The sequence below is a fragment of the Psittacula echo genome (assembly GCF_963264785.1).
Source record: "Psittacula echo genome assembly, chromosome: 16".
NCBI lineage: Eukaryota > Metazoa > Chordata > Aves > Psittaciformes > Psittacidae > Psittacula > Psittacula echo.
This window is the reverse complement of record NC_137752.1, coordinates 3,051,855-3,173,750: the sequence shown is the minus strand read 5'-3', so window position 1 is coordinate 3,173,750 and position 121,896 is coordinate 3,051,855. Positions and strand designations below refer to the sequence as shown.

General features: G+C 43.6%; 1 protein-coding gene across 1 annotated transcript; it reads right to left on the bottom strand.

Moving 5' to 3' along the window:
• Positions 1 to 1,245: 1,245 nt before the first annotated feature.
• NEK6 (NIMA related kinase 6) lies at positions 1,246 to 61,376 on the bottom strand. Its single transcript, XM_080630570.1, has 10 exons — positions 61,235 to 61,376; positions 36,655 to 36,779; positions 28,717 to 28,857; positions 27,599 to 27,661; positions 24,768 to 24,878; positions 21,161 to 21,269; positions 19,814 to 19,921; positions 10,754 to 10,848; positions 5,188 to 5,301; positions 1,246 to 1,533 (listed from the first exon to the last, which is right to left on the bottom strand). The coding sequence occupies exons 2-10, from the start codon at positions 36,745 to 36,747 to the stop codon at positions 1,423 to 1,425; spliced, it is 945 nt and encodes a 314-aa protein (XP_080486696.1). The 5' UTR covers positions 36,748 to 36,779; positions 61,235 to 61,376; the 3' UTR covers positions 1,246 to 1,422.
• Between the last annotated feature and the right edge of the window lie 60,520 nt (positions 61,377 to 121,896).

The window sequence follows — 121,896 nt, the reverse complement described above, 5'->3', positions numbered from 1 at the left end:
CCTAATCCTATTTCCAAAACATTAAGGATTGTATGCTTCTCTTCAGAATAAAAACCCAACAGGCACAGGCTGCATTTGAACTGTCACACACAAACGTACACTTTGGCATTAGCCACTGTCACACATGGAAGCAGTGCTGCCACAGGACAGGCGTGTGCCTTCCCCCGCTGGAGCCCTCAAGAACATTAAGTGCAGCCCGTTCCTCTGAACAGGCACATGAAATGGAAACACTTGAACGTGAATCCACGTTTGTTCCTAAAGCAGTGACTATTTTCCATCGACAGTAATGACACAAATCATTGATTCAATGAATGAATTTAGCTGGTTGACAATTTCCATGTAGTTAAAGAAGACTCCTTCAAATCAGGTGGAGGGAGCTCTTGTAAAACTTCACATTCTATAAATGAGCTTTCACAGTTGAACAGACGGGGCTGATCCTTGTGGAGAATTAGACACACAAAGCATTTGACTTCTTTCTGCTTAAGAAACGTTCAAAGTGTTTAAACACGGCTTTGCTTCAGTTCTACCTACGGTACCTGACGTACGACTGAACGTGGAGAAGTATCTTCACCAAAATCAAGTTGGCTCCGATACAACACCGGGGTCTAACAGGGACCTGTAGTCTAAAAAGAATCATGCCAAATGGGAAAATAAATGTAAAGAGCAATTCCTTACAGGGGCAATGCTTCCTCTGGGTTGGTTTGTTGGCATGTTCCTCGTCTCTGTCCCCAGGTACATCCTTATCTCGTTGGCTGTAGCCAAGTTAACAGATCAATGCATCAGCAAAACACTCTCTCTACATTTTCCATTAAAAACCAGAACTCTTGAAACAAATGAGTTTCCCACCCCCCAAACCCTTCCCAGTTCCTATGTCTGAAGAAGAGGGAATTAATAAAAACACATAAATGGCTGCTTTAAAATATACGAAGTAAAAACTGAATTTGCTATTGAACATTTGCAGAAGAGGCAAAGTAGCAGTTACACAAATTACACAAAAATCTACCGTAATTCTTACATTAGTATAAAGTGATTTCACTGAAGGAATTATTTCAATAGTTCACATTACAGTTAAGATAGAGGGGGTGCAGCAAAGCTGCACCCTTGTTAATATCTATCCTAGATTACACACGACAGTTTTAAGAAAGGACCCTTAAATGATCTACATCTGTAACATGTTATTGGCCTGGAAAAGAAAACAACAACAAAAACAATCACTTGCAATACCTCACAGAATCTTCACGTTAAAGCATGACCACGGCGTAAGAGTCCTTGTCAAATAACCTGCAGAAATAATGGAGCCTCTTGCTACGAGTGCTCAACCCTCCCTCGGGGGTGACAAGGCACCACTTGGTTTCAGCTGAGAAAAAAAGAATTCAAGTAAGACTGAGCTGTGCTGGCTTCTCGAGAGCGGCTGCAGACGCTTCATGTGCTGGAGGTCCACACATGCATTTGTTTTGCTATTTGGTGCACGTAACCAATGTCAGGTCTTTGATCTGGATCAGGGTATATGCACATGCTGACCAGCTCCCGCAGCTGAAAGACAAGAAAACAGGCATGCAAACGTGAATGGATCCACTGACTTCTTGGAAAAGGCTACAGGAATGTTTGTCCAACCACTGGAGGCCAGGCCAGGCGCCAGGAACCCTAACGCAGACATTCCTGGGCATGTGCCCATCCACGTGCCCATCCTGTGGCACCCTACAAAAGGGCCAGAAGAACCTTTTCCACCAGTTTTTGTGTGCTGAAGATTTAAATCTTCCACACAACACCACAGTGCATCCGGTATCATCATTTACTGCTCAGTAGTTTGCTGGGGCTCTGCAGAGGATGCACCAACCAGCTCTGACACCAGGAGGTTCAAAACTTCTTATAAACGTATAAATCTCTTTTCCCTGGGGGGGGGAGGGTTTGATTTGCCTCAGAGAACCAGCACAGGGATGACCCCTGTCACCAGCCCGTGGTCCAAATGAGTAGGAAGCACAAGACAGGAGTGGGGAGGTCCTGGCTGGGGGCAGAGGGAGCTATAAACAGGACATGGATTGACGGGAAACCAAGATCACTTCCAGAAATCCAACTTGATGGACTTGACCATGAAAGTGGACTCTGAGGAAAGGGGGAAGCCTGAAGAGAGCTCTCCCGTACAACAACTGCACGTCCCTCCTCACAGCAATCCCCGGTCACAAGCCAGTTAAAGCTCTTTAGAGTACAAGTCTGACCAGCACTTGTGTATCTCAAGATACTGGAGCTTGGCTGTCAGACACCAGGGCTTCCTAAAAACCTTTGTGAAGAAGAGACTGGTCATTGATTATGTTTAATAAATAAAATGCAGAAGGGCTGAAGCCTCCCCACCTCCCAGCCCCCTTTATTGTGCACATGAAAGATTGTAGCTTTTAATTATACAGACACTGAAAGCTGCTCGTACCCCCGAGGCACCAGGAGAAACAGCCTTGAGCCTCTGATCTTCTCACATCCTCCCAATAGCCACAGTGCCAATTATTTTAATGGTAATTAAAAGCATGCCCATACAGCTATTGAGCACACGGCTTCAGCTGCAGCACTGAGCATACTCAAGTGAGGTTTTCAGCTCTGGATGGAACTGGGCCCTTGTGCTTCAGCCATCGCTGGGACTGTGAATGTCTCACAGGGGATTCCTAGGAGGTGGCACAGGCAGCACAAGCAGCAGGGACACAGTATAAAGCAGTTCCTGCTCACGGCCTTCCCCATCACTTTGTGTGCACAGAGAGAGCAACACAACCCCCTTTAGCGAGGCCACCTCTAGAGCAAACCTAACCCCATGGCCTGGCCCATTCTCTCTTACCTGTTTCCTGGTCCACCTGAGAGCAGGAGGTGCTGCCTTTGTAACCCTGACACCCTGAAGGTTTAACACATGCCTCAGCCCTGCTCAGACAGCATCACCACAAAACACCCACGAACAAACTAAATTGCTTCTAGAGCTCTGACCAGAGCCTGTGCCATCAGCGCAGTTTGTCCAAGCAGCAGCTGTGCCCCCATGTAAATACAGTGCTTAAACACAGGTGGGAAGCTCTGTCCTCGGTCAGTGCCCAGGACAACACAGGCATTTCACCATCACCTACAGGGAACTGGCAGACCAAGCCAGGAGAAGCACCAACCAGGATCTCCAACTGCCAGCAAATTTGTTCCTGATATAGAAAACCAACCCTGGCCAGAGTCCCAGCTCCTCCTGCTACAAGCAGCACGGCAGTTGATCACAGGAGAGTTTGCACTGGTTACCCACAAGAGGCAATAGAGAAGAGGGACATCACAGAAAGGAAACACCATTAAAGCAGGAATTCTGCCTTAAATGCTCTGCCTTGCTCATCTAAAACAACACTGCAACTAAACTATTAATGTGATTAACAGTCAGCCTACAACAAAGCTTCGCTTCAAGACCACACTTCTGAGGTGAAAAGACACTGATGGCTCCAGAGCACGCAGAGAGCTTTGGTAGCATGGCATGGCCTAATCTTCACCCCTGCCTTTGCGCAGGAGGCTATGAAAACTTTACTGCTTCCCCACACCACTCAAACCTGCAGCAGTAACAATAGTAAGAGTGGTAGTAAAGACTCAGCCCTTTCAATCTAAAATGGAGACATTCAGTCATGAAGGAAAATGCGTTCATCTAGACAGCGATAACCACCCGCAGGAACAACAAATTCCTTATGGTGAAACTCACTGCTGTTTCTGAACCTGCCTGCTTGGGTTATTGAGCTTGGCTGCAGGGAGACACCAACACACCTTTTCCTTTGGCTATCCACTCCAAAAGCATCTGAAAACCCCATCTTTAAAAGCAAGTACTAAACTGAGCATTGTTCATGCTGGAGTCGCATTCTAATATTCACAAAATCGAAGCTCTCTGTGGTTTCATGAAGCAGCAGCAGCAGCTAATGCAGCGAGATGAGCTACAGCCAAAGGCACAGCCCTCCCCAGACTTTGTCAAGCATTCTGTTAATAGTGTATGAACACCATCTGGAGTCTAGTTCTCTGGGACCTGGCGCCTTTGAGCTTTAAACCATCCTTCTCACCCTGGATTGTATCACTACACTACACACACTCTTTAGCACTGCCAGAGGGAAGCAAACAGACAGTAATTGTAAAGACAGGAAACACATCTGTCAACTTACACTAATTCTTGCTGCCAGCAGGCATATCCTGAAATGCATGCTACAACAGCATGGCAAACGTGAATGTATGAGCCAGGCCTCGCTGCTGCGGCAGCTTGGGGAAGAAAAGATTAGGAAACACACTTTTCCAGACCAGTTCTCAAATGATCTCTTTGCACGAGTTACTCAGCAAGTAAAAACTAAGTAAATTGCAAGATGTGTGGTGCAGGGTCCCTCTCAGGGTGGGGACCAGGCCACAAACGGTACCTCCCCTGCATCCTGCTTCTTGCTCCTCAGAACTCTGAGGTAGGATAAAACAAAAGAGAAACCCCAAAGGATATGGTGAACATTTAAAATTACATTAGCCATTTCCTTTCAAATAGAAGGCAACTGTAATGGAATGAGGAGGTAAGGAAAAACAGCTGCTTTGCCTAGGTAAGGGAAGAAAGCTTTAAACCCATCTCAAAAAGGCCTGAACAAAACCAGCATATATGTGTGTGTGTGTGTGCCGCTGAAGTGAAACGCCACAGAGCAAGCACGCACAGTGACAGGGTCTTATATGCTGTGGTTCAGCTACTTCTCTGCATCCCTCGCTTGTACCATGTGCAAAGACCAAGCTTCAAAATCCCCTGTACAGCTGCTTATGGCACTAAACTGAATAGCTTTCTCCCATTCTTTTCCTTAAGAGGAACCTTTCTCCCCTTGTTACACACCAAAGACTTCACGAACAAGAACTTAAGCATGTTTTAGGGTATGTTGTTTGAAGGGAAAGGAAGCCAAGGACAGGGCTTTCCCATGGTTCACTGCTGGTTTTTGCCAGCGCCAGACTTTGTTTCACAATATTCCCCACATCAGGAATCTTTCCTGTCTTATTTAGCTTGTCAGCATTCAGATATCACAATGATAGTTTCCTCAGCCAGCCCTAAAGATACCCAGCACACTCTGGCCCTCTCCTGTTCTGCCCTGGATGGAGTGGGTTTCTCCTCCTGCGTTCCTTTTTCCCCGAGCAGAGAGGAACCTCACTGCACCCCCACCACATTCCCCTGCAAAAACACTCCCAATTTACCTTTTCAGAGTAATGTTCAGCTGGAAGAGGTGGGTAGTCACACTGCTCTATTTTTTGGCAAAGAGAAAACAGGTTCATTTTATCTCCATAGAAAGGACTCTGAAGAGCTGCCATCTGGAGAGAAGAAACAGAAAATGGTTCAGAAACAGAAAGGATTTCATAGCCCTCAGTACTGCTGATTTGCAAGAACAAATTCTGTTCTTTGACAGTGAGCAGATGATGATGTTGCTCTCCGAGACTGCCCACAGCCAAAGCTGCTTCTGTTTGCACAGAGGAAAGTACCTTTTATAAAGAAAAACCCCAAACACCAATCAACCAGCTAAACAAGAAATAGGATGCTTGGACCATAGGCCAATCAGTTAAAAACCAAATGGCTCAAAGGCAACTATGAAAGCCTCTCATGAACACAATCATCTCTTCTGTCTTTGATAACATGTCCTGCTCTCAATCTTCCTCAGTTATGACCGTGTTCAGTTCATTTGCTCTCTGCAGCTGGCAGATTTTTAATAGACTGCTACAAAGAATAAATGGGTTATTTTTGGACATTCAGCTACCTAGAATACAAAGACTCCTGTAAGCATGAGGAATGTACTTCAGCCTTTTAAAACAACCCAATCAACCTCAAAACAAACATCCTCTCCTGCCAGAAATCTGCTAGTTAGAAAAGAGTATCCCAGGCAGATTCGAGAACCAAACTACTGAAACTTTTCCCAATCAATCTGCTCTTTTTCCTCTTTCAATTCTGTTTTATGAATCCAGTATTTGCATCTCCAAAAATAATGACAGATGTCCAAGATAAACAGGCTGTTCACACAGCAAGGAGAGCACGATGGGAGGCTCTGGGTGGGAAAGAATTCCTTCCAGGGCACGCAGGGACTCCTTACAAAGAAATGTTTATATTATCCTTAAGTCTCAGGAAGGAAACTGCATCTTTGTGTGGAAAACCATTTACATTGGAAGTTCTCAATGAGGAGGTCATCACCACCACCGCATGCTGAGCCTGAGAAAAACAGCCACAGCAACACAGGCCTTTTTGAACTTGGAGTGTGTGGCCTAAGCTGTGTGTGAAGAGACAGAGGATGAGCACAGCACCTTCCCTCTCATGTCCCCCCACCAGGACCCAAGCCCAGCAGACCCCCTGCAAGCACTGGCCATGCTGGGCCCATCTGCTTATTAGTCCAGGGTGTTATTGAAGCACTGCTCATCCCCCTCGTGCCTGTCAGAGGCAGCCTCACGCAGCACAGCAATACCTCCTTCTAATGAAGCACCACCACAGAATGGGGGAAATTACCTGCTCTGTTTAGATCTTTTTAAACCATTTTGCTACAAGGGATACCGAACTGGCAAGCCTTTCATACTGAGGCCAGCTCAAGTTGATATTTCTCACTATGGCTTTAATAAGGGGTTATTTGATGATTATTAGTCTTTTGCTCATTACCATGCACTGTGAAAACCATCTGAGGAATGCTGTCTTGTTGCTGACACGCACAGCAAGCTCCCAGCAGAGTTAAAAAAACCCCAGTCAATACCAGGTCCTCCAATCTATTATCCTGCAGTTAGGAATCAAGATTGATAGATTATCCTTGGTTTAAATCATAAACCTATCTTAAGTAATTTAAAGTTCTTATGTTTCTTCCTTGCTTATCTGCAAGTTGGTTCCTCTGTGACTTAGCTGTAGGGGGTCACCTTGCACAGGACAGCCGAGGCAGGAGACCCTCTGCAATGAGTTCTGAGCAATTGTAAGTAATAAGATGTATTTCTGGACAAATTCCCTAAGTTATCTCCTTATGTACCACCAAATACCTTTCAGGAACCTCTTCCAGAAGTATTTATCAGATACCCAAAGAGGCTTATAAACAGCAACACAGAATATATAAAAGGTACCCAAATTACACTGAAGGACAGAATGAACTGAGCACACAGCTTCCCAAAACATCTCAGGAAATTCCAGGCTTGCTCAGTTTTCTCTCTGTAAGGCTTCATATAAGGTAGCTTGAGATATCTGCTGTGCTAGTGACATTCACTGTGCTCTGCTGCAAGGCGAGCAAGAAGAATTACACCTTTAACAGCTGCACAAAGCAGCAGGCTGGGAAATAGGCACACTTCAACCTCTCAGTTTCACCACTATTGTCCACACTAATGCTAAGCTATTCCTCATAAACCCTACAGACCCTGAGGTTGAAGAGTTGCTCAAAAGGCCAGTGAATGGAGCCCCAGCAACCCTGTGCTTGTGGCCTTGTGGAAGCTTTAGAAGGTAAAAGGTGAAGTTGTATCTTAACAGTAACAGGCAAGTCGGTGGGGAAAAAAATTACACACTCCAATTAGAGACTCTAATCTTCAATTAAAGATCAACAGGAAACTGCTCTCGATCAGTTAAAACAAAACTGGAGAGACCAGCATGCCAGACTGGTCTAAGAACAACACTAATGGGTGCATTAGGGAAGGCACAGAAGGCAATCAAGGTTTAAACAAGGTCTCTGAAATTTCAATACAAGCATCAATAATGCCAGTAAGGTTGAAAGGAAGTTTTCAATTCCCGTTAACTTTTCTTTCCAAGTCTAGTTAAGTGGTCACATGCAAAAGAGGAGGAAACACCACAGGGTTTTGGAGTGGTAAACTCAGGGAATTTAAATGGAAACAGATAGCACACACATTCTGACTAAAACAGTCAGGTCTGCAGGGGTTGTGAACACAGGCACTCCAAATATTTCACTAACAACAGTCTGTGATGCTATGCTGGGGTTTGTTCCTGACGTTTTGATTAGAGCAATTATTGCAGGACAGTCAGATCTCCATTTAAAATGACCACCATGCAGTATGACTGATTAAAAACATAAAAAGAGAAGAATCACTGTTAGTGTTTAAATTGACTGTCTTGCCAGAACTGCTAAAGTCATTGCTTGTAGCTATATTCTGGGAATTAACAACTTATTTTTATCCCCTCCCAAGTTATCTTGCTGACAGACATCTACAAGAAGTGAGGGATGAAGACAGTTACTACTATATTGATAAGATTGAATAAAAATCACTGTATGATTATCAACATCAAAGTTAAGTGGTGCTATGTGGCATCACGTCCCAAACCCCTCAATGTTCCCTAAGTGGATTCTAGTGGACATGCGTGTCTCTGAAGGCAATTTGTACATTAAATCTCTCTGCAGCTTATCTATACAATCTATCTGGAGAAATATCAGAAGTGACTCATAACCAAACAAGCATCGCTTCCTTACTTTTAAAGCCAAATGGAAAAACATTCTCATTACAAGGAATTAGTGAAGATAAAACACAGCTCCTTCAGAGACACCAACTTGAGTTTTAGTTTTCCAAGTTCTAGAAAGTTTTAAAAGCCAAGTAGCTGTTTATCTACTGAGCACAGAACTGGTAACTGTCCAGGCCCCCTTGGAAGCTGCAAGATCTTCCAGCTCCTGTTCACAAAGTTAAGGCTTACCTACGTAGGAAGTAAATTTAAGAACGCTTCACATGCCAGATCTTTCACATGATACTATAGTACTGCTACTCCTACCAGAGAATTATGTTTAGTGTGCAATTAAGTCAGCTTCTTGAAGTATAAGGAGTACCAAGACTACTGTGCCATAAGGGGACCATATTGCCTGCAACAAAAACACATCTTAGCACAACGCTAAATATTTCTCTCTGCATAAATCTGGAATCTCATCTCCAGCAGAGCTCAGCCTCAGAAGTGACTAAGAGCAGCCTGATGGAGAAGCCGTTACACTACAGCAGCAAATGAGTAGCTGGGTCCAACCTAGGTGACTCTGGCTGTTAATGACAGACTTGGCAAGTCCAACACATCACGGCAGGGCTAATGTCCTTGACTCAGCAGAGCCTTAAACTGAGAATTCCTCTTTTACACGAAGCATACCTGGAATTGTTTAGCATAATGAATTAGAATCCACAGAAGAGTCTCCCAATTCCTTTTGAAACACCACCAGCTGACACAGGTACATACAGCTATACCGCATCATTCCAGTTTTCAGCATCTCTTCAGAAGCATTACAAGCAAAACCCTCCCTTACAAAAATTAACTTTTCCATGGCATGTTGCTTCAATTCTTTCACTAGAGGTAACGAGAACTTGAGGATAAGCACAAAGCCACATAAATTCACAATTTCCCAAATATTTTTGATCAATTACTTAGTAGGGTGTTCTCTCCCTCCCAACCCATGGAGTTTTAACAATGTGTGATACAATCATGTCAGGCTCCCATGTCTCCACCAAAGTGGATCTTCCCTCCAGCAGATCTGGTGCCTATTTGCTCTGATATTAGTAAGGGCAATGCTGGGACTTTATGCTGCTTGGGGTGACTTACGGGGCATTTATGCCAGGCACTCAAAAAAATCTTTTTACTTACTGAAACTCTGTGCCAGGTCAAGTGCACAAGGCAGTCAGCAGTTGTGAACAGGCTGTCTGAAGCTTGGGGGAGATACAGTCTTTGGATGGACAGACACTGGTAGGAATATAAAACCCTTCTGTTTATTCTCTAATTCCATGTGGTTTCAAGAAGTTGTGGTGAAAAGCAAAATGTCGCCAGTTCACATAATTTCTTATCCAAAAAGGATGTGAGCAATATTCTTGTTACTAAATATCCCTGGGACTCTTAGTTCTCTGGGCTGGGATAAAAGCTTTCTAAATGTTGACATGCACTTTTACTTGAATTCAAAGATACGTACATCTAAAGAAAGGATTAAGATTAGATTATAAGGAATACAAGACTGTTCAATACCTTTGATCCCTGCTAAAAATGAAATCACAAAACTCAAAGTACTGCTACAAAATCATAGCACTTCTTTTCAAAATACAGAATCATAGAATAGCTAGGGTTGGAAAGGACCTTAAGATCATCCAGTTCCAACCCCCCTGCCATGGGTGGGGACACCTCACACTAAACCATGTCACCCAGGGCTCTGTCCAACCTGGCCTTGAACACCGCCAGGGATGGAGCATTCACAACTTCCCTGGGCAAGGAAAAGTTGCACACTAAGTGTGTAGTTGATACAAAATGTGCCTACCTTCTATCTGTGCATTTAGCTAGAAGACAATGTACAATCAGAAAAAAATCCAGCTATAGTCTAACAGAGCTAGAAAAACTGATTTCACATTACACAGAATCTCTCTCTTTCATTATTGAAAACTCCCAAAATTAAAATATTCCAATTGGTCACAATTCAATTGAAAAAACCAGTAGCTTACCTTCAAATGCATTTACTATTTTTGAAACAAATGCAGCATTCAGGAGAAAATGTGAATATGCTGCCCTAATAGCAGCTCCGCTCACATAGAAGAAAGAATGCAGCGAGCTGGCTTGTTTATGTGTATACCTTCAACATCTACGATGACCTACTGAATACCCTTTGTGTAAGTACAGTGCTGGGTGGCACAATCCCTTTGTTATTTATACTCAAAAAGCACATGATGAGCAGTGAGTTAACTTTTCAATAAGGTTTTTCAACAATTCAACTAAAGGAAGTCTGACCTGCTCAATTCCTGCACTGCATTGTGTGGTTAAGACAAACCTGGGGAAAAAGAACAGTTAGAAGATACTTGCCTCATACAATAAACAGCCCAAAGACCAGATATCAGATTTAAAGTTATAGCCGTTTTCATGTATTCTTTCTGGGGACATATAGTATGGAGTTCCCACTGTAAAAACAAAAACACAAAAGGAGTTACATCTCCAGAAAGCGACTGCGCAACCTGGATTAAACAGAAGCTTGACATCATTTAAGGATCAGGTTTAGCATGAACAGCCAATTAGAAGAGACTGGCACAAAAATGTGGAAACAAGTCGCGGTTTCGAAGGTGCAGAACCAAATATACCATCGCATACAGAGTGAGAGGGCTGGGGAATGTTACTGAAAATATCTTGTGTCTTTCTGAAATCTGAGGAACATTTTCTTCCCCTGCCAGTCTTCCAAGTACCTTCAGAGCATCTCAGGCGGACAGAGCAATCGTAAAGGATCATCCTCTGCTGGTTCACTGAACAGCACTGAAACTGCAAGTTAGATGTCATGAAACGCGCTCTGCTCAAACAAGACTCCTGTGACAGCGTATCAATTGAACATTCACCTGACACACACTTTGCTTGCAGCATGACAGGGCAGCTCCTGATATGCCAGGGTACCCTTTATAGCAGTTCAGGAGACCTTTTACTGCTGCAGAGAAATGGAAGGAACAAGCCCAGCACCAGACGGGTATTCAGAAACTTTCTGAAAGAACCAAGATAACCATTCCAAACTTTAAAACACTGCTCCAGCCTGCAGCCACATCAGAAGCTGCGAGATTTCCATGTACTTCCAGAAGCCTGTATTTTATCAAAAGAAATCTACCCCAGCATTTTGGACAGAAGTTACAGGAAATTGTTAATAAATTCCTTACCTCAAAAAGGTTCTTTTTAAAATCCTAAATAAGTTTCAGTTGTGGTACTGAAGACACAAGACATCCTGGCAGTCTCAGCTACATCAAATAATCCTCAGATACATCATTTATTAAAAGATCCAAGGACTTTATACACTCTCTCTTCTCCTGCTTCCCCTGCTTGCCTATCCCCTGTCAATTTTGGTTTTTTTTCTTTGCTCTTGGCATTCCAGTGTATCCTTCTCCTAATTAAAGGCCTTTCCTCACAAGATGGCAAATGTTTAATTTGCTTGTAACATTCAGTTTACAATTTCTCCATTTGAAATGCTGACTACAGACAGCTGGAAGACTAACAAGCAGATGAAGGATGGTGACAGAGGTGGAGGAGGAAGAACAACCATCCTCTTTCCCCTGACTTTCTAGAGAGAGGGTTCACATACTGCAGGAAGCAAGTGAGTTCTGGGGCAGAAAGCAACAGCTTTCCAAACGGCAAAAATCACTCTGTCAAGTGCACAGATCACACCACCTTAAATACTCAAAGTATATTCTTTCCTCTGAGGTAAAAACTAGGCAGCTTACCTCAAAACAAAAACATCACAAACCTCAATTTCAATCTTTATTCTACTTTTTCTGTCAGGCATTTATATGCCCAAGCATTGAGCCTACCGAACCTCAATGACTTTTACTCAGAGCTATTCAGAAACATAGGATACAGCATGAAAGCAATCCTATGGCATCAGTGTGAAATATAAGGTATTACAGGAATATATGCGTTAAAACTCTACTTACCAGAATAGAACAAGTAACCAGAAAGATGACCACTGCCCTGACTGGCTCATTTATTTGGTCCCCAAAGACTTGGTAAAGTCTTTAAAGACAGGTAATCAGCTGCCCTATACGATAAACTCAGCTCATGTTTGCAGGTCATTCAAGTAACAAATTACTTCACTTTCTACGTGAAGAGTACCCTAATAAGAAATAACATTTTTGCTAATTCTATACAAACTACAACAGCACAGGGAAAAAAAAACCAAAACACATGGAGATTATTGTATTTCCATGCTCAGTAATCGCATATCCATATTGGGAGCATGTCAAACTGACACTGTCCCAGATCTGGCTCCTTTTAATTGCCAGCAAAAGGCCTCTATGTACAGATGAGACGAGAGTTCTGCTAATAGTTAATACTTTAAACAGACTCCAGAGAGTAACTTCACAGAACACCAAGAGTGGACATTCAAAGAACACAAGGCTTTCCAAGGATCTCTCCCATGTGCACACAAGATGCACACAATGGACAGTACAGCTCTCCAAGTAATTCCTACACATTTGCCAGACTTCTGTACAAGAACTGACTCGGTTGGAACAGCACTGATTCATTTTCCTGCTTAAAAACATGCAGCTCCAGAAGAAACGGTGATTCATTATGTGAAGTTCTTGAAGACAGTTTTGGAAGTCCCCACTGAGCACCAGTGTGTAAGACACTTCCCTACCTTCAACTTCCTTCCCAGTGCTGCTGCTTTTCTCACATCTGCCAGGAGAGCTACTGGAGCAGCTGAAGCAGATGACTCACTAGCCCTTTGCTGACAGTGAGCACAGGAGCTGAGCACAACAGGCGGACAGCGGCACATATCTGGCAGGAGAGGACACAAGCATCATTCCTGCTCCTGCTTCCCAAAAGTCTTCGTGCTTCTGAGTGCTGGGGCCAGGGGCAGCCTCCAGCTGTAGCTGTTCTTGCCATCAGTTATTCTGGGTCACTGAGTGAAAAGCTCAGGAGCAAATAATGATGTGTGGGCTCTAAAGTTACAGCCTTGCCTTCCACGTTAGCAGGGGGCTGCTTGGTAGGGTAAAACTGTCGTTTCAGATAATGCCTTAAACAGACCTTCGATCAAAGCAGAACGACAGGGTTTGTAACACGGATGAGTGCTTTATAGCCTGTATTTGATTAGTCTTTTCCATTATATTAACAGGGCTGTGGAGAAGCCCACACCTGAGCTGATTTTATGAAGTCTACCTTGTGCATTTACCTATCATTACTGTAGTGTTGTCAGCAAATGTACCAACAAGCTGGTGTCTGTGTCTCAGAACTGATGCATTAATTTTTAAATCACTGTCATGATAAAAGACTGACAAGCCCAATTCTCTTTATGGCCTTTCCAACACTACATGGGAATCTCCTGTAATGAGCATCTTCTAGAAAACCTCACAAGGCTTCCAGTGCAATCAGTCAGGGCTCACCACTGCATTACATTAGTCAATTTGGCAAAACCAGTCTAATTGAAGACTACTAATCAGAAACTTGCTTTGGCGTTTGCCCTGCTGAAAATACAGAACATTCTTCAGATTCAGAATTAGTCACCAGGTGGTAGAGTAATGCCTTTAAAGTTAAAATGTCACAAAAGCGTAAAGAAGATTCTGAGTAAGCAAGCATCTTCCCATTCTATTCCTGAAAAGTCAACACACTTCACTTAAGATCAGCCTATTTCAGCGATGCCAGAACATTTCTCCTGTTCTCCCCAGCACTATCTGCATGCACAACTACAACACCTACACGAACCAGAACGTATCTGGGGTATCTGCAGCACCCAAGTTAGGGAAAGGCTAATTACTCAGAGTTAGATTAGGAGCAGAGTCTCTTGTTTCACTGGGAAAACACACAGGCAAAGTTATTCCAGCAATAAAATTCAAATTCCTTTCCTTTCATATACAATCTGAATAAAAAATCCTACCCATGCAACAACAGTACTCTGAGCTGAATTCCCACATCTGCCACAGAAACACCCAGGTGAAGAGCTACATTCCTCCTGAACACAGCAAGTCTTTTACTACCCAGGTGATATCACACTCACCTGTTTTGAAAATGATTTTTAGCTTGAATCAGTTTTCTTATGAAAGTGATGGTAGCTGGGTTATTAGTACAGCCACACACAGGACTGCTACCCTCTATACAGAGCTTCTCCCCGAGCAAATACATATTAACGCTTACTGTGGAATTCATCCTTAGTTTCTCATAGGGAGAAAGAGAAAATCTGATTCACACTTTCAGGAGGCTCTATCAGTCTCTCATTCACCAAATCTGACATACCACAGACAAGTCCCTTGCAGTAGCAGTTCTCCCACACTGTTAAGACAGATTATCATTAGACTGAAATCAGTGCAGAATATTTCCAGATATTTTAATAGGCTCTGCATGTTGGGTTTTTTTAAATGCTATTAAAAGGAAAAAAAAAAAAGGAGGCATTTCTTCAAATTAATCAAACTCCAAAGCCATATTTGGCTGCAAAGTACACAAACAAATAATAAGGAAAGCTTTCACTTTACACATTCACCAGCACCTTCTAGCTCACCTTTAATGGTGAGCTGAAAGTGTTTCCAAATCTATCACTTCTCTTTCTCACAGCAGGGAACAGAGTTCTGAATATGAAAGAACCTAACAAAAATCTGACCTTTATTGTATCTTTACAGAGTATTCCCAGTTTCAAACTAAGAGATATCAGAGCACAACGCAGGCCTCAAAGGGGTAATACTGATTAAAGCATTCCTTCATTCTAGAGCTGTTGCACTCCTGTCAAAACAAACTTTGCAATGTTTTGAAATACTTGTGATTTTTGAAACATGCTCATTACCAATGAAAAAGGCAAAGAATGATGCTCAAAAACCTGAGATGCCATCCATGAATAACATAAAACCACCTAGTTTAAAAACCACAATTACTTCCAGAACTATTAACTTTAACATACAAGAGACACTGATACATGTTACAGAAACAGACATACAGTTGAGCAAAATATTCAGCATGTCTTAGTAGTATCTGGTAGGAAGAAATTCTACTTGCAAATGGAAGTCCACAGCTCTCACCTGTCTCATCTCTCCAGACATGCTTGAAGGTCACCAAGAAAGGTTACAGCATTATTTAAAAGGACTCTAGTTCCTAAGTTTGCATTATATTCCCAACCAGAAGGCTGAAGTCTTTTCCCAGAAGAAGAATGTGGGAATTACTTCAACTTTGGGGAATTAAAGTGAAACAGCAGTCAAAGGCACTAAGATACACTTTAAATTTCTTCCAGTCTCAGTGTGAGGTTCCATCACGAATTGTTTCAAGGTAGGGAAAAAACAGTAATAAGAAAATCTACTTACCCTTACAAGAGAAAAAAGGTATTTTGTGCACAGTATTTCAGCTGTTTTTACAAGACCTGTGCTCTATTTTTGTCTTACTAGTATTTAATTACACACATAACTCTACCAAAGTCCTTATATATTTTTGGTTTATTTTAAGTGGATTTCTTGTGTCCGTATTTTCTTCATAAGTACTGCTTACTAACCCCTTGAAGTACTGTGATTTTGTGTCAGATGGCAAACTGGCTTGGCAAGCAAAAGAAAGAAGACAAATAGTCCATTTATAAAAGAGCTCTTCTCATGACTGCAGTTCCTCCCTGTTCACCCTTCTATCCAACAAGAAACCAGAAGGAACATGTAACACCCCACGTATTCCAGGCCATGGCTGTTTACATGCTCTAAACTGGGAAGCTTTGACTTGCATGCATCCCTCAGAAGGAAAATCTGCTCCAAGTTTATTCTTGTCCAAGAATAAATAATAAATCATCTGCTCCAAAACAAGACTATTCTGTGAAAATTTATTTGGGTTTTTTATTGGTTTTATTGTTTGATTTTGTGGCTGTTCCCCTTTTTTTCTTCAAAATATAAAACCAACCAGCAGCTTTGGATAATGCCAAGCTTATTTGGCTAAAAGTGGGCATTATACCAGTTCACACGAAAGTTATCTAACGTCGATGGAAATTCTCTGTATTTATTACAGGTCCTAGTAAAATAAAAATCTATGAGCTTACTGTTAAGCTTTCCCAAGACTATGCAGTTTTCCAAAGTCTCTGCCCTCCTCAGAGATCAACAAAACAGGGGACACAACCAAACATTAAGAACACACAAAAAACGAGCCTGATGAAAACTTGGAAAACCAGATGACACCCAGAAGCGTATCACACCCCAGGACTGTAAAAATCAACCCAAACTGCAGAAGTTTTTCACAATAATAGTAAGCAGTACTTAACCGCATTCTTCTCCCCCCAAAACCCCAAAACACTCTCCCCCCACCTCAAAACTCACCAAGGAAAAGCTGAATTGTCCCACATTCCCCCCACATCCCCACAATAAAATGAAGTTTGTGATACATGAATCCATCTCCAAATCCCAGAGCTTCTGCTGCAGGGGAGCTTAAGTTAGGGAAGGAAGGACAGTAAGCCATCATGTTGTAAGTAGTAAAATTCACCTTGGCTACACTCATTACCATTAAAAAGGAGGTTTCCTGGTAAAGTATGTGCATGAAGAGCTCTCCCAATGGAAAAGCATCTCCTGTCTTTGCTCACAAGTCATACAAGGCAAAAGGGAAAGTGGCAGAAGAGGTGCCAGCTAGTGAATCCACCCACATCCTCCAGCCCACAGCTGGTTTCTGGTGTTTATCATCCATCCCACAATGATGCTGCCTTTCTCAACGCAGTTTTGTTACTTAGTGAGACAAGAGGTGACCACATTTCCTCTCCCACAGGTCTGCATGTGCAGGTTTGTCCAGGGGCTGGGACTTTCCCTGGCTCCTGGTCACACATCATACCGCCAGTCAGGCATCCTGCCGCTGCTCTGAGCCAGGCGCTTGGCTGCATCTCACGAGCTGTGTATGGGCAAATCTTTCATTTTTCTTTCATTACCCCGGCATGTACTGTCACTTAATTTTTATGTATGCAATCCTTCCTGACAAATATGATCTGCTGCCTGGTAATTCATCTGACGTGCATTCTGTTCCTTGCTCTAATTATGGCTCCCATCCCTGACACCACGGCGGCCACGATGCCGCAGCCCGGTGGTACACCTGTCAGACGGGTCGTGGTACTGCCTAATGCCCTTTTATGCCAGTCTGATGCTAGCAAATACAACGAAAGACAAAAAAAAATTAGCTGAATATATTTGCATAAGCCGTGTGTGCAATTCATGGGTCAGCAGCCAGAGAAATGATGGTGCAGGGTGGTTGCCAGGGCAACGCGGCTACAGGAAGTGCCCAGCATCACAGCCTGGGTCCGTGCGGGTACCACGCTCTGGTTTGTGGGGTGCTTATTACTCACAGCTACTTAAACAAATGCCTTAATTAAACCAAAACCAAGATCAGTAGATTTCCTGCTGCTACAAAACCTGCATGCCTGGCAAATGACCGAAAAAAAGAGAGAAAAGCTTCAAGTCTGCATATTTTTTTGTTAAAAGGTTCTTTTTACTTGGATACAAGAACCACTGGTGTCCATCCCTTCCCACAACATACCACACTGTCTCCAGCTTTGCTCACTCCTGCTCCCTCACCTGTTTCCAGGAGGATGCTAATTTGAGGAAGGGCAAGGTTCGTGCAGAAGAGGCTGAACTCCTCCTCCACAAGCTTTATCAATTAAGAGGGAGCAACCCTGGTAAAGGTCACAAGCTTGGCTTACATGTGCAGCCGGTTTCCAAGCCCCAATTTATTCTTATTAATATAACAAGTGCAGCAGTCAACCTAGGTAAGATCATATCATTAGACATGATCATGTTTTTGCCTGTTCAGATGATGCGATTGTAACTTTCTGTGAAGAGGATTTATTTTAATCTATTTAGCACTTATTTAACTAAATAGATTTAACCCAGAATAGCTTTTGATGCAAAGCGAATTTTCATGACATTTTATGAAAGTAAAAAACACACACAAAATAAGGCATTTCTCTTCCTTTCTTGTGCACTGAGGAACACCAGTGTTGTTCGTGAATATTATCAATTAAGTTTGTACCCATATAAGAAACAATAGAGCAAGAGTCACACTCAGTGGAGGAAACTGCACAAAGACAATGAAAGATGCAAAACAAACATTGTGTTGCCAAATGAACTGAGAGCTACATGTAAAAAAGCTTAAATACTGTACCAAAAGCTGAAGTCCTTCACTGCTGTAACACAGAAGGTACCTTTATGACTCAAAATTGAGACTCATTAATAAAAACAGAAAATGAGCTACCTCTCAGGAGGTTACAGACATAATTATTAAATACTTCACACTGAAAAACTTAAAGAGTTTTTTAACTCAACAAGTATGTGCTGGATAATTTTCTGTGGCATTGTAATTTATGCCAGTGGTAAAAATGAGGGAGAGGGGAACCCAGATGCTTAAACCAGCCAGCTTAATATCAGTTCCTAGAAAAATGCTGTAGGTATGATCATGTCACTTGCAAAACACAGCAAAAAGAGCAAGAAACAAATCACCATCACTATGACTGGTCCATGAAACATCATGAGAAATGATTTCTTTTTTCTATGATAAGGCAAGAGAGGCCATAGGGAGGAAGCAGAAGCAACAGATGGGTTAGAACTGTAATGCTTTTATCAAAGGCTTAAGTAGCTTTACTTATAAGCAAACTGCTATATCTGTCTAAATGAAGCTACTTAATAGATGCAAAATTGGTTGGAAAAGCAGTTAATTGCCAAATTAGCAGGCTACTTCAAGTGAAGTCCTACAAGACAGCCAACAGCTCTAGTTCTGTTCAACACACGGGACCATGGTGATGCTATTGCCCTTATGGATAACAAGAAGCTGGGATGAACCAAAGCAGAACAGAATAAAAATTCAGAGTGATCACAAGTAGGAGCATCTGGAAACAGGACACAATTCAATGAGAACAAAAGCAAGGTCCTATGCTTTGGCAAGAACTTTCTGCACCAACAGAGGAACAGGAAAACAATCCTGAGATATGTGGAAGACATGAAGAAAACTTTGATCTTTAAAGACTAAGCTGGGTTTCAAGGGAAGTCCCTTTTTGGAACAGATGAACCATGAAGGTTTTGAACACTCCCCTCCCCTTGGATGACAGTGTCAATCCCTGTTCAGGGTCAGAGAGCTGACCAGCATCTGCTTAAAAATGGTGGTGGTCTAGCATTTAATTGTAGTCAGCAGAGTGCAGGCAAACATTCTGAGTGAAAAAGCTGCATTTGTTGCATTCGCTGTATATAAATCATACAATGCTTACCAGACCAGATCTTCCAGAAACAAATATCAAGTGGAGTTTTAAACCAGAAAATACCTCTTTAATTTGACATGAAGAGTATTTTAAATACGTATCACAGAAAATATAAGCATGCATCCACTGAATCAAGTTTCAGTCATAGTAAGAGGAGAGATACCACTTCTTTTGAACATCATAGCTGACAACTGTATGGCTGCGCTTGCTTAACATCTTACCTAAGGAATGTGCTGCAGTGGTTTTAGAGCTAAAAAAACGGCCTAATCCAAGATCTCCCAGCTTCACCACCCCTGTGGCTGTTATAAACACATTGGCTGGTTTTATGTCTGCAAGAAGAAAAAGGTAAAAGGTCAAACTCACAAAAGGTTATTTGGTTCTAATACTGCAATAGAAACATAGCCTGGAGCACTCTCTGTACAAAAGAGGCTCCAGCAGAACTGTGTTTCTTTATAACTTTGATAGGCTGAACCTTCCAAGACTTCAAGCTCTGCACATACACAAAAATCAGAGTCTACTTCCCAGCATACAAGAAATACCAATGAGAGAAGAAGCAGGAAACAGCACAACAGAATAGAGGCAACCTCTAACTCACGGACATCAAAGGAACAAGTCTGCTTCTCTTTGGAAATTATCGTTTTCTACAGGAAACTGTACTGCTCACCATTGTCCCCTCACACCAAAGACCAATTCTTGCCCCCTATATACATAAATTCTGGGCTCTATACAGCCCAGTTTGTTCATGGAGCACAAGAATTACTAGAAGTCCAGCTTCCCCAGCAGTCATGTCAGGATTCAGTCATTGAGGCTCTTTCCTCACATTAAAGATGATGAGATATGCAAGGCTCCAAATTTCAGCCAGCAATTACAGACCTACCTGCAACTGATAAACTGCATCAGGGGATATATAAAGGAGCAAAAATAGTATCACATTGCCGAAAAAAATAGTGAAGAATTCATTGTTTCACAAGAGAAAGGAAATAACCAGACTCATAGATTGGTGCCTTTTGGGATATTTGTATTTCCTGGGTCAAGTCCTTCACAAAGCATTTCACTTAGGCTGAAAGAAGCAGTGTAATTTTTGTGTAAGGCTCAAAGATACAAAAAGTTCTAAGACAAGATGAAAAAATACTTAATGAAAATAGAGACCAGGTTATGAGAGTGAGAGACATATTTGTATTAATATTTCAGGAAAACTTGCAAGATGGAAAAACTCTTCTAAACTCTCTAAGGTCACAGCTAACATACTGAAGACTATTTCTTAAGAGCTACTGTATCCAGTAGTCTCAGCATTTTAGTTCTGACACTTTCCTAATGGCAAGTTTGACACTTCTACTTAGTAACAGTGTCTGGAATACAAAGCAGCTCATCTTCCTAATACCACACTCACTTCGGACTGAATCCTTTAACAATGAGGCAAAGAGACAGAAGGAGAAATCCATCTTGCAAGCTCCAGCCTCTCTAAACATGCATTGGCTGAACATCAGCATAATTGTTTTTGAATGTAGGCGCTTACTAATTGGAACATTATATTATTATTCAGTGAAAAGAGACTGAATTAATGTTACCTCTGTGCATCACCCTGCGGGAGTGCATGTGTTCAACTGCACTGCATAACTGCACAAAATATTTCCACACCGTCCTTTCTGGGATTAACCGTTTCTGCTTTTTAAAATACTGCGGGAGGAAATAAATAAAAGATCAGTGAAAAAGCACCATATTTGACTCCTTCCTAAACTTGTGTTTGTCAGCTGCAGGTTACTCATGTCTTCCAGATCTGCAGCAGCATGACTTTTCTTCTGATTAGCTTTTAACTCCTTCTCTCTGTATGTAAGCTTCAATGCAGTTCACTAATTAACAACTATTATGAAAAATACGCTTCAATAGGTTTGACATTTTTGAATGGACACCAATTATGATTAGCATTAATCTCCTTAATTACCTTACAAAACATATTTAACGCCTCAAAACAACAAATGTCTCAAATATTTTGCCTTAAGTAACAAAAGATCATTAAAAAAAATTATCTTGTAAACATTCATTATTGTACAGTCTGTAACAGAAACAAGGTGATCTGTTTCCCATTTTAAAAGATGGCCAAAGCATCAATAAAGTATCCATGTTTCTTCTGTGATCAGGCAGAATAATATATTCTATTTCATGCATACTCAGAATACTAAATTAACTGAACTATCACTGGTGAAACAGACACTGCTGATCAAGAGACACACAGATCTGGAAAAAGACCGGTTTGTGTGCATTTAAGCAGTGCCAAGCAGAGCTGAGTCCAGATTCCATGGACCTATGGGCACTTCTTGCTCTCAAATACAATAATCCTAAGCATAATGCACACAACACAAAGGACTGCAGCACAGTGATTGGTCTCTGCAATACTCAAGTCTTCCCAAGCAACTTATTACAGGAATAAATATCCAGCTGCACACTTCACTGAAGACTAAATGTATATATTCAACTACTCTTTTTCCATTTCAAAGATGCACAACAGCCATGTATGTCACATGGAAAGTGTGACAGCTTCCCCAAGGCATCCCAAAACTGCACTGCTTTGGATTACTGGTCCCTGACTTTTTACTGCTTTGGATTAGCAGTCTCTGACTTCTCATTGCCTTCTTCCCATGCTAGATACCAAGTCAGTTCTTCATCCAGAGCATTAACACAATACACTTACAATACACTTCCAGAGGTTTAAGATTTATCCTCACCCTTCAATATACAAGGTGCCATTGGAAAACTACCTCAACCACTGTACTCCCTTTCCAGCACACAACAACTGCATTTCTTTTGCATCGTACCCTTAAGAATTTCCAACACTGGCATGCAAGAGCGAGAATAAAGGAAGGGAATTGGTTATTGCCCCTTCGTGCACCTTGTGCTTTTTCCTCTCAGTGGAGACCATCTGATGTCCGTTGTCACATTTTATATTTTATGTGAAATGCTGTTACTGGTTCGTGTTTGACTCAAGTAATGGCAAATTCTCTTTTGCAGATCAGCTGTGAAGGGGCACAACCCTGCAATTCCCCAGGCAGCAGATCTGACAGATTGCAACAGTTTCAAACCAAAACTTGATAGAGAGCACAGAGGAATTACAGAGGGTGAGGCACAAAGTGTTATATACACAATAAAATTATTTAATTCTCATTAAAGTATTTAAGAGTGGATATGCAAGACCACAAGTGATAATTTTCTAAATGTCATGCCCAATAAGATTTGCTTGACATTTACAAGAAAGTCCCAGCTCTCCAGTGGGTTTTCCTGCAGCTCTCTCTTACACCAGCTTTACAATACCTCATAAATAATGCAGGCACCAGGGGCATGACAAAGATAGTCCCTGTTTTTATCACTCTCACACCTTCAGAGTGTTGTTTCTGCTGTTCCTACCGCCTTGCGGAAACTGAAAATCCTCACAGAAGCTTCAGTTCCCAGGGGACGGGAAGGGTGTGGAGTGACTCAGGGACAGGCAGGCAAACTCCACTGCTGCAGTTAAAGCTATATTTAGGGGGAGACTTCGGTTCCCTCTTGGGTTTAATTGTGTTTGTTTGGGGTTTTTTCCTTCTGTTAAAAAAAAAGAATGGAATTCCAGGGTTTGCACCAATGGAAAAACATCATTTATGTGACCTTGAAAAAAATCTTATGCATCTTCTTTGAGCCTGATAAGCACATGGGAAAGCAGACCAAGCTGGGGAATGTTGGCAGAAAGCACACAAGTTACAGTGCTGCTCAAGTTATCAATCTCAGAATCTAGAAATGAGGGTTTGGGAAAATGTAACTTCTATTTATAAAGAGTTAAAAGGTAAGTAAAAAAAATACCCCACACTGATAACATGTTTATAAGTAGGGAAAACTTAAAAACTGTAAATGACAGAATACGAGAATTCTCTATGATGGTCTCCTACTATTTTGTAGGTAAAACTTCTTGTAAGTTAACATCTAAAAATCAAACGCAACACTTGCCCGCCCCAGGACAATCACAGCCCAAACTCCTGCTCTCACAATCCTCACTTATTTTCTGTCTTTAACCACAACTACAAAAACCCTGAGATGAACTGCAATTTTCCCAGGATCTGTTGGGAAAAGGGTAAAACATACAAGAAGTCACAAGAAAACATAAGATAAAAATACACAGAAGCTTTCCCCAGGCAGAAGGACCAGCTCTGTCTCCATAACCCTCAGCGAGCATACCCAAGACATCCTTCAGTGCAAGTCACTGGGGTTTGTGGCAGAACCATCACTTCTGCTACTGAGCACTGTAAAATGAGGCTGTATCTGGAATTTTGGGGCTCTCCCCAGGAGCAGCTCTGCCAACTGCCTGTTCCCAACTCGCTTGCCCAGGGGGACTCTCTTGTGAGATGGAGCAGATTTTCATGGATACTGTAAATTTAGCCGTTGACTATGGACTAAATGGGTAACTTGTTTGACAGCCTTTGGCCTAGTGCCTCATTGCTCTGCTGGCAAAGAAAACAAATCTGTTAATAAGATATTTTAACTGTGACAACAAGGAGGAGGAGAACTTTCCAAACATTCATTTATGATAATTACAGAATAATGATGGCAAAAAAACCCAGGTAAAACATGGGGAGAAGGTTGAGAGTGCTAACAAACTTGATATAACACATCTGTTCTCACAAGGGATGTATGTCTAAAGATTAACATGTCAAAGAAAATATAAAAGCAGGTGGTAACAGCTTAACTAAAGCTGGTTTGCAGCAATACACATATTCCTAAGAGCAACATAAAAGAAGAACAAGTACTTGAAACATTTTCTCAAACCCAAATCCCCATTGCCAAAAAAGTCAATACACTTTCTTGAATGTCTGCAGAGTGGCAGACAGGCTATGCGAATAGAGAATCCAACAATAATTAAACGTCCCTACCAGTCACAAGCTGCATAAATCAACCTTGCAAATAACACACATCCCACCAAAACATGCAGAAGCTTGCTCCCTTCCAAAGCAGGGACCAGAAGCAACCAGCGTAGGCTGCAGTATTTATAATGTCACCAGACACTTTGGTTTTGGCTCTGGAAGCACCCTGTGGGTGAGCAGAACTGTGAGAAGAGAATAAAAGTCCTTCTAGCACAGATGTGCCCATCGCCTTGAGTCTCTGTCTGCTTAATCCTGAAAATTTGTAGCACCTTTGGAACTGGAACATCCTTACCTTAATCATCTGGGAGAGATCACCAGCATCGGCCAGCTCCAGGACAATGTTAAGTTCATTGTCTTCAATGAAAGAATCCAAATACTTAATTATATTGGGATGGTTCAGTTGCTTCAGATAAAAGGGAATGCGAGAAGAAAACTTTTAATGCTGTAGTAGCAAACGCTAAGATACAAAAGCTGTGCTGCTTCTGTAATCATTATGCAAAACAGTTCACAATGGGTGCAACTACAAACCGTGCTGAGTTACTATAGACAAAAATCCTACAAGAAGTCTCATCATAAGCATAGCATAATAAAAGTGTCTTGAGTAAAGAGCAATACAGCCTGAAGTACTGTGAAACAACCTTTTCTATTTTAATCTCACAAACTGCTTAAAATCAATGTCCTGAAAGAAGATTTGTTAAGCAATAATTGATTTTTTCTGCATTAAATATAAAGAAAAACCCAACTGTTGACTACAATGCTCCTTGAAGTCTCTTTGTCCCTTAGAAGAACAGATTTAATAAAACTTTGATGGAGGAAAATAATGCACAAGTGGCACACATCAGTTTATTTTTCTGATTCTTTCTGCTTGCATCTTTACTCATTACTTTTTTCATTTCAGTAGAGATTCTTCTTATAGTCACAACTGATATTAAAGACTTTTTTCCTTCTACATTTCTTAAAAACTTGCATCTTCTCAGATTGTTTCACTTCATTCACAAGAATTAGTTAAGAAACGGGCTCATCTGGTTTAACATTTTATGTCTGAATTTCTTAAGGTGGAAAACTGTAATTGCTTAAAAAATAATGCAGTATCTCAGTATCTCTATTCACTCGAATTTTGCTCCATATTCTCCCTCTTGTGCTCTTAGAAATGCAGTAAATTTAGAAACTCCTGAAGTGAGCATGTCATCTACTAAGCAGCTGTGACTCAACCTGTCTATTCCAGGGGTTACAAAGCCAAAAGAAATGCTGCTATGATCCATCACACTAATCACTCCTCTCTGCATGCACATTAGGGGATAGATTCTCCTTTGCAATGCCGTGCCACTAGCACACATTAGCCTTAATGGGATCCATGTGCAGGCATCAGAAGAACATTCCCACAAGCCCAAGCCTTAAATAAATAAACAAATGCCACAGCCCACTGTTTCTGTTGGAATCTCCTGTAAATGTCTGCTCTCAGGTGCACTGATCAAAGACCAACTTCCAGTGAAAAAGCAGCACCAAAACCACAAGCAGAGTAGCCCAACACCTAACACACATCAGGGTGCCTTCTCTCCACCATCATACACACACTGTGATGGCAGACTCAATGCTGGGTGCTGTGTACTGCTCTCGTAGGTGCAGTGAAGCCTGAGATTTAACAGATGCTTTCTGTTCTCTTTAGGATGCTCTGAGGGAACTCCCTCCTGAGTTTCCAAAGGCATCAGTGAGCTCAGGCGGTCAAACAGCCTTTTTCTAAGCCTCAGGACCACATGACAATAAAACACATCAAAATAGTACAATTGTAACTGCTGTAAGAAGCCCACACAGTGCTGGGAGAGCTACTACACTAACATTTTACTGTTCTGTTTTCCCAGAACAGACAGGTTGGTCATTCTGGAGAAGCCAAACTTCCATTCTCCACTCCTCCTTTTGTCAAACTTATTTTAAATCAATACACTGACTCTTAAACACTGTATATTCATGTGGCATGGAAAAGACCACTGAAATTTTCTTTTGTCAGAAGGGAAGTATATTCATACTCACAGATTCTTACATGCACCAAACATCACAAACACTTTCTCATGGGTTAATGACATTTCCTATTTCTTTAATGCATCCTAAAAGTGTGATGGCAGTTAATGCCTGATGTGTATGCACAGCAGCACTGTCAGCAAGAGGCGTGTGGAAGGGTAAGCCACCTCTAAATGATTGAGTGTGGGTGCTGGCAGCCCAAACACTGATTACAGCCGCATTATTGAGCTGCTTTACGGAAACCTTTTAGCCAGAATTACACTGAAAGTAATATACAATTTTGTCTGGCTTCTGGTAAGTTTTGAATAATCATAATTTACTTATAGATCACAAAAAAAAAAACCCTTTCTTTTCATGGTCACAGAGAAACCTTTGATCAAAAAGGACAAATTATTTTGACAGGATGGACTATAGCAAGTCTGTGCAATTCCGTCACCAATTCCTCAATAGTCAGAGTACGCAGATAGTGCTTCATTCCAGCCAGGGATTTTAAACTTAGATACATTCTCTCAGAGACAGATGCAACATTTTGACTTCAAAAGGAGCTGAATCAGGCTTCTAATATTGCCACCGCTTGACTAGAGAGCTTTGGTGATGTTATTAGAATGGGGAGAGTGAGCTGTAGTTTAAGTGACTTCGGCAGCAGAGAGCGTATTCCCTTTCACAACTCAACCGCTACAGTAACCCTGGTTTGGTATCTGGCTTCTTGAGGAGCTTCACTCAAGAAGGTAAGCTTCCTCTGGTCATCCCAATACAGGAGGCTGGGAGCTGACATTCTGGACTCTCCTGTCATTGTGGGTATTTTCAGTTTCCTCTGCTTCTAATAAATTCGTATATTCCGCTCCAAATGAATCCAGTGCAAGTTTGTAACATTCTATAACTAGAGTTCAAGACAAAACAGTTTAAATTACCTAGAACCCAAAAATACTACAACTCTTCCATCATGTAGGCATTCTAGCTTGCAAAAGAAAGCATGGTCTTTTAAGATGACTGTGTGTGCTATATAAGCTTTATCTGCCATAAAAAGGCAAATGACCCTTGCCAACCTGAAAACAGTTTTTTTCTTAAATCAAAAAACCCAGGAAAAGCCATGATAAAAATTCTTACCTTCAAGAGGTCAATTTCTTTAATGCAATCTTGCCTTGCCTTGGCATCCATCATTTCAAAAATCTTCAAAGACAAAAACATAAAAAAACCCCAACAATGAAAAAGTAATTTTGTATTTTAAGAATTGGTCTTTCCTCCCCCAGTTCATATAGTTTCTGCTGTAATCAGTATTCACACAACCCCCAGATCAAAGAAAGATCGATGTTTTATTTTGAAACCACTAAAAGGCTAGGAATAGGGAAAAAGCAATTGTAGAACCTGTAGACAGTATTCCAAGCAGCACAAAAAACCCAAAGAATTTGCTGTTGTGACTTTCAAAACGTTGTTTAGTTTCTATTAATTCCATGTGGTAAATAAAAGAAAGTTTATTTTTTTCTTTCCAGAGATACAGCTTCCACTGATTTCTCTGTAATAATTAACGATAATATTGGGCATTAATATTCATTATGAAGTAATCAAGAGAGTTAGTCACTAGAAATACAAGTTTAAAGGATCTGTTGAAGGATTAAAGGCAAATTCCTTCAAACAAAATGCTGTTCTGAACACTGCACAATACTTAAACCAAGTTACAGATCTATATGGCTTACATGACAGTTGTCAGAAATCCTTTTAACACTTCATCAGCAAGTGCAGGCATTTTTCATTCTTGTGCTCTTATGATTTATCAGTGATGAGATGGCAGCCTCCTACCTGTATGAGCACAGCCATTAGGGCCTCATTCCCTCACACATACTGGATTCTAATTTAGTGAATCCTTTTTATGAAGTAAAAAGTGAAATAAAATATAAATAAATTGCACCACTGCTTCATGGTTGATTTAAAAACATAAACCCACTCCAACATGATGAGGGATAGAGACCATGAAGTGCAAACAGATGGTTCAAAATTGAAGCAGGGTCCCATATAGGACATACAGGTTTTTAGATATAAAAATGTCAAACCACATCATCCAGTGCTCCCAAACCTGAAACTCTCAATTTATAAAGCATTTTATTATATTATTACTGCTGACAAAAGAATACTGAAAGAAGTATCCAACTCAAAGGAATCTGTGTAGATACTTAAAACATTCCCATTCTACTTGCTAAATAGTAAGACTTTGAACTTAAAATGCTCACCTGAACTTTCTTTAATGCCACAGGTTTTCTGTCCAGAAGACAAGTTGCTTTGTAAACTTCGCTGAATTGTCCTCGTCCAATCTTCTTCTCTATCTGAAAATCTGCCAATGTGCAGCGATATGGGTACGACGTTAAATGTCTCTGTGCAAGATAAAAGAAATTAACTCAATGAACTAGAAAAAGTGATGCAAAATCCTGAATTAGCATTCCCAATGTCTTCCTTATGACCACAAAGTAGCAGTTTCTGTGACTAATCATATTCAAGAGAATAAATTCCTTACAGCAAGGATTGACCAGCAAGAAAGACAAAGAAATTCGATGTACAATGAATGCATAATGGAATGGTCTGGTTTTCCACCTTCAGTTTTCTTTGCCTGCTTCAGACAATACTGTACCAGAGCAGCTGCAATAGCAAAATGCAGCATCTACCTGCAAGTGCGCACAGAGTAACAGCAGAGACTTGAGCAAAAATATTAAACAAAGCATAAAACTAGTAACAAGTACACAACAGAAGTTGGGGGGAGCACATCCAAGGGACACAGCTACCATTTGCTGCTGGATCCTCAGCAGACATTCCAGCACAAGTCTCCACGGAAGGCAGGCCAGGAGGGCTGGATGTTTTAAGGAGATGATTATTGCTACCACTGTCATTTCCTGACACAGAGGGGTGGAGACAGAAGCATTTAAAATGCAGGTAAAGCTTTCAGTTTCAGTCCAGCATCTTTTGCCAGCACTACACACAAGAGAGTGAGGGTCTATTACAGTGCATATTTAAGTAAGTAAGTTTGCAACAGAAATAAAACCGGCTACTATTCAACAAACAATAAAAAGTATCAATCAGATACTCGAAAAAGCCTCCAGGTGCCTGTGCAGCTCTGAACTATACTCACAGTTATTTGGCAGAGGTTTTGTAAATAAAGTTGTGAAATTCAATGTTTTTAAGAAAAGTCACCAATAAAGTCCCCTAAATAGTAATTTCTGACCCACAAACTGCATCAATCAACCAAGACATGCTATTTTGAAAATGGTCACCTCTACAGCATTTTTATCACAGCAGACATAAGAGAAATGCCCACAACTAAAGCTGCTCTTTTTGCCACCTCCTTCCCCCTCATCTCTGGCAGTGAAAGGCTGTGTGTTTCTGGAGCTTGCCCTGCACTTCCACATCACTGCCCTGTGCCCTTGAGAACTTCCTCAGGATAAAGCTCAGCAGTTACGAAAAGAGAGGACTGTTGCTAAACTGAGAAGCTTAGATAGTTGTGAACTCCAGAGGAGACAAAAACACAACACCACAGTGTCCAGCCAATGCCTGCTAATTCAAGTAGGCACATAACTTCAGGCCATTGTGCTCATCAGCTTTCTCAGTTTAAGCTCCTTAAAAGAGCAAACCTGCTCCTTTTCAGATGAAACACCAATTTGACTAATTACTTGTGAAATGCCAAGGCCATAGGTAAGTTTTTCCATCACCATGAGCATTGAAGTATTTCATACCATGAGAAATGGTTTTAATCTTTCTAGGCTAAAGATGTCACAGTAAAAAGTTTAATTCATGCACAGTAACCTACACAAATAAAAGGGGTGCATGAGAATTCGCAGTTATTCACAAAGGTGAATCACAGAAATAGGAAGCTCATTTCATCAAGTGTTTCCTTTCAAGAGTTCAGGGAGTTTCCCTTTTAAGATCACTTCAGTCTCCTCTATACTGTGAAAGAAGCCCCGTTATCCATTTTACTGTACAGCCACCACTGCCATCAAAACTTGTGTAGGTTAGTCTCAGTACTTGGGCTGTGCTTGAAGTTACACTGCATTTACAAGCTATAACAACAGAGCAAAATAAGAATTAAACTGAAGATCCAGGATTTGTTTCTCTAAGCTTTGCAGTGTATACTTAACAATAAAACAGGAGTATCCTGTCACTGATGAGGAAAAGGGAGCCAATGGGTCATCAGATAAATAGCAGAATGTTAAGATAACATTACTTAATTATTTACACACATTCCCCTTTAAGTAACTAATTCATCAACAAAGCAAGGCAACATGGAATGTAATCAGACAAGCAAATATTCAAAGGAATCAGCCCCTGCAGCTTTCTTAGTTTAAATATCACCAGAAGAATGTCTGAACCCAAGGATTCTATGTGTTCAACTTGACTGGTAACTAACATCTCCATTTCCCAACTTCTTTACACAAGAGCTTCTAGGCAAAAGAACTGAGCTGTCCAGACAGATCGCTTTATCCACCCAAACCAAAGGTGTCAGTACCTAGAACTACAGAACACTTATGCTTAATTAAAATATAGAAAGGAATCAAAGCACTTCCTTAACTGTGAATGTGTGCCTCCTGAGCCAGCTCTTCTTGAGTTGTAAGAACATTTGAGCAAGTTTTCCCAAGTTGGTGTTAACGTTTACAATAAAGGTAGCAGTTTTAACGAGATTTTATGAAGCAACTACCACAAAACTATCTTTTAAAGGAAGAAATCCCTGCTGCAGTCAAAGACAGTATCCATTTGCCCTTCATAAATCATTAAATTCTGCGTTAAAACTAAGAGTGTTTAAGTGTAAATTAATATTTTAAGCATGTGCCAAGTAGTATCTGGCAACTTCCTAACCTGAAAATATAAATAAATGTTAGGAAGTGACAGGGTGTATGTGTGTGTCCTAACCACTTTCACATGGTTAGCACATAAAGTCTGCTTGCCATGCTGGAGTTAATGCTGGGTGATGACTGGACACCTTAGCTGATATGTTCTGGCATCCTCCAGGACTACAGCTGCATATTTACATATGCAATGACCTAGATTTGCATTTGCTATCACAACCTATCAGACCTAATTAAAGTAACGGAGCTTGGAGCCTTCATACAGGCTGGAAGATGTTTGATTTCGGCATAAACCAGAGAGTAAACTCAGGTTAGACCAAACCATGCCAGAAAGCTCCCTATGGATTACAGCAGTCCATTTCCCCATACATCTCTTTAAGCTTAACCTTTTCTTATGTTTTGCTGTACTTAAACATAAGAGGCAGCGCTTCTGAATACTGTCACAAGGTCAAGAATACCTAAGAAATACCTACCTTCTCTGAGTACCATCCCTTTAGTCTGGCCTTGCAAACATTTCACTTATTCCATGACTTTTTCCAAGTCCTTCTGAATTTAACCACTACAATTTTTCATAAACCTGCCAAAGAACCAGTATCTATTTTTTCAAATACACCACGATCTTTATTTCTTCAATCCGAGAGAGTTTTCATATACAGATATAAATTGTGTGCGAAATTAGATACCACCATCATCTTCAAACCTGTTCATCAAAAACAGATTTTCTCACTTTCAGGATGGATTCAGGCTTGGTGAAGGGTTCAGGTCTGTGTGAATACAGTAAAACCAAGCTACTGTCTCTGCAGAACACGTTTCAAGGTCAATGATGGAGTCTGAATTCAAAAAAAGAGAAATAAAAAGAAAAAAGGGAAAGAAAAAAAAACAACCAACAAAAAAACCCATCCAACCACTGGATCTCTAAAGGCACTACAAAAACTAGGCTGTTTGCGTAATTCTGCTCCCAAGGCAGCTGTAGTAAGGGGACAGTTTTGGGAAAAGCTAGTTTTGAGACAAAGGCTGTTCTTTTTATCCATACAATGAAGTCTCATTCTTCTACTACTCCATTAAAAAAAGCTGAAGATAAAAGTAAACTAATTCCTCATTCAAATAAAAAGGCTATTCATTTTTACAAAGAAAGGCAGAGATTATCCCAAGAACAAGCTATTATGAACAGCATCTCTGGCACACATCTTGTTTTTGAGATGTAATCACTGAAGCGAGAGCAAAACTTTCAAAGCAGGCAGAGTAATGCCACAAGCAGCCCCTGTCACAACACTTATACAAGTTTGCTAGAATTTTCCACCTCCAATTTTGAGGTGCTACAGGATTTTCTGCAGAACAGAATTAGTAAGGTGACAGGATGTACTTTCTACTTCCATATCGTCAAGGATGTCTTGCCACAGTGCTATCACAGGTGCCCGACCACAGGCAACTCTCTGAGCACACAGGAACACAAACAGGTCAAAACTTAGAGCTGGACATTTGACAGTTTCCTCCTAATCCTCCATACACTGCTATAACCACATGCAGGTAGGACACCTCCATAGAGGTTTTGTATTATTTTAAAGGAGTAGTTGTACAACTCAGAATTTGTACTTTTGGATAAGGAAGAATAAGACCTGTTCTGTTGATAGATTTTCAATCTCCGAACAATTTATGTGTGGCCAACAAATTTACTTCTTTGTAATTATTTAAAAGCTGGGGAAAACCCAAACAATCCTGAGAAAACTGTCCAGGAGCCTCCAACGCAATGTTGCAGGCAAAGGACAGTACTGAGGGCCAAAACCACCAGTCACATACTGACATGCAGCAGAGCAATGCCTGTGTGTGACGGCTTCTCCCAGTGGCACAGGAAAAAAATAACCGAGTTGAAAAAGGGGAATGTTCACTGCTAATTGCACAATATACAAACCCAGGGTGCTAATGTTAATTAATAATAAGGTCATTTGTTCTATTGCTGTCTTATTGCCACGCAGGGAACCAGCACCAGTCATCAGTCTGCACAAATGGTCACGAGATGTTTAAATTATTTATAATCAACATAAAAATTGTTAAAGACTGGGTAACCAACAGTTAAAAAGTCAGACTCTACAATCTTTAGATGCCAATAAAAGCATCTTTCCTGTAGAGCCATGAAATGAAATATTCCTTAGAAGAGTAAAAACACACTCGCCCAATTAATTTTCTGAAATCTCATTAAAAAATTTAGCCCGACTAAGTCATACACTTCTGACCTGAATTTTAATTATCTTTATGCTGGATAGAAGGCTTTTTCTGATATTTGCAATGCATCATTAATTTAAAAGGAATTGTTTCCTTGCTTTTAAAGTGCATACTTCATCTGAATGACATTTACCATAAACTAATTTCACCTTTAAAAGACATCTGTGATACTAGATGGGGAAGCTTCAGCCCCTCCAGTTGAGCACACATACATTATAAGCAATGATTTACTATCAACATCAGCATTTCAAACCTCTTTATGATGTCCGAAATGATACACCCATCTCCTTCAATGCCTACCTGAAAATAATTTTGCATACTTTGAGGTTGAAATTCCAGCATGAATTTATGAGAATACATTAGAACAGATTGATTAAGAACTTTAAGCTCCCAAAAGAGGAGGAAACTTTTAAAATATGGATTACCCTTCAAACAGGTAGTCAAGTAATTACTGAAGGATACATCAGGTTTTTCAATTTGCAGCTTCAAAACTAGACTACACAGTCATAAAATCTCCTCAACCTGACCTGTTCCCTAAAATTTGAAGTTTGCTGAAGAACTTAGCTCGAATCTCAAAGTTTTAACATCCCTATCAGATGTTTGCACTAGCTTATGACAAGGAAAAAGAGAAATACCAGCTTGAAAACAGTAGACTCAAGGTGATATTCATAAAGAAATCAGTATTAACATAAAAATAACCTAAGCATTTCAGAAACAAACCAAGAGCCTTCGCTGCAAGATGACCAGTTCAAATCTACCTGCAACTCACAGATCAAAATGAAACTACCATGAGCAGCTCTGCTAAGCTGTGTGAGTATATAAAAGAGTTGTTTAAAAGTGAGTTATTTAAGTATGAAAACTAAGTAAAAAAAATTATAGCTCCGTATTTTTATATCACTGATTTACTTCCAAATAACTTTTACTGCTTATTGCCATAAAGACTAAGTAACCTAGAGACTTAAATAACTGACATTTTCATTCTGGAACATGACTAAAAAATGTTCTGCCTCTTGCTGACAAACTTCATCAGGGTAATGCTGGCCAGGTAGGAGAGCCAGAAGCAAACCCTGTGATTTTACTGGCCCTTTTATATTTATATATTGACTTACTGTAGAAAATGTCTAAACACGAAGCATTACTCAAGTGTATCATCTTATTACTACAGTAAAGACAGAAATAAATGTCTGATATACTCATAGCTCTATTCTAACTAGCTGTAAAACAAGAATAACACCTCTGTCAGATTGACAAAAAACTCCCCTCATCTAAGACTCTACAAGCTCAAGTTCTGTTCTGATGCTAAAGCTTTAATCCCTGCCATTCATGCCATTTCCGTTAAGACAAGTTTGGTCAACTTTTCCTTCTCAAACATCCTTCTTCCACAAGCTATTATACAGCATTTCTGCATCACTTAAATCTTCAGAAGAAAGAAATGATGTAATTTTTGATTCTTTCAGGTAACAGGTATCAGAAATGGAAAATTATATATAATCATGTTCCTGCAAAATGGAAAATCAGAAGTCAGTAATAAGCAATCATACCGTGGCATCAGTGTCAGGCAGCCTGGCCTCTAAACAGGACATCTTTCGATAATATTTAAACCAAGTTTGCTGAGGAGACACATTTTGTGCAGTTCTCTGGCAGACTGCGTGTTTTTGTTAGTCAGCCTTTTTAAAAATGGATTTTAACAACAAAACCAAACAAATTCTTTCTGCAATCCTAATTCTAAATGAGATCATCCTCAGAGCAGCTAATATACTTGGAGACCTCCATTAACAGAACTTGGGTATTAAGAGAGTTGAGGGAGGTTTCACTGAACAATGACCATAGAGCAAGATGAGCCCACTCTGTCTCAGCATAGCAGCAGAACACAGATTATTAGCTACTAATTACACTTAACTATGTCATTACAAATTCTAACATGTGCTCCAAGATGCCATGAATGTATCTGCTGCACAGGAACACTTCCTAATCTTGTTCATGAAATAATTACAGGGGCTCTATCCTGCCAAATGAGGCAGTAATTAACCCTAATTGCTCGAAATGCAACTGGCTAATTCTAGGAGATTAATCAAGGGGATTCAATTATTATTAAATGACTTAATATGACAAATTGCTACATTAGGAGAGGGGGGCTTTGCTCCATACGACGTTACTTTCCCAGCAGTGCTGCACAAGATACATCCATCGTTGTACTCTGAGAGCGGGGAACTTACGGCTTTTGCAAATCTGTGTTTGGATCCAGCTTTCTTAACAACCACTTCTTGGTCAAGGACCTGGATCAGCACTGGAGTGTGCATTTGGAATGACAAACTGACACCCATACTCCCCTCCCCAAGGTGACTTTACACCACAGTTGCAACATCCTTCTTTCTGACAGCTTTTCTATGATGTTTTTTGTTTACTCCTTTAAATGCATAGAGGTAAAACCCAGTTGCTCTGATCAATGGACAAAACAGTCTAAAAAAGGCAAGCAGTCACAGTTCACAAAGTACAGGTTTCATGATTCCAGTGAAGGTACCACCATTACTTTGAATGCAGGTCTAACCCTAGTTTTAGCCCACTTTTGCAGGAAGGCAGGGAAGAGAGAGAGATATGAGCCACAGTAGTGAAACTCGGTAATAGTATAGACAAAATACATTGTGGGAGAGATTCCAGAGACACACAGGAAATGAAGCCAGAGAGCCTGCAGTTTTGTTTAGGATGAACTTTTTCTTGTATTTGGTAATTACCTCTTCAGCATTTATTATTAAACTATAAAAGGAGATAAAATGCATTTATTCCGTTACACAATCAACTGCTTTTCTTTGGCCTTTTCTTCAAAGCACCAGAGAGAAGGAAGCCAACACAGAACATGTTTTTATAAGATGATTTTAAAAGACTTGCTTTAAGCAAAATTCAAGCTATTTCCTTTTTCTCTTATTATCATCAAAAAACTGGATTCAGGAAACTCTGGCAGACTGGCAAAATCCCAAACTGGATATACCCTAAAAGTGCTCTAACTGCACTATAAACAAAAGAGGAAAAAAAGAAGGCTAAATGCTAAGCAATCTGTAGACCTTTATAAAAGGGAATGGAAGAAAACACAAAAGGAGAAAGATTAAAGAGACAGGTACTTACCTGAGGATCATGCTGGTACTCCTGCCCTGGCAGCTTGCAAAGAGGGTTGTTCTGGTCCCCTAGATGATGTGGATGGTTATGCTGCCCTTCCATGGTATCATACCAAACTCTGCCTCACAGTTCTGCTGGAGTTAAAAGAAAGTGGAGAGAGAAGTCTCATTACTGTCCACCCAGCGATGAAAGCAGCAACAGGTCAAAACTACCATTGCTGTCCCCAGATTACAAACCAAAACCCCAAACATTACTGGTGTCATTTCACAATAAGGAATTAGCAGAAAATGGGTTTATTTGGTCAGTGGTATGTTATCTATGAAAGATATCACTTGTGTCAACTGTAACAGTGGCACACATTACCTCTCCTAGAACTGCTGAATGGAGATGATCCCCAGTTGTACCAGGCAGTCAGTGCATAACTCAAGAAAGGTTAGCACATTTCTGTATGTAAAACAAGTGACAAAAAGTCCCATCAGGCCAGTTGCAGCCTTCTTTGGCCAAAGACAACCTAAAAGCGTAGCTTTACCCACATCCTTTCTTCTCCACTCCGAAACTAAAAGTTGTCATGCAGGTTGGTGAGCCACAGGAAGCAGTGGCTACAAACCATGTTAGCTTCAGTGAGATCAAAGCATTATTCTAGGAATAAACAAACAAACAAGGGAAATTTCCAGGAATTATTTGGTACCAGTTTTACCTACAGCAATTACTAAGCACTGTTGTCCAGCAGAACATCCTACAAAAAATACAGAAATTAAAAGGAAGTGGTGTTGGAGCACAGAATCTAATAGAAGTTATCAGATGCACGGCTTAGTGTGAGGAAGTGAAAATACATTCATCATCTCAAATTATCCCTCACCCTGTAGAGACCAATTCAATCTCCCCTCCTTCCCTAAAGTATAAAAATCTCCTTTGTGAAGTTCTGAGTCACAACAAACAAAATTGAACCGTCATTTATGCTGGCAGCACAGCTCGTGGAAGGCTGTGAAATCCAGCACTTGCAACACAGAACTTCTACACAGCTCCCTCTTGGTCTACCTTGAACCAAATTATTTCACAATATGCTGAGATTAGTCTCATTTTGAGCAGTATTATAAAGCCAATAAATACAAACAAATATATAAAAACTTGTGAGTAACAGGAAGGAAGAAGAGACACCAGAACTCATGTGAGAGGGCTCAAAAAAGAGGTTATCATCAACCCTAGCACAAACCAATCAGAAGGAAGTGTGGTAGTGGGTTTCCATTCTGTAGATTTCTTTTTATAAAGGAGAAATTCCCACATGGTTGAATGAGGTCAAGGAACTGTTTCCTGAACTGTCCAACAGCTACCCTGGTAATTTTGTCAGCTGTTCAGGGGACACTGAGAGCAGATCTCAGTGCAACTTGCTCCACGCCAGTCTGGGGTCAGGCTCTGGTCCCAAAGTATATTCACAGTGTATACAAAATGTGCACAATAAATACATGAATATCCTTTCCCCACAAAGGGCTATGTGAAGGTTTGGGGGTTTATTTAATAATGTTATTCATAGACAGTTATTCACTATCCACACACTCTAGGTGATGTCATTTAGAGTCACATTGTTGCCGTCCTTAGCAGTGACCAAAAGCCTAATAGTGACAAGGGAAGATTAAGTGGCCAACACAAGCATTTGCAGAAACTTGCTTCAAGAGTTTTGGCAAGTATTCATTCGGTGAAAGAGCACAACCTGACCTCATTAGTGTATTAATAGTGCATGCCTCGCACTTGGGCAATGACTAACTCTTAATTTAAAATACAAAGGTATTCTAAATATTTGGGGGAGTGGGGGAGAAAATATGATGCAGAAGAATTTCTATTACAAGTTGTGCTTGGTTCTTTTAACAGTTGTCAGTGAAATAAGCCTTTAGCTCTGGCAGATCTTTCCCAACATCACCTACTGTAACACGTACACACACAGTATCACGGAGAAAGATGAGAAAAGGCTCATTGTGTTTCTTAAGCAAACGAACTTTCACTCTAACAAAGCACTCACTAGAAAAAGAGTTGTGAGAGCTGGAGTACCTGCTGCACAGAATCAGGCTAACACATAGGCTGCTCTCAGTAAAAGGTTTTTAGAAGTCAATACTATGAAGCTCCAGCAGGAGAAGGATAAAATTAGTGCAAAGTGTGATTTTAAGATTCCTTCAGTATCAGGCTTCATTAGTAACCAGGTGAATACTTAAAAAATAAAAATATGTCTCTTAATATCAACATTTAGCTGTCCTATGAAATTTCTATCTTTTTTGTTATTCAGGATTTGAAGAAAGGCTGTTTATTTGAAGGGAGAATACACCACATGTTCTTTCTCAGCCCACAAGATCAGAGAGCACCCTGCTATGGACCGCAGGCCACCAAAGGCCTCACTTATCACCACTGATCTCTAACGGGATTCAGAAATTTCACATTTACAGCCTCCAGATAAAAGCCATGTCCAGGCAGTGTCATGTGAAATATCTGTAGTCTAACACTGATCAAACATTGTCTACCATGTCCTGCCTTCAGAAAGGACTAAAGCTCAAAAAAGAAAAAGGGAGTTATTTCTGAAGAGGAGAAGATGAGTCATCTGATCACACACAAACTTGGGACATTCCTAAGAGAACCAGAACTTCCCATCTGCCACAAGAAAACTCAAGGTACAATTACTTTTACCATAAGGGATTAGACAACGGGAAGGCAATTAACAGTGCAGGGCAGTCTGGCTGCCACCAGCGTGTATGGGAATGTATTAGGTGGAGTATTTGGGTCTGGTCACTGTTTGTTTAAAGCACTACAGCTGGAAGCAAAGGAAAGAGTAAGAACTAAATATCAGCTTTGAAAAGAGATACGGCCCAGCTCACATGACACCAGCCCTGAGCCCTGACACCTACGGGACAGCGTGTCCTGCTGGAAGCTGTCAGCTCGGCTATTCTGGGCTACTGGCAAGCACACACTATAGGTAGACTGGAAGGGGGATCCCCAGGAAGGAGCTTCATGGAGGGTCTGGAAATAACAGCCAATGTCACAAAGGCACTTTATTATGTCAAAAAGGGTATACAGAATGCACAGAATCATAGTTCTAGAAAATTCTACTGGGTTTTTGAGATTCTCTCCTTTAAAAGGTCCAACTACTGAATCAATATATTGGTTTAAATTAAAATTTAACTACAATTTAAATTCTATTTTTAAACATAAAAATGTTGAGCAAAGACCATGACACTTAAAACCAGGGGCTTTCACCCCTATTACAGATACCTGCACCCTCCTGAGGAAGCTACCATGTTTTGAGCTACATTTCACTAATCTTGAAGATAGTGTGCAATCGATCTTCTCGTCCAGATCATTGATAAAGATATTGCACCAAACCAGCCCCAGTACTGAGCCCTGGGGAACATCACTTGTGACCGGCTGCCAGCTGTGCTGAACTCCATCCACCACTACTCTTTGGGCTGGTTAGATCAGAGCTGGTTTAGACTGCTGAACAAAACCATAAATACATCAGAAATGTTTAAATCTGTTCAGTCACCCCTTACTCTATCATTCCACTCAGGCTACACAGCCTGTACATTTAAGTTCTCAAGGAACGCAATAGTTACCATGAAACCCTTCCTTGTAATTAACATAAGCAATTTAATAAGATGTAGCATAGCGAAACCCACATCTTGATCCCTTTGAAAAGGAATCATCTTCTCAAAGTTACTTGAATGAGTTATTATCTCCCACCTCACTCAAGCTATACAGGTTAGTATAGAAGGATCTCATGCTGACAGAAGCTGTTTCTCCAGCATCATGTCAATGTTCATTAAACACACCCCAGTAAAAAGGCTGAACCATGTAACATTTCAGCTTAAAGTATGTAAAGCCTCATTAACTGACAGTGATATCAACAAGCAGTGAATTTTTTTTAATCATTTCTTAAGTAACAAGTAACACTTTAAGTAAGTTCTTTCAGTAACACTTACTGCATCAACATCTACTCTGCTCTTGTGAGACCTCACTTGAAGTATTGTGTGCAGTTTTGGTGTCCTCAACATAAAAAGGACATGGAACTGTTGGAACAACTCCAGAGGAGGGCCACGAGGATGATCAGGGGACTGGAGCACCTCCCGTATGAAGACAGGCTGAGAAAGTTCGGGCTGTTCAGCCTGGAGAAGAGAAGGCTGCGTGGAGACCTCATAGCAGCCTTCCAGTATCTGAAGGGGACCTACAAGGATGCTGGGGATGAACTATTCATCAGGGACCGTAGTGACAGGATAAGGGGTAATGAGTTAAACAGAGGAAGTTTAGATTGGATATAAGGAAGAAATGCTTTACTGTTTAGGGTGGTGAGGCACTGGAATGGGTTGCCCAGGGAGGATGTGAATGCTCCATCCTTGGAGGTGTTCAAGACCAGGTTGGATGAGGCCTTGGGTGGCATGGTTTAGTGTGAGGTGTCCCTGCCCATGGCAGGGGGGTTGGAACTAGATGATCTTAAGGTCCTTTCCAACCCTAACTATTCTATTCTATCTATTCTATCTAGAACCAGCGGTCACCATAACTAAACCAAAGGCACGTCTTCCCATCTAAGTCAGTCGTTGACCTGAATGAGAAGCGGGAGAAAAATCTACTACCCTGGTATATTTCAGGATGTAACTCTACCAACTGGCCACAACTTTAGGTGTCACTTTTTAGCTTCAGCAGTATCACTGACATAATACAGCATGAAAGAAATCAAACAGGGAAGGAAAAAAGCTACTTAAAACCTAGCAGTGACAATAGCACTCCAGATACAGTCTTATTTCCTTATTGTCAAATGAGGGGGGATGAGGAGGAACAGCTGCAGACAAATAAGTGAAGATTTTTATATCTGTTTAAACAGCCAAAGACAATAGGTGGAAATAAGAGGTCTTGGAAGAAGCTCTCTTCACATTGGCATGTTTTCATTTACATTGTTCTCACTCTGCACTCTCACTTCTCCAGTGACAGCCTTTTTTATTCCTGCTTCCAAATCTCCTACGAAGCTTTGCAGTGTCAAACATCTTCAGGCTGGGTCTTGACCATGACAGTAAATTAGAACAGTTTTAAATTGCATGAAGCATCACAGATCTTCCCAGAAAGGGTATAAAAGAACAGGATCAGCATCAGTGAAAGGCCTTACAATAAAAACCTAACAGCTTTCTGGAGTTACTATGAATACTCAAGTGTCTCATACACATAAGTCCCCAATAACATGTATGTCTCAAATATCCACATATACAAAAGGACTATATACAGTTCATAAAATCTCTTGCAGCATTTTCCAGTTTTGAAGACAGATTTCCACCCTATTTTAATCAAAACTGAAGCATTTATCTCTACCTCCAGAAAAGCTGCTTTCAGAAATATACACTAAAAAGGAAAACAAATGATAGCAACTGGGTTCCAGTCCTGGATTAAGGAACAGATAACCATTCATTTACCAACTGGTAAATGAAGCACATCAAGCAAGATTTCAAAGTCCTACTGATGCAGCATTACATCCAGGGCATTCCAGCCAAGTCACGTTAACGATGTATCACAATTTGGTTTAGTATTTTGCGACAATTTTCATCAGCCAAGTTCCGTATTACTTGGCTTGGCTGCCAACCAATGCAGTAACTTTTACAACAGCAAAAGCGTCAGCAGTTCAGTTTACTTTCAAATACTGGAGTTTATGATCATTCAACATTAACAAAATCAATTACCTTGTACATGTGCCATCTCTGTTACAGACACAGGCTCACATCCCTCTGCATCAACCACAAATGTACTCATTATCATACCAAAATCAGAGGGAACTCTCATAAATACAGATTCCACTGATATTTCAAATTACTAAAATATGGGTATTCAGCCGCACAGTTTAAAGTGAGACACATGTTGTCTTGGTAAAGTTGTTAATTAATACAAGAAAGACATCATGACAGCATAGAACCATGCACAAACAGTGGCATCTCCCATCCAACTGGATGGTGCAGGCATACAACTGCTTGTACCTGATCCACTGGGGGAAACAATTTCTGAAACAATGAAAGGAAGTGAAAGACTTCCAATTGAATCACAGGCCAACTTAAAATAAATCAGTATTTGAGAAGATGTAACCGAATGCAGTGCAGAGCTGCTTCCCTTCTCCCAACGAATCTCAAGGTATAAACTGAGAAATCTTGAAAGCAATGCACTGAGAATACCCAAGGTACAAACCTGAGGTTGAAGGTTTTGGTTATCTCCACAGTTTTGCAGACAATTGAGTTACTCTCAGAATAAACACAATAATAATAGAAGACAGAGCAAATTTAACAATATAAGGGGGAATATGCCCAAAGCCCACGTGGGACGAGCAGCTTATTCTCTCAAACTACAACTTGATGTAGGTTTGTCTGTCACCATGTGTCCCCCACTCCACAGGGGAATAATGCAAAAAGACGAAACACAGAACATACACCAAAACACCTAAAAAAGACCCCATCCACGCAGTCACAGTCCTCAAGCATCCTGGCATTTACTGTCACCTTTCTGCAGTAGAGTTATTCCTGCAGACATTGGCAGTATTCACACGTAACCTGGAGTTTTTACAAAGTAAGGGACAAGAAACCTCCTCTCATGCAGTCAGCTCCCATACCACAATCCAGGTTTCAATTCCCCTTTGGGTACCTAACTGTCCTTATGCCTCATCCCATCCACCTGACTCCTGAATCAGTAGAAATCAAACCAAAACACAAACCCCCATCGAACCCCATGGTACCTTGCAGGTACCTGACAGGTGGGATTCTGAGAGTAGAACAGCCCAAGGCGCTTGATAGCAAAGGCCAAGATCATTAGTTATGAGATACTCATTAAGGAGTAGAACCTCATCAGCATCTTGGCATTCAGTCTTACACACCTACTGCCGTGGGGTGCAGCTCCTCTCTAAACCAGCTTGGTTAAACAGCTGTGACCAGTCTAATCAGGTATCACCATGTGTCTCTGGATGCCTCAAACTCAACTAAAGGCCAAATTATTTGCTCCCAGATGTATAATCAATGTGACAGGACCATGCACCTCTAAAGTAGACAGCAAAGCAGAAGTTTGAGTGCTCGGTGTTACAACCATTTTCTGTACCAACACTTTTCACGTTCCTGCAAGACACATCAGCTGCTTCCATATTCCCTGAATGCAACTCTGCTGCTGCCCACAGCACTGCAGGGGCCAGCAAACCCAAACACTCCAGCCACTGCTACACCGATCCGCAACTGTCAGGGCCACAGCAAGGGGTGGCACTGCACAGAGCAGCTCTCTTGGCAATCAGAGACTTACAGTGAACAGCTTTTCAAATGCAGGATGAGCCACAGCGATCCCAGCTTTCCCTAGTACAGCCACAAGAAGTATACTGCACAATAAACTATGAGGTTTTCCACTTTTGCACCACTACCTACTGCAAAAGCGACACAACTCCATCTCAAGGAACCTCATTGTTCCCAGCTGTGGAGGCAGCTGTGCCCTTCCTGGAAATGTTATGGGGCTTTTTCTGCCTCTGACCTGCTCCAGTGCCCTCAAATATCATGCGAGATATATATACACACACACACATATACAGATACATGCTTATATATGTATCCCTCTCATATCCTCTCACTCCAAAGGCACTTGGGAGGGGGAAGAAAGCAGCTCTGTTCAGGTACCTTTTTTTGGAACAAAAAAAAAGTCTTGCACAGTTCCAGAAACCCACGAGTTGTTTAACTACAGTCAAGTACATTACTTAAGCTACTGCACAAATGTCCATATTTTAACATATACAAAGAAGCAAGATGAAGGGTGCACACAAATCAGGCTCCCAGGTCAGCTATGGATACCCACAGTGGGCACACCAGGGGAGGCCAGGCTCTTCCACCTCCCAGGCCAGCAGGAGCTGTTCACTGCAGCTCCCCAAAGACTGGAGTGATGCAAACTCTCTTACAAAATAAGCACAGCCACATCAGTAACACTTTCTGCCTCTCTGCTGCCCAATAATATTCTTCCTGTAGCTTGCTCATAAAATAAATCTGTCAGGATACTATATGAGATTACCTATATATTTAAATGATGATCTTGGCTTATGATTACATTATCGCTGTGGTTCAGGGTATATGCTGTGGGGAAGGCAGTCCAATCCTAGGAGAGTATTATTTTCGAGTGACTTTTATTGTCCATTATCTTACACCATTTCTGTCTCAGCTATGATGCCTGGTAGGAATAGTTCACAACAGAAATATCTTTGTCCTTAGTATTCTCATTGCAATTTAGTCAGATCAACCTCTAAATCTCATCCATCATACTGAAGAGCTTTGGCAAAGCACGCGCAGTAATATATGCTTCCATGCAAAACCTAATTACAGACTAGGTTAAAAAGCCTACTCCATTCCTTCTGCAGTGCAAGGTGACAGGAAATCCTGAGCTTCCCTTCGTTTCTCACTCTCCCTTTTTGCTGGTGAAGTGCATAACCCATTCATTACAGCAGACTGATTCTGTCTGGCACATGACAAACTTACTTGAACCTAACAATTAAACTTCTGACAGTGTTTCCAAAAGCAGAGAGTATTTACTGTAAATGCTTGACAATTTTTTCCTCTCTGCTCATCTCTCTCAACAGTCACCTTATGATGACTGGAAATTACCATAAGCAAATAGCAGCCTAACATCCAAAAAGCCCCTCATGTTAATGTGAAATACACACCTGCCAACGCTGAAAATAAATATGAATATGAATGTTAAAGGAGACAAGATGAGGAATGCCACTGAAATGCATGAGACAGGAGAGAATGTTGCAAAAGCACAGTTAAATAATATAATTCAGTAAAGAATTGCTCAGAAAGAGCTGCCTACACAATGCAGAGCTGGCCAGTGGCTGCCTACAGCCACCAGCCCTGCAGAGGAAGGACCAAATCCAAGTTAGTGTATTACCTAACTTTAATCACCCTCATTGACATAAGCTCTAAAGGACAAATGAAAACCTGCAGCAATCAATTTTGCAAGCCATTAAAATCAGGGAAAATTTAAAGGGCCCTGGATCTAGTACTAAAAGCAATAAAAGCATCAGTTACCAAACGCAACTAAAGACAATAGTTGTGTTGCGAAGTAAAAAATACTGATGGAGGGAATTTAAGTACCAAGGCCCCCAGATGTGTTATTTAACTCAACCTTTATTGGAGTTTCATTTAGCACATGGGTATTTTTGAAAACTTTCAGAAGCACATCCTCATCCAAGCTTAAATAACTCATATTAATAGAAGTTACAAATATTCAAACTGTGAGACTAACCTCACTGTAAGAAAACACAAATATATACTTATGCATTTATATATTCCAAATTTTCCAAGTAGCTGCTGCCCAATCAAAATGCAGAAACCAAGTCACAGCCCTCAGTGAAAATTGTACCTGCAATTTATAAACCCCTAAAAAGGATGAGTATGCTTGCAACAAATCAACCACATAGCAGAAGGATGGCGTTATAACCACACTATCCATTCTACAGCTGAGACTTGGTGCAGATGAGTTTGTGTTAAGACTTTGCGCATACCTTTTGTCAAGACTTTGTGCAATCCACATTTCAACAGCCAGCAACAGAGTGCTGGCTTCTCAAAGACTGAGAATGTTTCAGTAAAATGGCTGAAAAGCCCTAGAGCTTTTTCATACTATGTCAACAACTGATATGTATTAAACAAATGCTGTGACAGACACTGTAATTCACTGTTCCATACCTAGAAGCAAAATGACATTAAGTCAACTATTTAAAGCTCTTCAGAGCCACATCACTGTAGATGTCAATAAAACAAATGCTTCCTGCCAATAATTAAGTATCTGTGTCAAGCTTCCCACTCTCAAATCACTCCCTACATCCCGCTCAGGTCCATATTCCCAGTCTAAGCAAACCAGATTATCATCTCAAATACTCTATTCTACTTGGGGACAAATCCAGGAAAATTACTTGAAACTTGCAAGGTCTGACATAGCATTCTCCCTCCCTGACTGTATTACTACGCCTGAAGATGCGACTTGAGTTTATTCAATACTTTCGATAGAAAATTTCATATGCTTGTTACTTTTAGCAGTTCTCACCACCAGCCAGGAAGGCAGTTAGCTTACTTCTAACTTTGGTTTAAAAAGGTTTAACCTGAGGAAAAAACCCACAAACCCAATGCTTAACTATGTTACAGTATCAGTTCCCTAGAACTTGGTCTCAAATGAAAAGACACAATTGTTTGCAAAAGTCTTTTGAATACAGTTTAGATGCCATGTACCTCTATCTATTACAAGGGCTGATTTCACACTGCTTCTATTAACCAGTCCTAGGATCACTGCCAGAAGTACTTGGTGATTTACAGTTATGACTAAGTAATCAATGTAGTAAGGTAAATATTCCTTTTCACCAGCTTAACTGGACTATTCCCACCACTTATTTCACTGTACAGAACTCCCTACTGCAACACTACATGTAAATATTTGTGTACAGTGTTTGTGTGAGATGTAGATGAGTATCTAACACATACATCCAAAATTGAGGATGGATAACACTCAGTGGCATTTAACCTGACAACAGTTCCTTTGAAAAGAGATTATATTGTTAACACAGCACAGCAACAGCAGGCTGAGTTCTTCCCCAACTAGTTTTCACTTATGTATGTTTCACATAAAGTAAAAGCCAGCATACCTTAACTTATATCCTTCTAGTTGCAGTTTTGAGCTTTCCAAAAGTAGTCACTATATTCATTTTTATAACCTTTGAAACATCAGAAATAGACCTCTCAGGCCACTACTGGTGCTAACAAAAAACATGTTAAAAATAAACACATACTAAATCTACCTGGAACATTACTGTATTGCTTACCAGGCATGCAACAACATGCTCACCTTTTAATTCATAATGCAATAAAGCTTTCAAGCCTGAAGCCAAATTATTTAAGAACATTTCTGTTATCCTTCTCAGAATTCATTAATTTTGATGAAGGAAAGATTAAATATAGGTTGGAAATATATTCATAATGTTCACAGAAACTGCCACATATTTTCACATCATTAAATCATAACTGAAATAAGCAACATCACATACAGCTACGAAACACGTGCTGTCTGTACCAGTAATGTCAACTTCATTACCCTGCTGGCTGTACCATCTCCTTCCCCCATCAAAGGAACAACTAGCCACTTGCCTGTAAGCAAGCAAACTTCCTGGACTCCCAGCGAGTTAACAATCTATATGTGAAACAGTTTCCACTGTCATTCACTATCTGAAGAGCCCTTGTAAAAAAAGAGCAAAAAATCAAGTAATAGAGAAGACTGATTGTTCCCAACCTATGGTGAGAAGATCCAACTTAAACCAATCCCTAAAATAAGTTTCTACGCCACGCAACTAAGAATTTAAGCTACTTCCAGAGCTTCTTCCCACTGAGCCAACTTTAGCAACCAGCCATCTCAAACAAGCACAGGCAAATGGACCATCTTAAGCCAGTAAGACAAAACCAGAAGTAACATGCAAAAGCACAAAAAATAAACAAGTTCTGCTGCTATAGCCCCAAACTCCCCATGTGGCAACTGTTCAGCCTGGTCTGTTTTCAGAAAGCTTAAACTTATGACCTTAAATCCTAACCAAGTTTTTATAAATGCATATGCGTTTAGAAACATCACCATTAGCACTAATAAATACCCTTTTATTAGCACACTTCCAAGCATCTGACCAATAATAAGCAAACCTCACAAAGATACTTCTGAAATATTGCTGGAATTTCTCAAATGGTTAAGGAAATCTTAGGCAGCCCAAAGAAAAAGAGCAAGTCTGATGGGCTCAGAATCCATAAAACCTGCTGTAACTACTCTGCTCATGCAGTTTCTCTCTACAGCCATTAACATGAGTCTTCATAGCCAACATACCTGTCTCAAATACAGGGAAAAGGAACAGAGGAAGATATGGATATCTATAACTATATAAATATATATAGATATACATTCACCCAACTTCAAAACATCAGAACAACAGCTTGAAGTATTTACATTTCTCATAATCATAAGCAAGAGGAAATGATGCCGAGAACTATGCAGCCCAGCCAACCTAAAGATTCATATGATTCAAATCCAAAGGCAACTTCAAAGCCACCTCATAAAACCTTATGCAAAGCTTCCAAGCAGCCAGATGCTCACATTACAGGAAAAGTTTGTGCAGCATCTGGATCTTGCAAGTAACAGCCAAACGGAAGCAGAAACTCTTCCCCATATAAAAAGATTTAACATTTTTCTACTTACAAAAATAGTCACATTAGAAATAGGTTAGTATTTTTTCAGCCTGAAAATAAGCTACATAATTGTATTATCAATATTCCTACAATGCATCTTATCTATACTAAATAGTCAGCTTTCCTACATGTTCCTGAGTATCTGGAACTAATGACACCAGTATTCCAAGAATCACTGTATCTCTCTTCAGCTCATATCCACAATTCTGCATCAGTTACGTGACACATCCCCATCTCCTTTCCCAGTTTTCCTTAAAGAACAAGATTCATTCAACAGTGTCTTGCAGATCAAGGCTATGGGGTACAACAAAACAACCCCTTTCTTTATAAAGCCTGCATAGCTACTTTTATTACTTTGAAGACAGACAGGGTTAATGAAGTTCTTGAGAAAACTCTTCCCTTCCTGGGCTAAATGCCCAAATTCTTTCAGGATTCACAAGACTTGTCTATTTAAATTGAACCCAATTTTTTTCCCCTTACAGAAAGGCCTGCACAGAATGTTTTGAAGAGAAACTGGGAATTATCCTTTCAAGAAAATTATAACTAAACGTGCAAGCTCTGTGCAAGAGACATCACGTTTCACACTATATTCTGCCCCCTATGAAACAGTTTTCTATGATTCTAATAAGCTTCAATTTGAAGCATAAACTCATTGTATCAAATCATTAAAACCCATAAGCTTACTCATGCAAACAAAAATCTATCCTGCCCACCCTCCATTTCTTTCCCAGCCTCCCCTGACTGCCAAGACATCGCATGAATCTCAGACTAATACTGTGCTGTTAGAACACAAATTTGCCTGTTTGAGGGAGCAGAAAAATTACACTTCACTTACCAAAACAGCAGCTCCACAGTTTCACTTCCAGTTTCTTGTCCGAGAAATCTCTGCTCTGTACCACACAATGCCTTTCAGACATTCCCAGCTCCACAACAATATTCTGATCAGAGACTGAGCAGTTTCTCACCATACAGGTACAAGAGATTGGCAGAGCAGAGAAGACTTGCCCTGCCCTGGTCTCTCCTTCTCACTAAAACTGAGGTCCATCTCAGTTTTTTTTCCAGGTACTACACAGTCCTTCAGATACTAATAAAAAAAGCATTTGTGCCAGAAAGGATGAAAACAAAGAGTTAACAGACATCTGCAAAGGCTTTACATTACATTTTCAAAATGCAGCATCTGTTCCATCAGCCACCAGATACCTCCCCATCAGCCACAGCCATGACAAGAAGTACTTACGGTTAAAGTGCTAATGCAATTAAAAGAAAGAAACAAAAAAGTCCAGCTGAGGCACAGGATGCAATTTAGCTTTCAGCAATCCATGAACTAAGTAAAATGTAATTTTCCAACCATCTCAAATTACCAGTTTTTGAGAGTAATTATCCAGAACACAGCTGAAAATATCTACTGCGGACCAGTTCATCAGCATTCAAAGACAACTGTTTACCACCAGATACTTGCACAAACACGAAGGTTTGTTTCAGAAAAGAAACACAAATATTTACAGTATTTCAAAATAAGATACAACATGTTTTAGTAATGTTAATGCAAATTATGTTGACACCTTATTAATACCTGTGAATAACACACTACTACGCATCAACAGAAAACATTCTAAGTCCAGCAAAATCCACGCACGGCTACCCAAGACCTGGAAGCAGCAAACAACATAGCAAAGCAAGAGCAAAACCAGAAAAAAATCAACATAAAGGATCAAATGTAAAACCAAGCAGCTTCAAGAGCTGGGAGGAAAATAACTGAAAGAGTGATGCAGCAATTTATTTGGAAATGAATGAATTGCTATATTAAGTGTCCAGACTTGACTGGAGTTAAAGATGGAGTCAAACAAAACAGGCCTGTCCTGACTCCACACTCTGCTCTAACCCCTAGACAGTATCACAAAATAAATGTGGATCACCACAGTGATGTCAGCAGGATCCTGCAGGAATTTGTAGGTATTTGGAAAGCAAAAGGAGTGTGTGGGCAAGGTTTCTATAAAAACAACAAAGCTGTTTCAGTAGCACACATTCCTGTGAGTGGACAGAGTTCCCACACCACAACCAAGAGCTGCCTAACAACTGAGTAAACGTGTGGAAAAGGGGAACACACGGAAGAAAAACAAGTTACTTAAATAAACAGAACATTTATTAATGAATTTGCACCATCCACGAATTGCCTGACAGACAATTTCAGATCAAACCAAGGCACAAGAGAGTTGAATCCAAGCCCCAGAAACGCGAACCCTCATTCAGGGAGACAGAGGCAGGACTACACCATCCAGTTTTAGAGGTCAAACATGACATTTAAAACATAGGAGGTGGCAAGGGGAGTTGCTTCAGCACAGCTGGTAACCCCAGCTCCGCTGCGTGATAACTCGCTTCCTGAAGAGCCTACAGTCTAAACCAAGCCAAAAGCCTACTTAGTAAAACGATAGTTGGTCTATGGAAGAACCTGCCATGTGCTCCTAGCAAAATATAAAACCACATGCGTGCAAGAACCATTATCTCATATTATGGTAACTACATGAAGGAAAAGCTATGGACAACAGCAACTGAGGCCAGAGGGGAACTAATGCCACATTGCATGCATGAACAAAAGCCACCCTGGTTATTACTGCTGCCTGATGACTTAAGAGTAGATAGAAATTTAAACGTAATCCTGTATAACAAATTAGAGATGGTTTCCAAAGGAAAACTATATTCCCCATACCGTCTAGCTGCTTTTAGCAAATTCATTAGTGTCACCAACACAATGAGCAAGCTGGCACTCAGCTGTCCCCAATTTCAGATGGATAATAAGAAAGATAGCATGTGATTTTAGCAATGTCTTATAAGACTCATGATGAACGATTTGTTTCAAACTTGACTTCTTCTGGAGCACCAGATGCAAACAGGTTGTTTCAAAACACACACAACACACTCATCTGCCAATCCAGGCTTCACTTTCTGTTAAGCTTTTCCAGCTGACCAACCTCCAGATTCTCCTGCCAGTCCCATGAACTCCAAAATAAAGCTGACAAAAGGCTGGGGGGCACCTCCGGGACCCATGTCATGGCCACCCTGTGCAGGAGAGAAGACACCAGCACAAAGCTCCCCCATGGAGCTGCCTTTAGCAAAATGTAAAACCAAATACTCCAAAAGGTGTTCCCAGATGTGAATAAAGTGACCAGAAGAAGATGGCCCAAGCAGTGCTGAGATACTGGTTTTCAGTGCCTTGCTATTATCAGACTGAATGATGCTGAGGCAGTAACCATGGTTTTCCTATTCTGAAAATAAAGTTCTTGTTTCCTTCATTTCCCTTTTGACATTTTTCTAATCCATAAGTACACAAAATATTGAAGGGGTTTATGGAAAAGCAAGAACAAAAATCCCACAAGCAGACAACAAACATTACACATAGTGTGATGTGCTTACAAAACAACCAACTCCAAACAAACCCTGGCTGAATGTTTGGAAACAATACACACTTCATTGAGAGTGGCAATGTACAGCACATTATACCCAAAATGCTACAAGGTCTGTCCACCCATGGGAATGAATCCTAGCTTACCCCGGGAAGAAAGAAAAATGCAACTGGAGTTGGGCTCTTTTGAGGCCTTATTCTATCCTCAAAAAGCCATCACAGATGCTGAAACCTGCTTTTGCAGCAGAAGCTTCATACATCAGCATTCACAGGTAACAAAAGGAAGAGACTGCAGCACTAGACTTGTAAGCCTCTCTGGCCCTACCTACCCTCAGGCTTTCCAGAAAATTTCCTACAATCCTGCTATTTCCAAGAGCTACTGGCCATATGAGCAATGATGGATCATTCCCAAACCCAGAGTTGCGATGTCACCAGCAATTTTCTTGACTACACATACCTCTCTCCCACCCTACAGCTCCAAACTTCTTCTCAGTGAGTAAGATGCTATGGAAAGAGGACATGCCCCATTGCTCCACAAGGATCACCACCACCAGGTTGCAGCATTGTGGTGATGTGGTAAAAGGGCAACAAGAAAGGCAATTTCAAGAACAAAAGCTCCAGTGCTGGAGATGACTTTATTCTCTTTCCATAAGCCAACTGAAACCCCATAAAGTCAGAGCAGGTTGTCACTCTAAGACAGACAACTACAGTGAGAACATAAAATCAAGTCAGTCACCTTTCTCTACCACAGGGTCAAATCCTCCCTTGGAGGGCTGTGTGCTCACAATACAGCAAAGTGTTTGACTTAGTCATCGGTTTCACCTTTAGACAATCAAGAATATTTAAACACTATTTGCAGCAATTTTGGCTTAAATAGCTTCAAGTTGATTAAGAGGCTTTTCTCCAGAGAACTGCTGCAAGCTTTCCTTCTCCCCACATTAGTAATGAAAGCTAAAGCAAGTCATCACAGTCACTTTAAAGTGCAAACTAGGGAGACTAAAAGAAATCCCAATAAATAAGTCACAGAGTAAGTTATTGCATATCTTAATATACAAAGAACTAAGAGCAAACACAGGTAAAGAACCATACTCAACACTGTTTACCCTTGAATGGTAAAGTTCTTAGAACTGACAATGTTATAAATTGAGTAACTGACCCACAAGGAAGGAAGGAGCTCAGGAGAGTTAAAAATTACCCTATAAATACCATAAAGATTAACAGATTTGTAATACCCACCCAAGAAGCGCTTACTCTAAGTAGAATGATTATGAAAACTAAGCAAGAATATTTACTACATAGTATTGAGTTCAGTATATACAGCCTGCCACAAAAGGCAGCACTGGTTCTTAATATAGTGACAGCTGAAAGTCACCACTTAGGTTTCCCGACTGATTAAAGGGTAGCACAGACACAGAGTTGTGACTTATTTGCTTCTTTGGAACACATATATCTTTTTAAACCTTTTCAAGCTTGTTTAGGGGGTTATTTTGTTTCAGTTAAATGTTTCCGAGACTTCCCCTTTTACACAAATCTGACAGAAGAGCCAATGAAATACTGACAGCATGGAAGTATGAAAGCTTTCCATGAATGAAAGAGGAGGGGATTTTTATGTCCATGTTTGTTGATATCTATTTTATCCTGAGTCCCTACTCTTGCAGAAAAGGAATCTTAAAATTTCCATAGCTTTTCTCCCCCCCTCCTCACTGTAAGGGCATGTGTCTCTCCCAAGAACCAGAACCCAGCACAAAATCCAAGACAGGCTTGACCCTGAGAAAATTCCAATGCAAGAAACAAAATGTTCCAACAAGAAGAAAGCACACTCCTTTTCAGGCCAGCAGAGACAAGTGTCCACAAGGTTAAGAGCAGGACAGAGACTTAAACTGAAATTCCTGAAAGGAATTGATTGAACCGTGAAGTTGCAACCTATCCTGTAGGTCAACATTCCCCAATTATTGCACCATCTGCAGTGATTTTCATCTCCAATTTCACAGTTTAAAAAACACTAGGTTAAGAAAAAAACCAGTTGGCTCTACGTAAAGAAATACTGGAACTTACATTATCTATTCTGCACCATTTGAGCCAGTAGACAGTGGCTGCCTCAAGTGAGCACCATCAAGCAGCAAGTATGGACTCAACAGCTTGAGCTGCGCTACCTCCTAGCACACCAGCTCTCACAGGGAGCAATCCCAACCATCCAGCTCCCATTTTCCCTGTCAGCATGGACTTAAAGCTCGGCTTCATGCACATTATGAGTTTTCAACAGGCTGGTGGATCCTTCCCGCCTTGCAGCAAGTGGTCTTCTCAAACACCCAACAACAAAAGTAACTGGAGAACAAGATCTGCCATTGAGTTCTGCAAAAGGAAAGACTTGCAAATCCTTCCCAGGGTGTGGAGCAACACCTGCTCCGTCAGCAGGCTGGGCTGGGCACAGGGTCACAGCCCTTATCAGTTCAGTTTTTGACCCCTGAAACGCTAACACACTAGGTGAGGTGACTATGATTCACTTGGATATAGTGCATGGAGGAAGAGGATGGCAAAAGTGTCCCCAGTATGGACAGCATAAACAGTGCTGGGGAATCCCACCCAGATCAAATACCAAAGGATGTTTTGGGCCCAAAAGGTGGGATCCTGCATTGAAACGAGACACTGAGACCTCTCCAGGAAGGTCCCTCAGCTGTCTCTGGGCAATGCTGAAATGCGTATCTGGGGATGCACCAGCCAGGCTGTTGACAGCCATTCATCTTGTACATAGCTGAGACAGCACAAGACATTATTACCCTCCTCCCTCCACAAAGGGGAATCTCTAGCATTGCCACACTCAGGTTTATTACCATTGAGTCCTCACTTAGGCTGGTTTATTAGAGTCTTAAGCTCACTGAACTAGCACTGCCTGAAATGAGCACTCCCACGCATCATTCTGCCACCAGCAACACAAGATTGGAGCCATGTCCTTCCCCTAAACAGAAGGCCTGTTCCCAAAAGGGGTTTCTGGAACAGCCTCAGCAGCATCGATATGCTTGAAAAACAGCATTTCCAGGCAACTTCCAACTGATGGTACACAAACAACCCATCCACTGAATTAAAAAAAAAAAAAAAAGCAGCATATATTATATTGAGATAAATCAGTTCAGAGGTGCAGTCACATTTTAAAGACATGGTGAACCAAAATAAGCACAGACCACTGCATCTGCCAGCTCCTGACAGAGAAACCAGAACAGCTTCAGAATGAGAACTTCCTGAAATTACAACCAAACCCAGTCAGTACTTGGATAAGGTGACAGAATAAACTGCCTTCCTCAAAAACAAATGTATTGATCTGCCAAGGTTGGTGCCTAAGGCCTATCCCAAGGCAGGGCAAGGTTTGGCACCTACTTTGATTCATCATGTGAAGCACATACAAAGGTTGGAGTCCACAACTGGAGATCTGAGTTACTCAAACCAAATAAACATAAAATCTTTTAAGAAATGCCTCAGGATTGTAATATATCTGTTAAAAAAAAAAGGAGGGGGAAAAATAAAAGTATCAAGGAAACAACCGTAAGGGGAAAAGCACTATGCCAGCAGCAGCAACTTTTCTAATTTCAAAAGAACAATCTTACCATCTCCTGCATTTTGTCATCAGACATGTCAAAACTACTTTAATAGGTATTATAATTGTTGCGGTGTACTAGCTCATAGAGCAATAAAACAGCAGATCCATTTACAATCTAAACCTAAATTCATGTAGTTCTGTGCACAAACTGCATTTCTGCCATCTTGAGATCTCAGCAGGAAACACTCAACTCTTAACAAAAATCAGAACTCCTTTCACAATGGCTCTTTTTTGGACTTCATTGCCTTGGCTCTTACTGAAAATATGGGTTTGCTACATGCTTCCTTAATAGTTTCTAGTCTACCTGATTTTGTTGTGTAAAACACAGTACAAGAACAGGACAGACAATACCACTTCACTGGAACAGCAGACAAAAGAATTAACTCATAAACTACCTGCAAGGGGGGACAGTTGTTGTTGATGTTGGGGAGGGGGAAGGAAGTTATTGGTTTTGTTTGTTTTCCTGATATTTAATAAATAATGCATTCTGGCTGCTAAATGAACATTTGTGAATCTTCAAGAACAATTTCAAGTACAAAATTCCTAGAGTCTCATTCACTTACACTATTTGGTTTCGAATAGATAGAGTCTGCTATCGGTTCACTTAAACATGCAACAGGAAACTCAAATTTGACTAAAAGGTTGTATTACATTACTACTGGTTTTATATGGAAACCTTTTTAAAAGTAAGAAGCTAAGAGGAAGTTTTTTTTCCTCTCCCATCTGCGACAGACAGCCGTTCACTGCCTGGAATCTATGATAGCAGACACTTAAAGTAGCACCAAGCTGAAGTAAACACTTCAGAAAAGTAATTCCTTTAATCATACTGACACCATAAAATTATTTGCAATTTGTTTCACCATGCCATGGATAAACTGTATCATCTGACTGACCACAGGAAGCCAAATTCACTGGTGGAATGGAAGAAAAATATTTTCTCCTGAAACGCTTTGAAATGTTAAAAAAAAAATCCAAACCACCCCTCACACAGGAACAACAACGGCACTTACAGCAAGTCCAGATGTTTAAATACTTAGCACAGGTTAGAACACGCAGTAATCTCGATCCAATCCAATATGCATACAAAAATAATCCAAGATAGAAGAAGAGCCATCTACCCATAAAGACATTTGACAGCTTTACAGACTTCTGCATTCAAACCACTATTAAATATAACTCCCTGTGGCTTGCTAGTTTTAAACAAACTCTAGAACTGCCCACTTCATCACACACTTAGACAGAACCTTTCTTTGTGTCCTACACTGCAGCCAACTTCAGATAGCAGCTTCCAACTGGCTTTAAAAGCAGACGCACTGATCTCCACACACCCTCAAACCTGAGAGAAATGTTTAAAGACATGTTTTATACCATTTAATTTTCTGTGATATTTACACACAGTGCAGCAACTTCAACTTGCTGAGAAAAAAAAAAAAAAAAAGCTGCTATTATTTTAATGTCAGTCTTCAATCTAGATTCTGCATGCAAATTTTTTGGCTTCTGGTTTTTTCTTCATAAAGGAAGAACACTGCCAGGGGCAACATCACCTCTCAGTTTGAACACACAGTCTATCTCCTAGATATTTTTTTCCCCCCTCCTTCTAATCTTAGAGACACAGCTCTACAGTGAAACATGGAATTCAGAAGTGAAAAGACCTATTACATCACATCCAACGTGCTCTGCAGCCAACAGACCCCTGCTCCATGAAAAGCATGAGGCCAGAAGGATCCAGTCTGCTTTCCCCAGTGCACATCCTAGCCTCTCCACTGCAATGGTCCTTTCATCATTCCATGGCTCAGTTCCCCTTTGGGCAAAGGCACAGCCAGGGAAAACACAACTTGCCCTTCCAGCTGCCATAAAGAGTAAAGTGGTTCAATCCTCTTATTTAATCCAACTTTGGTTTGGGTTGGTTTTTTCCCCCTCCTTTTTCAGTTTTACACCAATATCCCAAACGCAACCCCTGGCATAGCAGAACAGAGAACATAAGGGTTGGTAGCACCAAGCTGTTGGATGGTAGCTCAGCAATGCAGGGACTGTGCATGATGCTGAGACAAGCCAAATCTTCCCTATTTTGTTGTCCTCAGCTTTCAGATAAACCATACTTATCTTCTAAGGCACTTAGAAAAGTGCTTAGAAAAAGCACAAAGACCTTGCTGAGCACATGCATGTGCTTGTACTAAAAGCTTTTCAAAGGGAAGGGTGAGTAAATGGTGTTTAACAGGACTTAGGAACAGAAGAAAGGATTTTCAAGGCCCCTTGCATTTAACTGGACAGTGTTAACTCTGTCCACTTTGGACAACCTTTAACTTCCACAGGATTTTATTTAGGAAAGGCCATTCTGTCCAGTCCATGTGCCACAAACACACAAGCCTCCTCTGCTGCCAAACCAACAGAGTGGGTCACCGTTTTCTTGTCAAAGCCACATTTTCAGGGTCTTCAGTGACAATATCTGTATCAAAACACTTGGGAATTACGTATTTCAACTGCATGAAAATTTTGTGTTTGCTTTCAATACTGCAAAAATGTTTTTCTTGCACCTTTCATTTTACACTGAATGCAAAGACAAATATCATGTAACTTCCTACAAACAACCCAGGCAAGCACTTAGAGGTACAGTGAATTAGTCACCATCATTCCCATGGAAGAGAAACCTAACTGGTTAAGTGAGTTTACAGGACAAATGCAGAAGTGTGTGTCACAGGTAGAATGGCTCTTCGTGACTTCCTTAATCACAACTCTCTAACCACACAGAGCATTGTGGCCACTGTGCATCTAGGTGAGTGTTGAATTGTAGTATGACTCAGAAGGTTGCAATTAAAAACATGCTCACTTAATGGTAAAGATGATCCCAACTTCTAAAATGAGGCTCTGTATGCTTATTCTTCTCATTTGCTGGAGATCACCATAAACACCCTCTTCTACAACCAGAACATCTGAGAAAAGCAAATTAAAACGAAAAGACCCAAACCACAAGTTGGGTTATTAAACTCGCTTCCTGTAAGGACTGTATCCCAACCAGACTTCCATTTAGGAAAGAGCAAAAGTCAAACCCCAGAAGTCACACTGACACACACTTTCATCATCTCACTTTTCATCAAATCTTCCTCTGCTCCTCCAGAACACGCTGTCCATTTTCTTGCTTTAATTTCAGCATGAGCACATTTGATTTCCACCCCCTGCCCCATTTACTGGCTCCTCCAGTTCACACGGTCTAGCCTGTACTGCACATTGTTTGTTGTGTATACATTTGTCATAGCTTTGAGGTTAAATCTATTTGGCACCACATAAAGTAAGAACAGACACCCACTAATTAGTCTTCTACGCATCTAGAAGGTGTGCAGGAGGTGGACACTTGCTGGTAACTATCCACCATTTCATAGCTAATAAAGCAGAGGTAGAGCAGGATCAAAACCCACACAGGTATTTCTGGCTCTTATTACCACAGAAGAAAATGACTCCTTTGAGTAGACAGCCACTGATCACTTGCTCAGTACTCAACAGGTAGGAATGAGTAAATCCAAAAAGCGTGCTGGAAGAGAAACCTCAGCATCTTCCACTATTTTCCTCAGCACAGCCTTGATTCCTATGAGGAATGAGAAAAGCCAGTGTAGGCTCAATATTTTTCTATGTACATTTAAGTGTTCTATATTGATGTGAAACTTCTCAGGCAGGATCATGGAATGCTACAATGTGCTACAAAAAAAAAAAAAAAGTTTCCCTGTGTGGCTTTGGGGCCCAAGTAATTCATCTTCCCCTGATTTTCTCCCTAAAATTAATACTGTGGAATTTGAAAGGGCGCATTAAAACCCACATTCAAATTACATGTCCGTCCTGTCCCATAAAGTATGTACTCATCAAGAAACAGAAATCCAGAGGAAGGCGGGAAAACCAAACAAGAAGTGTTTTATAGGTCACAGGTGTTAAGAAACCAAAAGGTTGGTTCTCTTGTGCAATTCCTTTGGGGTGACAGCAGTCACTCGCACTCCATCTAGAAATCTCACTTCCCACAGAAGATGCTCTTTTTCCATCATAAGAGAAATTCCTCCCAGCCCCCATTTTTTTAGGTCTCTAAGGCACAGAGCCGTAGGAAACAGGGGCAGCAACATTCTTACCAAAAAGAGGTTCCTTCCCTCCCTCCCCATCGTTGCTTAAAAGATGACTGTCACAAAGACCGTCGACAGGGAAAGAATAACAGTGGAAAGAGTTTGACTCAGTGTCAAGAAATGTCTCAAAATGCAAAAACTGTAGAAATACTGCAGAAGTGCAACAGTTGCTGACAATGATTCACAAAAATGAACTTTTAAAGGAGACACAGAAATGACAGCGAGACAGTCATAACGCGTCAGGAACTTGCATCACTGGACTTCTAATTGCTACAATATTTCCTATCAAACTACTTACACTGCAATAATGCCATCGGCAATCACCGTTGGCAGAAATATCCTGCGTGCGCGAACAGACAGACAAACAGATGGAGCTCAGAAATCCACCATTGCTCTAAACAGGCATAAATCACACTTCGGAGGGAATAACATGTTGGGGAAAAAAGGAAAGAAAGAAAAAAAATTTATTTTTTTTTTTAAAAGGTATTTCTTAGTTCAGCTCTAACACGTGCTCTCTCTAAAGCAACGTAGTAATCCCTGAAGAGCTCGTTTTCTCCGGGCTCCCGTCGTTGGAGGGAGCAACCCCAGACAGGTCCGCTCCCTTCGGCAGAGAGAACGGGACAGGCCCGGAGCTGCCGGCTCAGGAGGCCGCTGGGGGAACCGGCTCGGGAGGGTCCCGGGGGCTCCCGGAGCCCTGGGGGCTCTCTCCGCCAGCCCCAGGAGCATCCGGTTCCTCCGGAGAGGAGGCAGACGGACTCACAGCACACACCGGGCTCCCCAGCGGGCAGCGAGGCTCGAGGGGTACCCCTCCACCGGGCACGTGTGCGTGGTGCGCCGTTGCTTTTACTGTTAAAATATATCAAAACCCCTCCAAAGAGCTCTGCAGTGACACCGAACCGCTCAAACACTCCTGCTTTTACAAGAGTTCTAACTCCGCTCGCATCGCAATGCTGCCAAACGCCACCTCCTGCAGGAGCCGACCCCTCCGTTCCCCCTCCCGCCCGGGCACGTGTCGGCCTCACTGCCGCGGCAGCCCCGGTGTAGGCGGAAGGCAGGCCACGAGGCGCCGCGGCCCAGACCCCGCGCGGGCCTCCGCGGCCCCGGCATCCCGCACCCTCCCCTCTGCCCCCTCAGCGCGGACCGAGGGAAGCCGGCGGAGGCGCGGCCGCATCGCCTGAAGGGGCCGCGCGGCGAAGGGGCCCGCGGCGGTTACACCCCCGGCACAGCACGGCCCTCGGCGGCAGCGGGGCCCTGTAGCGCTCACCTGCAGCCGGCGAAGCGGCGGAGAAGCGCCGGTGACCGGTAGCGATAGGAGGAGCGGGGCGGAGGCGAGGGGGTTCAGACGGCCGCAGCCCCCACAGCCCCGCAGCGACAGAGCGAGCAGCGCCGCGTCCCACACGCAACTTCACCGCGCGCGCTCGCCGCCCCCAGCGCACGCGCCGCCGCCCGGGTGCGCGCCCCGCCGGCTGCCACGCAGGCCGGGCGTGCCGGGAGCGCGCAAGGGGGGGGCGGTGCCGTGCGGAGCCCCGAGCGAGCGCCCGCCCCCCCCGCGGCCCGTCCCGCCGCGACACGGAGGAGTCCCCGCGCTCGGAGCACCCGCCCCTGGGGTTTCCCGGTGTCAGCCGCAGCTCCGCGGGCCCGGATTGAGCAACTCCCGCCCGCGCTGGGGGAAGCGGCCACCGCTTCCTCCGTTTCGCTCCCGCTGTGCCTGTGCACGAGGGCGGCGGGGGGGGGACGCGCAGTCCGGTGCTCGGGTCCCTCAGTCACCGTATAGCCGAGGGGCTTCGCGGCCGTGTGCTCGCAGTGAAACACCTCCTGGGTTTACAGGAATAAAGGTCTCGGCGGGGCCGTACGCGGCATTCCCGACAGAAAAACCTTAATCCCCAGATTAGTGCGTTTTGCAGATCAGAACCAATGTTAGTATGGTTAAGTTGAAATTTGACTTGGAATTCAACAGGATTTCTTACAAGTTATCAAAAACCTCAAAGCAAACCTCACAATAAATAAAAACGAAACTAGGAAGTCTCACCAACGGTCTAAACTGGGTGAAAAGCAGGTGGGAGCAGCACACAGTGGGAAACACGAGTGCACGAACTTTGTCAGCTTCGTTTACCAAGGCTCGACGCCATCTGAAGGTGTTTGCTGGTGCGACTGGGAAACTCCCAGTGCTGCCATAGCAGAAAGTTCTAATGCCAGCAAGACTCAATGCACCTCAGCAAATGGTACAAGCCATGCCAACATAACTCCACTTCTACTCAGCCCTGAGCCAGGTAAAAATGGTACTTACTCTGTAATGAAGAACCAGTCTCTGAGCAAGATGAAGTGAACTGCTGCAGGCCGGCAGTATAGACCCGATGAGCCACCTCCTCAGCTGGGGTAGGAAGGACAGATGTGAGGGAGGGACCTGCTTGTTAGATTCGAGGTTCATTAGAGCTAACACTGGGCACCTGATGTTATTCCTGACACCAGGTGCCTGGTGTTAGGATTAGCACCATGGGGCTCCCCAGGTGTAAAGCCCCACAGCTGGGAAGCCCTGCTTTTTGGCCATGACTGGCAGTTCTATCTTGTTTGTCCCATGCCCTGGCCTTCTCCTATTTCCCAAATTCCTCCCAGTGTCCTGTTGCTGCACTTGGCTGTCTCGATAACAGAGGGACTCTGTGACACCTTCCCAACAGGAGTGCATTCCCTGGGAGCTGTGGGGGAGGGTCCCATTCTGCATCCTGTGCAACCAGGGATGTATAATGTACAACTTCCAGGGCAATGCGGCCATGTGCAGTGTAACACTCAACCGCTGCGTCTCCTCTCTCCGTCACTGCATCATCTACACCTACACCAGCACTGCAGGGAACATGCTACCAAAGACATCTTGGTTCAAATAAGTCATTTCTTCCATAAGAGTCCACTCACACAGGTTAAGCTCCCAAGTCAGTCGCTCTTCTGCAGAACCTGAAAAATCATGGCTGGCAGCTCCTTGCTCAGATGGTGGTGTTTATCCATTGAAACTCCTGCTTTGAGGAAGACATTCTCTCTAAAGCAGTGCCACATCCAGAGACAAGAAATGGCAGCAAACATTTGTAGGATATTCAGGCAGTTTGGGAAGATCGGGGCTTGAAGCAATCTGCTCAAGTGGAAGGTGTCGCTGCCCACGGCAGGGATTTGGAACTGGATGAGCTTTAAGGTCCCTTCCAACCCAAACCAGTTTGTGATTATGTTTCTGTGAAATGTTACTAGGTTTTGGTTTAGTTGTAAAGCTGTTTGCAGAAAGCTAATATAAATTCAGTGCATTTGTTTTGCATGAGTCCTTCCAGGGGCTCGAGTCTCTGATGTCTCACATTTAAGATACTGTAAAACCAGATTCTCCCTCCCTGAGCATTTCTGGTAGCGTAAAGAGTTTTCTCTCAGGGGTACAGATGCCTGCACAGCTATGCAGTGCTTCTCACTAGAGACAGAGCAATAGACACAACAGATGGAAACTAAGAGGCCACCTGGTTTTAAAGCAAATCATATCATCAATCTATCAGTACAAAATCTGAAACATGGGAAAGCGCTTAGAGAAACAAAATGAATTCCGGTTTTTTTCTCCAAACTCAATTTTTTCAAGGTCTGTTGATGTACCATTTACAAAAATGCATTTCTTTCCCTTAAAAAGAGAGTGTCAGTGGATTGGGGTGTAAGAACTTGCGTGTTTTACATCAAAACAACAGCACAGAAAAAAGATCTTTTGTTTCGCTGCCATAAGTTACCGTCTTTGCATTCTGAAAAGCTGTTTTTAAAAATCTGCCACATTCTTGTGCACAGCTTCAAGATCCAGGTTTTTGTAGCTAAATTAGACAGACCAGACAGAATTACTGTAGATTAGCAACAGCAATCCAGTTAGGAAAGAAAACTACATTTCCTCAAGTAAGTCTTGACAGAAATAGTCTTTCTTTCATAGCCTGTGCAAAATTCTCTTTTAAACACCCTCCAACATGAGAACTTTCAGAAGATGTTGCTTCTCCTTTGTTTCGATCCCTGTCAGAACAGACACAAATGGATTTGTGGCCTGGCTCAGCACCGGACTCTCATCACCCCCTGCACCCCAACACCTCCCTTTGAGCAAGGGCTCAGCCCAGGGGCAGCGCGATTGAGCTTTATGTCTCCAAATTCAGGCTCATGAGATGCAAGAAGGGTATTTTATACACAACCATCCAACTGAAGGTTGCACCATTCAGAGCTCTCACCTACCCATTTGAATTTAATCAGTTTAATTATTGTATACTATTCAAGGATGAATTAAGGTACATTTTGATCTGTAGTATTTAAAATCCCACAGATACAACTATCAAAAGGAACTCTTTGTAGTTAGCCTAAGTAAGCCTGTAAGGAATGGAGAACTACAGAAATAAAAGTGTTTTAAATAACTTAAATTTTAACCTAAAATATGAGGAAGTAGTCTTTTATTCCTCTAAAGTTTTTACAGCCAATACTCAATGGCTGTAGAGCAGCCACCACTGTCTCATTATTTATAGCCCAAATATTTTAGCACTGACCCATGGCTAGTGAGGCCTCTTTATTTTAATTGTTCAAACAGAACCAAGCACAGCAAGGAGCACACGGTATCAGTGGAGGCTGGGAAAATTAAACAGGAACGTTTTTGTATTACTTACATGAAGATTCCAAGTAACAAATCTGTTCTAGGAAAACTAGAATGTTCTTAGCCCAAATCTTTGAGGATTTTAAATCAACATACAGTCAATGTGATTGATTTACTTTATTCTGAGTGCTAAAATGCAACTGTCACTGTATCCTTCATCCTCAGCCCATTATTGATAAACTCCTGGCCTTATGGACTTAATATATGCCCATTGACTTATTTCTTATTTTCCATTCTTAATAGCGCACACTGAGGAGGCTCTGCTGGAAGTTATTTTTAGAGGTAAGAAAGACAAAAAATCCCAACCCCATCCTTCTTCCTCAAATGAAAATTACAGAACTTAAAGAAAGTCATTTTTCCAGCAGTAGCTGGAGGAGATAGGCTGTGAATTTCTCTTTCCTCAGCCAGAGCTGTGGCATGTCTTCTCCACACACACACTGCACACAGGCTGACTTGCACAGCGTGTCTGCAGCCTGCACGCTCGGTTCTCATATTTCTGTAAGGTTCGAGTCCCAGAGGAAGCATTAACGCTAAAGGAATGCATACCAGTGTGGAACTAGTCTAAAAGTCAGTACAAAATCTCTCCAACAGATTGCTCAGAGAAACACCTCGGTTTTACCATATTTAAGATCTGTAGATTGATCTCATGAGCATTTGTGCAGCAGTTGAGTTTCAAACTGATAAGAGTGCTGCAAAAAGAGAGAAATGGAATCAAAAGAGATTAAAAGGCGCTGGTCTTCAGGAAGATAAGGCAACCTAGAGCCACCACGTGACCCAGCAACCGCTCCAGCTCAGCCGCCTGTGGATCTCATCAGGGAACCAGATGTGACCAGTGGCAGAATATCCTTCTCAGCGTGAGCTCTGGAGTGTGTGATTGCCATCCAGGAAAGGGGAGATGGAAAAGCATGATGGAGAAAATGTCCCTTTTTATATAGAGTTTAATTGCTTAGAAGAAAGACACGTTTTCTGTTAAAGAAGAAAGGATGCTAGAAAGCAGGCTCAGGAAGGTGTCTGGAGGAAGGAGCAGGAGGACTTTTCGCATAGACAGAAAATCTAACATTGCTTCCTCTTTCCTGGTGACTGAGTTTAACATGATTAGGTGGCAGTGGACAGTTCTCATTCATTTCTTTGGTCAGTTGAAAACAGGGCGGGACAGTGCAGAAAAGAGAGAAGAGGCCCCTTGTCCCCTCCTCGCAGTTTTCGTTCATGAATTTGCTCATTCTCCTGTGTGGAAAGGAGAACTGGGGAGAGGGGGGGTTCAACCCAGCAGAGCCATGCTGCACAGCTGAGGGGCAGAAACACCTCAGTGTTGGCTGTAGCACCCTCCTTGTGACATCCAGGCTGGCTGTAGGACCATACCTGGTTAACTGTTGGAATGGTACCTCCACCTCAACTGTAAAGAACACTCATGGCATGAGCTCCACGTTGCCAAGCAGGGACTATGGGATGGCTGTTTCTGTTGCTTTTGTGAGAGGGCAAGTGGAAGATAGAGGTTTTCAGGCATACAGGCTTGTGATCGCTGCTTGTTTTGGGGAGAGAGGGAAGAGGAGGAAATTCGCTGTATAGAACTGGAGCTGGGACACAGGGTAAGCTGTGTGTCCTGCACACACAGATTTCACTCACTGCTCTTGAGAGTGAGGAGTTGTGGATGCCTTCTCTCAGCCCCTAGCAAAGGATTTGGAGATGAAGCCTGTGCCCTTGAATTTGTATTCAAACAAAGAACAGAGAGGTAGTGCAGGGAGCAGAGGGCTGGGGTGAGGCCCCCAGCAGCCTGTGTTGCCAAGCAGATGGGCTGCCGTGTTCTTAATCAACTGCGGTTTTTAAGGTCATGCCTAGATAATGAGCATCACAGCACTCAAGCTTACAGATCATGAATATATGGATGAATATTGACTCATGCATTTTCCTTTCTGCAGCTCTATTCATGTAACTTCCCCACTGCTCATCCCTTTTGGTGTCTCTGCAGACTCTGCACCACCCTCTGCCCGCTCATAATTCCCTGGTCCCTGATAGCTCGGCTCTTGACATTGTGTGGTCACTGCAGTCACCCCTGCAGCCAGCACCTCCCATGGTCCTCTTCTGGTAACCTCATTATATAGGAATGGGAAGAAAATGGAAGGGAAGGGAAGGGAAGGGAAGGGAAAGGGAAAGGGAAAGGGGAAGGGGAAGGGGAAGGGGAAGGGGAAGGGGAAGGGGAAGGGGAAGGGAAGGGAAGGGAAGGAAAAAAAGAAAGAAAAAAGAGGAGGGGAGGGGAGGGGAGGGGAGGGGAGGGAAGGGGAGGGGAGGGGAGGGAAGGGGAGGGGAGGGGAAGGGAAGAGAGAAGAGAAGAGAAGAGAAGAGAAGAGAAGAGAAGAGAAGAGAAGAGAAGAGAAGAGAAGAGGAGAAAAGCAATTAAAGCCAGATTGAGCAGCTCTGGTTTTAACAGTCCTAGGCCCTTCCCCTATTTTCCCTGACATTCCTCCTGCTGACCCCTTCCAAGTGTTCTGGGCGAGTTTCACAGGAATGCAGAGTTACGCTCAGTCGCCGTGAGCATGGCCGTTATTCAGCAGGAGCTGGCAGAGCTCTCCAGCTTTCACAGCCAGATGTTACAGGGGTGACCCTGCCAGAAGCTGCGTACAGGCACCTTCCTGCTCTCAGCCCCCTTTCATAGGGGAGACTTTCTAAAGAATCTTTTCTGGGTAATGCTTTTCTTTTTCCTCTCTTCTAAGATCTGGTCATAGCACCAAGGCTGTATAATTTCACAGCTAGAGAAAGTGGGATGAATTTTGCCATCAGCTTCAATGGGGGCAGGACAGATTAGTAAATTGCAGGATTTTTGGGTCCTACTCATGAGCCAGGACCCAAACTGTGCTTGGTGTTGTGCAAAAACATACAGGACAAAAGAAGACTCCTGCCCAGAAAAAGCTTGCAGGTAAGTTTTACGTTTCAGACTAACCATAGGGATACATGGAGATGAAAGAATGCAAAGGAAAAATGAGGCAATATTGGTTAGAGTAACACACAAGGATCATACAATATCAACAGCTCTTCTTCCATCTTTTCTTTCTCTTTTCCATGTATTCCTCTAGCTCCTGAACAGTTAGCACGATACACATACCACAATGCACAGCCAGGATCTGAGTCTTTAGCAGTGCAACACCATATCGCTGCACACTAGTGACAGCACTGCAATTTTGTGATTATAGCTTTGTGTCCTACATGACGTATGCTTACAGGAGGTTTAAACAGTCACAATTGCTCTTATCCCACCTCTTCTTTTCTCTTCTATTGCTTTTCTTGGTCTTTAACGAAACCATAAATTCTGTTGGTCAAAAATTTTGTCCATTGTAGCAGCACATGGGATTCCTGACCACAGTTACACTCTTGAAGAGCCACCCACAAATGTGGAATATAGGTCTCAGAACTAATTACTTGTCACTTCATTTAATTTATCAAGATGTCACATCGAGATTACACCTGAGCAGAGGTGGAAATCAGGAAGTTTACATTTAATACCTTTTTGTGATCCCAGGAAACAAATGGCAAATTTAAGGGACTGTTTTGAAAGGAAGTTAAAATAACTGTATAGCATAGTTCTTCAAGTGCTTTCTGTCCCTCCAGTGAAAGGTGCTGCAGAAGTGCAGAGCATTATGTTTATTTATTAATAATCCCACAAAAACATTTCCCTGATGGCCACTGGGGACTGTCTGACAGGTGACACAGGCGACCTCCTGCCAGGAGTGACATCTCTCCCCTACAATTTACATTCTCTAAATGATTTGCGATCAAATTACAGCACAGATTAGCTTCTCCCCCCGCTATTCACTCTCACAGAACCATATTCAACCGTTTCTTCCATAGGGCCATAAAAATAATAATATGGAAAGTCAGTGCCTGTGCTTCCAACATGGAAACAGTGCATTGGCCAGGAGATCGATTCCTGCACTCATTTTCTCAGGCACTGTGATTTGCATCTGGGGGAGATGCAGGTCATTGGCTTGAGAGGAGCATTCTGAGTTCAGGTTTTGATTGCACAGGCAGATAAACAAACAAAGTGTCCCAATTAGAGGAAAGAAAATCATCAGCTGAGAGTTTGGTGGTACAGGAATGAGCAGATGAAGGAGCAAACGGATTTGGAACAGTCAAAGGGCATATCCCAGCCATTTATTGCATGTTGGGGTCACTGTAACCCTCAGTGGCAGGGAAATGGTTAAGACACTATATCAAAGGTGCAAAGGGTCTCCCGACCTCTGTCACTGTCAGTTCTGTCAATGGGTCTACAGATGCCAGTGGAATAATTATGGCCTATATTTAGATTATGGAAGCATCGGGCAGGGTGAAGGTTGAACATGGGGGAACATGGTCATTTGCAGTTCATTAGTGATAAGGAGCAGCTCCTGGTGGGAGGAGGGCACTGAACTGGATTTGTCCCACCTGGAGTGCTTGTGCTGAGATCTGATTATATGTGGAAACAAAAGCAGTAAACAACTGCCTGCAGACTGTCGCATCCAGAGAGTGCAGAAAGGAAGGAAGGAAAGAGAGGAGAAAGCAAGACCAGGCTCTGGCTCGCAGCCAGGCTGCTCCTGTATGAACACTGAAAGACTGGCTGGTGGAAGGCACAGAAGAGCTGATGAGAGCTGAGAGCATGTGATTGCTGCTGTGGAGTTTGCACATGTCTGTAGGAAGGGTGGGAGGCCCCAGAAGAGTGGAAGATCATGAGTTTTCCTTTTGCTGACTACTGGACCTCAGAAGGCAGCAGAGCCTCAAATGAATTAAAGCCCAAAGCACTCACTGGAGAGCTGCTGTTGCTTATTTAGGGAAGAGGAACCTGAGTGCTCTGTGTTCTGCATTTCCCCTGTTGTTGCAGTTCCTTTTTAACATGGAAAACAATCCTTAAAAACTTGTGCTGAAAGCTTCCCAAGTTTAAACTCACCCCTGTTATTCCAGGCCATGGTATCGAGGTCTGTTGTGAAACACAGGGGGTTTATCATTCTAGTCCTTTTTTCACATCACCATGTTGTTTCATCCAGCTCCTAGGTCTTTCTAAAAGAGACAGCAAACAAGACCAAGAGAATGCTGTATTGCAAGTAAAAAATTCCAGCTCAAATCTAAAACGTGTTCTCTTTAGGCGGAGAGAAGAGAGAGAATGATATTGAAGAAAAGAGGAGGGAATGAGAAGGGAGGGAATGATACTGAAATGGTCTTGTGGTATGTAACACCAATGCACATGACCACGCCAACACTGGAAGTCCTTGGGGGTGCTGCTGCACAGGTCTTCAGCTACCGGTCTGTTGACACAGCTATTAGTAAATAGCAGATCAGGTAAAGAAGTTGTAGAGAATGTGAAATGGAAAACAGATGCCACAGCATCCCATTATTTGTTCAATGCAGACTAAAAATGACTGACAGTTTCCTGTTATACTGACTACACAGGGCCCCGATCAAATGGCTGGCAAAGTTTCTTTACTCCAAGATGCTGGGGATAATGAATTCAGAAGTTTCTGAACAGCTGCTTTTCATGGATCATTTAGAATTTGTGATGCAAATATGAAAAATCCATGTTTAATGCCCTCAACTAATTGAGTGGAGTACAATGCATACAAAAGAATAGACCGCTGACCTTGGTAAAACCAGCACAAAATCTGCCTGAGAGACCAAGAAGGCAACTGAGGAGTAGAAGAGAGCAGAAGCCTGTATACCCTCGCTCAGGTTCCTAATTTTGCTTGCCAAGATATAAATACAAGACTTTCCTTTTGGGAATATGCAACAGGCCCTAAATCCCTTCCTTACAAACCACAGCAATGGAGAAAGAGGTGGGTGGGAACTGGGATTCTGCCAAATTATCAGTGTCAAACTTGACAATTCAAGGCAGAACTTGACACTGGGGGAGAAGAGAGAACAGTTAAGGGCATCTTTTAGGAAAGGGGGTTTTTTAATAGCTCAGAAGGCACAAGATGAAAGAAGACAGGGAGGGGTGGGAGTGGGGCAGGCAGGAAGCAGGACTGCATAGATGGCTGGGGTTGCAACAGTGATGCTCAGATGCAAGTGAGAGATGGAAGATGCAACACTGGCAAAACTGAAAACAAAGGATAACTGTGGCTTTCCAGGCTGACGTGGCAGAGCTGCTCACCTTGGAAAAACAAGGAGCTCACATTGCCTGGCTGTATGTTGCAAATCCCTAACATTTTTCCTTAGCTAGGTGTATGCTCCAAAGGTATTAATTGTTAATCATCAGCTGCCTGCATGAGGGGCTGTTGTTGCTGAGTAGGCTGGACAGATACGACATTGCTCTCCCAAGGCTCCCTGTATGGAAAACAGCAGCAACGTCCAGCAAGTGAGCAAGTCTCCCCAGTTGTAGTTTTCTAAAATTGGAACGTCACGTCCGCTGGGCTGCACATACCAGCTCTGCTCCTGTCAGCTGTTCCTCACTTTATCATCATGTTCCTTCGAGGGAGACCAGATAACTGCTCTCTTGTTGCTACAGGCACCACCACACCTTTCCCAGGTTGTGTTTGTGAGGAGCAGCAAAGCAGAAATGCTGGAAACAGTACAGGCCAATCTATTATTTATACCCAGCTACTCCCTTTGGGCCTGAACAAGCAAAAAGCTCTTTTTAAAGGCTTATAATTCTTGGTCAGATTCCAAGAGAGACAAAGGGATGTTGTAAAAAGAGTTTCATATGAGCTCAGTAAAACAGTCTCCTAGGGAAGAGGCAGCACATTTCCTTTGTGTGGGAAGGCAGGAGGTAGATGATTTTGTTTAAATTTACATTCACAATGAAGGATTCTGCTATATTTGTTTCAGTGGCACGCATGCAAATTCACATTTCTTTGAGCAGTTTTTGCATGTGCAGGGTTTCAGTGCCCTTCCTAAAGCAGCAGCCCTGTTTCATGCCCTCTTGAGTCTGTATCACTCAGGAAGTTGGAAGTGCTGACTCAGCTCTGTGAAGAGCCCATGAAGCATCTCTGCCCTCGCTGTTTGCAGTTCTCAGTGTGAATAACTACAGAACAAAACCATCTTGGTGCCCTTGGTTCAAATGCTGGGCTGATACAGGGCTTTCTTTGAAACAGGAAGGAAACAGAGAGGTACAATAGTGGTGCCACTGTTGTCAGAAATAAGAGCACAGACAACTGAAGCAACCAAGTATCGGGGAGAAAGCAGAGCCACAGCCAGGTGTTGTGCTAGAGGCCTGGGAAAACACTTGAAATGGGCTTTTGCTCCACTAGTTTCAGCTGAGTTTTAAATGCCCAGAAAGGATCTGGAAGGTTGCCAAGACAACAGCGTTTTGAAAACCACAATGTTCAGGTTTGGGTGGGGATGAGGAACATGTTCAAGTTATTCCACAGTATCACAAGCCAGCAAGAGAGAGTACACACGGTCGGTAATGCCCAGCAGGAACTGACGCAGCCATCACAAAGTTCTATTATTCTTTATACTCAGCACAAACCACATGTTTTTCATTAGGTTCAAATTGTAAAAGAAAATATATACATATTAAACAAAAAGACCAGAGTTCTGTGAACGTGTGTTTGGCAGTTTGCATTCAGGTTACAAACACTCACACTGTGTGTTTTAGGAAAAAGCTGTTTTACAAGGTTGTGATCTGCAGTGCAGTAACGCGAGACATGCCATATTCGCTGTTATAATTTCAGCCCACACGTCCTCAAAAAGCAAATAAACAAAACCAAGTAAACTAAATCATCCTGTACTTCAACAGCTTGTTTGGTTTGGGTAGACGAGTGCCTTGGAACAATGGGGTTTATGGATCAGAGGCTTCTTGAGTTTTCTGACTGCTTTAAGCCTGGTTTCCTAAGGACGCAAGACTTCTGCATTCACACCGTCCATCTGTCATCTCCCCCCACCTCCTCCACCCTGAATCTTTTTAACTCACTGGCCAATTTTAAATAATTTTCTGTAATTTGGCAGGCAGTTGAAGGAGGCTCCAGCACAGGTTTCAGTTTGACAAAGTTTGTGAAGAATCAGTGGACTAGAAAGCGCTCAAATGAGCATCCTTGCTGAGGGAAGGAGCCCCACAGCTACCTCTGCCCATGCTCTTGGCCAGCCGCCTGCGCAGCCAGGAGGGCACTGTCCCGAACCCTGGCACACCAGGGAACAAGGGGGAGCCTGTTGTGCCGCAGCAGGGGCTGTGTCTCAAGCACACGTCAATCCGCTTGTCATCATAACTGCAGCTCATGCCAGTGGGGTCTAGATGTAAAATTCTGCTGCCCTTTTCTACCAGCATGTTGTTCACTGGCATTGTGCAGGGCCCTGGATTTTGCTCTTGAGAAATCCAAGAGAACAAGCAGTAACTGTTCAGCAGCAATGTAAGCTGAGGTAGTGTTTACGCCATAAAAGTATGCTGTGCTGGTGAAACATGTATAGAAGGAAGCAGTATCTGAGAAGGGATTGTTTTATGAGGGGCTGACTTTAAAATGAGTCATTTAGCACAGAGCAGCAATTGTGACTTTATTACAAATCACCATGCTCTGGAGTGAACTCCTTGGCTCGGCTACATGTCCTGCCAGCTTCGACTTCATCAGAAAATAGGTCTTGCTGAATTCCCATGGAAAAGTTCTGGAGTGGGTCCCAACTCCATTTCCCCTCCTGGGGATGCCGCTGGCACCCTGTGTGTGCCGGCACGGGAGCTTGATCCCCCCCACAGTGCAGATCACATCTTCTGCTGCTTTTGTAACAACTTCCTGTGTTATTTCTGTTCCTCCATGTTCATTAGGTACATTTTGTGCAGTGCTCAGACACTGGCAAAGTGCTGGTATTAAATTCAGCCAAAAGGCTCATTTGAGATAAAAATCAGACTTTTCACAGCAGATTTGCAAAGTGCAGCCCCCCAGGAGCAGCCAAGCAGGTACCAACAACTGCTGCATGCTCCGGGCAAGAGGTTTAGGACAAAGCACATGCCTAAGGAACAGCAAGTGTGGGAAAAATGGGACTTCTTGTATTTAAGTTTCCATAGCCTTTAGGAGGATCCAACAAATTCAGATATAAACCAGATTGCTTCGTATTTTAAGTGTATGGACTTTACATGGCCAATTTAAAATTCTGCATCAAACTGCTTTCGTCTCTCCCTGAGAACAGGTTTTGGGGATGGAAATACTGATGTAAACTAAATCCCAGGAGCCTGACAAGCCTTCTGCAGAACTTCCCTGAGACCCTGGGACACTGCCAGCTTTAAGCGATGGAAAGGAAGACTGCCAGGTCACAGGGCATGCCACAGATGGGATTTGACTTCTAAGCAGTCATTTAATTTAGGCCTGGAACGAGATTTACGGCAGTCTATCTGAAATCACAGAGAAAGAAAAAGATAGAGGGCTGGGGGGAAGAGGCAGGTAGATGTGAATTTAGATCAGGCAAATTCCATCTGAAGGGTGTAGAATATTCCTGTGAGGCCCCTCATTCCCATCTCTGTTTTATGGATGTCGAAACTAATGCTATAAGTTAAAAAGCTGTGCTAGCAGAGTGAATAATAGCAGAGGGAAGAATAAGGACACGGTAGTTCTGCTGTCCAGCTTTATGGTCTAACCCTCCTCCTTCTCCACACACTCCCTCTGCAGGGAGGATGGGGTGAAAAGGCAGAAATTTTGTGTCGTTTTCTGCTTGTACCACCCAAGGTGCATCCACAACTGGAGATTTAAAATTGGGTTGGTCTTACGGACACATTAAACAGGAAACCTCCAGGCAGCAGCCATGGAGAAGCTCCCCCATCACGATAGTTTCTTGCCTGTGGTCCTGAGGCAAAAGAGGCCTCAGCACAGCGAGAGCCACAGGTATTTCAGTCACGTTCCCCAGAACACTTTCACCAGCTACCTCTAAGGCATTTTTTGTTGCTCCTACTGTGCAGCACCTGGCCTAGAACCAAGCTGGTCCTCCTGAGCACTTGTCATTTTCTCTCTTCCCTCTCCTCCCCTCTTAAACAAAACTGAAAAAAAAAGGGGGAAAAAAAAGAAAACAAAACTGTTTCCCCACAGGCTGCAGACATAAGTGAGATGCAGGTGCAGGCTGCACAAAGCTAATGAGTTCAAATACCAGCTCCCCGCACACCCTCATACAAGATGCCCAGCCCTTTGAAGAGTAAGAATGAAAGGAGAACAGGCAAGAGTGTGTGCACCTGGGGAGGTTGCTCCCTCCTCCGGCCGTGCAGGTGAACAGGACCCCGCACCAGGATGCCACGCTCACTTCACAGTAATGCCTTTTCCTGAAGAGCTTAAAAGCATGACTTAAATATCAGCCTTTGTAGTGCTGCAGTGAAGCTGGTCATTATTAACTCCGTTTTATAAATGTAGAAAACTGAGGTGCTGGGTAGAGCAAGGAACTCGTTTGAACAGATCATGCAGTTTGTCAGGCCAAAGACACCGGGTGGCTGTGCCTACCCTACTGTGCCAGCCGCTTCCCCATCATCTGGGGCCCTTGAGGTTTCAAAGCTCAGCCAAGGAACTTGGTTCCCTGCTTCTGTTTGTGGCAGTTTCTGGCCACCATGCCAAATTTAATGTAGAGGGAGGAAATGAAAACTGCTCCTTTCCATTTTGGAGTAGTAGGAGCCAGGTGAGTCTCCAGCTTAGGCTAGGTGTAGTAATGTGCCATCACCTCTCCTGTGCACAGCACAGCACACAGGTGCATTCCATGCCAGGACCCAGCATCCTCCCTGCAAGAGAGAAGTCCAAATGAGGACCAGCTGTGGGTAGACAGGGACTAATGCCTCCTCATCTATCTCACTTCAGATGATGAAGTCCTGCACCTCATCCTGTCCCACATGGAAACCACCTAATAGCAGCTTTACTGAGGAGTCCTGGCAGTGATGTGTATCTTAATCACTGCAAAGCTTTGAAAGTCAGTGGGAGGAGAAACATGTTACTGCAGCTTTACCAGGTGCTTTCCAGAATAGACTCTTGCTTTTCTGCTGGCTGATTAGGTTCCTGTTATTATTTTGCCTCTTTGCCACATATGGAGAGAAAGGGGAGCTGCCTCTTTCCCCAGCCCTTGACCAGCCAAACTGCTGCCGGAGCCTGGCCTCAGAGCCAGTTCCCCTCGGGCCTGCAGCATTACCCTGCGTGCACTGCCCTGCACATCACTGCTCTAACCAGAAAAACAAGACAGGCTTCAGCCCTGCCCTTGCAGAGACCCAGCTCTACATCTGTGGTGTTCAGCATCCTTCCTGCTCTCCCAAGGGCCTGCCTTTCCTGCTGCCTCTGCCCAGCATGACTTCTGCTCCTCTGGACAGTGCTGTGAGCAATCAGCCTTTCTTTGCACCATGTTCCAGTCCTGGACCCCAGATCCTGACTCCATGCCCATTTGACAATCCTCATCTCAATCTTCTCCCCATTCACCAGCCCTACACATGTTACACTGCAACACTGCAAACTTCAGTTAATCCTGGAACACCTCTCCTGCACCTCAGGCTGGCAGGCACACAGCCCTTTGCTACATGACATTAATGGTCACATTAATGGTCACAGGCCTGCCCCCACACGGGCAGTCCCACAGAGCTGAGCTGTTAGGATACTTCATATCCAGAGACAGTAAATGTGCAAACATCAGGAACAAGGATGCAATGCCCACATCCATACCCACATGCCAGTGCCTGGATTAAGACAGAAGACATTAGATCCTGCAGTCAAGAGTGGATGGGAACTGGGGAGTGGGCTCTGCCATGGTGAGTGGTGGTGGCATGGGAGCACGAGGAGGAGCCCTGAATCATGTCTAGTTCCCAGAAACTCAGCTCTAACAGATCCAGTTATCCACTGGACAGATTCCCCTTGGCTGGTAGGGGTGGAAGTTAAGCTTTTCACCTGTGTCACAGTGTCACACTCTGCAGCTGCCTGGGCAGGGGAGGTCTCTCAGGCCATGGCTTTCCATGTGGCTGGGGAAGCCCCTGCAGTGTGTCAGCCAAGCAATGCTTCTCCACAGCGTTCCTGCCTCAGCAGCTTTCCCCACCTTGGCTGCTTTGCCATTTACTCACCAGGAAATGTTTCAGCTTCACAGAGAGTTGCAAAGCACTTTCTGCCTCTAGTTATTAACCTGTTTGCAGGGCTGCAAGGGGTGGTAGAAAATAGGGCAGGAAGCCGGGGGTGTGCTCTGTCCTTTGCGCATCCAGCCACAGCTGGTGACAAGGAGCTAAATCTATTCTCGGTGCAAACAAGTGTGAGTCGCAGTCCAACCCCAAAAGCCAGCATAACCCCCAGTCAGAGCTGGACCCCATGGGGTGACAGTATGCAGAGCTGAGACCAGCTGCCTCTTTCCTCAGGGAGCTCTGGCCAATGTGCCTGATTTCCCTCTCATTTATTTTAGACTTTCAGCAAGACATTTCCACAGCTACTCCTGATTTACACCAGTGGGAATAAGCGATGGCCCAGGCCCCTCCTCCCAGAAGCCTGGCTGTGGTTCCTCAGATTTCTTCCTCGCAGAAAGCACTGAGACCATTTTTTCCCTGTTAAATCATCTGATTTTTTTGGCTCCCCTTTTGATAGGAATTCTTTCTTTCTTTTGCATTAATTTTGCCCAGTTCCAGCACTGACCCATGTTTATGAAAGAGGCTTATGAGCTGTAATGTTAACTAGCCTCAGTTTGCTGATTCAGCAGCAGAATAAATAGGTAATTACACTCTGCCATATGTGTCTCTAATTCCAAATAGATGGTGTCCAAAAGGCGCTGTGCATTACCAGCGGATGACTGGAGTTGGGACTGTAAAAATGAGTAAATTGGTCCCCAAGGCCAGAAAAAGCTCTGTCAAATCCCACTGTTTATATCATACTGAGTGGCTGACTTGTGGTTATTTTGTAATTTAATACTGCTAAATGTCAACGGGAAATTCTTTCAACTACAGTTTGATACCTAGTGACAGAAAATCATTCAAGACTTAGACAAAGCAGCTAGCTCAGAGAAGTGCAGGTTTTTCTTTTAATCTTTGCATAAAGAGTGATCTTGCAGCAGATGCCCTGCCCTGGAGGGGACAGGGCAAACATGCTGCTTGCCTCTTCTTCCCTCAAAGATGCACCTTTCCTATGGCCCGCACTGGGCAGGGCTGCCTGTACCTCTCTTTCCCAGAGCAGGAGCCGCTGGGCTCAGTGCTCCCTGTGCCTCCCCAGTCAGTCCCTGTTTTACTTAGTTTCTTCACTGCTTGTCCTGTACAGCCCGGTGTATGAGACAAACTCTTTTGCCTGCATGTTTGTGTATGAGAAAACAGAAAACCCAGAATGGCCACATTCTCCAAATATTTCCTGTAAACAAATCCAAACACTCATACACACGCAAAGGCTGCTCGAGCTGCACTGGGAAGGAGCTGCAGAGCTTACAAGTGACTTGAGACATGTCTCTTTCAAACGATTAACTGAATCTCATACACCGTGTTAAATAAATCCGTCTAAACTCGCCCAAAGCAGCCTACTGCTTTGCATTCAAGCTGCTGCCCTGCCCACCTAAAGAACTCCTTGGCTCCTTGAAGGATTGTTGCTGGTAAGCCATCGAGACAGCAAACAGGAATCATCTATTCTGCTGCTTCCGGCTGCTTTTTGACTGCTGGTCACCTACTCAGGCAGGGACACTTGTCCCCTTTTCCTTGGGATCAGAGCACCCCAGCTGTGCATGTGGCAATGGGGAATAGACTCAGCTCAGAGCTGGTTGTGCACAGCCCAGGGAGACCTGACTGCTGGCAGGAAATTTTGCCTGGTGCGTGTGGTGGGAGAGCACCGGCCTGTGATACATGTAGCGGGGGGGACACTGATCACAGCCCAACCCAGACATGAAAGCAGGGAAGAGGTGTTTCTTCTCCATGTGCAAATACAGCTCTGCTTGGTGCAGACTCAGACCATATTTCACCAGCTCTTTGTGCTGGGCAGCAGCAGCCATCTTTTGCAGGGCTGCTGTCCAAGCAGGGTCTATCGCACCTGATATTCTTTGCTCAGTCTGTCTCGAGCAGATCTCTGGTCTCTTGGGGGCTGAACAGAATAATTAGAGGCCTGAGAGCTGGACAAAGCCTGTCTGGTGGATGGGGTAATTTACAAATGCTCAGACTGTCCACACTCCTAAGCCAAAGAGGAAGCTTAATTAGAGGCACAGGAGAAATTCACCTGGGAGAAAATTAGGGCAGCAAGAAGCCCCAGCCCACCAGAGGCAGAAGGACACCCCATGCAGCCGGCCCCTTTGGATAGCCCTCCTGCTGGCATGGACCAGGGAGCAGGGCTTTGCATGGAAGCAAGGGGCAAGTGGTGGCCCTGTGCCTATGAGCAAAAAAGGTACAGTTGTCTGTTCATTGAGTCTGCTCCCTCCTGCTTTGGGAAGCTCTGACAAGATGCTCTGAACTAGCTCAAGCATCTCTCCAGGGCTGCGTGGCCCGGCCTTATGTTGGCAATTGCCAGCTCAGGCTAATGGGGTCTGCGGGGAAGCTGTTTCACACTCAGCTCTTCTGTTATACACTGTTAGCAGCAAAGTGGGGGGAGCTGCACAAGCTGCTCAGGCAATATGTCTGCACAGATCCCCCTGGATTCTGTCTACTGCTCTTCAGTGATCCCTTAGGATCCAGTCTGCTTCCTCAGGTTAGGCCAGTGGCTTCTAGAAAACAATGACTGAACAGCTCCAACCTCTCTCTGCCAGGTTGGGGGGAGAGTGAAGTGGCACAGTGGGAGCTGCCTGGCTCCACATAGGATCAGGGCAACAAGCACCAACATAAAATCAGACCAGGGTAGAGACTGTCACAGTACCAGGAGTGGGAGCAGCTTGTGTCACAGCTTCTGGGGCTCTGCCAGTACTTACAAGAAAATAATTCAAAGGTTTGTCCCTTACAAACTCCACAAAAATCTGGAGAAGTCCTGTGATTTAGGGAACAATGTTCTCCCCATGTCTCCTCTCCCAGTCTAGGGGATGGAGCTATTTTGTGGCAAAGGCAGCCAAAGGCTGGGGCACAAAGTGTTAGGTCTGCTCCAGCGATTTGTTCTGGGGCTTTAAACAAATCCTTTTTGGCCCAGCTTCTTGCAGGCACCTGACAGAGACAGGAGCCAGTGTGTAAACGCATTCCTTCTCTCAGAGTCTTACTTTCCCCATTTGTAAGCTGGGTTTATACTATCTCACTCCTTCCTGGGATGGTGCTACTCTTCATTAGGACATTTAAAGCATGCCATGATCTGCAGATGAAAGAAATATGATAATGCAGTGATACAGCATGATCGTCTTTTGGACTTGGAGACTCAGCCTTCACCCTGCATCCAGACTTTGCAGCTCCTGGCATCCCCAGAAACACCAGTTCAACAGCTGGAGCACGGAGGGGAAGTGAGCAACATCCATGCTGTGGAGAGGTGAGAGCTGCCATCCTTGATAGCCCCAGTACAACTGTAAATATTTCCATCTCCACAGGACTGTCAAACCCTAATTCCTACTACATGGGGTGAAGGCACCTGAATTCACTCTCTAATCCTGGAGCAGAGTTTGAGGAGCGGAAAATGCTTATTGCACAGTAATCACTGTCACCCCTGCAGCCCCAGAGGAGTTCCCCACTGGCTTCTGCTGCTGCTACCTGTAGCCAGAGAGGCACAGAAGTGTGGGATGTCTCTAGCCGCTAGAATTTACTATTCATGTGATCTTTCTTTCCCCATGGCCTCATGTGGCCCAAAATCTAAATTTCACAGCACCCACACTGTGCTGAATCTTCACACTTTGCCCTGCCTGAGGCCGCTGGGGTACCTGTTGCATGCACACAGCCTCCTGCAAGTGGAGATAAGGCTGGGGGACTGAGATATGACATGTAGGGAGATTTCTGAGCTTGTAACAATATCTCAGATTTCTACTTTTGATATTGGCATGGAGAGGGAAGTCTGGTTTGCATGATAGTCCCTGTAAAGCAAAGCAGTCTCTCCTGGAGAGCAGAAACAGCTTTACTCTTATGCTCCCAAAGATAAATTTACTGCTGAATTGCTTACCTCTAAAGCTCCCTAAGCAAGATCCAGCCCTTTGGAGTGCTGAGGGGACCCATGAGGCAGGGGTGTGTGGCTCCCATCTATTGTGAGAAATAACAGCTGAAGACACCCAGTCCCGGTTTGTTTGATGAGGTCACTGGGCCGGCCATAGCTCCTGAAGTGAGGTCTATTTTCCCTTGCATCCCTGGGCCTTACACAGAGGACTGCTGACTCATGCATTTGGGGACCAAGTGCTATAAAGAGGATGCCTGGGCACATCCAGTGGTGCTGAGTCCTTCCACTGAGCATGGCTAGAAAAGAGGTCTCTGGCAGGTATATGTAGAACAGCTTTATGGAGTGTGGCTGGCCAAGACAGTCATTTGAGTAGAACCTCCCTTGCAGGCCCTGGCTCCAGCCCAGTGGGGTGGCAGGGACAGGAAGAAATGAACTCCTCAGACCTGCAGGACTGAACATGGAAACAGGGCTGCGTGTGCTGATGCCCCGGGGTAAGTTGTGTTTCCAGGGGAGGAGGGCTCGGTGAGGGGTTGTCAGACATGTGGCTGTGCTTTGGCAGCTCTGTCTGCCCTGTCACCCAGCCTGAAGTGACACCTGCCAAGCCCTTCGACTCAGGCTGGAAGAGATTAAAGGATGGAGTGGCTGGCGGTTAAGGCTCAGTTCGTTAGAAACAGTCCTGTTAATTGGGTATTAACTGGCCTCTGCTGGGGATCAGGGACACATGGACTGGGAATACAGGAGCTGCAGTGTGATGCTTGTCAGACATCTGAACTTTGGCAGGCTGGTGTAGCTGGCATGGGGAGGGCAGCCCAGCCCTCAGCTGGCATGTCAGGCCATGCCCCTTGGAGATTCACGGCTGCTATTGTCTTGGCCAGACTAATCCCTCTTACTGGGATGCTGGTCTGGTTTTTCCTTCCCATCCCAGATTGTGTATCACACCTCTTGGGCTTTGCTCAGTTTAAAAATACATGTTTAGGGCTTAATCTGTGCTGCTTTAAGGCACAAAGACCAGGCTGGCCCTGAGATCACCTGACATTAAGTCCTGAAACAAAGCCCTTAGGGCAGAGTCCTCATACTCTGGCACTAAAGTCTCAGTTCCTGTCGCCTGGAAACATAACAGGATTGTCTCCGTTTAGTGGGATTATGTCTGAAAAAGCCTTTTGTTACTGCCACTCTCTGCTCCAGGGTTGACAGCTGAATCAAACCAGATGGGAGTCCCACAGTCAGAGCAAGGAAATGGTGGAGGGCTCCTGGTTCTGACATGGGTTGACCTTGCACAAGTCACTCCATTGCCCTACACTTGGCCTCTCCTCCCTGGGGCAGAGGCAAGGAAGAGGCCTTCAGAGATCAAATGCCTTTTGCCTGAGACATGCCAGGAAGCTGTGAGCAGCTTGAGTGGGGGCAGGAGTTATTGTCACTTCTGTCCCTCTGTGACCTGAGAGGCAAGTCTCACATGTATGTCAGGAACAGCATCCACAGTGGGTGCTGTTGGAGGACAAGTGTGTGACTTTTGGCAGTTCAGCAGGTCATCTTCACAGGGGGGCTGAGGAAATACTGGGAGCATGGAGATTAAATGGGAAACATGAGGCTTCCTGTAAGTGATCCCTGTCTCCCTTTTATGTCAAACCCCAGAAGTGTGCCCTCGCAATAGCACCCTATGCTACAGGCCAGGCCTCGGCTTTCTTTGGGTTGATGGCATGAACCTGCCCAGCACAGAGCTCCCTAGGTCTGCTCTGTGCAGCAGCTTGGGGAGGAGGAGGCTGGAGGTGCCTTTCAACAGAGTTGCAACCAAGCAGCTCCCCCTGACACTTGCAAACCTGCAGCAATGACGGAAGGCTCTCTACCTCTAAGGCATGAGATGTGCTGTACACAGCAAGAAGCTTTGCCTAATTAACTCCGATTGTATATGACATTGTCATGTTGATTTACTAAATATACGCGGGAAATCTCTTTATTTCACCAGCTGATTGGTGACATAATCTGGGTCTGTAAGGAGCAGCCTTGACACCAATTCCCTCTGGTTATGTTACCTGTCTTTTCCACCTGCAATCGCATCAGTGAAGCCCACAAGGAACTTCAATAACTAATTTATTCATTTTGCTTCTGATTTATAGTAAAAAGGAAAGGATGTCAGGATACACTTGTCTAGAATGACAATCAAGCCCAGAACCCTTCCAAGCTCACGCCTTCTCAAGAAGTAGAAGGCTTCACCTTAGCAGCATGTGCATTGTGCACATCGCAATTACCAACCACTTTTGTGTTGCTGGAGACTCAACACCAGCTGGGAGAAAGTTTCCAGATAACACAAGCCTGAAAAAGTCAATTACCTTGCTCCCTTATCTGCTAAAGATACGGGCATCCCTGACTGACACATGACATGTTCAATCATGCTTCTCATGTCCCCACCTGCCTCAGAATAATTACTCCATGTTTACCAGGCTGTGCTGAGGTCCTGCTTTTGTACTGTACTGTGGTGGAAAGGGCACCACAGACCCCTGGGATCACTTGTATGAGCAGCAGGCATAGGATGAAGATTCAAGTTGATGCAAATGAAACCACAGCTGCGTATGGATGAGTCCTGCAGAAAGGCTCAAGGAGCTTTCACATTATTCAACCTTACTTACTCTGAAGTGCAGATTTTCAAATCTGCATTTGCTATCTAAAGAAAATGGACTCCAAGAGACCTCTGAAAATCTCATCCTAAACCTCCTCTCATGTGCAACATGGGAAATATTCGAAAGTTTGTCTTGGCAGGAGCCTGCTTTCAGTATGAAGCCATGTGCCAGAAGGTCGAGGCTTTCCTCCCCAGATGGAGAGCAGAGAAATAATTACTGATCTCCCCTTCAGAGGCCACAATGCAATCTCTTTCCAAAAGAGAACACAGTCCTACATGCCTTGCTGAGAAGCAGCTGTTGTTAGTTAGTGCTGCAGCCTTCCACTTGCCCAGGTTTGCAGAAACTGGGCTGCTCTGTCGTGTGTGCAGCTCCTGCAGACCCAAACTTGCATTTTTCAGGGCTGAGAGAGACAAGGAGCCATGTTGCTTGCTCTCAGTACAGAGGTGGAAGGATCATTGCTCTGCACTGTTCATTCTGCCCCAGATCAACACACGGCCATCCCAGGCCACCACAATGGCATTTCTCATTGACCACAACTCTGCCTCACATTGTTTCCCAAACTTGGAGCATTTTTCTTAAGGCTCAGCCCATCACTGAAGCTGTCGTTCTCACAGGCCAGCAGCATGAGTGGCCTAACACTGGCAGAGGCGCCCTGGGAGACTCTGAATGCCTCCTTCAGCACTTCTTTAAGCTGCTCCAATTTCTGACTGGAACAACTAAAGTTACAGACCAAAACCACTTCCTCCTGCACACGGACTGTCCTCATCAATGCAGCACTCTTCATCGCAGTGAAACAAGAGCCTCATTTGGGAGAGCAATCAGGGGAGCAGGGTTAGCTACTCAAAGGGATGTGCAGATACTCTGTGTCAGGCATGGAGCCTAGCTCAGCAACAGAGAAAGCAGGGGACAGGGGAACACGCAACTCCATTGGCTGAGAGCCTAGTTAAGATCTGTCTGTGTCAGCCCAAAGCTTAATCTGGATTGATGCAAACTGCAGAAAGTATCATTAGAGACTGTCTGGGGAAGTCACAGAGCTTCTCTGCTCCCTTCTTGTCTTCCCCAATAATAGAGATATTTCTGTTTACAAAGGTGGACTTGATCATCAGATTTTCCTCTGTAGATCTCTAGTATTTGCATGTGTCACCCTGTTTTCCCTGGCTCATTAATCACTCACTGTGCTTGTCAAATTGGAGCAGTGCCTGCTGTGCTCCCACAACCTGCTATAGGGGCCCCAGGCTGAGCTGCTGCATAGCTGCTTTATGGTACTTCAGAACACAGCCCCCTCGATGTGCCCGATGCACCTTGTGCAGCACACCCAAGAGCCCCCACACCAGCACTGGAGCATTGCCCTGGCACATGGCTGGCTTGTTGGCTACAGGACAAAAAGTTTTCCTTAAATTCCAAATAAAACATCTTCCATCAACCATGCGGTCAGTCTGGTCTCTCCCATACTCTGACACACAAATACATTTCTGGCCTTTACTGTGCCAGCACCCAGTGAGCTGAGGTCTCCATGCCTGGGACAGGAAAGCCTCTGGCCGGGTCCTGCTCTCACTCTCCCACTCTAGACTTCAGCCCTCTCTCTCTTGCATTACATTCTCACTCTCTGGTTCATTTTCTTCCCCTTCAGCAAATAGGAAATAAAACAAGAGAATAAATATGTCTGTACCTGGCCTCATATCCCCTGGGTTTAAGGGCTGTTAAGCTCAGGTGAGGGCTGAGATCCTCTGTTTGGTTGATAGCCTGCTTTAGCCCTGCACATCTACCCCCTACCACAATGCTAGCTAATTTCTTCACTACATGCAATGGCTTTTTACAGCACAATATCTATCTCTGGTATGAGATAAAAGCATATCTTGCCCAGGGAGTGGGAGAACTGTGGGGAGAGAAGGAGAACATGTCAGCAGTATGTCAGGAAAGCTCTTGAGCAGACCTGCTTACAGAAGAGACAGCCTGGACCAGTGAGACAGGCCCAGATACAGTTTAAACAAGGTCTCTTGGAGCTGGGATGTGGTTCAGGCCTGTCTCAAGCAAAGTGGGGTTTGTCTCTGCGGCGTGCAGTGTCTCTGGCTGATTAGGAGCAAAGCCCATCTCCTCCTTCCTGCCTTCCCTGTCAGCAGGAGCACATGGCTTACAGGAACAGCTCCATTTTTTTCTTCTCTCACAGTTTTAATGACCAGCCTCTGTGATTGGCATGAGGATCTGAGTCCTGGTAGGGCTGGGGAAATTCAATATTGCTAAGACCAGGACAGGAAACAGCAATGTGTTCCTGCAGTCACAACTCCACATTAAGTAATTTGTGTATTAAACTGAAGATGACACAATGAAATGCTGAAATTATCTTGGTCCATTCCAGTTTACAGGACAAAATGAACTTAAAAGGGTTCAATTTGGTATCTCTAAGACACCTATCACTTTGTTATCAAGCTTTCAAACATCTATTTAGGCATTATTCACAGCTGATCTATAAGGATTGGAGCCGGACAGGGAGGCTCAGTCACAGAGCCTCGTGAACCCTGGGGCCATGGGACAGTGGGAGCCCTGGTCCAACACTCTTCTGCTATGCTCAGTGTTAACAATTTAAGCTCTGTAAGCTCCCCATTTACGCAGAAAGCCAGGGACGACATGGAATAGATGTTTCCCTAGACACTGATAGGAGAAATCCCATGGGTTCAAGGTAGTTCTTTCCACTTGAAGATTTCTAACAAGCATGTCCCTGAGCTTCCTGATCTGTGGAGCTGGGTGAGGGACTTCAAGGAAGCCAGGTCCCTCAGAAGATTGCCAAGACTGCCTGTTTTCAGTCAAGTCAGAGGCACTCCAGAGGTAGAGCCAGTCAGGGCTGACTGACATCCACATTAACCACAACGTCAAGCTGGGAGTGGAAACAATCAACTCTGTCTCCTCTCAAATTGCAGAGGCATGGAGCTGGGAGCTCCAGAAGACACAACCATCACAGGGCTGCCTTTCTGCACATGCTGTTTACTTTGCTCTGTCTCAAAGTATCAAAGATTGGAAACCCAGGATGAAACCTGGATGCTTGCTCTTCATTGTCCATGCAGGGCTGTAAGACCAGCTGAGGCTCCTGTTTTACCTTCCTTAGCTTCAACTTATTTACCAGCAAAAATCAGAGTTCAAAGGACAGTCTAAAATTGAAGCTTAACGTAAAGTTACTTTTCAAGTCTTATTTAAGTGTTAAAAAGAAACCCTCTAAACCTGTAGTTGAATCCCGTTAATAGCTGTTAAATTTCCCAACGGATTTAATAACAAGTTATTGATTTGTAAGCTCAGCAGTTGAGCAATGGAAAGGAAAAACCAAGACCACAGAAATCTGGGAGGGTAATGCCAGAATTACACTTTGACACAAACAATCACTGGAAAATATTTCACTTAAGGTTTTCCATATGACAAGTCAAAAGATGGAATACAAAAATCCGTTGTCTTTAAATGTGAAGCTGAACTGCTGTAATCCCATGGATTGTTTCAGGTAGAACAGATGCTATTTCCATAGTGCTGTGATAATTTCTTGCCAACTATTCATTAGGAAATTGCAACAAGAGCCTAGAAAACACATACTCATACTTGTGTGTGGAAGTGAAGAGTAGGCCACCTGAGCAACACTCCCCTCCTCACTAACTCACTTAGCAATGTGCTTAAATATAAGCTACTGCATAGTCACATACCCATAGATACACACATTTCCATTCATATTTCATTCATCTCAAACTAAGTATTTCTATTAAAAATCTCTTCAAATGCAGAAAGGCAAAATATACTCCCAGTATTGAATGGCAATTAAGCAATTCAATTCCCTCTAAAACTCGTCTCCTGTAATCTTCATCAAGAAACTCAAGCCAACCCAAAGCAAATGAATATAGATATGCCTGCTCAAAGTAAATAATTGTTCAAGCAGTCTCTCTACTGTGGAGGGTTTAATTCTCTTCTTTTCTTGCTGTTTACAGAGTCACTGGCAATGAAAGGACATGTTTCATTTTCTCCACTTCAGTGGGGTGATCTAATGGACTGGAGTGGACTCACTAAAGATCTAGAGCATGGTATAAATGGGCAACAGCCATTAGACAATGCGGGAACAAGACAAATCAGTCCTTTTTAGCTTCAGGTCCTCTACATAGCCCATGGGATAGAGTTAATGTAAGAATTAGCCAAATAGAAAACCAAGCATTCAGTCCCTTAATGACAGGAACTGCCTTCCCTCAGGTTCAGAATGCTTCCCTACAGCAAGACAGAGGGACACTGGGAGGAGACATGGTGGCAAAATGGCACAATTAGGGGGGACTTTGTGCTGAAGGTAGCAGGGGAAGGGGATTTGCCACATTGCACCTTAAAGGAAAGGAATTTGCAGAGCCTATGATACTGTTTCCCTGGCCCAGGAGCTGGGGCTGCACTTTCAGCTGAGACTGTAGTGTACAGGCTTCCAGCCAGAGAAGCCTGGATTGAGGGGCAGCCCCATGGCCCAGCCCTGGGTTGCTCTGTGCTGTCCTCCACAATACATTCACCCATTAGAGCAGGTTAAATTCTCTTTGACTCGTCCCTGTGGGGCAGCTGTGCATTGATGTGACTGAATTCTGGGAGCATTCCCTGGCATAAGTGATCAGGAAAAGAAATGTTTAAAGTCCCCCAAGTTGGCATCACTCACAAGTGGAACCTGTGCTCCACCACACAGCACTCAGGCCAGGACTGCTGGAGGGCTTTTCCAGGTAGGACGTCAGAAACAAGTCTGACCTCACTGCTCACCCCAAAAGAGCAGAGCTGCTGTCTGGAGTATCTGTGATCAATATATAGAATCAGAGAGTCTGAAATAGTTATTGTAGAACAGAAGTAAAAGTCGTGCTTCAACACACCACCTTGTTCCTGGAACAGGCACAGAAGGAAAATGAGCTGTTAGAGATTAGTCACTGCTCCGACCTTGTGCTTTGGCCAGCACGGATTCACAGGGCTGAAACAATGCTGCTTCCCGTGAGGAATGATTCAGAAGTCCAATGCACACCGCACTTCCCAGCCCTGGCTCCTAATTCCACTCTCTTTCTGCCATCATTCAAATGCTACGTTCCTTTGCAGCCTTTTAGACACCTGTCCTGATTTGCCAGAGGGTTCAAGATGCTTTTCTCCTGCATCTCTGTCTACATCCTCACTTGGTTTCTCTGCTCCTGCTGTGAAAATGATCACACCAGCCTTGCTGCAATGTAGAGTTACTCCACTGAATGAGAAAAAACATTACCAGATGAAGAATCAAGGAAAAGGCAGGCCATCCCATCCTGCATTCCCTGGGTATCTTGGAAAATGGGTACAACAATGCAGTGCATTTGTTGCTATTGTACACATGTTGGTGCCTGTGTGTGCTGACATTCAGACAGGACAAGGCAGACTTGCTCTTCCCACTTTGCTTCATTTTGGCTCAGCACCATGAGTGGACTCAGACAGATCTATCCTGAATGCATGTCTCCTGCCTTCCTCTCTGCAGACAGGTGTCCTGATGCAGCACTGTTAACAGCTTTATAAGACAAGTGCACTTTAGAGTGCGACCCTCTGACAGGCATTTACAGCTAATGGGGGAAGGCAGAGAGAGAATAAACATGCATTTTTCAAAAGCCAGCGTAAAAATGGTTTGGAATTAAGCTAGCAGAACAGAAATTACAGCTGGAGCCCATGATCCAGGCTGAATAACTTGAGCAGCTGGAGATCCTGTCCTTGAGGTGCTGGGGGGTGGCTTGTTCTTCAGATAAGTATTTACCACCAGGACATTTCCAGATCTATGGGAAAGTCTTGTTACAGTTTCAAAACAACCATCCCACCTCCTTACACCCAAATTAACAGAAAGGCTGATAAAATACTGAGTAGCCTTACAGGCAATTGGAGGTGTGGCAGCTCCTACCCGCTGGGTATAATTTTTAACAACCCAAACCAGCTCCAGAATAAAGCACAGAAAATGTCAGCCCTTTGTATGAAAGGGCTTTTGAAAAAGCCAAGCTGATTCCAATGTGCCGGAGGCATTAAGACAGCATATGTCACAGTGCCTGGGAACTGAGCGGCAAAGAGTTGGCTCCAATGTGCCAGATAATGGAGCCACTACTACTAGTCCAGTGAGCTCCGGCTGCCACCCTGCTCCTGGTAGCAGTTTCCAGCATTCTGGCACTCGATGCAGGCCACCTGCAAGCCAGATCTGGTCTGTCGGAGGAAACTGGGACCTATTTTAGTTGCCCAGCTGCAGCTCAGCTCATTTGCAAGAGGCAGCCTGCCACATCAGAACTCCTTTAGGAAGCACCAGGAGGCAAACCAATCTGCTGCCTCTGAAAACAAGATGGGTAGGAGGATGTATCTCTGCCCTGCTTAGATGGGAAGCAGCGGGGATTGCTGTGGGAGGCAGGAAAATGCAAGGGCTGTCTCCTCACCAAACACCCTCTGCTTTGCTTCAGGGAAGAGCTCTGACATCCCCAAGCTTAGACATAAAATGCCAGGGCAACTGAAGGCTGTGCCAGCATCTCTTGGAGACTGCTAGGGCTTGGCACAACAGCTGTGGGTAGAGGCTTGTCAGGCCTTGGAGATCTGGAAACCCCCAAGCAGTTGCCTCTCCAGCTCTGCTCTCCACTGGCTCCCTGCAGACCTGGTGAAACAGGAGAGCTGAGTTTGCCCTGGGTCAGAGTCTCAGGGTCTAGTGCATGACGGAGCCAGATAACGGGGTTGCACCGGGCCCCCTGCTGCTGCTGCAGACAAGGCTGCAGAGCCTGTGGGGCAGTTCTCTGCCTCTCCTCTCTGCCAGGAGGGACTGCCACTGTGCTGTCCCTGCCATGCTCAGCCTTGGCAATGCAGCTTCCCTTGGAGACTGCAGCATCTGCTCAGCTGCAGAGCTGGATTCAGGTCTGCACTCACTCCCCACGGCAGTGTCCTTCCTAAGCAGAGCTCAGTGAGCACACAGCACACTGGAGAAGCTGCTAAGCTACAACAGCAGTGTTGGAAGCTGTGTCATGGCACTAGTAGGTAATATGCACCCAGGGAACATGGAAAGAGCTAAGCCAGAGCAGAATAATGAAATATTGCCACCTCTTCCCAGGCCTGGCCTTTTATCAGATACAACTTCCTTCTCTTTAGTCATACATTCCTGTTCTCCTGCCAGAGTGCAACCTCAGATCTAACAGCAGAGATGGCTGAAATGCCCCTGCACACGCATACCCCTGTATCCTCTTTCTTGCTCCAGCTGGAAGGTGTCTGCTCAACTACCTGAGGAGAAACAATAAAATCACCCCTCCCAAGTCAACTGTCAACCTCAGGGAGAGCACTGCTGCTCATGGCTTGTTATGTTTCAATAAAAACCAGTGGAAATACAGCCACAGAAAAGAACCAGAGACCCATGTCCTCCTGAGAGAAAAATCAGTCACTCCCCCTTCTATTGGCCTGTTTTTATGTTATCAGAAACTGGTGGCCAGGTGGGATGGACAGGAATGAGTCAGACACAGGGCTGGTCATAAAGTGAGCAGGAAATGAGAAGTTTTGTCTGTGCAAAATGTGCTTATCAGAGGGCTGGAATGAAAACGTTCATTTTCTTTGGGAATGTTTTTAGTGGAAATTTTCCAAGTAATTTTTGTTTTTTAAGAAAAAGGCCTAATGCTTCAAATTTTTCACTTTTATTTTTATCATTATAGGGACAGGCTTTTATACCATGCAGAGGCTTATATTTGTGGGATAAAATGTTCCTCTGACATTAGCCAGCAGTGAGCATCCCAGGAACACCAGTTTACTGGTAGGAATGATCACAAACCAGCAAATCTTAAACCACCCTGAAAGAATGTTCCATAAAGGGAATTATGGGCTCATAAACCAGCTTTTGCACCTGATGCCATGAGTTAGGCTTACTGAGTTTGGGAAGTGAAATGCTGTCACATGCACTGCATGTCAAACCAGAGCAACACAAACTGTACATTCTGGCAGTTTCCTGTCACAAACAAACTGCAGACCAAGAAATCCTCGTTACTACCTCAGTCATTTCAAAGCGCAAATGTAATTATCATGATCTGATCAGGGATAACAGAGAAAGAGGTGCAATTTGCTGACAACAGTATTTGCAATAATTAATCTCCCAGATCTTGCTTTACAGGGTCATGAACATCTTGAAATGGGAAATGGGATGCTTAAATCATTTGTGTCCCTTTAATCATCTGCATCAGCCAGGGTGACTCAAGGCCTCCTGCCCAGAGTCTGGCAGGTTCAGAGTCCTGTCAGAGGCAGGGCCTGGGTGCTCCCACTCAGGGTTCAGCAGGCTGCCTTAGTCCCCTTTCCTTCGAGGGACCAGGATTCTGCATATCAGGAGGAAAAGGCCTGCTTTGGTTAATGGCCTGCTTTGGTTTTTTGGTTAAAGGAGCTGTACAGCCTTTACAGACATAAGTTCAAATAGCATTTATCAGCACTGGAGTAGTTCAGTGTGGAGGTTGTCCCTAAATCAAAATGCCATCAAAGTAAGCCCACAAATTCTGGAATTTACAGCAGGGTGAGCATGGGGAACTTTCAGCTTTACTGATGAGTAAAAGAGACACTCAGCTAAGTAAAATCAGTAACCAGACAGCACGTCCCAAGCCAGATGGGAAGGGGTCAGGCAGAGCAGACAGGGCACAGGGAGGGTTTAGAGAAGGTAAGTCAGGCATTAACCTTGCCGTTCAAGGTGTCAGAAGAGCTGGAGAAGCTCAGCATCTAAAGCCTCACTAGTCCTTAGCCTTGCTGACACTACCCACATCAAACCAGTGACTGGCAGCGGGAATAGCTGGATGCTGTGCAGCAGACAACTCCACTTCCTTATAAAAATCAGGGATGTATCCCATATCCTCCCTGTGTTCTGTCTGACCACAAAAGGCTTTGTTTCAGCCACCCAACTTGCCTGAGGAGGAGAAGGATTACATGAGTAGGGGCATGTGTGTCTCTAGGTCTGCCCACGTGTTGCTTGTCCTCAGGCATCCAGGCATGTGGGTAGTGCAGAGTGAGACAGGAACTGCTGATGCTGCTGTAGCAGCCACACACCGTAAAAATGAGCCTGAGAGAGTAATATTTGTTTTATGGGGAAAAAAATCCTGCTACTTGAAAGGCAACTGAAGCAGAGATTAGAAAGGTGCCTGAAAGATGTAAAAGAGCCAGGATACAAGCAGCACTTGGAGTCACCATTTCCAGTGTTGAGCTCTGGCCCCTGGGCTGAGATTGGTTCATTTGGCTCCCTGGAATGAGGTCTGTCAAAACTCTCCTACCTTTGATCACCTTTTGTAGGAAATGGAGTACACATTAGATGCTCATTAACATTCATGTAAGTCATTTACTTATCTTGTCTGCTATTTGCTGGAGGAAAAGAGAAAACTCACAAAAGACCTGCACAGAACACCCCCAGGACCACAGCACTGCTGAAAAGTCCATCTGATCCCTCAGCACCAGTTAGTTCTTGCTCCCTTAGTAATTCCCACAGAGGCAGAAGCAGCTCTGGTGGAGCTTCCCAGCTAAACTCTTACAGTTGCTCTACCAGGTTAAGTGGTTAACTGGATGCGCTCTGCTTTTAGAAAATGGTTCACTGAGCACAGCTGTCACCAAACAACAGTGTAGCACAGACTGAACAAATGCATTCAGGGGAAATCAGATAATAGAGGTGGAAAGTGTCCTGTGATCCATTTAACTGTGTCTGCTCCCATGAGAACACCACAGAGACTACTGGATTTGGTGAACCAGCGTGACCGTGCAGTGGAACGCGCTCACACACAGCCACTGTCAGGCAGAATGGGGCAGAACACATGCCCCTACCCGCAAGCTGCTGGGACCAGCCTGGACATGGCTAACATGAGCAGGTCTAGAGAGAGGGATGGGCACTGCGCCCAGCTAGGACTACTCTCGGTGAACTTGTTGCTTCACAGAGCCTGTTCAGCAGATGAAATCTCATCAAAGCACTGTGTGGCGTTACACTGAGCCAGGTGAGTCTTGCAGGCTCACCTGGCTCAGACAGACTCAGACCACTCTTCCCTCTGTTGGCTTAATAATTAAGAAGTTGTTCTTCCCAGGTTAAGGACACATCCTTCTTTATAAAGCAGCAGGCTCTGTTTACCCCTAATTGCACTCTAGGTAAAAGGTTAAGAGGAGAAAGGATCTTATTATCTGAGTAAGCTGAAAACAAAATCCCAACCAGGAGGGCCAGCACAGCTGTTCCTTCTTCTCCAAGGGCAGGACTCTGCCTCTGGAACCTCCCCAGAGCCTCATTCCTGCCCTGGAGAATTAATTATCTGCTCCTTGTGCCTGAGCAGAGAGTGGAGAGAGATGATTCTTTTGTGTTATGAGAGGAATTGTGAGACAGATGAATCAAGTCTTGCTCAGTCTTCAAAGTCAATTACAGCCCAGCCTGGAACAGCTCTGGTCTGCACAACGTGCTGTATCTGGTATAGGAGTCCTGTATATGTCTACACACACAGAGCTGTGTTGAAGCAAGGAAGGATTTCTCCTGCAAGGGGCTGAGATTCCTCAGACAAATCCTATCAATCAGCTAAGTTCTACAGTATAAACCCCTCATGCCATCAGCCTGCTCTGCAGGCCAGGGGACCAGTGTTACTGTGAATGCCTAATGTGCTGTGGTCCCAAGCCCGGTGGTGAGGGTGCTGCTTTCACAGCACCCTAGAGTGACAGACCCTGGAGAGCAGGCAGTGGTGGCTTAGCTCTCAAAGCTCTGTCCTAACCAAAAGAAGCAAAAAAGGCAGTAACCCTGCAGCCCAGCACATAGTACGAGGTGGAGCTGTGAGTGCACAGCATGGGGATTATGTGGGGCAGCTGCCAGGGTATCCAACTGGGATTTCAGCAGGACTCGGTAAGACAGAATTGAATGAAAGGCACACACAGGACTTCATACAAACCATGAGGACAATTCGCACACCTGGCAGAAAAAGCTTTTAAGCACAAAGTATCATAAAAAGCAGGCTCAAGAATACTGAATTTCTCCAATTGTATTTAATCTGAAACTGAGAGCACAAGACACCCACCTCTCAGCAGTAAATACCATCAAAGAAATGTGGAGCCTGTCTGGGAGGGCATGTTGTCTGGGCTCATTTCCATGCAGAGGTAATCGCATTTCCCATGCAACTTGGAAAACATGCTTATCTTTTCCAGGTAGAGATGCTTCTTGACATAGCTAAGAGATGCTGGAATACACTCCCTGCATGCAGCACAGGGAATTCATAGCAGGAATTGCTTCCCCATCTCCTGAGCACACCAGTCAGTTCTGAGGTGATTTCTCCTTCTCTGTTAACAATGTAAAGCTTTGGCAGATTACCCAACTTAAAAAGTAATTTAAACTGCACTTATAAAATATTTCATGAAACATTTCTGAAAACATTGCCACTTTCACTCCCCAGCCATGACAGCAGCAGTTGAAAGAAGGATTGCACAGTGAAACCTCTCTCTTAAACTCAGATCTCTTGAAATTTCTGCTGCTTCAAGCTGCTCTTTCTATTCTGTATTCACTTAAAAGGTGTGGGAAATAAGCATATGCAATATCAGATTTTGTTGTTTTAAAACTCGTGGAAGTAAATACTTTGATCTAATCACATGTAAATTATGTGTCACTGTTAAAATATGGGACTGCATGTAAATCTCAGATACAAAAGAAGTCATCACCGTCTCCATGTAGAATGAAAAGAAATGTAGAATATTAAAATCAAGAGGTTCAACTTTATTAGCATAACAGCTTCAGTTTATATTCATGTGCACCAAAAATGCATTCACAGCAAAATAACTCAGAAAGAAGAAAAGCCCTGATTCAGCACAGTAATTTAACTCATATTTAGCCTTAAGCATGTGCTTAAGTCCAGCTGGGCTTAAGTCCAGATGAAGAAAAGTCCTCTGATAGTCAAGACAAAGGCAATAAAAGCTGAACAAATGATTGCAGGCTGACCAAAGAATCCAGAATATTTTTTATCTGAGTTCAGTCTTTGTTTCAATTTAAGTGTGTTCTGTTGTTACCAATCTCTTTGTCCAGGCCTAAACCAAGTCCTCTGAGGATATTAAATTCATAATAAATACATCCTTGAAGGATGGAGGACAAAAGCTTCCTGAATGCATTAATCTTCCATTGAAAGCACAAAAGATAGAGCATCTACAGGTAACACCAGTAGAAGCCAAGTGGAGCATACTGCGGTCTGTGAGGAGCTGAACAGGACACTGGTCTTCCTCTGTTTCATAGGAAAAAATGCAAGAGGCCATGAGTTCCAACTTCATGTCTTCTCCCTCCTGAGCTGGGCAGTACTCCAGAGCTTCATGGGATCAGATTCCCTTGCCATCCTCCTAGCTGGGGGTCATTGCTGTCAGGGCTGAGAGATGTGGTCTCCAGCTCTCCCATGCAAAGGAAGGCCTGTTGTCAGGGCTAGAGAAAGAACTTACACCAACTGCAGGCAGCAGAGAGCTGGTTTTCTCCCCTATATGCTATGGGGAAGGCATTCACTTTGCAAGAGGTGACAGGCGCTGATGCAGAGGTGGCTGTGGGCTCTGAGTACAGAGATCCCTGACCTGGCAGGCTGCTGGGACTCTCTCCGAGGATCGGCACTGCCTTGTCAGGCTGCTCACAGATTTCCTAGCTCAGTGATCAGTGACAGCACTGTTCCAGACCATCACGGCAATGAAGCCGTGGCTCAGCTGTGCACGGGGGGAGAGCAGAGCGCGGGCTCCTCACTGCCCATCTATCAGCATTGGTGTGAGGGGCCGAGTCTGCAGCCAGGTCAGGCATCAGCCCGTGGAAACAGAGCAGAGATTTGTGATTTGTCTTGGTGAAAGCATCACCCATTAGCTGCAGCAAAGAATACAAAGCAATACTGCCAGGCTCAGGGAGGACACGAGTATGTTAAAAGCAGAATAAGACATAAATAATAGGGAATGCTCTTCAACCATTATTAAGTGGAGGAAACCCATGTCAAAGAACAGCACCTGGCACCCAAACAGAAAAGAGAGGGGTCTCAGTTCACACACATGCAAGGGCTAACAGATGCTAACTGATGCTAACAGACTCAGACTCCATTGAGAGGGTGTTCTGGGGCTTATGGGCTGCAGTGGGCAATAACAGGAGAAGAGAGAGGAACTCTGCAGTACCACACCTCAGAGTGAACCTCTGCTGATAATAAGGAGAATCGTTCATTAAGAGCTTTTCAGGGAAACAGCAAATTCTAACTCAATATGTATATGACACCTAGAGAAGGAAAAGTACATTGTCACTGAAGGCAAAGATGTTGGTGTGAAAACAGTAATGAAAAAGAACTGTTGTCAAATTGAGGAAGAAACACACCTGAATCATCCGGACAATGAGCTGTGCCTACTGTGAGTACAGGCATTGGCAGCAGGGTAAAATATTTTGTCATATTCCAAAAGACTTGATGCCCTAAGAGCTCTAAACCCTCCCCAGACTGTTTGGTGACATGAACGTAACCATTTCCCAACAATCTTCTTTCCCAGAGCAATAGCGAGACACTGTCTTTCAAGGCGATGCAAAGCATCACTGGCCCCATGCACACAGGAGGAGATCACTGCTTTCTTTCTCTGCACATTAGGTGACTTCACTCTGTTTGCTGTGAGCTTTTGCAAAAGGTTCCTTTCATCAGCTGCCTTTGAGGTTCTTTGAAAAATGGAAATAATTAGGCATGTGTATTTTCATTGGCATAGGGAGGCTGAAGCCTGATCTGAAAGGCTTTGCCTCTGCAAGAAAATAATAGGTCCAATTAAAAGTACTTTATTCTCTGAAGTTCAAACGCCATAGCTTTGGGGGCAAGAATTACGTGCAGAACAGGGATATAGGTGTATATAGAACTGGGGTTAAAGATTATCTGCTTGGGTTTACAAAACAGCAATGCTGATGATTAATAGAGAAGCAAAGGGTGAAAGTGTGACACTCCTGTCCAGAGGGACAATGAAAAAGCCCTGTGTCCACTGGCACTTAGTCCACTGAGAACCGAGTGATTCCATTTGCATGTGTAATCATATACCAGACTGCTAAAATGATGGATGTAGCTGTGATAAAAACATACTGGCCCTGAAGGGAGCTGGAGCAGACCCCTAATTATCACTCATGATTCCTTGTTCAGTTAATACTTGCAAGAAGTTTCTAAAGTTTCAAAGGAATATAAATCTTATCAAAGTATTTCTAATTGCACGTAAATGACAGGTATGGTGTCATTTAGCTTGGGCTGTAGGGAAGGGGCAGCAGAGTTCTCCAGAACCAGTGCAAAGGTCTGATACTGCATTCAAAACTCCCACAGAAATCAAATCCTCATCTAAATGTTAACTGAAAGCAAAACTGCAGTTAAAAACCAGAGAGGATGCTCTAAAAATAATTAAAATCATGTAAGGCAAATCAACATGCTCCTCTGCTTATGGGTCTTGGCTCTCTGGGGGCTAACGCCTGCCTTTGCTGCCTGCAATAGCTTTCTCTCTGTATGCTTGGACAAAAGACACTTTATTACAGTAATTTATCACCCCATAAAAGTGGCTTTCTTGTATTGCTGAATAATTTTGAAAGAAATATGTTTTAAAAATTAAAAATGCAGTCGGTGTACGCACACTCAGGTCTGCTGGGAGACATTTCTGCAACTACTGTAACTGCCTGGGTAGTTTTAATACCTCTACCTTCTATTATTTAAAGTATGATGATATTTTTTCCTTCTCTGAGCTTTGTCAGCTATAAATAAAAGATAAGGGTTGAATTGTACAGGGTATCTGTAAGCACTTCCATTATTGATACTTAATGTTACTTGGAGGGGGTAATGAGACCATGGTGTTTCTCATTTGCACCTAAACCCTAAGGCCCAGTTGAGAAAAGCAGAAGGTGCATGTTGAAAGGTCATTTTCTCTGTGCATGCCTCCATTTTTTGTCCTCCATGTGGCACCTTCCAGCATGAAAATGAGATCTATCCACAGATATTTAATGAGACATTAAACAAAGATGTTTGGGGAACTGTGAAAATTGCTTGATGGGACCCAGGAGGAACAGGAAAGGCTTCCTAGGAAGATTCTAAGACAAGGTCTAGAACTGGGTCCTGAAACAACAAAAAGTTGTTTTGCACTTGTTCTCCTAGACCTGGAGGGTCCTTTGTCTGCTGAGCTGGAGCTGCTTTCTCCCCAGCTCTGGAACAAAAGGACATCCTTTTCTTGGCACTCTTGCTATTTAAGGTGTTGCCCTTGTTTTCAGCACATCAGTCAGTGATTCCTCAAAAGTAGTGACATAAGGAAAAAAGTATGCTAAAATGGGACTAACAACAAATGCACTCATCAGACTGATTCAGAAGCATAAGGGTTGTTTGACCTGGGGTCAGTCTGAAGGAAAATGAATGTGTTAGTAAGGTTACTAAACTGTAATTTGGTTTTACAGGTGCCAATATCCTTGTTCCTCACTGCTGTCTCCACCTGTCCCAGCTCAGCATCCTTAGACACTGGACTGAAGGCAGGACATTTTCTCCAGGATAACTGTCCCTACAAATCTTGCATTTACAGCTGACTCACGTCCTTGTGCCTCAGGAAGTCGGCACCAAAGCAAACTTCTTGTACATTTATTTGTCTACTGCTAGAGCTAGATCAAGGAAAATCTTGCTGTTAAAACAGACAGGCTCTTCAAAAGTGCAAGGACTACCCACTCCATGGGAATCCTCATCCCCACAACCCCTTGGATTTCCAAAACAGCAGGAATTGGACTTGGAACAGATACCTGGGTACTCCTAAGGGTAAACTGGTATGAATCCTGCCCTCTGTGTCATTTCTTCAATGCTTTTAAGGATCATGTAGCAAATTCCAGCCCGTGCAGCCAGAAGAATGAGTGCAGTGCTAAAGCTGGAGAATAACTGGGGAAGTGGAGTCACTGTCAGCCTCAGCCATCCATGTATCTACAGGCTTGTACAGAGGCAAGAACCACTCAGAGAAACACTTCACTGGGAAATTTCATAAGAGTTAATAACCACCCTTGGTTTCATTGTGGCCCAGTGAGATCACAGAGTAACTTAGTTGCTAATCAGCCCCGAGAATACACCAGCATTTGCCTGATGAATCAATAACACACTGAGCTGAGTTTCCCCTTCATACTCTCTCTGTTCCATATTGCCTCAGAACTGGTAATGACTGCGTCAGATACCCTTTGCCAGCCATACACTAATTACAGATCTGCAGCCAGTCCTGATGCTTCTTCAGACCACAAGATGATAAAATTAGATCATTACTCCCATCACCCTCTTTGCAGACAATTATCAGACGGATGCAACAGTATCTCCCCATCTCATTTTCTAAGAAGTGACTTCAAGACCCAGAGGGTGAGATAGTGAGACATGCTCAGAGGTTTCCTCACCAGCTTTTATTTAATCAGAGTTAATAAGAAAAGCTGCTCCCTGTGCAGATACCTAAAAACTGAGCACACATGGTAGCTCTGCAAGAACAGCCACAGAAATCTCAGGCCATGTGTAAACCCAAACCACTGGTCTACATTTTAAAACCAAAGGGGCTGCCAGGCAAATCATAGGCACCACTGAAAGCAGAAGGGTGGGAGCCTGCATCCAACCACAAGCATAAGGGAGAGTCCCTAAGTTATCTCACTGACAGATGGACTCCTCTATCACACATCCCTGTACTGCCATTTCAGTTGGAAATAGGCAGCAGGCAGTCACACAGGCACTGGGCAGGGCACTCAGGGGATCAGTGCTGTAGAAATGCCTACATAAACACTCACTTGTTGAGCTCGCAGGTCCTGGTACAGGTACAGAGTTATACTGGATCAGACCAGATGTTCATTACCCACTGTCCTGTCTCCATCAGTGGCCAAAGGCAGATGCTTAGGGCAGAGTTTAAAGTTAGACCACTGTCTGTTTTGAGCTGACCCAGTTTAGCTGCTCATTTCTGAAGTCATATGGGGAAAGATGCAATGGGTTGAGCTGGGCATATCTCACATAAGCATGGCAGCATTCCCAACTTCCTGAAGTGCCGTAAAACCCACAGTCCCACTGCTTACAGTCAGCTCTGTGAGTTCCTGCCAAGCACAGTTATCTTTCCGGGCATTCCCAGCCAGCCCTGCAATATCACAGATATTTTGCAGACCTGCCCTGATTATGCTTCATGTTATGGTACCAGGTTTTTGCAGCTTAAAAGGCATTAATAAATAATGAATTGAAGTTGTTGGCCTGTTATATAGAGAAGCAGCATGTGTCCAAAATGGTTACCAGCACATCAGTGGAAGTTACCACAGATAATGATAAGCTACAATTAAAAGCAATCTATTGCTCTGCTGGACTGTATAACAGTATGTAATAAAAGATTAATCACTTATTAAAATAGCTACAAGTATTTCATTAACCTTTATGCATTATTTCTAATGGGGCTCGTCTACACTGCAGTCACTGCAGTGACTAAGTGGACTCGGTGACAGAAGTACTGGGCAGGATTTAAGCAGCCTTGTTCTGGCACCATGTGCAGTGCAGCTGTTGTGACTAACAGTATTGTTAGTGCTTAGCCCCAAGTATTTACCCAGGTCTTTGGGCTGGCTTTCTGGCCCTTGGTGATTTCTGTGCCCTTGCAGCACTTCAAGTAACAGGTTTAAAGCAGAAGTTGGAGCTGCAGCTCCTGTGAGAACACATTCAGAGATGACTCTTTGCCATGGCGCCCTGCGGGACACATCTCTGGCAGAGTCAGGTCAACCCCTGTGAAGTGCTGATTCCAAGTGCTGGCATCCCAAACTGAATCCCCCTGGCTGCCTTCCTGCATGCTGTAAAGACATTTTGCCTATGCATAGTGGCCTTTCCCCATAATTCTCTAATGACCAGTTGAACACTTGCCACCTGGTTTCCTTCCCATAATAGAAATCAGATGGGTCTGTTTTCTGGAGAGGAGCTCTCCAAAGAGCCCTGGATGTCTGTGCTCACCTTCATTATGTGTGAGTGTCACCTGTGCTGGGAACACCTGTATTGCACTGTCATTTGAATGAGCTGGGGACCTCATTCCATTTACTGTGTTCATCTTCTATTATAAGTTGGATCTGGATTTACACAGACATACGGAAACTCAGGCAAAATCTTTCCTCTGAGCACATGCTATTAGCTCTGCTGATTACTCCCAGCAGTACTTACCGTGGGATAAGAGGCTTTCAGAACTGAAGTACTTCAAGGACTGTTTCCTTCACAGAAGCTAGGCTGCTTCTTCAACACTCTGCTACTTGAAGCTCTCTCTGTCCATGGCAGCCTATCACAAGCCTGCAGAAACTAAATCAACTCAAAAATGGTGTGTGCAACTGAAAAGTGGTTTTCAGGAACGCTTTTTTAATGTGTAAAATAACTCCATGGCTTGTTGAAATCCATCAAGAGGTATGCTTGAAGAACAGTGTTTGGAAAGAGCAGAAAATAGCTCTTCATTCCAAACAACAGCAAAGTGTCTTTAGTTCTTTCTTCCTCTCCTATGCAAATATTATCCTTTAATGTGGCTGGTCCTAGGGTGATAAAGGACACACCATCTCCATTAGATGAAAGTATGATCTCTTTTCTGTGCTCCTTACCAGCCTTTCTCTGTGCGGGAGTGAGTCCAAATTCTTCCTTAACTTCTCAGGCTCTGCTGTGTTTAAGCCCCAGCATTACATCCCATTTGGCTCTCTAGCCCTACCAGCTCTCAGACAGAATCATCTGAGACATTCCTAGGCTGCAGTCCTCCTTTATTCTCATATTAATGGGACCTATTCACACATAAGGGACCTCCATTATGCTTGATCTGAAAGATATATGACTTGTGGAAACAACGTACTTTGAAACATCCGTGCAGCAGTTCTGTAACCTCAGCCAGAGTTCACAAGTTGTACATAGATAGATTCTCTAAATCAGTACACTGAAATACACTGTTCTCCAGCAAAGCCACTTCTCCTATGCCTACATGTGGTTCCTGCCTGTCTATACCTTTTGCTTTTGAAGGTTAGAATTTGTCTGATATATCAAGGAGAGGAAGAAGTATTTTTCTCACAAAGGTTTGAAATCCCCAACAGTTTGCACCTGTGACTTAGCTCTTGAATTGCTAGATGTCACAACAACACTGTAAAGTGTCACTTAAGTGTACAGTATCAATGCTTCCCCAAAGCACCAAACAGCCAGGTCTAAGCAGAAGGTTTAGGAACGTCTCAGAGAACCCTGAATAAGTTTCCAGCTTGTAAACTAAAGTGATGAGGTTTCTTTAATATTAATCTACCCAAGGTGATATATAATTTATTAGGAACATGTGCACCTTTTTTCCACTGGGGTATGAGTGTGCTGCAGCTTGTATGGCAGAGGAATCTTTCCCTGACCCTCCAGTATGAGGGGTATATTTGAAATCACCAAGCACAGAAGCACAAAGTTTGGGAAGCAGCAAGAGAGAAAATATCAGCTTCATGAGAATGGGTGCAGGAGCACAGGGACTGCTGTAAGGGGTGAGCAAAGTGATCTGTCTGCCCCAGATCCAGCCTCCCACAGTCACAAAGAGAAGTGCAGAATGTGCTGCCAATAGTGCAAATTTCTCTCTGACCCCCCACAGCAGGACAGCAGTTTGTGCTCTCAAGCAGCCAGATTTACAGATCCAGTCCCAAATGATGTGGGGTTTATAAACTCATTGTTACATATGAGTAATGAGACAATCCAGAGATACCTTTTTTCCCTGATAAGTTTTTGACCCAGACAATAACTTTGCTGAGTTCAAAGTAGAATTCATATAAAAAGACTCCTTTTTTTGGTGTTAATGTTAGGATTCCCGCTTTCAGTACATGGTCTCTGTTTAAGAATTGTCACAGCAGTGGAAATTGTCCTAGTGCTGAAATCGTGAAAGGTTAAGAAAGATGCGGTAGGTAGCAATGATTCTTTAAAGCTTTTCTTCGGTGTGTGTCTCATTTGGCATTGAAAAAGGGTTATCTACTATGTACATCATATACAGGGTGTGTAGCACAAGGAAATTTATGAACTGTTTTCTAGACAGCAAGTGCCTTTCAGTTATGGTACGTACAAACTTATGTCTTATGCTCAATTTGAAAGCAGAGTTTCATTAATTTGTTCTTGCATTTGCTTCATCTCACTTGCTGCTTCCAAATGCAGAAAGCATTCTTCTCCTTTTCAAAGATCCAAAGAAGATATGTCTCAGAAGAGAGCATTCCTGCCCAGGGTTGGATCCCGAGCTCTGCACTTGACTCAGTTAATAATGGGTGTCCCTGAACTCACTGTTTACAGGATGAATGGAATATTTTTCACCCTTTGTTTGCCTCTGTTCTTGGCATCTCTGCAAACTATGAAAAGCTGAAAAATCTGGAGCTTGCCAAGGACTGTTAGTACGAAAACTTCATCTTTCCTCTTCGGTGTGACAGTCACATGGGTCAAACAATATCTCGGGTCTCATCTTGGGCAACACCTGAGCTTTTTCATACAAAGCACTACAGAGCTGGGGCTCCACAGACGTGCTGTACAGGTCTCCTTTCCTGTGCAATGTCAGGAGCAGTCAGGCACTGCAGCACAGCTCAATGTACTGCCTATTCCTCTTCCAGAAGCACACATTTTTAAAAACTAAATCCTTAACTGTTTTTATCCTTCCAGCCCATTTTCCAGTTCATTTCACCCACTGAAGTAATCATGGTTATTTCAAATGTGTTTATAAGTATCTGACATAGTTTTTGTGATTTCCTACTGCCAGAGCTGCCTTTCAAAGTAAGCAAGCAGGGAAACTGCCCAGGGCTCGATCACCCTAGGCAGGGCCTGTGAAGCTAGTGTTGGTAGTAGCTGAAGACTCATTGTATGTAAGTGTAAAGGAGGAGTCCAGCCCTTGGCCTGTGCTCTAGTCTAACAGCCACTCTACATGCTGCTTTCACTCCTACATGGGTTGTCCTGTGCTGCAAAGTGGTCTCTCTTGGCAAAGCAATTTTCTTCCTGATATTAAATATTTTGGCTCTCTTCACCCATGTCAAATGTGAGTGCAGCTTCCCACAGAGCAGGACACAGTACTGTATAAGGGTGTATTGTAAGCCAGATGCCAGGTTCTTAGAAGCGCTGAGCACTCACGGCTCCTATTGCAGTCTGGAGGTGCTTCATGTTCTCTGAAGCCACAAGCCTTGCAATTACAGCTCTCTATATCCACTGTCTTCCCAAGTTCTCTAGTACTGTCAGCTGATGTAAATCACCTACATTCCACTGAAGTCAGCTGGACGCACAGACTTACCCCAGCACTCTGATCCCACCTTTGCCAAGGGTGCTGTAGGATTGTTCACATGGGGAACTACTGTGTGGCCCATACTAGTGCTCCAAATATATAAAATGCTGCATGCAAGCTGAGGTGAGATCACTTGAATGGGATAAGGATTATCAGGAAGTCAGACTGGGCAAGCAACAGTGTGATGTGCAGCCTTATCCCACAGCCTGAAACACAGCACCAGCCACTTCATATTCCTGTGCAAACACCCAAACGGGTTGTCAGTGGGAATGAGCAGAGAGGGGCTGGAACAGACCAGCCTTGACAGGCTGTAACAGGAGCTGTGGACCCAGCTGCACGTAAGACTGTCCTAGACACCACCACAGTCTGCTCTCTTGGAGCCCTGGAATGGTGTCAGCATTTCTCAGACAGTATCATATCAAATTACTGAAAGTCTTTTCAAAGAGGTGTTTGCTTCCCTAAATTTTGATTGAGTTAATAAAAAGTGACAGAGTTGGAGAGAAAGCAAAGCCCATGTGCTTCTGGAAAGGAAAAAAAGGCCAGTCAACAAAAATGCGACCAACTGGAGAACAGTGCAACCTGGATGCCTTTGGAACATCTGCAGCCAGAGAATGAGAGCAGGCACAGGGAAAGAAGGAAAAAGGAAGGGGAGAAGACAGCTCTCTTCAGATCTCAGACTATCCTCAATGTCCTGCAGTCACTGCCTTCTCTTACAGATGCTTAACAGCCAGATAAGGCCCACACTGAACAGAACCCTTGTGCACTTCCAGCAGTCTTCTCTTCCTTGTGAACAGAGAGTGTCTCCTGTCTAGGAAGAAGAATTAGTCTCCAAGGCTGACATTCTGGTATCTTTTAGCAGTGTAAATGAAGGTTAGTGGCAAGAGGAGGACTATTTTATTTAGCTGTAAGTGCCAGAAAATAGGTTTTTGTTTCTTTCTCAGGTCAGGCTTGTGTTTGTAGCTTAGAGCTACCTAAAATGCTAAATCACCTCCAGCAGCTGCAGAGAAAAATCATAATATAATTACTTGTGAGAAAACCTTTTAACTTTCTTTGTTCATTTTGAGATAAACAAATGAAACCACAAAGATTTGTTGCTTTGGTGGCTTTTCATAAGAGGAAATGGTAATAACACAGTTCTGTCTGTAGGAACTTCCTCTGGTTTCCCTCTTGGCCCTAAGGGAACTTTAGGAAGCTGCCTGAAACAGGCACAAAACCTTTGCCATGGTAGGAAGCCACTTCCATTCACTTTCTGTCTCCTGCTTAAGTTATTGGGACCCCCTGAAAGGCTGCCTGGCACTTGACAGGAACAGGAAAGTGAAGGTCTGTGTCCTGCAGTTCTGCACTCTTAACTTAGACACACAAGGGAATTAAAAAAGGAAAGGTAATGCCCTAATTTCCTCTTCTAAGTTCGTTTCACACAAGGCAATGCAGTCTTCCTCCAGGACCAAAGTAAGGCAGTCTGATCCTAGACCGAACCTGCCCACACACAAGAACACATGGTGCCCTCTGCCTACATGGGCAGCCTTCTTGCAAACTGACATTAAAAGGCAGACAACACCTATGGCAACAAAATGAGAGCTGAACTACTTAGAAAATGTGTCTTTTGGCAGCACACATAAGGTCACAGGGAAGTGTCCACATCCCAGCCTTGAACACCTCTGAAGTTCCAGCCTGTTCCAGCTCCTGTTATCATCCTGCCAATGGTCTACCAACATGGCTCAGCTCAGGCAGCAGGGTCTGCTACATATTGAGTTTCCCCCTTCTTTACTGTCTGCAAGTCACCATACTGCCTCGTATGATAAAGATCTTTATAATGCGTTGTAACTGTACTGTATAGGGTCAGAGCTGCTTAAGTGCTTCTAATGGGACCTACAGTGTAAAGAGCAGGCAAGGGTTACGCTCTAGATCCCGTGCTCAGTGCACCTGGAGGGGCAGTAGCTGGGCAGCCCCTGCCACTGCAAGGGGCTTGCTGTGTGGCAGAGCAATAGGGATGCCCCTGAATGGTGCCTAATAGCAACCCTGAAGCACGTATCTCACTCAGACACACTGTTAAAATATATCTTTCTAATTTGGAAACATAGGTTTTGCCACCCTCCCCCACCCTTTCAAGCTCAGAAATGTTAACAAACGCCACAGTTCAGAGGTATGAACAAGGCTGTCCTAATAATGTGTCTCTCTAGATTCTTGTCATGCTGCCCTGGTGATATTCAGTGTGATAATGAAGGCAGCAAGGAAGGAAGAACAGAGAAAATAGCAAACAACCTGGGAATAATGTGGAGTTGCCATGAAGAGTCACAGATTTGCTTACTGGAATTTAGAGCAGTTTGATTTTTGCCTCTGAAGTCGTGCTTGTTGTAGCAGAAGCCAGTACATAGCAGCAGAACCACTGAATGGGGCTCAACACTGCAGGGGCAGCTCAGGTATAGATGAAAAGGTTTGTCTGGGGCACTTTGTCGGCTCAAAGATGCTCTTAACCTACAAGATCCAGATGGAATGAGAGGGTACAAAAAGCCCCAGGGCTGACATCACTTCACAGCCTTGAGACATTCCTACTTGGGCTTATCTTAGCACTGAAAACCCAAGAATGACCTCTCCTTTCAACCATCCTGGGCAGTACCTGGGCTGCCAGTCACAGGTCAAGGGTCAGGCGAGCAGAGCAAAGGAATAGGTCTCTCCAGTTTGCTGCAAGATCTCAGGTGGTTATTGCAGTCAGGACTGAAAGATGGGAAGTGAGAGGGGATGGAGGAGAAGAGCAAGCGAGGATTCACTTGTAGTGGAAGGTGTGGAGATAGAAGAAAGGCCAGGAACAGCTCTATCCATACACTCTGGCCTTGTCCTTCATTCTCTCACACCTTCAGCCACATGCTTGCCCTCACCCAGCACCCCCAGCAGGCTGTCAGCATCACCCCCTGCAACTCAGCCCTTCGATCTCCCCTTTGCTCCTCAGCAAAGGGAGTGTAAGTTTAGAACTGCCTGAGTTGCTCTTTCTTGTGTCCTGCCATAAAACAAAGTGATGGGATAGGTCAGAGCCTAGCACTGAGGTTTGTACCTTAGAAGAGCTGAGGGATTGTTCTGATTAGATTCCTTCTACACCCAGATCACAGGGTATGGGAATATGAGGAGCAGAACAGCAGATACTGCTGCTATTAGGGTTTAATACTCTCCGCAATGTTGTGACAAAAACTGAAGTGGGACCAGCAAGGGATTCAGACATCTCCCTTCCTTCAAAACTTCACTGCACTGGAATGAAGTTAGCTTTTTGTTTTCTGCTGATTTACCTGATGAAAGTTAATGATATGGTCCATCAGGTCAAGGTGGCAAAACTTCATTGTTCAACTGGGCTCAAAGAAGTAAAGGCCTTTTGCTTCTTTCTGCAGAGCTCTGTAGATGTAAACTTATTGATTTGTGAGACGATTTTTTTCATCTTGGCCTTTTTTCTTTAATCTGTTTTAATAGACACCATGTTTAATTCACTGTAACTAAAGATACTGGGATTTTAGTGAGTTTTCTGTCAGTTCCCATAACTCATTTTGATGGGAACCCATTGGATTTTAATGGAAACCTATTAGGTGAACATATTGTGATCATTAATGAACTTGATGTGCAATTATACAGGGAACCACCTAAAGGTAATTAAAACCTATCAAGACCACTAGGGAATAAAGAGAAAGGAAGTTAGTCTTGTTCAAGACAATTAGTGTAGACAATGATCTGAGAACTAAATAAATGATCCCTGATGAAGAAAAGCTGCGTAGATAGCTACCCTGGAAGATATAGGCCATGCAAACAAGGGCTTCCTTAGAAAATCAACAGTTACAGTAGTCTGGCTTTTTTCTATTGCAAGTGGAGCTTTGACAAGGAAGTTCAGCCTCTTCTTCTATTGCCTAGCTCTTTGACATGTTGCTAATCCCTGGGTCTGGGGCAGAAGAGCACAGAATGTCCTTCTGACACTTCTGTGCTTGTAGATCCAGGCAGAAGGAAGCAAGCGAATATTAATCCCGGTTGTTTTGAAAGGTGCAATGTAAATTTTCTTTAGTCTAGTACTGTTCTGCCCTATTGAAATTCTGCTTGATGCCAGTGACTTACCCCCTAACCACGAAAGGATAGCATCTCAAAGAGCGAGCAAGCTGCAAGCTCAAAAAGTGGCCCCAAATCACTGAGATATTCCTCAAAATTCCAAGAAATCCTATTGTTTGCCGACCACTAGACAATGAAAGCCCCCTTCTCCATTGCCATTGATGTGTGCTTTTGGTGAGAAACAGCAAATGCAATGTAATTAGCTGGCGGGTGATGTCCACCAAATGTCATTCCTGAACACATTTGCTTTAGTCCCTATGCACCAGCATCAACAGCAAGGCTGCTTCCCTTTCCACTGGCAAAGGCTTTCGCCAAGATTTTAGAATTCAACAATGAAACAGCCCTGCAACTAAAACATTTATCTGGCAGTTTTCCCTCTTTAAGTCAAAGTGTTATGTTGGCACACTGCGCTGTGGGTGGCGATTTGCCAGAGAAAAGCATGTGTTGGAAAACCTTGCTCAATATTATACCAATCTCATGCTCACAAGCCTCGTACGACTTGAGGGGGAGGATGCCAGCAGGGCTCCCAGCCTCCCTCCCCTGTTCCCAGGGCAGGGCTGGAGCACAGCTCAACTGTCACCTGGAGCAATCGGAAAATGAGGTGTTGGTGGACACAGCTTAGCATGTTATATGTTGGCTAGGGGAGGAATTGGAAAGGGGAAGGTGTTGTAAAGTAACTGCCATTAGTATATGTCAGCTGGTCAGCAGAAGGAAGCTTTGTGGAGGATGCGTAGAAAGACATTGGTTTATATTTCTGAAACATTTCTCTGTGGGTCTTTAAGTTTCTTTGGGGCCAGCCCAAATGTAGGACAGCTCTGGCGGGCTTTTTATATGGGGTGGATAATCCTCACTGAAGCAGAAAGACTGCAGGGACTTGCCTGAAATAGAGAGAAACACATTGAGAAGGCAGCAGTAACCCAATATGCAAGAGAGTCCTGGATGCAGAAGTCAGTTGCATCATTCATTTAGCAACACTCAAGCCACAGAGCAAGAGCTGGGCCGCCAAGTGTGTGCACTGGGCATTGTGCTCCTGCCAAGTTACATCTTAGGGGAGCCAAGGAAGGAGCCAGGACAAAAACAAGAGGATGAAATGGAGTACTACAGAGCCAAACAAAATCAGGACTCTCTTCCCTCTGTACTCAGCTGAGGAGGTACCTGGCTAGTGAATGGGACCAGGAGAACAGGGACTGTGAACAGCTCTGACCATCCTGCTTTCCCTGCGCTGATGTGGCAGAGGTGTGCTCCATCTTTTAATTCCTTATGTTTGGATTGTGATTTCTCATTACATTTTCAAAATTCAAGCAACATGCATTCATCCCTCTCCTGAGTTCATGCAGCTGCAACACTAGAATTTGCTTTGAATCACCTGGATATAGGGAGATGGGACAGAGAAATGTTACTGGTTCTTGGTGCAATCTCACAAATAGAGATGCAGCATTAGAAACTTCTCAGCTAAGCCAAGCTCTGAAGAGTGCTATAGCTGCAGGAAGTGAGCAGTCCAACCTGCTGCAGCTACCACGAAGTGTGGTTACAGCAAAAGCAATTTCATTTCTATTTAATGAGGTTTCCAAGTAAAGCTTTTCTGGGTTTTCCAAGAGCTTCATCTTGCTCTATTTAAAATTACCAGCAGGGCAGATGTCACACAGGAAATAGCACCGCTGGGCAGCTAACGATCCTGCAGCAGCAGAGCTGTTGCTCTCCTGGGTTGCACACAGCAAATACTGGAATCTAGCACACCTCAGTGGAAGTCAGTAGAAGAGCCCCCTTCTCAGGGCTCCTGCGCCTCGTGCACTTCCTGCTCCAGCTTCCAGGCAGAGCATCAGCCTTTTGGACTAATAGGTATTAGAAGACAGCCACCCTGGAAAAAAGGTCAGGAAACACAACTGCAGTGCAGCAGGTACTCAAAATGTCTGTGTAAGCAGACGAACACCTCACTTCCTCGGGGGTGGGGGGAGAAAAAAAGGAGAAAAACAACTGTGTGTAGAGCATGAAGGGAAAAGCATGTGGCTGTGATTAATACCTCAACCTTTTATTAATAAGCCTCTATTAATTCTATCTGCTTCAGTTCATTGATGTCAGGAGCTGCTGCGCTTTTGTATGTCACCCAATGCATACAGTTTGCTTTGAAGAACAAAATAAAGATAATAGATCAATCTTGTGCATGCACCAGTAACACAGTCCATCCTTCAGACTGGTCCCCTCCTCACAGAAACACATGCAAACCTCCCTAGGAGTCCCAGCCTGTTTCCTATTTACCCTCCATTTGAACTGAAGCAGGAGATGAGAAAAAAAATCCTTTCCTACAGTTTTCTTGCTTTTTGTCTCTGCGGTGAGGCTGGCCTTGCCCTGCTGCAGCTGAGCACAATCTTTTGCTGCATGTTGTAGTTGGGATTTTTGGCCCTTGGAAGAAAATAGCAGTTCCAGCAGCAGATTCTCAGTTCACAAATACTTCTTCCATAGAGGATGCTACTCCATTTTCCTTTCCTTTTTCCCCAAAGCACCAGGCAAAGCTTCAATTACCTTCTTTTACCACCCTTGCCAGCCATTTAACCCTCTTTCACCACTGGGCAAGCTCAGTAGCAAATTTGCCATTGCTTTGGGCCTGTGGTCTCCTCAGCTCCTCTCCTGAGGTGCTGCAAATCAGAGGGGCAGGCACACAGCAAAATTTGAGGTAGGAGGTGGGATCTGGAGTGGTTTTATTTTTCTGCCTTTGTTTCGTATGTCTTTCTTCCATTCAGCTGCTACTGATGGAGACCAGAAGGAAGACTTGAGGATGCCCACACAAGTGAATGGATAGTATGGGATCCAGGGTGTTATTTTGTATTTTTTGTTCCAATCTAACATATATAAACATGAATTTTTTTTCTTGGATAGATTTACATGATATTTGGTGTTTACATTCACTAAACTTCATAAAACTATTTCAAACCTGTCGCAGTCACTCTAGGTTGCCACAGACCCTTCCTGTACAGTGGGTATCAAACCCCTATTTCTGCCTGTCTGCAGTCACCTAGAGCAGTCCCACACTGAGTCTCTGCTTTTCCAAGACACACAACTCTCCTGCACCAATATAATGCACGTATCATACCTGTATATCACATTAGCACTGTGATAGCCTATTTTCATCCCAATCCTCACACTTACTCCTGGCTCTAAATTGTTCTTTATAAAGAGGTCTGCAGGGACCTTGTTATTTTTATTGCTGTAATAAGGCAGCTCTACAGGAGAGAAGGAAAGTGTTTAGAAAGACAGTAAAGGCCCTGAGGCTGTCTGAATGTCAGAGAAGGCCTGTTGCAGAGGCCAAGCAACCTGGGCTCTTGCATTGGTGAGCACTAATAAGTTTGGCTTGCAAAATGTGTACCAGGCGATAAAATACAAAAGGTGAAGTTGCCCAATTCAAGGATTAACCTGCACCAGGATCCCTAACCAAGAAATAAGGTAGATCAGAAATTTAACACCTCCTTAGGGGGTGTTTGGGGTCCTTTCATCCTTGGGGAACAGGTACCTTCAGCAGCAATGACCTGAATCCTAAGGAAATGCTCAGCAAAAGCAAATTACCAGCAGCACATTTGCATACTTCCAGTAATTCAAAGCACAGACTCATCAGGCAGTAACAGGTGATGAATGGTGCTACCCAAGTTGTGTGCTCAGCAGGCAAGGGATGCTCTGCAGTCTGGTTGGAGGAAATATGGAGCAAACACTGTCAGCCAGCAGTGCCACCGTTACCTGCAGATTGAGGAGTTTGTTGTGGTAGGTATGTTCCCAGGATGGGGATTGACTGGTAAATCTGCTGGTGTCTGATGTGTCAAACAATGACACATCATCAGGTTTGTCTCTCAAGACTCCAACAGAACAGGTTTTCAAAAAAGGTAGGTAGGTAGGTAGGTAGAAATAGGTAGGTAGGTAGGTAGGTAGATAGATACATAGATAGATAGATAGATAGATAGATAGATAGATAGATAGATAGAAGACCTAGAGAAGATAAAGTGGCACATTGACACGTGAGAAGTCCCTCTCAGTAAAGAAAATCAGCACAGTGGCTGAAATAGTTATCGATCCCATTAGTGCTATTGCCTAATCTGAAAGCAAGTCCTCCAACATGCATGACAGAAGATCAGAGCCTGGATTTAATTTCCAAACCAAGCAGTAATAACACAGACAGAGAGAATGCTAAAGGTAGAACAAGTAAAAGAGACTTCCAGGGTTACAGCTGAAGCAAAAACAAACATTAAATAAATTGGGTGACAGGAGCTGTGCCCATCTCGCTGAGCAAAGATGCTCAGAATGCTTTTGACCTAATGTCAGAAATCACGAAGTGCTGTTTCATCAGGAACAGAAATGCTCCCTGGGAACGTGGGCAGCTCAACAAGGCTTGAAATAGGAACAGTTCTGAACAATTTGTTCCTACATTCTGAAGTCTATATCCCTATGTATTTTATTGTTATATATCATCTCTGACATTTGGAAATTATTGCACAGAAATGCTTCAGTATTAGAGAAAGGTGATGTTTTGATAATGGTATTTTGTGCGGTTTTTCCCAACTGAAATATTTCAGGTGTTTTGCCCAATGCAGCATTTCAACATTTTGATTTTTATCACTATTTAGGACAATTCTCCCCCCCAAAATTCTGAAATATCAGAGTTTCTTGGGGGACCAATATTTTGTTTTCTGAAAAGCCTTATTGCTGAGAAACTAAAATGTTAGTGTCTTGGGAAGTGATTCAGTGCTGCAGCAGCATCTCAGACATGAGAGTACCCTGTACTAATAGATGAGGCTGCTGTATGATGCTAATATGGAAACTGGAGCTCCAGCAAACCGTTCATCTCCCAGGTGAACAACTGAGCTCAGTAGCTCACAACTGTTTGCTTTATACACTCCCTTGTTGTTGCCATGAGGCCAAGCACACACATTCAGCTCCCTCAGCATTCCTGCAAGACTTAATACTCATTCCAGGTTCCCTTTTGGCACAGAGAATTTACTGGCTTGATCCAAAAGTGAAAGCAGCTTTCCTTGTCTCAATCCCATTGCTTTGAGCAAAGTGGCAACTTGTTTTTCAGTGCGTTCTGGGATGGAAGGATTGAGCTCTCCACTCCATACCTGTGCAGCACACACAGGCCTGGCCTGGAAGATTTGCAGCAAGAGCCATTCTGCCACCATTATCTCAGAGTTCCTTTTAAGATTTTACAAGGCAGTGATTGATCTGCCCATTGCAATGGGTTTGACTAACATTTCATTACCTTATCCCCACTGAAAATGTTTGATTTAGGTTCAAAGAGCTCATTATGTAGGGATTTTTTTTTCTTCTCAAGAAAAAAATGAAATGCAGAATAAGAAAGTATCAAACACGGAGCTAATTACAACTTGCCAAGGTTTGGTTGGTGCATGAGTATATCTGAGAGTTTGCTCATTACCAGTTGTATAATATAATTTCTACTGCACATTTAATTAGTACCCCAAAAATAACCTAAGGAATTCACACAGCCCAGTCAGAGGACAGGAATAAATCACTGAGGAGTAGGTCTGGGGGAAATCCCCAGTGAGAGTATTTTCACTATTGATGTAAAACACTCAAAGGTTTAACTTTCAAAACAAACATTTTGGAAGAAGCTCAGAAGCATCTCCAGGACAGCTTCTATGCTATATTCAGACAGTTAAACTCCATCTCATTCCACAAGCTAAGTGCTTTTCTCTAGCTGATGTCAGGTAGCTCCAAACATGACCCAGCTCAGGCTTTGGAATCATGCTTTCCACTGACTCGGCAGAAGCACCAAAGCAGCATTCAGCCTCTCTGACTACGCTGCCTTTCATCCCAGTACTGCATGTCCAAGACTCCCCTTCTTTTGATGGTTCATTCCAAACTCCTGAAGCTTAGAGAAATTTCATTTAAGCACTAACACATAAACCTCTTTCTTCCACCACCACAGTATTCATCCTGAGTCAGTGGAAAATGTCATCGACCTTTTGAAGTCAAGGGAGCCATGATAGACCAATTGACAGATCTGCTCCCTCACAGTCAAACAGGCTCCCTTAGGGTATGTATAGCCACGTGAATCACCTTCCCAGATGTGCAGTCTGACTGAAAAATAATCATCTCTCTCCTAAAAGGCTTTGTTTTGGCTCACAGTGTCATTCACCACTGCAGGAATGGGACATACTGAAAAGATGCCACTTCAATGTTGAGGCAGATGGGGTTTATTACATATGTGGGATTGGTGGATTTGGTCTCTTCTCCAAGCCAGCTGAGCTATTCTGAACTTTGGACTGCATCTGAAAGGAACAGCACTCTGTACATTTCTTCTAAACCAGTTCATCCACTCCTACTTTCTGCCCTTTTACATTCAGATGCTTTTGCCCTTTGAAACATGTCCAGTTGTTCTGCCCCCAACCAAAAGAGAAGATAAAATTTATGATGTACATAAGCATACTCTCTGTGAGGCTCTTCCAGACAAGAAACAAAGCCTACTGGGAAGTATTAAAACCAATGACCATCCCAGACAGCTTAAAAAGAAGTCAGATACCAGTAACCAAATATGTCGCCGTAAAATGTATTGCTCTGTCTGGGTCTGTGTTTGCCATCATATCAAAGCCTAGAAGTGGTCTCCAGTTTGCCTGTGTTGGAATTCATTATTCACCACTCCTCCCAAACCTGATGTGATCTGCAAACTAGGAAATCTTGCTTTCTATGTCCTCAGCCAAGTCTTTCATACACTGTAACTATCAGAAAGACCAGGATCTGCCAGTGCAGTCTCCTACAGTACACGCTCCTTTATTAACTTCTCTTTCATCTTGAAAGGCTTCTATTTATGCCTCCTTTCCCCACTCTGCTCCTGTCCTCTGGCCAATTTTCAATCAGTGAGCCAATTCTTCCCCTTTCCAACTCCCCACCTTTAGACATTAACCTCCGACGTGGGACCCTGTCAAACACTGTCTGAAGATCCAAGCCTCTCCTGACTGCTGCTCAGCCTCTTGTCTATGCCGACAGGAGTGTATGTTCTAAAAAAAGAAATTTCCAAAAGTTAGCGAGGCAGAAAAGGTCCTTTCCGGAAACCATACTGGCTATCTTTGGTCAAGCTGTGCGTTTCTCAACAGGCCACCTTTCATCTATTAAAACATTTTCTAAGACTTGTCTTCACCTGAAGGGAAACGAACTTCCCTGCAAGACCCTGGTGCACATCTGGGTCGTTCCTTAAATAATGGTGGGAGGCTGTCCGCCTTCCACCTTTGAGGAATCTCCTGCAAAACACTTCAGCTCTGTGAAGTGCCTGTGAAAACCTTTCCAATTTAGACCTACAGTTCCTTTAACCTCTTTAATAAGAGAGCCATAAAGTAGGGGGTTTGGTACCAACCATCCACTTCACACCCTCCAGCTCCCTGAAAGCTTCGTTGCTTCTGTGCTCTCTTTTCCTTTGAGGAATAAAGTCTGGTTTCCACCTTTCTACTTACAACTTTGGTCCAGGCAGCTCCTCTCTGACTCAGGTGTATTCTCTCTGCCAGTAGCCAAGCCTGGTATTTCTACTTGCCTCTTCTCTACTCCACAACCAATAGATTAAAACAAAATTAGCTTCCATCTTTGCAGCCAGCCCTTTTCTTCCTGCTGACATGCAGACTCTGCCAGCTTGTTCTCACCCTGCTCAGCTCCAATGCCAAAATATCCCCAATTACCAAAGAATCCCATATATCCTGCTCTGTGTGTGATCACTCCTACACCATTATCTTGCTGCTCAATTCATAGCCTCTGCCTAGAAGCAGCAGTAAACCTGTCTCAATGTGCCACTTTACATCCACATTGAATCTCCTTGGTCTCCAGAGGAGTGTCTCAGCTCACAGTCACCTTTCTGCAATGCCATTTATAGAGAGATGTTTGTGCACAAGCAGCTTCCTTCCTTGCATGCCAGATGAGGAGATGAACATCCTTTGTTTCCTACATAGTCACATAAACAGGTATTTTCCCAGGCCACTATGTTGTTGTGCATGATTAGAAAGAGCTGACTTAAACACATTCAAATGATTGCATGGGCTAGTTACAGTGTGTTGTGTGGAGTGGCTGTAATGTTTATCCTCTGTATATTCACACAGCTCTGGACAAAGGTGCTGTGTCTGTAAAATGGAAAGGAGCCAGATCAAAACTTATTTTGGGCAGAAGTAGTTCTTGGGTTTGAGTCACTGTTGGGGCTTAGTGGGGAGAGATAAAAAGACCAGCCCTAAATAATTTATGTGTCCAGTGCAAAGACTGTATTCCTCACAGGTTACCCAGTTCATCCAAAATGTACCAAGATGGGGAGAAGTAAAAATCATTCTTCTCTATCTGCTCTACTTCAATGATCTTTACACTAGGTAAGGCAAGCTAACTCTTAGGGTGAAGCTAACTCTTCACTTCAGCTTGAGCTGTTTCATTGTCCCGTTTTAGGTCATCCAAGACAGTGACAGTATCTCACCAGAAACCTTTCCAATCTCCTTGATAAACAGTGGTAAAACAGCAACTCTTCTGGCAGCTGCTGGAGCAGAGGACTGAGAACCAAGCTGATAGCTCTTCATGGCATTGTCCCAGGCAGACACACCAGCTGACAAAGCTCCACACTGCAGGCCCCTGTGAGCCACAGCTACGTCAAGAGGAAACAAACGCTCCTCTGGGTTTTATTGAATTCCTCCAAGTCCAAGGGCTCCCCAGCCCCAGCTGCACCCACCTGGCCAGGCATGGCCTATGGGAAGGTTCATTCGGTATGGGAAGAAAGTTGGTCAGGACTCTCACAGGTGCTTTCTTGGATGAACAAGGCACAACCTGGCACTCCCAGCACCACGCTGACAGCCACGGGTGCAGCCAGGGATGGACAATGCATCTCGCCTGCTCATCTGCCATTTCCAGCTCCAAGCCCTTCCTGCAGCAAACTCTCCTTGTCCTCTGGACTGCACCTCCTTTGTCCTCCACCCCAAAGGTAGCCAAGGTCACATTTGCTGAGTTCCAAGCTCCAAAGCAGCTTGCTTTGTTTCAGACAAGCCAGGGGGAGCAGACAAGAGAGAGTCAGTCAGTGTTATCACAACTAATGCAGCTCATTAGAATTGTTTTAAACTCTGAAAGCAAATGAATATCTAATGAGATTTCCCCCCAGGTGTAATTAGCAATAAGCTTTACATTGCTCTAAAAATACCCTCCAATTTTTTGAAAACCTAAATGCAGATAACTGGAAGCTCTAGTTACACTTAATGAACTGAACAAAGCACATTGAAAACTAAGAATATTTTAATTGTGTTTATTTAGCCTTCAGCAAAGGATCCAAGACATTTTCATAATCATCAAATTAGTTCCAAAATGCTTCTTTGTAAGCTGTCCAGCAAGCAATGTCAATGTTGATCATATACAGTGGCCTATTTCCTGGTCGGACAATCAATTTACTAAACAATGCATTATTCAAGAAACTGAAGCCATCTCTTCACCAAGCTTTCCCTCCCCTTTCTTCCTCCCATGGGCTCTTTAGTGTATAGAAAGAGTTCATCAGCCCAAGAAGAAACACTGCAGTTCTGGTTAGTGAAAATAATTGTGATTCGGTATCTTCTTTCTCCATATTTTCCCCCAAAAGAATGGTGAGGAAAATCCTCATTTTCTTTAATATTTACAAGAATGACTGAAAGAAGGTATTGCCTTTCACATTCACTTCAAATCAAGTGGTAAGTTGACTTCATATCACTGAGCACCCTTAATGACCAATTTATGTTGGCAACTGGGCCTGCTCATTAGGGCCATCCTCATACACAGCACCTCTATGCCAGTTTGCCATCATCAGAAGTGCAAAAGAAGAGCAGGAGCTCCTGCCTCCTTCCTGAAACACTCGCACTGCTGTGAGATCTTCTTCATCCAATACTGATCACTGGAAGGAGGCGCAAGCACAGTAAAGCAAACAGACCCTGCGTCAAAAAAAAAATTCATAGAATAGGGGCTGTGATGAGATTTTTCATGGAAATTGTCAGTATTGTTCCACTAGAAAATTTAAAATGCCACCAATAACTCTGTCCCTTGCACCCTCCTGCATTTCCACCACAGATAACAGGAGTGCTGCTTCTTCATAGCATATTCAAAACTTCATCCACACGTCCATGAAGAAGCAGGAAAGAGCAGGACACAAGAAGGGACCATGGCAAGCCGATCTTCTGCCTCTGCTAAATGTGTTCCAGGAGTAGCCGCTGGAGCTTAGGCTCAGGCCAGAGCATGACCTCACTGCATTGCTTCACACGGTCCAGGTAGTCAGATCCCATTGACATCCCTTGTGTCTCCATGCCTGGCCTGCCAGCTTCCTCGGAAGCATTGCAAAGGAGAGTTAATTAATTCTGATCACTCCTAATAGTCTTCTAGGTCACAAATTGGTGATCCAGCTTCATTAATTTGATTTCTAACATTTCATCCTTTGCACTCTCTGCCCGATTAGCTGCTTGAAATTTAGTTTCAGTAAATGGGATGAGCAAGGCAGAAACTTCCAAAGAGATTTTCCTCACTGGCATTTGGAAGACAAGCTACAGCACAAAACTCCTGGACTTGCAGCCATGCTGCGGTCACCTCAATTCTGCAAACTTCTGGATCAGCAGAAGAGCTGATTCTTCTTTCACTCAGGCCTAAACCAAGAAAAGCACAAGTGCAAATTGCACTGGAGTAAGACTGGTGCAGGAGGAGAATTAGACCGCAGAATATTGGAAAATAATGCAGAGTTATTTTCTCTAACAGTATTTTTAAATAAAAGCTTTAAATAAAATCCACTTGTAGGTTTGTGTAAACAGAGATTATATATACTGAAAAGTCCTCTTTCAGGCATCTATAGATGCAATGTCAGGAAACAAAGCAAATCCTGTCAGCTGTGCTCTAGGGCAGTAAGAATCTGTGTGCCACTGAATGCTGTGCCTTTGTCTCTCATCATTTCTAGACAGGTCAGTGCTGTAAGACCCCCTAAAAAGTTGATGTTGCAGGTGGAGGAAGTGAATACATTATCCTATACTTGGGATCTGGGTGAGGTTTAAAACCTAAAAGACGTTTTTTGAAGTGACCCAAAGATCATTATGGCTTTGTGCTTTTCGGATGAGAAGATTGTAACATGACATGTTTGTATTTGTCTCTCTGAGATAAAAGTCTTTATTGTATTCCAATGTACAGCATACATTTTCTAATGGGAGACCAAACTCAATTCTTCCTTGGTAGGACCTAGTCCTCCTTCCCAATGAATAAAAGCTTCAGTGTACTTACACATGCCTGCAAATCAATCCTGTACTCACAAACATCATTATTTCAGATGAGGAGAGAAGAGGGCAGGAGCGATATCAGTCATATTCAAAATGGAGCATGGAATTCTGTGATGCTGAGAAGGTCAGAGGAAAACTAGAAAATATTCTGTGGTCCCTGGTGGTCCCAGCTGAAAACCTGCCTCCATATAGATTACTGAGGAACATCTTTCAGCAGAATTAACCCCAAAGTTCATTGTGAATCTCAGCCCAAGCCATTTTCAGCCAGGTTTGAATCAGAGAGGTGCACGTGGCTTTGCCACAAAACCACAAGACAGTACAAGTTTGGGGATATTTTATCAAACCTAAGCCAAAGTTTATCACAGCAGAGAAATGTGAAAGCAGGCTGGTCCCACCTGGCTTGTGGGTTTCACTGCGAACACATCACAGAGCTCAAGCTGCAAAAGGAAACAGAGTTCTAAGGCCAAAGGAAATCTTGGGGTGAAAATAGTTTCTAGGAAATGAGTTGAAACATGCAGATGTACACCCAGAGCAGCGCAACCTGAGAGAGAAAACAAACCCACAGCTGTGGCTGGAAAATAAACCTGCCCTGTCGGCAGTGCAGCTTTTCACATCACAAGAGCCAATGAAAAAGTGCTCAAGTGTTCTCACTGCTCAGACATGTGCAACCTGGACCCTTCGCTGGGCTTATTGTTCCTTTGCAAAAGGCCCATTTATAGCAAGCCCAGCAAGCCTGAGAGGGGAAGGAGGACAATGGCAATCTCTCCCATTCAGCAACAGAGGCCTAGGAAATATTTGCTACTCCAGGAGAGCAGCAGAGGCGCCTTTTCAAAGCTCCCTTTGCTGGGAGCTGAGTGACAGCTGAATCACAGTGCTGCTTTCCAAGAGCCAGACCTCAGTAGCACTGCCAAGAGTGGCCCGTTGTATTCAGAGCCCTGACACAGCTGCAGTTACTGGGAGGTCCTGCCATTGTCCTCCCCCAGCAGAAAGATGTTTCTGTCCCCCCTTTATAGACCTCCATCGCTGCCCAGTACAGGCAGGCTGAATGAAAATGTCAGCAGCAAGCATCGAGCAGATGTGAGGGGACCATGCTCTCTGACCTGGATTCACCAATCACGTGGGCTAACGTGGCTAGAGTGAGAATAGCTTTATCAGACAACTTCAGGGGGATGGGATGCTGCCATTTGAAACAGCGTGAATGTGGGGTGCAGATCTCACTGCCTCAGGAACAGTGCTTCAAGGGAGGCTGAGAGAAATTCTTCCAGGGAGATGTCCAGGAAGGGAGCAGCGCTGTAAGAATGGAGCAGGATTTGTGCACTCAGAGGGCATTGGAAACTCTCTACATCTAATCCCACTCTTCTCTGCTACATAGTGCACATTGCTCACAACACAGACCCCACTTTTGGATGGTGGCTGTAGGCTTCAAGTCCAAGCTTTTTCAGAAATAAACCCCCAAAAGTAAAAGTTCTAGAAAGCATTAATTATATAGTATCTCCAGGAAGTACAGAAAACAGTCTGTGGTATAATTCTGTCTGCAGAATAATAAAATTAAATTTATTCAACACAAAAATAAGTGAAAATAACTAGTTTCACAGTCCAAAGTAAATAAGATGCAGAAGAAAACAGTACTGAGTAAGAGGAAAATACAATACATGTTCAAAACAAATTTTAAGCAAATTTTGTCCCCATTAGGTTGGCGACATTTCTGCAGTGAATGCTGGAACTGCAATTCATTAGCCCAGTGCTCACATCAAGATCTTAAATATTCATCTGAAGTGCATCCAACTGTCTGATTATCCAGAGATGCAGAACCTGCCCCATCTCTGTGCACATGCTGCCCCACCAGCACAACACACCCCCCTGTGACTCAGTGACTACCCGCGGCTGCTGCGAGCATATGGGCACAGATTTTCGGCAGCTGAAGAAAGGACCAAACAGCACGATTGATAGTTGGGCAAGAAAAGGAAAGGAAGGGGAAAAGACTTGGGAGGTCTGTCAACAGGGCAAGCAGTGTGGTCCAGGGGGGATTTTACTTCATTTGGGAAACAACGGGACACTTACGGAAGGGACTGTGCTCCTGGGGATAGTACAGGAGAGCAGCTGCTTTACACTGTCAGCCAGATCAGAGACAATTCTGCATCCAAGGGCTGGATGTGAGCCAGGTGTACCGAATGACTACAGAGATACCTAAGATACAGGGAGGGTAATCTCTCACCAGGTTTGAAATGCAGATGAGGGTCTGCAGAAAGGGCAGCAACACAAATATCTTGGAGCTGAGAAAAGTCAACTTTGAAGTTAAATGCGACAGAGCC

Bases quoted from the DNA above. Each gene is read 5' to 3' on its own strand.
- NEK6 (XM_080630570.1), bottom strand. From the start codon at position 36,747: ATGGAAGGGCAGCATAACCATCCACATCATCTAGGGGACCAGAACAAC. The intron at 24,879-27,598 runs GTAAGAATTTTT...TTTTATCTGAAG, and splicing joins AAGAAATTGACCTCTTGAAG to CAACTGAACCATCCCAATAT. The intron at 5,302-10,753 runs GCAAGTATCTTC...TCTTCTCTCCAG, and splicing joins TGGGCTGTTTATTGTATGAG to ATGGCAGCTCTTCAGAGTCC.